We start from the raw sequence: 144,179 nt of genomic DNA, 5'->3' as shown, positions 1-144,179 counted from the left end.
CTGTTGGAAGCCTCTCTGAGAGTCCGTGTTTTGAATATTGAACTTCCTTTTTAAAATAACTTCCTTATCCTTTTTCTTACAAACCATAGTTTATGAGTGAACAGTTTAGGTCTCAACAGAAAACTGAGGAAAATATGATAATTGGAGCATTGACTTGAGGTGAGATACGACTGCAGATAAAAGGTAAAATGAATCATCATTTTTTTTTTTTTGTCAGAGCAAGTATAGAAAATAGTTTTAACTGTATAAACAGCAAAGGACTATCCTGCTATTGGGGTCAAAAATTAAAGTGAGAGAGCAGGAAGGTAAGAAAGCTTAGCCCTGAATGAAACATAAGAGTACTGAGTTTGCAATTGAGAAACTGCCCTTTTTTCAGTTCATAGGACTGGTCAGCTCAGTATCATGCAAGTTTGGGTGTGTATACTAAATGCTTACCCTGAGCCATATAGTTGTTGATATTTACTTCTCATAGATTTTAATTTTAGCACATATAGAAAATGCTAACATTGTCTTAGATTTGAGCCCGTTTGAGAGGATTCCCATTGATCCTGTGTACCCTAAATACCAATTTATTCATTATTGGAGAAGTAGATAGTGAATCTAGCAACTGGTTCAGGAAAGGAAAATCTATTCCAAATATATGCTAATGTTTGGACTCAGGGAAAGTAGGAAGAGAGCTGTTTGTGTGATTTGTTAACCACCCGTGCCAAAAAAAAAACGTTTCTGAGTTTCAGTCACTAAATTGGGTGGAGAATTTCTTGGGGACATGGTGCAGCACCCTCAAAGAACTTTTACCAAACATATTTTTCCCATCTATATTGGTGTTTTTCTCTAAACTGCCTAAAATTCAACATATCCATCAAGTTTTTTAAAATTCTGAGTGTGTATCTTAAATAATGTGACTTTATTCTTACTATTCAGGTAAAGAAAAAAAAAGCAAAATAAATTGTATTGCCATTACTTTATTACTGGTAAAGGCTAGTCTAGGAAGTTACCAACTGTTTGTTGCTATATGTGTAATTGTCGTTAATACTTGTGTTTTCATGATGTTATTCAATTTTTATTTGATGTCATATAGGTGAGATCTACAACGTTGCCTCTTGGTGGCACTGGTGTCTAAGTTACACAGGCTGTCACTAAAATAACATATCTATATACTGGTATACAACTATGCATGCATACATAATTCCTTAGTGTAGAAAAATTGTTGAAAGAAGAGCAATCTTTAGTAATGTTTTTATCATACGCATTGTGATTTAGCAGTTATGCTAAAATCTGTAATCATGTACTTAATAGTTTGTTTAGACCCATCTAATATGTCACTGAGATATATGGAGGTTTTGTATGTGTGTCATTTTCACAAGCGAGATGTACATAGATTAGGACTTGTTTGGTTTAACTTTACATAGTGGTTTATTTTACTTTACTAATTTAGCAATTAAAAGAAGTTGGTTAGTGCTGTATCTGCTCTATTGTTAGAAGTTTTAGTTTTTACAAAAAAGAGTACTTCTTTAGGACCAGTTAGTTGGTTCAAATAATTTTTAATTTTTAGGAAAATAATTCCATATCTAGATTATCTGGTACATGGGCACAAATTAGAGCTTTTGCTCTTATGTGAATATTTTTTTCCAGTATCTTCCCAAGTTGGAAAAAATATATTTATAGTCCTCCCTTCCCCACTCTGTATTTATATTACCCATAGCTAGTAAGAAGTTATTCTTTTTCTAGTTTAAAGTTGTCATGGGTATAGCTGAATGGCATACCATTTCAATTTCAATTTTCAGCCCAAAAAGTGCCCACTATTTTACTGAGTTGTTAAAAGATGTCTGTAAAGTTGCCCAGCCTTATATTTTTCACAGGATTGGCCCTTGTCAGTTGCAGTCCTGTGTAAACTTGTGTAAGTCACTTAACCTCTGTGTGCCTGAACAAGTGCTATTAAAGGAGTTAATGTGTGGGCAAAGCCTTTGTCTTCAAGGATGTCACAGAAGGCAGCCACTGTGTAAGCCCTAATGGGCCCTGGAGACCACTGTCACATGTGGGATATTGGGCTATAGAGCATGGTATCTAATCCCACATGTCACTTCCTATGTTTCAAAGACTGAAAGAAAAAAAAGACAGTACATTTATTTGGTTTCTCATGCAGATCACTAGTGAGTGTGAGATTTTGAATAACTTGCCTTCAAGGTGCAAACTCTGGAAAGTGATGTTGTCACCACTGATTTCTTAGTTGAGAATAGTTTCCTTAGATAGGAGTACTGAGATAAAGTGTATGGAAATATTGGGTTCTGGGAGGAAACTGGTCACAGATATAGTCTTGCCTAGTGGTAAAGTGCCTTTATTTTTAACATAGAGCACAAATGTTAGACGTACTCCAATCGGATTTTCAATTTTTCTGTGTTTTTCACCAGATTTTACTCAATGCTTTATAGATCATCACAAGCAGTGCTGTTCTGTTTACAAGAGTGATTTTAAGATGAGAGGAGGAAAAGGTGTATTTGCTGTCCTCTCCTGTGAACAACTGTAGTTGAAATAAAGTGGTAAAATTTAATTAGTTAGTACCAGACATGTGACAGTCCACCCTTTATTGAGTCCTTGTGACATGTCAGGCACTGTGCTCAGCCCGAGACAGAGCTGTGACCTCAAGGAACCCAGTCTGCAAAAAGTGCTGAGTAAGAGGCTTACCAACTTCTGATCTTACAAATTGAACAAGAAAATATAGGGTACATGATATCACTTTCATTTTCATCTACAACATATGTATTATACAGTTTTCCAAGGACCTTCCACCTACCACCACCCCCAAGGACCTTCTTTACTGGAACTTACTAGAATCCGCCAGTGAATAGCCTGTTTTCTTACAAGTATGAATCATTTAACCTGTTGATAGCTTAAAGAACACCTTCTGTAAGGAGTCATGTATTCTACTCTATAGAGTTTTTTCCCATAGGTTAGCCAGGTAGATATTACTAAGAGTTCTTTTAGATTGCTAAATTGTGCACAGTTTTGGACACCTTCTGCTCCACTACACGGAGCAAGGAAGAAAGTATTAAAGCTCACTTCACCCTTCCGTATGTTTCTCAAAAGCCTGTGTAAACATGTCTTAAAAAATGTCGTTGAAAGCAGTGTAAATAGTTGAAAATAAATTTCTATTACAGTTTAAGAAAACCTTATGAATCATCACTAGCCACTGTTAATATCTATTTGTATTCTTATACCTTTTTCAATATATTTGAACAAATATATAGTTTCTGGCACTATTTTTGTACTAGGATAAAGGAGTTACTATGTATATTATGTTTAGCTTTTAAGTCATTTTAAATAATTGTGAATGTTGATTTCTTGTCATTCCTCTCCTCCACCATGAGAACCATTTCAGATGACTCTTCTATTAAAAAATCACTTTAAAGGAACACATTCCCACCTATGATCCCCATAAAATCAAGAGATGGTCAGGGTGGTCTGTTGTGCAAACTCTTCACCTGTCAGTTGTTTACTCATTTTGCTATGCTTTGTAAAAATAAAAAGAAGAATGAACAAGTCGGTGTGAGTATTATGTGGTTATTAGGAGAATTTTATTTAGGCAGAGAGAATGGCCCAATGGTTTGAGAGACTAGGCAAGCTAGCCTGTGGCCATATTGGCTGGAAAAATGTGGTTTTATTAGATGCTTTCCTTTCGCCAAGACTCCTCTCAGTAACAGTCTTCTTTGTATTAACATCCTTTGCTACCAATCTAAGGGCAACATTTTCCATACCTTCTTCACTTGGATTTCCTAACAGCTCTGTGGAGGGTGATTATTTCTGGCCTCCTGTTGCATGAGGAGTTAAGGCTTAGGAGTTCTATTCTTGCCAAATGGCATGAGCTGGATTTGAGCCTAGACCTGTCTAGTTTCAAGGCAGGTATATATATTCCTCTTGGTTCTCTTTTTGAATCTTAATAGTAAAAGGTCTCAAATCCATTCTTAGTGGATCAAATGGGCTATCTAGAAGCATTAGAGATAAAATATCCCTCACCCAGCAGATTTTGTTTTGTTTGGGTTTTTACTGTTAACATTCTTGTAGTTCATCTGATACTAGCTAATGTCCTGCCTCCACAGAACCCCAGATACCACCGTGCCTTCATTGCTGCTAATGGAGAGGTGTAGAGGTATAATTAAACTCAGAATTTATGATTCGTCATTTAGTTTTACCACTAGACAAGCCCACTCCACGTGGGACCGAATATCTCAGTTATGCCTAATTCACAAAACTAAAGACAAAAATAAAATGAAAGCTCGTGTAAAATACTAGTTTAGAACTTCTGACCATTAGGGGGTGCCAGAGTTCCTGTTTTATTTAAGAAAGTAATCCGGGGGATCCCTGGGTGGCGCAGCGGTTTGGCGCCTGCCTTTGGCCCAGGGCGCGATCCTGGGGACTCGGGATCGAATCCCACACGTCGGGCTCCCGGTGCATGGAGCCTGCTTCTCCCTCTGCCTGTGTCTCTGCCTCCCTCTCTCTCTCTCTCTGTGACTATCAGAAAGAAAGAAAGAAAGAAAGAAAAAAGAAAGAAAGTAATCCCTTACTGGGTATAATGAATAAAATTGTTTTATAGAAATTTTTTACTAGCTAAAAAAAAACAAAATGGAAATAATAGAGAATTAGTTCTTGCATACTGCTCTTTGATCAGTGATCGTTTCATCAAGATGTTCTCCAAACAATAACTGGTCGTCTGAAGTCTCTGATACTCAGAGGATCATCCCTTCACATTCATGTAATTAGCTGTCCTGCCTTCTCAGAAACAGGGATTCCTATGTTTGATAAATATAAATGTCAGAATATGATTCTCCATTTTTAAGGCACGTGACATTAAATTAACAGAAACTTCTTGAAATTGCAGAGAATATTCTCTGATTTTAAGCTATATTCAGCCTTGGCAAACAAACAAGAACCATGTTTCCAGTTCACAAATCATTCTTTCAAAATAAACATTCACAAAAGTTATGAATGGAATCACAATGATTATTCGAAACCAAAAGAAATCTAATTAAATGGCATGCGTGGTTTTTCTCTCTGGCTTGCCTCATTTTAAGAGTGTGTGTGAGTGTGTAAAATACACAGGAACTAAGCTGACTTTCTCCATCATCTGACAGCAATTCCAGTGGCCCTTTTTAGGATTCCTCCCAAATTGCCATGTAAGAGACAAGTTTGCATGGCCAAATGGCAGGGGGAAACCATCAACATAGACTGTCACAATAGCTTTCAACCTTTATATCCCCAGTATTAATTATTTTTAAAATCTCATTTCACTTCTTAGTACTGCTTCCCCTTACCCAACAGGAGGGCTTTTAGGCCTTCTCTGACACTGATCTAACCTATCCGTGAAGTCTCTGATCATCCGAAGAAACAAGCTTCTCTTTAAGAAACAAGCTTCACCCTTTACCGAACACCTCTCTGAAATTAGGGAATTCTGTGGTTTCACGTCTCCCTTAGCCCAAGCCTTAAAACATGGTCAGCGATTGCCTCAGCTACAACCGCTCTCTGCACTGTCTCATGTGCACACAAGCCAATAGAAGTAGTTTCTAAGGGTGTTTTACTCTGTTAAAATAAGTTATAAATTTCCTGGGAGATGAAGAGAGGACTATGTCCTGTCACTATTCCCTTTTTCTTGAAACCCCTGTTTCTCCTCTTTGTATTCTAGCTCCGTCTCCTAGGCTTCCAAACATAATTGATTGTCCTGTGGCCCTAAGAACACCTGCTTGAATCACACAGCCCTCCTAAGCTACAAGCATCTCTGCATCTTTCTTATATTTTGAAGGTACTCAACAAATATTGAGTGAAAACATAGATTTCCATACTTTGCCACCTGACATAAAATTAAAATTTTTATAAAGAAAGGGGAATCTGGGTGGCTCAGTGGTTGAGCATCTGCCTTTGGCTCAGATCATGGTCCCGGGGTCCTGGGATCAAGTCCCACGTCAGGCTCCCTACGGGGAGCCTACTTCTCCGTTTGCCTAGGTCTCTGACTCTTTTTTTGTGTCTCTCATGAATAAATAAATAAAATATATTTTTAAAAAAAGGAAAGCTAATTCCAGTGAAAGGAAACAAAAATCAATACAAAGTTTTTAGAAATTCTGAGTTGGACAAGAGGTGAAATTTAAGATGAAAAAAAGCTAAATAAAACAATTTTTTAGGAAAAAAATTTGTTTTCTACCAGAAAAATGTTAGCTATCAGATTTTCACTAATAAACTAATAGCCATTACTGGCACTACTCCTAGTGGGAGTTTTACCATATTGCTGCAAACCAAGGAAAATTCATAAACCTAGAGGACAGTGATCTTATGGATAAGATGAGTTACACTTAAAAATAAATAAGCAACAGTTTGCATTCCCACCAATAGTGTAAGAGGGTTCCCCTTTCTCTGCATCCTCACCAACTGGTGTGGCCACTCTGGAAAACAGAATTCCTCAAAACAGTTTCCTCAAAAAAACCTCAAAAAGTTTCCTCAAAAAAGTTAAAAATAAAACTATGCTACAACCTAGCAATTGTACTTCTAGGTATTTATCCAAAGGATACAAAAATAAAAAATAAAATTAAAAAGGATACAAAAATAGTGGTTGGAAGAGGCACATCACCCCAATGTTTACAGTAGCAATGTCCACAATAGCCAAAATATGGGAAGGACCCAGATGTCCATTGACAGATGAATGAATAAAGAAGAGGTGATATAGATATAGATATATAGATATATATACATACACATATATGTGTGTGTGTGTGTGTATATATATATATATATATAAAATGAAATATTACTCTGCCATCAAAAAAGAATGAAATCTTGGATGCCTGGGTGGCTCAGTCAGTTAAGCATCTGCCTTTGGCTCAGGTCATGATCCCAGGGTCCTGGGATTAAGTCCCACATCAGCCTCCCTGCTCAGTGGGGAGTCTTCTCCTTCTCCCTCTGTCCTTCCCCATTGCTTGTACTCTCTCTCATTCTCTCAAATGAATAAATAAAATCCTAAAAAAAAGAAATTTTACCATTTGTAGTGTGTAGATGGAGCAAGATTATGTATTATACTAAGTGAAATAAGTCAGAGAAGGACAACATTTCACTCATGTAGAACTTAAGAAACAAAACTGATGAACATAAGGGAAGGAAAGAAAAAATAAAAAGATAAAAACGGAAAGGGAGGCGAACATAAGAGACTCTTAGCTATAGGGAACAAACAGGGTTGCTGGAGGGGAGGTGGGTGGGGAGATGGGGTAACTGGGTGATGGGCATTAAGGTGGGGATGTGATATAATGAGCTCTGGGTGTTATGTGCAACTGATGAGTCACTAAATTCTACCCATGAAACTAATAATACACCATATGTTAACTAAATTGAATTTAAATTAAAAATGTGGGCAGCCCCGGTGGCTCAGCAGTTTAGCGCTGCCTTACAGCCTAGGGCGGGATCCTGGGGACCCGGGATCAAGTCCCACATCAGGCTCCCTGCCTGGAGCCTGCTTCTCCCTCTGCCTGTGTCTCTGCCTCTCTCTCTCTCTCTCTCTCTCTCTGTCTCTCATGAATAAATAAATAAATAAAGTTAGTTTTGAAAAATAAGCAAACAAAAATCAACAGAAGTTTCTCATTCGTTCACAAATAGTTGATTCTCTACTACTATCTGGCTAGGATAAACTAAACAAGCATGGCCTCATGGAGTTTCTAGTCCAGTGGAGGGACAGTTACATATGTCTGTGTACTGAGATGGGGAGTGGAGGGTACTAATTCCAACCTGAGGGTTCATAATTGGCTTCCTTAAGGGTGTGATATCTGGTTTAGCCAAATGAAAAAGAACATTCCAGGCAAAAGAAACAATATGTGTGAAAATCTAAAAGCAGACTAGAGAAGCTGAAAATCTTCCCACTTCATTTAAATACTTTTTAGTTTTATAATTATGAATGATAAGGATTAAAACTATAAAGTACTGATATAATACTTAAATATTACTATAACATATATAATGTATAAATATTTATAAAATAAAGCAAATGTGCTTTAATGTGTGTTTAAACTTTTAAGAAAGAGAACTTTCCAGAGGCCAAAATAAAGTTAATTAAAAATCAAATCAGTGGGGATCCCTGGGTGGCGCAGCGGTTTGGCGCCTGCCTTTGGCCCAGGGCGCGATCCTGGAGACCCGGGATCGAGTCCCACATCAGGCTCCCGGTGCATGGAGCCTGCTTCTCCCTCTGCCTGTGTCTCTGCCTCTCTCTCTCTCTGTGACTATCATAAATAAATAAAAATCTAAAAAAAAAAAAAAAAAAAAATCAAATCAGTAAGCATGAACTGATACTATGTCAGACCTGGGAATATGTGCAGATCTATATCATGAAGTGGGTTTAATGCCCATCCAACCCAACCATGGGTTATGGCTCTCCAAGTAAGGCTGAAACCTTTAAAGAGTTATGCCATCAATGAAATTCAGATAGGGGTTGGGGGTGGGGACAGAAGAAATCCACTTGGAGACACAAAAGAAGCATGCCTGGCTTAATCTGGGCTAAAACTAACATTGTGTCCATCTTCAACACAGATTTGAGGTTTGAATATGATCTGGGACTACCCAAGTTAGACTGCAAGCACAAAAGAAGTCTCAGGCCAGTAATATCCCTGGACATCTGGCAAAATAAAGGTAAAATGTCTTTGGAAGAATTTAACCTCAAATAGACTCATAAAATTGCTACAGAAATTATGCTACTAAAGACAATTCATAATTTGTAATTGCAAAACACATGAGGAAGCAATTCACAATGCATGAAGTCAGAAGCCACAAGACTAGGATTAGATCCCCAAGAAATTCATACAATTGAACTCTTTGATAGGGACTGTTGGGAGAAATCATTAATTCCTCATTCTTGTATTTCCAAATGAAGGAACACCTCTAAACGCCTCTAAAATGACACTCTTGTTCCACCTCTTGTTCCACCTCTAACTCCAACTCAGTCAGATTGGAGGATGATAGCCATATCAGTTGACAGCCTTTAAATAGGTAAAGTAAATATAATAAAAGCAGTGAATGCTGGGGATTTGTTTCTTTTCCTTACCTTTCTAATCCTGATCCAGTGTAAGTCAGAAATCCTAGGTAAGTGTGTCCGGATATGTGGCCTGTCTCAAGATCTAACCTTCTAAAGGGGGAGGGGGGCAGAGAATGCTAGCAAACCCATATAACCATAGCATGTTTCCAACCTATACATTTTCTTCAGACACCTTATTTACCTAACCATCTCCACAAAGCTCCACACCAGCCAGCAGCCCATGGTTTTTTCAGAGTGCTATGCCTATCTCCTACAAAGTATTTCCAGAATGTTGTTCTGTAATATCAATGGGCCTTTTCAATCAGTGGCCTCTCCTTCTGATCAGTGGGGTAGATCTGCTTTCCTGAGTCTGTCATAGACTGTGCTGTTCAAGGGATGTAATGTACAAATCAGAACATTCTTATTTTTTTTTCTTTAAGATTTCATTTATTTATTCATGAGAATACACAGAGAGGAGAGAGAGAGAGAGGCAGAGACACAGGCAGAGGGAGAAGCAGGCTCCATGCAGGGAGCCCGATATGGGACTTGATCCTGGGTCTCCAGGATCACACCCTGGGCTGTAGGCAGCGCTAAACCGCTGAGCCACCTGGGCTGCCCCAGAACATTCTTCTTACTCACCTAGTGGCTGTATAGAAGGCAGGAGCGAAGTCAACATTGAATGAGAGCCCATCATAGGTAGGAAAGCAGTAAATATGGCCTAAGGAGTTCAAGAAAAGTAGTTGTAAGATGTGTTGTCTTATTTTGTATTATAAAATTCTGAAACATAAATTTAACAAGACTGGAAATTATCATTCATATTTTTCTTCTACTTATTCTAAGACTTGCATTTATGCCGATCATCACCTGATGATCATCAGCTCACTGACAGCCTGTATTCATAGGCAGTAAAATGGATGTGGCACTGCCAGAAGTAATAATATAGCCTAAATAAATAAATAAATAAATGTATCAGGGAACTGCAAAAGAATATGCTATCTTCATACAAACAGGTACTAAGGAGCCACAACATTGTGAGTATAACAGAATTGCTCTTTTTTCTATTGGTGGAGACCATGAAGTTTGGGAGGAGGAGCATACTTGACAATGAGAAACACAAGCAGATGATTCCTGGACCTGAACAGGAAGAGCTGGTACTTGGACACCACTAGCGTGAACTGATTTTCACATGTACTAACTGGACAATGAGATATGTAAACATCTCTTCTGTACTCCATTTTCTTTTTTTCTTTTTTCTTTTTAAAGATTTTATTTATTTATTCATGAGAGACAGAGAGAGAGAGGCAGAGGGCAGAGACACAGGTAGAGGGAGAAGCAGGCTCCATGCAGGGAACCCGACATGAGACTCGATCCAGGGTCTTCAGGATCAGGCCCTGGGCTGAAGACACCGCTAAATCGCTGAGCCACCAGGGCTGCCCTGTACTCCATTTTCTAAAATCTTTCAAAAGTCATTGTAATAGTTTCCTATTGCTGGTGTAAGAAATTACCACAAATGTATAGATTTAAAACACAAAGTTATTAACCTTCAGTGCAGATCAAAAGTCTAAAATGGGTCAGCACAGCTACATTCCTTCTAAAGGCCACTTCCTCGCCTTTATGAGCTTTTGGCTGCATGCACTGCTTACTCCATGGCCTCTTCCTCCATCTTCAAAAACATTTTAAATTCTGTCTATATTCCTTTTAGGTAAACAAAAATTCATATGGTAAAATAGATTTCATGAGTGTTTTGGAAGATATAAACAAAATGTGTTAAGTGCCCAGCACAGAAAGTATACTAAATACAGAGACCAGAATAGCACGATTATTGTTACTATTATCACGATGATGACGATGATGAAAGGTTTCTATCCCAAAAGTTAAAATAAAAGCTTTTATTTCTTATTTGTAAAGAGGTGATTTTCAAACTGTGGTTCCTGGACTGGCAGCATCAGCATAACCTGTTGAAAATGCAGATGCTCAGGCCCCATTCCTGATCTGCTGAGGGTCAGGCTGAGCAAGATGAGTTTCTTATAAGCCCTCCAGGTTATTCTGAGACTCTAAAGTTTGAGAACTACAATCTAAAATATTACTCTTTTCTTCTAACTGCTTACAACCTCAAGATTAAAGGCCTAGCCACACAAAGCCATTTAAGTAATGATTCAGTGATTAAAGTAACACTATTATTAGTGAGACTCCTAGAAGTTTGAAGAGCAAACTCATTGAAAACTTCATTCTCTAATTATTTGGATTTTTTATCTCAACAAAAGTATAATATATTCCATCTACATAGGAAAGAAAGAAGTAAAAGATTGAATTTCAACAGGGAAGGAAGTAGAATAATAATGATGATTTCCATTCATCTATTGTTGGACATGGGCTGCTTTCATAGTTGGGCTATTACAAATAATGTGCATATATGCCTTCAAATGTTTTATTCTTTGGGTAAATATCCAGTAGTGCAAATTCCTGGATTGTAGAATAGTTCTATTTTTAACTTTTTGAGGAACCCCCGTACTATTCTTCCATAGTGGCTGCACCGGTTTGCATTCACACCAATAGTGAATCAGAGTTTCTTTTACTCCACATCCTCACCAACACTTGTTTCTTGAGTTTTTTATTTTAGCCATTCTGACAGGTATGAGGTGATATCTCATATGGCTTTGATTTGCATTTCCTTAATGATGAGTGATATTGCGTATCTGTTGGCCAATTGGATGTCTTCTTTGAAGAAATGTCTTCCTGTCTTCTCATTTTTTTTAAAGATTTTATTTATTTATTCATTGGGGGGTGTGGGGGGGCAGAAACACAGGCAGAGGGAGAAGCAGGCTCCATGCAGGGAGCCCGACGTGGGACTCAATCGTGGGTCTTCAGGATCACGCCCTGGGCTGAAGGGCGCTAAACTGCTGAGCCACCCAGGCTGCCCCTGCTCATTTTTTAATTGGATTATTTGTTTTGTTGGTGTGGAGTTGTATACCCTCTTTACACACTTTGGTTATGAACCCTTTACTAGATACATCATTTGCAAATATCTTCTCCTATTCAATAAGTTGTCTTTTAGTTTTGTAGGTTTTTTCCTTTGCTGGCAAAAGCTTTTTATTTTGATGTGGCAATATGTTGTGCCCAAGATTGCAAATCCAAGAAACCACCAAGGAGCTGACACCAGTGAAAGCGCAGGAGGGTTTATAAGCAAGCTCGAGCTTGGGTCCAAGTATACTCGACACAGCAGAGCAGGGATTTGGACCCCGAAGTGGGTTACAGCTGGGTTTTTTTATGGGCTGATCTAGGGGATTTTCAGAAGGGGTGAAGGAATTTCTCAAGTTCTGTTTACATTCTGATATGGGGCTTTCAAGGGCATTGAGCTCTGTTCTCATTCTAATATGGGACTTTCTGCCACTGACTTGGGCTCCATTGTCTTTCTGATATGGGATTCTCTGCCGAGGGCAATTCTGAGCTCTGTTGTCTTTCTGATATGGGATTCCCTGCCGAGGACATTCTGCAGTTTTTCCTATAAAGTTCAGCTCTTATTCACAGGGGCCTAAGATGGCTGTACTTGTGTTAATGCTAAACTTGAGGTGGAATGGCCTTAATTTTTCTCGGCCTCTCTCTCTCTATACACACACACACACACACACACACACACACACACACACAATGGAATATTATTCAGCCATAAAAAATGAAATATTGCCTATTGCAATAACATGGATGGATTAGAGTACAACGCTAAATGAAATAAGCCAGTCAGAGAAAGACAAATAACATATGATTTCACTCATATGTACAATTTAAGAAACAAAATAAATTGACAAAGGGGAAAAAAGAGGAAGCACAACAAAAAACACTCTTAACTATAGAGAACAAACAGGTTACTAGAAAGGAGGTGGGTGGGGGGATGGGTGAAATAAGTGATAGGGATTGAGACATACTTATCTTGATGAACATTGAGTAATATATGAAGTGTTGAATCACTATATTGTATACCTGAAACTAATATAACTCTGTTTGTTAACTACACTAGAATTAAAATTTTTAAAAATAAGTTGTAGGATACATAAACAAATAAATGAAATGATGATTTCCAGAATTTCCCCTCCTTCTCTGCTATCTACAGTTGTTTAAGCAGGACCTTGAAAGATCAGATCCATTATCAGTCTTCTTGCTCCTCCTCATAGATCATATGCTTAGAGAACACTGAATTGCAGCAGGCCAGAATGATGAGATTAAGTCCTCTCACAGTTGGAACAAAGACAAATTGGATGTGGCATGCCCTAGGCCAAGAAGGTCAAAGGGAGAGCTGACATTTTATATGTTATAAATACTGCTTACTAGCAATTCACCAAATTGTTTCTAGATCCAGGAGTAAGGGCAAAGGTTCTCATTCTGATTTATCATCTATGTCCTGATGGGTTGAATCAAAATCCTGGAGCAATTTGGGAGGGCAAAGATTCCTGCGGGTTGCCACACCAGAGGTCCGACAATCATTGCTCATTATCAGAACCAAGAGATCAGTCCAGCTTTGAAAGAAGCCCTGGGGAAGACTGGCAAACAATCATCCCTGAGGAAAAGCAATCTGTTCCTAGTCTATCACAGACAATGAACATTTCAAAGAAGATTCAGAAGAGGAGGTGAGGCTGGTGGTACTTTTATCAAAATCTAGGGTAAGGTTGGTCCACCACTCAACCTTAGTGTGGAGGCCGAGGAAATTAAGGCCATTCCACTTTAAGTTCAGTGTTAGCACAAGTACAGCCATCCCAGGCCCCTGTGAATAAGAGCTGAAATTTACATTACTTCAGTTACAGGAAAAAAACAGCTTACAGCTTAACGACCTAAAAAGCCCCATATTAGAATGAGAACAGAGCCCAAGCCAGTGGCAGAAAGTCCCATATCAGAATGAGAACAGAGCTCAATGCCCCTGAAAGCCCCATATTAGAATGTAAACAGAACTTGAGAAGTTCCTCCCCCCCTTCTGGAGGTCCCCTAGACCAGCCCATAAAACTAAGCTGAAACCCACCTCGGGGTCCAAGTCCCTGCTCCGCTGTGTTGGGTATACTTGGACCCAAGCTCGAGCTTGTAAATAAACCCTCGTGTGTTTGCATCGGTGTCGGCTCCTTGGTGGTTTCTCAGATACATAATCTTGGGCACAACACTTAGATCTTTGCTGCTCTAGTTTGAAGCTTCTTCAAAACCTGGGGTACACTCCAGATGAGAATGGGGCTATTCCAACTCTTCAGGGAAAGAGCTGTACCCAGGCCAGGGGAGAGACCCTGATGACTGTCCTGCCACAGGTTCAGTGAAACATCTTTCTGCCTGAGCCCTGCACCTTAGTCAGTCTACAAGAGCCATAAGGCCTGTGTCCTGAGCACAACTTGCAGACGATTTCATGCCTAAAGAGGATTTTTCTATAGAATTACCAGAGGATAATTCTCGGCATTGCAAGGCCTTCTTACATTGTGGAGGGAGGGAGGTGAACATTTATTGAGCAGCAACTATGTGCCAGACCTGTACCATACATTAACTCATTTTATCCTTACAACAATCTCCTTAAGTAGATAATCTTTTAAAAAAGATTTTATTTATTTATTTGACAGAAACAGAGAGAGAGAGAGAGAGAGATTGACAATGTGTGCACACTTGTGTGCACATGCACGTGCATGGACAAGTTGGGGGAGGGGCAGAGGGAGAGGGAAAAGCAGGCTCCTCAGGAGCAGGGAGCCCAATGAGGGGCTTGATCCCAGGACTCTGGGATCATGACCTAAGCCAAAGACAGACGCTTAACCGACTGAGCCCCCCAGGTACCCTTAAGTAGATAATTTTATACTCATTTTTCAGACAAGAAAACAAAGCAGAGAAAGTTAGGTTACTTATTCAGTCAACCCAGTTTGCAGTTGGCAGAGCCAGAATATGAATTCTGGTCTGGTTGCAAAGTCCCTGCTCTCCTCATCATAGTGCTGTCACGGCAGAAGGGGCTCACTGGGCTCACCACCTGTCTCTGAGCAAAGGTCACTTCAGGCCTCCCTGTGTGAGCTATTGCCCACAGTTTAATGGAAATCATAGGGTAGACATCACCTGTGCCATCTTTCCATAAACACGCATCCTAATTATGCTGTCCTGAGGGAGAATCATGCCCTTCACCTACCACCAAACAAGGGGTTGGAGATCAAAGGACAGCTGAGGGAGCTTTTCTCATGGATGATCCTTACTTATTCTATCTATTCCTCTTTCTCCTTCCGGACCTTTTTCCTCCATGTTACCCCTACACATGTCAATTAAACAGAAAGCCATCATCAATTTTTTTGTTATCTCTTCCATGAGGGGAAAAAAAAAAAAAAAGGCTGAGGTAAACGTTTTATTGCGAAGGAGGCCAAACAGCATTTGCTGCAATCTGCTTATTCCATCATAATCCTCTAAGTGTTCTTTTATGTGCCCTAAGCAAGTTTGATATACAACAGTCATAACCATCACTGATATTTCAGCCAGTTAATCATTCATTAGGCTATCTAAGTCAGAAGAATAATATTCTGTGAAGTTCGTATTCCCATTTTCAAGCTGGTCAAACTGAGCCCTTTCAAAAACGGACTCCTTTCTTCTTGGGACTATATAGTGTTTTTTTTTTTTTAATATATAATTTATTACTCCCCAGCAGGGATTTTAACTATTATAGAATAGTAGGGTATTAACTGATACTTCCCTTTGTATTTACCAGCTACAATTATACCCTTCTTTTTACAAGCTATTTGCCAGGACAATTCCATGTCAGAATCCATTCCTCCACAACAGAGCAGTGTTCCTGGGCAGCACCAACTTGGGCTGTTACTTGGCAGGTAGAGCAAACAATTTGGAATGGAATAGGAGGAGAGCACTGGTAGATAGCCCAGGGTGTTCTGACGTGGCCTCAACATGGGAAGGAACACCTCCTCTCATCTGTGTGAGCTGATTTTACTCTGGGCATTTGGTCATCAAACCTAATTTAGGAATTCTGTCTAAATAATGAATATATGCATACACTGCAAGAGTAGGGCATCAGCCTCCAGGGTATAGTTCACACTCAGAAAAAAACACTATATGATGCTCTGTCTTCAACAGGTGGAATACATGGGTCTCAGAAATAAAAAGTAAAAGTTGCCCCATTGCCACCACTTCCCATCCCAACTCTGGCCTCTGTGAGTTAGGAAATCCTATTTCCCAAGAGGCCAGTAGGCAAGAAAAGAAGTCACCATCCTGGCAGGAATAATTAACAGCAGAGTATCAGAAGATAGGGTTGCTCTTACACTGTGGAAGCAGAAAAAAAATTGGTTTGGTACCCAGATGATTCACTGGAGTGTCTTTTAGTATTTCGTTGCCAAATTTTAGAAGAAAATGGGTAAGTACAGCCACCACGGTGTGAGCCAGAATCCCAGGCTTCTCAGGGAAAGCCCCTAATGTGAGGCAAACCTAGAATGGGGAATAGAAGAGAGAGGTTATAAACTCAGTTTATGGGACCTCAAGGATAGCTGCCTTCCTGGGGCTAACAGATTATCCCACTAAACTTCTACTTTTCCCCAGAAAAAAAGAATCCTAGAGGAACTGTTCCCAGATGAAGTAAACTTATTATTAAGCAAGTTGATCCAGGAAATACAAGAGGCAGATTTTAGTAGATGCTGTGCTTTACTGAAAAGATTCACCTCTCACTCTAACCACCTCTACCCCGAGCCCTACACATGCTACACCAAGGCACAAAGGCACTCACCGTCCAGGCTGTCAGGACTCTTGGCTGCTGACAGTGTCAGCTCACAGATGGGCCAAGAAATTGTCCCAGGCCTAAGGGAGCCAGCAGGCTCAAGGTTATGCCTTCTTTCCAGGCGCAGCCTGTGTCCTATCACAGGGCAATGAAGGTTCAGAACAAAGACCCAACCCGCTCATCTGAGTGAGGTACAACTCTGAAGGTCTGTTCCAGTTCCAGACTTCCTCAGAGGACTGGCTAAGGACTTTGTTGGTATGACAGAGAGGACCAGCTTCTTCCCTCTGCCCAGTCCTGCTGCCTTCACTCATTCCCCAATCAGCTGCACTGAATTATCTGTCTTCAAGTCTGTCTTTTAGGATGCCTATGTGCCTCAGTCGGTCAAGTGTCTGCCTTTAGCTCAGGTCATGATCCCTGGGACCTAGGGTCGAGTTCCGTATTGGGCTCCTTGCTTCTTCCTCTCCCGCTGCCTGCCACAGCTCCCCCTGCTTCTGCTCTATCAAATAAGTAAGTAAAATCTTTAAATTAAAAAAAAAAAAAGACTCTCAGGGAACCCAACTTAAAATAAATGTGAATAATGGCAATTCCTAAATGAAGAGATTATTGAAGGTTCTATCTGCATTTTCTGATTTTCAACAATAAATTACTTCTATAGTAAGAGCTATATATGCATACATACACATTGCATATATATAAAATTTCTCAGAGTTCCTAGGTTCAGAGGAAAAACATCCAGTGAGAAGTGACTTATAATATAAAAAATGAAGAGGAGACATTTGAAGGAAATAATATTTTATCACATTGTTATTTGAATTTGCATTTGTCTAGTAATTGGTGAGTTTGAATAAATATTTCATGTTTAATGACCAAGAAAAACAATGAAGAGAAGACAAAACTAATACTAACATTATATATATTAGTGAAAAAAAATCGTAACAGATGAAAAACATCCTGGAAATAAATACTTGATTGAAACTGACTCAAAAAAATATAAAATATATATATAATAGTAGCAGTAAAAATCATAGTAATATATATAATATACATATTATATGATATGCATTATATATACTATAGCATCACACCATATTATTATATATATTATTATAATTAAAGGAATTAAATTGCTCTTTTAAAATTTTTCTCATAAAGAAAAACAAGTATCTGTCAGGCTTAGACAGATTTACAGCAAATCCTATCACATTTTTAGAGGAAAAATAAATACTGATGAAGACATGGCCTAAGGCACTCATATATATTCACTGTTTTAGGGAGGGTACATTAATACACCACTTTGAAAAAGTTATTTGGTATTATATTTCCCCATATTTTAAAAATCTGTTTTAATGTTTTTTTTCTTAATCCAAATTTTATATACACACTTTGTCCTCTAGCAGCTTCTCAGAAAGGATGTTTATGAGATAATTTTTTTGAGACATGTAAAACTGGAAAACAACTATAGTCTATCCTTCTACTCAGTTGATAGTTTGGTTGGGGTAAAATTCTAGATTAGAAAAATAAGCAATAATTTCCTTTATATTTTGAAGGCAATGTTCCTTGATCATCTAACTTCCAGTACACTGGTGGGAAATTTAAACCCATTATGATTATGAAGTGTATGTCACTTGTCCCTGCCACCTCATCGTACTCCCCAGAATCACAGAAATTTACAAAATTATTTTTCTCCACGTATATGAAATTACACATTGTGCCTGAGTGTAGCCCTATTTTCACCTACTGTATAAGTGCTTAGTGGCCCATTCAATGTGGAAAATACCATCTTTCAGTTTGGGGAATTTTCTTGTGACTTACACGCTGGGGACCTCTTGAAGACTGTATAGAATACATGTCAAAGTCATCCTACCTGAGGGACAAAGAAGCTTAGGTATTTATCTACTAGTTCCTGCGCATTATTAGTTGAGGTTTGCTCCTGATGGCTTTAATTCCCTGGCACAGCCAGATGCCGTACTGGTAGGGGTTGAGCATGTTTCTTGATCAGAGGAAAGCCTACAAGCAAAGCTTCTCAGGTGCTTAAGGCAGAGAGTCATTAGTGCTTTTGGGAATAGTGAGCACTGGGGGGTAAGCCTGCTAGCCACAGCACTATTCTATTTTTTAAACTAGGAATGGCTAAAATGGGATTTGGTTATTCTTCACACTATATATGTGAAATGTATTCTTTCATATCAATGCTAATGTTAATTAAGAACATTAAGTAGGGCAGCCCAGGTGGCTCAGCGGTTTAGCACCGCCTTCAGCCCAGGGTGTGATCCTGGGGACCTAGGATGGAGTCCCACGTCGGGCTCCCTGCATGGAGCCTGCTTCTCCTTCTGCCTGTGTCTCTGCCTCTCTCTCTCTCTCTGTGTCTCTCATGAATAAATAAATAAAATATTTTAAAAATAAATAAAAAACAATATTAAGTAAACTTGTACATGTTTCTTAAATTCCCATTTTATTCTTTGGAAGACGTTTGTTAGAAATGGAAACTTTATAATATGTTTCATTTTCACTGACCTTCTGCTCACTTGCAACAATGGGGCCATAGAGTCCCTGGTGTCATTGGGCCTTAATTCATTCTCTGAACAAGCTGGCCTCAACTGCAGGAGGGCTGTTGTAATTCAGTGTAAATATGGTCATTTATAAAGCAGCAGGAACTGATTTGCAAGAACTCTTTAGACAGTATATTTTAGGAAAACAACATGTTGTGAAATTCAATTTATGTGTCTATTTTTCACATTATATGGGCCTTTTTTATGTAGCAAGATTTTAGAATTTGGGGTTTCAGAACTCATATGCCATGGGCTAAGACAACTTTTTGGATTACAATTAACTGAATTCCCAATTATGCTATTCTAAGCAAGAACGGGTCTATAAAATCTCCTTTTCTGTGGACAGCATGTTACAGTTTCGTTTATTGAGCCAGATGCATTTTATGGTGCGCTTATGGAGCACAGTCATTTAACTAACCAAGGCAACAATAGCTGACGACTGGATGTTACTGAACCATGCACTGCAGTTGGACTCAAGGGGGGTGCTTACTAATTTGTACTGGCTTACACAAATAGGCCAAAGGTGCCCTAATTGATTCTAGAGAATTATTTCTGACTACTCAAAAATCATTGGATCCAGTAGCTCTGTATGAAGTCAACTAAATAGATAACACATATTTATTCACTAAATTACCCCTTTAATACATCAGCTTAAAAAAAAACACAACTTAGAAAATAGGTTTCAAAAAAATCTCAGTGCCTACAATGACATGCCTGTATTCTTTGACACAAAGTTTGACTTAATCCAGTAGGTTAAAACAATTTAAAACACTTTTTACAAAGGAACTGACAATTTACTAGCTTGAAGGTCCTTCATTTTTCTCTGAACAAAACAAGGCTCACCATTCTACCTCTAAAGGTGTCTATTTACATTAAAAACAAATTCATCAGAAATTATGGAATGAGCTGTTTAGGAACAGCTCATAAGAACTGACTCTATAGAGGTGGGGACATAGGCAGAATAAAGGAGTTGGTAACAGGCATGTTTTAGGGGACAGTTCTAACAGGAGAGTAAAATGCATTGTGACCCCTGTAATTTTACACATCAGTCTGCACTCAGAGGGCCTACTTGGTGAGGCAGACCAATCTAGTATTCCCTTTGTTACTATAAATATTTCCAGTCATTAGTTTATTTTTTATTTTTATTTTTTTAAAGATTTTTTATTATATTTATTAATAGAGACACAGAAAGAGAGAGGCAGAGACACAGGCAGAGGGAGAAGCAGGCTCCATGCAGGGAGCTCGACGCAGGACTCGATCCCAGTCTCCAGAATCACGCCCCGGGCTGCAGGTGGCACTAAACCGCTGCGCCACCGGGGCTGCCCACCAGTCATTAGTTTAACATCTCTTAGAATGAATTAGTCTTTAGCTTTTGAAGATTACCTTTTTCTTTTTCAAGTTTTATTTATTTAAATAATCTCTACACCCAATGTGGAGCTCCAACTCATGATGCTGAGATCAAGAGTCTCATGCTCTTCTGATGGATAACTGAAATTTTAGGGGTACTTGGGTGGCTCAGTGGGTTAAGCATCTGCCTTCCACTCAGGCCATGATCCCAAGGCCCTGTGGACAGCATGCCTACTCAGAGGGGAGCTTGTTTCTCCCTCTCCTTCTGCTGTTCCCCCTAGCTTGTGCTCTCTTTCTCTCTGCAAATAAATAAAATCATTAAAAAAACAAATAAATAAGTTGGAAATTTGAACAGTACAACAATACATAAAATACATTTCAAAGGGAGCTGTTAGACCACAGAGCCTAAATTTCAACATAGTTCTAAAAGATGATGGCAACTGAGAGAATTTTTGAGGATTATTTCATTGGAACAGTAGTTAATGCTGTGGGTGAACAATGAATGAAAAGAATTGTTTGCAATGTACCTCAAGATAGTCATAGAATTCACTATCTACTGCACTAATCCTGTTTTTATTTAAAATTTTGATATCTTGCCCATATTTGTTTACATTAATATATTTTTAAATGTTTCACTAAAATATTATTTATCTTGAATGCTGAGCTTTTGGCATCCCCTTTAATTTTTCTCTTAAGGTGAGTGCCTCACTAGCTCCACCCTAGTCCCAATTCTGAGTGAGGAGTACCAGGTAATGATGTCTGACCCTCACCTGTGCCTGCTAAAGCAGCCTATCACAGGAGGATAGAGGTGGGTGACTAGGAAGATCTGCATCCTCCTCTCAGAGAGGGTCAAAAGTATGGGAATTCTAGGAACTGGATGAAAACTAATGGTAGGAATATTGTCCTGGGGTCATTTTAAAAAGTATCCTGTCCAAGAGAATGGTCTGAGAGGATTGAAGACAACCTAGTAGCTGGCAGGGCAGAAGGGCACTGAGAGTCACTAACTGAAAATGAGGCACTGCTATATCTGGAGAGATAGACTGAGGGCCAGGGCAATGAAAAGGGCTCCACTTCTCTCTACCTTCTACCCTACCCTCCAACCCCAGAGGCCAGAAGCAAAAGAAGGTTTATGGCATCCTCTTCCCTGAAGAATGCTGGCCTGCTTGCAGCCAGGCCCTGGAATGAAGGTAGAGTGTAGAGGAGAAGTCTTGACGCTGAACGAAAAATAGTCTTTTTTCAAAAAAAGATTTTGTTTATTTATTCATGAGAGACACACGGAGAAAGGCAGAGATATAGGCAGAGGCAGAAGTAGACTCCCTGCGGGGAGCCTGATGCAGTGACTCATTCCCAAGACCCCGGGATCACCACCTGAGCTAAAGGCAGACACTCAACCACTGAGCCACTCGGTACCCCCGAAAAATATTCTTAAGATGTCAGACAAAACATTTCTAAATATTGAATTAAAACTATGATTTTGATATGAAAGTGGCCTTGGTACCCAAGGGTCTGTTGCAAAACTACAAAGGCACTATTTCCATAGACTCTATTGGGGCTAAACTCCCCTAGTTTTTCAAGCAAGCACAGGAAAAAAACTTGACCCAGTGAAAGATAAAGACAAAAATAAATTTGCATTTTAGTTAAACTCCATAAATTGTGCTCATTCAATTCATGGTTACAGAAGGATGAGGAGAGGAACGAATGGATGAATAAACAAACAGATTGTAAAGGCCAATCTTTAAGTTATTAAAGAGAGTGATTCTATTTAAATTAATCTGTTTCTTTAACAGGGAAAGGATTTAAGAAGCAAATGCCAATTGAAAGAGGAACAAACATTCGCTGGGGGCAAATTTCAATGTCTGACTGACTGATGTTGTTTGGGGACTTTATCTGTATTTCAAAGGTCCATCTTCCATATAGATAAGCTTGCTGAAAAGAGAAGCTGGTGTCTGGATGCCCTTGGGAAATAGCATACACATCTGGCACAGCTGCCATCTGCTGTCTTATCTGCTAATCTAGTCTGACAGCCACCTAGGGCATTCCCACATCTATATAGTTCTCTTTTCTCCAGTCTCACTTTCACAGTCTTATTTTTAGTTCTTATTTCTCAGTAAGGATTCCAGATGAGTTCCTCAAATCTCTCTTATATTTGGTGCCAAATGAAGCCTTCTAAAATACAAATCTTGATCAAATGAAGATATGTGCATGGGTATCTATGCACACACAAACTTATAGGAATATACCCCCACACACATCTATATGTACATATACAAACATATGGGTAAGTAGAAATACATAAAAATATATATGCATACATATATACGTATGTTTAAACGTACTTAAAAATATATGAGTTATATGTAAACATTACATTAATTATGTCCAGTTGGTTATAAGTCCTTGATTAATTTTTTCTTTATGCCTTTTTGTACTAAGTTATCTGCATTGATTCCTCATTAATCTATAATTTTAAAAAAATTTTCAAAAAAAAATTTATTGAGGCAGGTAGGTAGGTGGCTCAGTCAGTTAAGCCACCAACTCTTGATTTCTGCTCAGGTCATGATCTTAGGGTTGTGAGATTAAGCCCGACGTTGGGCTTTGCTCTGGGCATAGACCCTGTTTAAGATTCTCTCTTTCCCTTTCCCTATGCCAGCCCCATAAATAAATAAATAAATAAATAAATAAATAAATAAATAAATAAATTTAAAAAATTTCTTGATGTAGAGGAATATTTAATGAAATGGAAAAATTTTGATAAAGTTAACCTTTAAAGATTTGTAAAATAATATATATGATATAAATTCATCTATTTGTGTAATGCGTATTTTATATAAATGAATGGTGTATGTATACATATATATATTTTTAATATATATTATTATATATATATATATATAAATGCTAGCACTGACTACCCTGGGAGATAAGATCTTGAGTAATTTTTTCTTTTCTCTGTGCTTAGCTATATTCCTAAAATTTTCTACAGTGACATATACAGTCATGGTAGTCTTCCCACTAAGTGTGCTTCTCTATGGCAAGGATGTAAACTATGGTATAGCTAAGCCAACTGATACTTTCCTAACACTGGTAACATTTTCTTGATTTCTATAGGATTACTGCCTCCATGCCTAAAAAAGTATCGCTTTGGCAACATTATTCTTACACTCTGAGATAAAAGTTTGCTTCATTTCATCAAGAAGCCGAAGTCCGCCAACCAGATAGCTTTGGAGCCTATGATCGGTAATTACCTTTCTTTTGGAAAGCCTGCAAATGGAGGCTCCTCAATTAGGTTGCAAAATAGGCAGGGAGTCAAAATATTACACTTGGTAAACCCATGGCCCTAGTATCAAAATAGAGGGCAGTGGGGTACTACTGTTCATTATTAAACAACCTGTTAGCTAGTCAAAGACCCACATGCAGAACCCAGACTGGGAAACAAATGGAACTTCTAAACAGGCAACAAAGGCTTTAATTAGGATGCATAAGTTTACTTTGTTCATATTTTGTACCCACTTTGCATTGTCTCTGCCCTCAAATCTGAAAATCTCTTAGAAGAAACAACAGGTTAACAGATACCACAGTTAATACAGTAAAGTGTAAAAGAGTTATGATAGCAATACTGGAGCACAGGCAAAGACTTAACCCAGGCCAGCAGGAAGGAGGAAGGCAAGGCAGCTTGTTGGACAGGTGACACCCAACTGACTCTTAAAGTCTAAGTGGGTATCAGTCAGGAAAGCATGGGGTAAGGGGTGGGATTGACGCAGAGTTAAGAAGATGGACAAAAATACAGAGATGGGAGAGTTAGAGCCCCTTGGGCAGAAGAAGAGTAAAGCAAGATGAACAGGAGAGGTAAGAAATACAGAATTTTATGCTGATGGTAATAGGGAATCACTGAATGATAAAGACGCAAAGACAGGACATGCTCACATGTGCATTCTATGAAGATAATTCTCTGGATAAAATGGATTCTGAGATACTGGAGGAGGGGAACAGTATTTAAATTATTGTAGCAATCTAGGTGAGTAATAGTGACTGCTAGAAAATACAAAGAGAGGATATATTTAAGTGGTGTTAGGGAGTAAAGGTTGATTTTTCTGATAAAATGGAAAGCCAAGAATAAAGGAGAGAAAAGACTTTAGAATTATCCCTAGAATGGCAGGATCAATTACTGATATACAAAATAGAAGAGGAGAGAACAAGACTGAGTGGGAAGTTAAGCTCCCTTCTGGTTTTGTGGAATTTGAGGTGCTGATAAAGAATACAGGTAAAGAAACCTAGTAAGGGATAATACCTGGTAGGAGAGAGAACTGGGTTGTAGATCTGAAGTTTGGAATCACATAGGTGGGAAATGAAGATATGGGAATGAAAAAGATGGCCCAGGTAGACTATGTGGAATGAAAAGAGTTCTTAAGATACAACTTTAAATACAAGGTGTAAAGTGAGGAACAACTGCCCATGGAATAGCCTCGAAGGCAGTATTCAGAGAATTAAGATGAATGTTAAGGAAGAATCAACTCAGGAAATAAAAAGGAGAAATTTCAAAGGCAGAAGAGTTAATGGTCTAGAATGCTGCAGTGACATAAAATAAAGGCCAAGATATGTGCATAGAGTTTGGTAACAAAAGATTCACCTATGATCTCAGTGAGTGGTTTTCGTGGAGTGGTGAAAATGAAAGCTGGTATTGCAGTAGATTGAGGCACTAAGGGAAGAGAAGAATGTAGATACAAGTATAGATTATTTTCTCAAGAAGCCTGGCTACAAAAGAAAGGAGAAAGACTGAGTAGTTTCTAGAAACATCAAAAGAATCCAGAGAGCTCTTTTCATTTCTTAAAAGGAGGAAAACTTGGCCACTTTGAAGTGGAGGAGAAAAGATCCAACCTCAGCTAAATAAATAAAAGAGAGAGGGGGGGAAACATGAAGATGAAGGGGGAAAAAGTCTTTGCATGTGCCTCACTATTAAAATTTTAAGCCTTGCTTCCTCATGACTGAAACTGTATGCATTCATTCTTCTATACTTAAGTATAGAGTCTAAGTCACAGTAGAAATTCTAATATTTGTTGAGTAAGTGGGTAAAAGAATTTATAGGAGTAAAAAAAGTAATAGGTAATATTGAAAGTGAGAAGGCAAGAATTGAGGGAATTCTTATTTGACCATTTATTTCCCCTGTGGAATAATGTGTAGGTCATTTGTTGAAGGCAAGGAAAGAAGAGAATAGAAAAAGATGAAATCCATCACCAAAAAACAAATAATCCAATTAAAATAGGCAGAGGACCTGAATAGACATTTTGCTAAAGAAGACATACAGATGGCCAACAGACACATGAAAAGATGTTTAACATCACTCAGCATCAGGGAAATCAAAACCACAATGAGCTATCACCTCACATCTGTCAAAATGGCTAGTATCAAAAAGAAAAGGAATAACAAGTGTTGGTGAGTATATGGAGAAAGACTCCTTGTGCATTGTTGGGGAGAAGGTAAATTGGTGCACCCCTGTGGAAAACAGTATGGAGGTTCTTCAAAAATTAAAAATAGAAATGCCATATGAAGGGCACCTGGCTGGCTCAGTTGGTAGAACATGTAACTGTTGATCTCAGGGTTGTGAGTTTGACCTTCACATTGGGTGTAGAGATTTACTTTAAAAAAAGTCTTTAAAAGAAAAATAAGGAAACATCATATGATATGGTAATTCCACTACTGGGTATTTACCCAAAGAAGACAAAAACACTAATTTGAAAAGATACATGCACCCTTATATTTATTGCAGCATTATTTACAGTAGCCAAGATAGGGAAGCAGCCCAAGTGTCCATCGATTGATGAATGGACAAAGAAGATATAATATAGATAGAAAGATAGATAGATAGATAGATACAATGGAACTTTATTCAACCATAAAAAATAATGAGATCTTACAATTAGAGACAACATGGATAAACCTAGGTCATATAATGCTAAGTAAAATAAAAGAGAAAGACAAATATCATATGATTTCATTTATATGTGGAATCTAAAAAATAAAATAAACAAAGCAGAAACAGACCCATAAATACATAAAACAAACTGGTGGTTGTCAGAGGGAGGGGGTTGGGAGGATGGGCAAAATGGGTGAAGAGGAGATATAAAGGTTTCCAGTTAGAGAATGAACCAGTCATAGGAATAAAAGGCACAGCATAGGGAATATAGTCAATGATATAGTAATAGTGTTTAATGGTGACAGATGGTAGCTACACTTATAGTGAGCATAGCATAATGTATAGAGTTGCTGAATCACTGTGTTGTACACCTGAAACTAATGTAACATTGCATGTCAACTGTACTGCAATAAAATAATTTTTAAAAAGAATAAAACTCCACCTTTGATAGAAAAAAAAGAATGATTAAAGATATTGTCATAAAATGAGGGGGGAGTTGATTGGGATACAGAAAAGTCTTGCCAGGCAGTGTGGACAATTCAGCTGAGACTAGAAACCATGCATTTGTGATAGCACAGGGGTTGGTGCAGGGAGAATGTGTAAGAGAGTCTTTTTATTGGCAACAGGTTATTGATTAGAGAATGTAAAGAAACCAGGAGGGGGCTTCAATATGGGAGAAAATAAAGGGAACTGACTGATGTTCTCTCCAAGCCAAGTTTTTTCCCAAGATATGTGAGAAAATGAAGAAGCTTGAGGCAATGGAGAGTTGTGGTCAGAGGGTCATATATTAAATTTTACAGAAGGAACAACTCTAGCGAGTGAGCACAAATCACAGATTATAGCTGTGGATATAAGTGGATAAAGTGTAACAGAAGTAAAGGTTACTAGAGATGAGGTTAAGGAACTGTGAGGCCAGAGTGACAAATAACTTATCTACGTGGATGTTGAGGCCACCCAGGATAATGGCAGGACACAGAGGATGACCGTGAGCCAGATGTCAAGATCTTCAGTGATAGATGGTATATAGCAATGTTAGATGGGGACAGATGGTAGATAATGATAGATGGGGTAAATGGCAGATAACTATGATGAAGTAAGCTGGAAAGTGATAGCCAAAAGGAAATGATCTCAAAAGAAGAAACTTTCTTTAAAATGGGGTGGGGGGGGGGCGGGTAACAGAAACAAAATGGTTTGGATGGGGCAGTGGAGAACTGAAATAATGCAAACCCATCTTCCACTGTTTGTGGTATGAGGAGCATAGGAGATGAGTGACCTTCCATCTAAATTGCTTGAGGAGACTGATCATTTTGGGAATAAGATTACAAAGAAGGCAGAAGATGGAGTTTAAAATCCTTCATGCAAGATCATTCAACTGTCATGTGTGGATCCCAAAAAATGGCTGTCCTGTTATTAACAACAATTAGCAAGCCATACCTGCCATTATATGGCAGATGTCCTGCTATGCACTGCTATAACTCTACAGTCTTTTTGGAAGAAAACCAACCAGTCATGTCAGGTACAAAAATCTAAGACATAATTTAACAGGTCTTAATATTTCTAAAATATTATGAAGATTATGGTTAAAACAGAATGAAGTGGTCTCTGTAGGCAAACATTAGAATTCTTTCTCATTATCCAGTCACTGCTAGGGATTAGAGAGTAATCTTAAGACTTCTTGTTGCTCCTTTAATGGGCCCCTCAAATCCTCCTCTTCCACAGGCCTGATAGAGACCACTGTTTTTCCCTGACATGTAAAAGTTAAACAAATTAGGATTGAAATTCTGAGATGATTAGAAAAGTCCTGAAAATGCTGTTTTCCTTTTTTTTTTTTTTTTTGCTGTTTTCCATAAATGATATATTTTTAAATACTCTAGAAAAACGTTCCCTCCTACTATACAATGACATGAAAGGATTTCTGTGATCTCTAAAAAGCTATTTCTTTGAGATGAGCTTGAAACATTGTACTGCCCTTCCTCATGATGTCTCTGGTCTTCATGATGATACTAATATTTCCTTGGCTATTATGAATCAGCTGTTTTTGTCTTTCATGACTTTTATGAGACCTTAAGAAGGTCATTACATTTGGGAGAAGTAGGCTTACCTGACCACTTGTGGTTCAGGATAGGCTTCTCAGAGCAGTTAATGACCAAGCTGGGACCTGACACAACAGAAAGAATCCACATTCAAGTGACCAGAGATTGAAAGAAGTTAAGTGTGTTCAGACCTTTGGATATAATAAGGAATGGCAAGAGACAGGCAGTAAAAGTGAAGGCCTCATAAGCCATGTTATGAATTTAGGTTGTACAATCCCCTGCAGCAAAGGGATAAGGATCACCAGGAGCTTCTGCTGATTTCCACTTCTTCCATACTACTCAGTGGTTAACATGCACTACAAGACCAGAGAAAGAGCATCTGCACCCACATGCACACACGTACCTGATCCACCCACTCTCCCAACTGCAGGACCCTAAGTCTTCTAGCTTTATCAGAAAAAGAAAAGAAATAACTGTGTCGGCCCTCAGCTGGGTGGTTCAATTGTATCATCAGTAGGAGAGGTCTGCGGGGAACTTTGTCTATAGGGAATTTGGTCCATAGGTTCTGTATAATTTTTTCTAGGTGGGGTCCAGGTGAGTGATAAGAATTGAGAAGCTACAGAGTTGGGAAGCTGAAAAAGGAAAAGTATAATGTTAAAAATTTGATCTAGTCATTTGAAAACTCCAATGATGGGATCCCTGGGTGGCGCAGCGGTTTGGCGCCTGCCTTTGGCCCAGGGCGCGATCCTGGAGACCCGGGATCGAATCCCATGTCGCGCTCCCGGTGCATGGAGCCTGCTTCTCCCTCTGCCTGTGTCTCTGCCCCCCTCTCTCTCTCTCTCTATGACTATCATAAATAAAAAAAAAAAAAAAAAAAAAAAAAAAAAAAAGAAAACTCCAATGATGCCACTCCAAAGACAACAGGGACTGCCACTGATAAATGGAAGCTGAAAAATTTAACATGTCCATTCTGTTAGTAGGGTGGCATGAGTCCAATGCTATTTACTTACCTGATCCCATCCTGTTCCTCCTAGGAAATTCAAGGTGGCCAGGAGACAAGACTAAGTTCAGAAGACACTATTTTTTTTATTAATAATAAATTTATTTTTTATTGGTGTTCTATTTGCCAACATACAGAATAACACCCAGTGCTCATCCCGTCAAGTGCCCCCCTCAGCGCCTGTCATCCATTCACCCCCACCCCCCCACCCTCCTCCCCTTCCACCACCCCTAGTTCGTTTCCCAGAGTTAGGAGTCTTTATGTTCTGTCTCCCTTTCTGATATTTCCTACCCATTTCTTCTCCCTTCCCTTCTATTCCCTTTCACTATTATTTATATTCCCCAAATGAATGAGACCATATAATGTTTGTCCTTCTCCGACTGACTTATTTCACTCAGCATAATACCCTCCAATTCCATCACGTTGAAGCAAATGGTGGGTATTTGTAGTTTCTAATGGCTGAGTAATATTCCATTGTATACATAAACCACATCTTCTTTATCCATTCATCTTTCGATGGACACCGAGGCTCCTTCCACAGTTTGGCTATTGTGGAGGTTGCTGCTATAAACCTCGGGGTGCAGGTGTCCCGGTGTTTCATTGCATCTGTATCTTTGGGGTAAATCCCCAACAGTGCAATTGCTGGGTCGTAGGGCAGAAGACACTATTAGGTGAACAAGCGCAAGAAGCCATTCTTTTATGTTTTTTAACTTAAATTCAATTAACCAACATATAGTACATCATTAGTTTCAGATGTAGTGTTCAATAATTTATCAGTTGCGTATAAAAAAACCCAGTACTCATCACATCTTGTGCCCTCCTTAATATCCATCACCCAATTACCCATTCACCCCCCACATCCCCTCTAGCAACTCTTAGTTGTTTCCCAGAGTTGAGTCTCACATGGTTTGTCTCCTCTGATTTCTTCCCACTCAATTTTCCCTCCCTTCCCCTATGATCCTCTGTGCTGTTTCTTATATTCCACATATGAGTGAAACCATACTGTAATTGTCTTTCTCCAATTGACTTAAGCCATTCTTGTTTCTTCCTCCCTGTGGGACCCAGGAAATTTGACAAAAATCCCCTACCCCTGGACAAGCAGAGCAGGACTAATTTTGTGTTGCACCCGCCACCTCCAGTATCGCCCCTACATGACCTTATTGCTTAAGGCGCTGCCCCACCCTAGTCAAGCCCCTGGGCACACCCTAATTGGAAATTGGCTCAGTGATAGGCCAGTTCAAATGGATACTTTAGGGTAAAATGTAATTCAATCAGCCACCTGCATGTGGACTGACAAGACCGTGCAACTTTCTGCGTATCCCATTGGCCACTGGCCCCTATAAAGCTGCTATGCCTCTTAGTCTCGGGTCCAAGTCCCTGCTCGGCTGTGTCGGGTATACTTGGACCCAAGCTGGAGCTTGTAAATAAACCCTCGTGTGTTTGCATCGGTGTCGGCTCCTTGGTGGTTTCTAGGATTCGCACTCTTGGGCACAACACTCCCCACCTTCCTAACTGGCGCAGGCACTTTTATTTCAGTCATGAGATTACAGGGTAGATAGATATATTCCTAGAGGGACCAAAGCATCATGCTATATCCTTAACAGGCAAATCCAAGTCATACCCAGTCCCAAGTTAATCATGAGTAAGTCATGAAATACCCAAACAACTATTAGATGACTTTCTAATAAACATCAGAAAGACAGGGATTTTATTTATAAAAAATTAAAGTGGCTTGAGACCTAGCATCTATCTAAAAGTTTATTATGACTGTTGGAGTTTCTTTCTCAGAAAATGAGGGGAGAAAGATTTACTGAGGACTTGATGTCTACTTGAAGTCTTGCTCAGATGTGTGCTTTATATAATTTGTTAATAAACCCTATGTATTAGATTTTATTATTTTCTTCATTTTATAGCTGAGGAAACTGAGACTCAGAGAGATAGAGCAATCTTACCAAGTTCCTGTACAGTAATGGGTGCTGTAGGCAGTATTGAAACTTAAGTCTTTTGGTTTCTAAACTACATCTTCATTTTACTGTACCACATTTCTATTCCAGTGACCAGATATAACTATTTTTCTAATCTAGAAAGAAATATTGGATCCATTATTCATGGCCTTCTAAATTCACAAATAAACCATAAGTAGTGGATTGATTACCTAAGAGACCAGTCCTTGACTTTAGGGTAACCATGAACTTTTCTACTCTTCTCAAGTTGAAAGTATACTATGATGATGGTTCCAAATGATGAAGTTTTCATTACCTTTGACAAAAGGGAGAAAAACAATGACAAGTAATTTTTTTTCATAAGGTTAGCTACAAATTTAAAGGACTTCTATTATTCTAAAATTGCATTCTCTCTCCCAATATCCCTCTCCCTGTCCCATTCTCTATGTTCTGATGTGTTTTTCCCCATTAATGAAATAATGGAGCTAACAGAAGGTCATTTGCTTTTTAATGCACTTACTTGATAAAATAATAAGTGGGCAACTCCACTGAAAAAGTGCCCAATGGATGCAATCAAATAAAAAACTAAGGGTGCCTGTGTGGCTTGGTTGGTTAAGTGTCTGACTATCTCACTTTGGTCTTTATCTCAGGGTTGTGAGTTCAAGCCCTGTGTTGGGTTCCATGCTGGGCATAGAGCCTACTTAAAACAGAAATTAAAAACTTAATTCTATTCCCCAATTTTCTATTCACGTTAGATATATCCTTCCTCCAACCCTGAATAAAATTTTCGGCATGCTCTTTTGCTTCTCTAATGACCTTTAGTTGATAAGAGTTTCCCTGGTCACATTTATTCACAATAACTGTCTCTTTTTAGAAATTATATGTTCCAACTAGTTAATAATCAAAACTCTACACTTCAGAGTAATTTAATGTGTTTCCTCCACCAGCTCAATCCTGCTCCAGGCTCAAAGCCTGCAGTGGGGGAAAGGAGAGACATGTGATCTTCTTGTCTTTTTTATCCTCTTAGCTACTTCCATAGCCTTGTCCCATACACATATTGACTTTTAGTTTCTGGTTGTACCAGGATTGGAGATGAGAGGGAATAAGAGCAAAACAAAGGAATAGTTTTATTTTTTTTTTAATTTTTTTTTTAGGAATAGTTTTAATTAATGACATAGCTGACCTCTGATTTTGGTTTTCTCTGTACATGGCAGATGTTTAAAACTGATTCTCCTATGGAAGTTTTCGGGTTATCTAACTACACTTCTACGTCTTAAAATTTTTCTCAGAGGCCTATCACCATTCAAGACCAAAGTAAAAACCTACTGGGTATCTACTATGTGCCATGCACTGTACCAGGTACCAGGATATTTACCAAAATCCTGGCAACCTAAAACACAATGCAAAAGAACATATTAGCAACACGAATAAACCTTCAGTCTCAATATTGTATTAACTTTAACTTTTTATTTATATTTGGTCATAAAATCTAACTTTACAAGGTAATTGCTATTGTAAAAAAGGGATAGGTCATTAATAGTCTCATATACCAGATGTTATTTGATATATGTTCTAAATTGTGTTACCTCCAATGTAGTGTGCACTTTGAACTTGTAAGCAGAAAATCTTATTTTCAGAGTATACATTCTAGTTCTTGAAATAAATGTACTCACAAATTGTAGTTGGAGACAGAATAAGTATTGTTTATCATGTTTTATAGTAGATTCCTGAACAACATGGGGATCAGGGGCATCAACCCCCCCATGCAGTCAAAAATCCTTATATAACTTTTGGCTTCTCAAAAACTTAAATAGTCCACTGTTGACCAGAAGTCTTACTGGTAACATAGACAGTCAATTAACACATATTTTGGGCACCTGGGTGGCTCAGTGGTTGAACGTCTGCCTTTGGCTCAGGTCTTGTTCCTGGGGTCCTGGGATCAAGTCCCTCATTGGGCTCCCCAGGGAAGCCTGCTCTTCCCTCTGCCTATGTCTCGCCTCTCTGTGTCTCTCATGAATAAATAAATAAAATCTTTTTAAAAAACAAAAAACTCCCACATATTTTGTATGTTATATGTATTACATATTGTATTCTTACAGTAAAGTAAGCTAGAGAAAATATTTAAAAAATAAGGAAGAGCAAATACATTTACAATATTGTATTTTATATATTGAAAAAAAAATCCATGTATATGTGGAACCATGCACTTCAAACCCATGTTGTTCAAGGGTCAACTGCAATTCAGTTGAAGTTCAGGAGAGGAACTAAGAAATTTATAGAAAGATAAACTACAATGGCTGGGCATTAGTGTAGTTAGGTGACCTTTTAAACTTTAAACTTCCACATCACAGTATGAAGTTGGTTCTAAGATAAGAAAATAGAATAAATTGTCTCCTAAGGACAGACCTGAATCTCTGATTGCTTAGAGGCTGACTCAACTGGAGATCATGGCTTTTGATGGTACTTGGAAGATAGACCGGAATGAGAACTATGACAAGTTCATGGAAAAAATGGGTAAGGGCTTATTTCTTTACTGGCTTGTTATTTTGTTCCTTACAGACATTTTTCTAATTCCTTCTAAACCTCAGGGTTTAGGGAATGGTTCCTGTTCTGATGGTGAGGATCCAGAATGTGTGATGGCTCAGAGTAGGGAAAATAATATTCTCACTTCTTATATTAGTAAAACTACCTAGTCTTTATTTGTAGTGGGAGAAAAGATTCTTTGAGTTCTCTGAAACAGAAAAGATCTAGGTATGTTTCATTCTTCAACTGCTGTTTGTGCCTATATCATTGAAAACTGGTATTTTTTTGGTTTAGAGAGCAAAACATGGAAGTGCATAATGAAAAATTCAAAACTCTAAAATATGGAAGTGCATTATGAAAACTTCAAAACTTTGAGGATGGAAAACTAGAGGGTGGAAAAACAAAGATCATATAGTAGAGTAATGGAAAAAAGTTCTATAATAATTGGCAGTTCTAAATAAATTGGACTTAATTCTCATTTCCTCCGACATACAAAATTTGGAGAATAATCTTATGTTTCCATGTGGTTTCTCTGTGGGTTTTAATTTAACTAACTTGGGACGCCTGGGTGGCTCAGGGTTGGGCATTTGCCTTCAGCCCAGGGCATGATCCTGGAGACCCAGGATCAAGTCCCACATCAGGCTCCCTGCATGGAGCCTGCTTTTCTCTCTGCCTGTGTCTCTGCCTTTCTCTCTCTCTCTCTCTGTGTGTGTCTCTCATGAATAAATATTTAAAAATTAATAATAATTTAACTAACCTTAATAGCTATTCTAATACCCTGGCAGCTCATACACTGCATAGGATGTGCAAACAAATTGGAGTCATTCCCCAAAAACAAAATTTGCATCAATTATATCCTATAGTCCCAGAATTCCATGTTGAAATTTATGGGATTTGCACATTCTTACAATAATAAATTTCACTGAAATCTTTGCCAATTTTCTCATTTTTGTGAGAGAAATGAAACACAAAGCAGAGAATTATTAAGTTCAAAATTTTAAGGCCATTATGGAAAAAAAAAAATAAAGCCATTATGGAAAGTCAAAAAAAGTTTAAAAAATACTGTTTATGCAGAATTAAAGTTCCTTATAAATATATTAATATATTAAATCCTATGTTCTACATTTCTGGAACTTAGTTTACTTAACACTGAAGCAAAAAGTTTGATAATTGTATTAAAATTACTCAATTCAAGATTCAATTCTGTTTTTCATTTAATTTTTCATAAGTTTTGGAAAGATAGTTTGAATCACTAGTCTTGATCTGACTAAGCTTGAAATTTTTTTGCAACAGGCAATCTGAATGCTCTTGTGCAAAGGCAATGCTATCAGGTTTTCCTTCCCACCCTCAAAATATACATAAACAAATAAAATAGAACTTTTTGAAATAAATACTTTCTATGGCATTTGGACTTTATTTTCTCCAACATCTTTTGCTTTGCAGGTATTAATGTGGTGAAAAGGAAGCTTGCAAGTCATGACAATTTGAAACTGACAATTACACAAGAAGGAAATAAATTCACCGTCAAGGAATCAAGCACTTTTCGTACCATTGAAATTGTTTTTGAGCTTGGTGTCACTTTTAATTACAGTCTAGCAGATGGAACTGAACTCACTGTAAGAAACTTTTTTACAAGCAATGTATTCTTGATTTATCTACATGATACTAAAATAGTATGCTTCTGTCCCTGGACAGATTTAATGTTAAGCCTCTTTCATTTACTGAAGCAGTCAATAGAATCTATCCACATTACGTGCTGCACAAATTGGTAGGATATTTAAATCTAATATTTTTATTTTCATATCTGTATGAATAAGAATAATAATTAGAAAAACATCCTTCAGAAAATTAAGTATAGACCTATTACTTATAAAGAAAACTAAAGCTCAGTATTTTCAACTTAACTTACATGATAGCAACAAAAGCTTTTAGATTTATCTAAAACATAAGTCATTAATAAATACACTGAAATAATAAAATAAATGAATAAATTAGTTAATGAATGAGTGGCCAAATGGAAAAATCTGATGCTACATTGTAGGCTATTGGGAATATACGATCTATCTATCTATCTATCTATCTATTTATTTATTTATTGGAAGGTGATATTTGCATTTGTGTCCTGGAAGTCAGAAGCCCCTTTGCACTTCCCTTTTTTTTTTTTTTTTAAAGATTCTATTTATTTATTCATGAGAGACACAGAGAGAGTGAGGCTGAAACACAGGCAGAGGGAGAAGCAGACTCCATCTATGCAGGGAGCCTGATGTGGGACTCAATCCTGGGACCCTGGGATCACGTGCTGGGTGTGAAAGCAGGCGCTAAAACGCTGAGCCACCCTGGCGTCCCAGGAATATACCTTTTAATGTTTAAGACAAGAAATTTTAGGTAGTGATGTTTTTCAACTGGCTTTTTAAAATCTTTTTTGTCCTTAGGATTTTCTAGTTAAATTATATGTTTGTAATGACAAATTGTCAAATATTTGATCAATTGTGGCCATTTATTTATTTATTTTTGAAGATTTTATTTGTAAGCAATCTCTACACCCAACATGGGGCTCAAACCTATAACCCTAAGATCAAAAGTTGCACACTCCACTGACTGGGCCAGCCAGGCACCCGGCCTTTTTAAATTATTACAACAATAATAAAATTAAAACATATACAAAGTTGTTAAGCTCTTTATGAAACTAAGCTGAGCCATGACTAAATTTAGGACACTCTTTTTAACATGAAAGATTTAGAAAAGGGAGGCATTGCTCATCTACCTTAATATTTAGCATTTGAAAACGAGTGAGACTAGTGTAATGGTTACCAGCATGTACTCTAGAGCCCCAAAAGCCTAGGTTCAATCCTGGCTCTGTGACTTTAAGTGAACTACTATGTCTCAGTTTTCTCAACCATAAAACGGAGATAGTGATATCCACTTTATAAGGTCATTGTGAAGACTGAGAAGTAGACCTATAAAACTCAGAACAGTGTTGACATATGGAAGACTCTATTTTTTTCATATGTAAGACTCTAAAAAAAGCTATTTGGTATTATTTTTTTTATTTTACATTTATAGGGTACTTGGAACTTAGAGGGAAATAAACTTGTTGGAAAATTCAAACGGGTAGACAATGGAAATGAACTGAATGCTCTCCGAGAAATTATAGGTGGTGAACTTGTGCAGGTGAGTTATAAAAAGATTATAGCTATTTTTTAAAGACAAAAGTAATTACATAATAATTATTTTATATTTTGATTGCTGAGTTATATCTTTAACAAACAAAGTATTACCTTTCTCATAAATCTTATTTTTAAAAGATAGGTAATTTTCTATTGCCTATTTCTTGAAGAGAACTTATATAGATGTAAAATATATCAATGACAATTTTAACTAAAAATATGTGACTAAAAACCAAAAACCATGTTTTTAAGAGGTATATCCTGTATCTGTATAAAATGTTGCTATCAAGACTAAGAAAAAAATACTATATTATTTCAAAGCTATAATAATACTAATATTTTCCTTAACTGAACCTTAAATCTTATGACAAATCCTTTTATGTTTGTTAACACCTTTCAGACTTACACATATGAAGGAGTAGAAGCCAAGAGGATCTTCAAAAAGGAATGAGCTTTGTTCTTGGAGCACAGCCCAGAACACAAGTTGAATGGAAAATCTATATTATACCAAAACTGTTTTTCCCTTCCTGATTAGTCCTTTTGTAAACATAACCAGTGACTCATACTTCCAGTCTTGCCAAGGCAAAAGAAGTAAAAACTAATTACGATTTAATTTGTTTTACATTCTCTAAAATGTACATTTATTGCTCTATTGGTGTTCTAAAGAAATGTGTAACATTTTTAATAACAGATGAATAAACTCTGTTTCCACATTGCCTTATAAGTAGCTTCTCCTTTAAAAAAATAACTATATGACATATATATTGATAAACTATATGGTTGTTTTTCTTTTCACATTTGATAAACTAAAAAGATAAACAGCATGGGAGGCAGTCTTTAAAATCTTACACTGGTCATGACTTTCAGCAGAAACTGCAGGCCAAAAGAAAGTGGCAGGATATACTTAAAGTGCTGAAAGGGAAAAACTTAACAACCAAGAACACTCTTCCCCACGAGGTTATCATTCAGAATTAAAGGTGAGATCAAGAGTTTCCCAGATAAGCAAAAACTAAAGGAGTTCATCACCACTAAAACCAGCCTTACAAGAACTGTTAAAGGATCTTCTTTAATTGGAAAGGAAAATGTCATAACTAGAAATAAGAAAACATATAAAAGAAAAAAATCTCACTAGTAAAACAAATATATGTTCAAGATAGTGGATCAGCCACTTAGAAGCTAGTATGAAAGTTAAAAACCAAAAATAGTAAAAATAACTATAACTACCTAAGTAGTTAAAAATATACAAAATAAAAAAATAATAAAATCTGACATCAAAAACATAAAACATGGAGAGAGGTTAAACATGCAGTGTATTTATTTATTTATTTATTTATAAGATTTTATTTATTTATTTATTCATGAGAGAGACACAGAGAGAGGCAGAGACATAGGCAGAGAGAGAAGCAGGCTCCCTGTGGGTAGCCCAATGCAGGACTCGATCCCAGGATCCTGGGATTACAACCTGAGCCAAAAGGCAGACGCTCAACCACTGAACCACTCAGGTATCCCAAATATGTAGTGCTTTTAGATTCACTGGATCTTGAGCAACTATCAGCTTAAAATAAACTGCTGTATAAATAGATCAACATAGATAAAACTCATGGTAACCACAAGCCTAAAACTTGTAACAGATAACAAAAAAAAAAAGAGAGAGAGAGAGAGAGAGAGAGAGAGAAAAGAATCCAAACTTAACACTAAAGAAAACTGTCATACTATAGGGAAGAAGGCAAAGAGTGGAAGAAGTAAACAAAGAAGAACTACAAAAACAACCAGAAAACAAATAACAAAATGGCAATAAGTACATACCTACCAATAATTACTTTAAATATAAATGGATGAGATCCCTGGGTGGCTCAGTGGTTTAGCGCCTGCCTTCAGCCCACGGCATGATCCTGGAGTCCTGGGATTGAGTCCCACATTGGCTCCCTGCATGGAGCCTGTTTCTCCCTCTGCCTGTGTCTCTGCCTCTCTCTCTCTCTCTGTGTCTCTCATGAATAAATAAATAAAATCTTTAAAATAAATAAATAAATATGGACTAAATGCTCCAATAAAAAGATAAAGGTTGGCTGGATGGATAAAAATAGAAGACTACCAATGTGATGTCTACAAGAGACTCACTTCAGATCTAAGACACACAGAGACTGAAAGTAAAGATAGAAGAGATGGAAAAAGATATTCCATGTAAATGGAAATGAAAAAAAGCTAGAGTAGCAATACTCATATTAGATAAAATCAGCTTTAAAACATAGTCACAAAAGACAAAGAAGGACATTATGACAAAGGAGTCAATCCAAAAATCAATTAATTTGTAGATATTAATGCACCCAACATAGGAGCACCTAAATATATAAAGCAACAGAGAAATTGACAGTAATACAATAATAGTAGGGAACTTTAACACCCTATTTACATCAATACATAGATCACCCAGGCCAAAAAATAAAAAAAATAAAAATAAGGAAACAGTGACTTAAAACAATACACTAGATGAGAAGGACATTATAGTTTTACACAGAATACTTCATTTAAAAGCTACAGAATATACATTCTTTTCAGGTGTACATGGAATATTCTCCAGGATTGACCACATGTTAGGCCACAAAAAAATACATCTCAATAAAATCAAGAAGATTAAAATTGTGGCAAGCATCTTTCCTGGCCACAGCATGTAATTTCTTCAATTACCAGAAGAAAACTGGAAAAGACACAAACATGTGGAGACCAAACAGCATGCTACCAAACAATCAGTGGGTCAATGAAGAAAATAAATGGAATAAAAAACACCTTGAAAACGGAAACACAATGTTTCAAAATCTGTGGGACACAGCAAAAAGCAGTTCTAAGAAGGAAGTTCATAGCAATACAGGCCTACCTCAAGAAACAAACAAAATAATCCCAAATAAATTATCTAACTTTACACCTAGATGAACTAGAAAAACGAAGAAAGATAACAAACAAAGCACAAAGTTAGTAGAAAGAAGGAAATAATAAAAGACCAGAGCAGAAATAAATGAAATAGAAACAAAACAAATAGAAAAGATCAATGAAACTAAAAGCTAGTTCTTTGAAAAGATAAACAAAATCAGTAACTCTCTAGCCAGTCTCATCAAGAAAAAACACAGAGGACCCAAATAAAATCAGAAAAGAGAAATTACAACTGACACCACAGAAATATAAATGGTCACAAGAGACTACTATGAACAACACCAATAAAATGGAAAACCTAGAAGAAATTAACAAATTCCTTGAAACACACAACCTTGCAACACCAAATCATAAAGACACAGAAAACCTGAGGAGACTGGTTACAAGTAATGAAATTGATTTAGTAATTTTAAAACTCCTAACAAACAAAAGTCCAGGACCAGATGTCATTACAGGTGAGTTCTACCAAACATTTTAAAAAGAGTTAGTACCTATCCTTCTCAAATTATTCCAAAACAATTGAAGAGGAAGGAGTGCTTCCAAACTCATTTTCCAAGGGCAGCATTACCCAATACCAGAACCAGACACAAGAAAAGAAGAAAATTATAGGCATATATCACTGAAAACTGTAAAACGCTGATGAAAGAAATTGAAGCTGAAACATGCAAATGGAAAAATATACAGTGCTCATATATTGAAAGAATTAATATTGTTTAAATGTCCATACTACTCAAAAAAATTTACAGATTCAAAGCAATACCCATCAAAATAGCAAGTTCATTTTTCCTAGAACAAAAACAAAAACAAAAAAATTCTAAAGTTTATTTGAAATGACAAAGATCCCAAATAACCAAAGCAGTCTTGAGAAAGGAGAACAAAGCTGGAGGTATCATGCTCCCTGATTTCATACTATGCTACAAAGCTATAGTAATCAAAATAGTAGGGTACTGACATAAGAACAGACACATAGATTAATGGAATAGAATAGAGAGCCCAGAAATAAACCCATGTGTATATGGTCAATTAATCTATGAGAAAGTGGGCAAGAACACACAATGGGGAAAAGACATCCTCTTCAATAAATGCTGTTGAGAAAACTGGACAGGTACATGCAAAAGAATGAAACTGGACCACTATCTCACATATTAAAGACTTCAATGCAAGATTTGAAACCATAAACGTAGAAAGAAAGAAAACATAGGCTGGAAACCCTTTGACATTGGTCTGAGAAATATTTTTTTGGACTAGTCTCCTCAGGCAAAAGCAACAAAAGCTAAAATAAATAAATACGGTTACATCAAAGCAAAAAGCTTTTGCACAAAGAAGGAAACTGTCAACAATATGAAAATGCAACCTATTGAATGGGAGAAGATATCTGTAAATCATACATCTGATATGGGGTTAACATTCAAAATACATATAATTTACACAACTTAATATAAAAAAAAAAACCTGATTTAAAATTGAGCAGAGAAACTGAATAGACATTTTTCTGAGGAAGACTTACAGATGGCAAATAGGCACATAAAAAGATGTTCAACATCAGGGAAATGCAAATCAGAGAACTGTAGATCAAAACCACAACTTTACCTCACATCTGTCAGATTTGTAATTATTAAAAACACAAAAAATAAATGTTAGCAAAGCTATAGGGAAAAAAGGGACCCCACATACACTGTTGGTAGGAATGTAAACTGGAGCAGCTACTGTAGCAAAGAGCATGGAGGTTCCAAAATTTAAAATTTAAAATAGAACTCCAAAATTTAAAAATAGAACTACCATATGATTCAACAATTCCTCTTCTTGGTTTATCCAAAGAAAACAAAAACACCAATGTGAGGGGATATATGCACCTCCACTTTCACTGCAGCATTATTTACAATAAGCAATATATGGAAACTATCAATAGATGAATGGATAAATAAGATGTGGTGTACACACACGCATACACACACACGCAGTGGAATATTACTCAACTATAAAAAGAATAAAATTTTATAATTTGTGACATGAATGGATGTAGAGGGTATTATGCTAAATGAAATAAGTCATACGAAGAAAGACAAATACCGCATGATTTCACTTATTATGTAGAATCTAAGAAATAAAACAAACATAAAACAGAAATAGTCATAAATAATAAAAAATAAACTGTTGTTTACCAGAGTTGGGAGAGGTGTTGAGGGGTGGGCAAAATAAGTAAAAGGAATTAGGAGGTACAAACTTCCAGTTATAAAATAAATGTCATAGGAATGTAATATACACAAAGAGAACATAGCCAATAATACTGTATTAACTTTGTATAGTGACAGTAACTAGACTTATTATGAGGATCATTTTTTTCTTTTTTTTTTTTTAAGATTTTATTTATTTATTCAGGAGAGACACAGAGAGAGAGAGTCAGAGACACAAGCAGAGGAAGAAGCAGGCTCCTCACAGGGAGCCCGATGTGGTACTCGATCCAGGACTCCAGGATCATGCCCTGGGCAGAAGGCAGGCGTTGAGCGGCTGAGCCACCCAGGCGTCCCGGGGGGCCATTTCATAGTGTATAAAAAATATGAAATCACTACGATACATACTTAAAATTAATAGGATATTGTATGCCAATTATACCTCAATAAAAATAAATCTTGCACTGGTTGTAAATATCTTCCTTAGAAACATTATTATAAAAACAATACACCTTCAACCAGAACTCAGAAATAAGAAAAGCAATCACAAAATAAATATTTCCATACCCTACAATCCAGAGAAAATCACTATTTTGTTTTTTTTTAATTTATTTTTATTTTTATTTATTTATGATAGTCACAGAGAGAGGGAGAGAGAGAGGCAGAGACATAGGCAGAGGGAGAAGCAGGCTCCATGCACTGGGAGCCCGACGTGGGATTCGATCCCGGGTCTCCAGGATCGCGCCCTGGGCCAAAGGCAGGCGCCAAACCACTGCACCACCCAGGGATCCCAAAATCACTATTTTGATTTTGACACTTATCCTCCTGGTCCCCTTCTCTGGATGTAGATGTGTATACTTCCCCATAAATACCACTCGGAATAAAATTATAGGAAATAAATAAACAATGTACTAAGTTAAAGAATTCTATTATATTTTTCTACACTAGTGATTCCCAGACCTAGCTGAGACTCAGGACCACTGGAGAAACTTAAATTTTTTTTGTTTTCTTGCTCTCTACTGTTAACCTACTAGACACAATCTCTGAAAATAGAACCAGAGATTTCAGAGAGCTCCCAAGTGGCTCTGCTGCAGCAGGTCTGCTAACCAGTCTTTGAGAACAGCCGGGCTATCAGATACCAAAATATCACTTTGCACTGTTACCCCCCTCTCCTTTTTTTCCCCATAAACACTGATTCTGATGTTTGGCTAGGGCCCCCAAAAGTTTCATTTCCTCATATTCTCACACAGTGTGCTATGTTACATACTTCAGGCAACTACATTCTAAAAAGATGGGTATTAAGGGGTGGAGAGGGGAGTCAACGTTTTTAGCATTTAACTCTATGAACTTTTGTTTTAACTAATTCTTTTTCATATGAAGGTAGCAGCTAACATTTACATAGTTCTTACCAAGTATCAGGCACTGTTCTAAATGTTACATACATATGGCAGATACATTACAGTGTGGGAAGGAAAACAGTTGAGTACATGATGAAAAGAAAATGATTAGAGAATATGTAATCGTTTGCAAAAGTAAGAACTTAAATCCATGTTTATTTTTTTAAGATTTTTAAAAAAGATTTATTTTTTTATTTACGAGAGAGAGAGAGAGAGAGAGAGAGAGAGGGAGAGAGGCAGAGACACAGGCAGAGGGAGAAGCAGGCTCCATGCAGGGAGCCCGATGTGGGACTCAATCCTCGGTCTCCAAGATCAGGCCCTGGGCTGAAGGCAGCGATAAACTGCTAAGCCACCTGGGCTGCCCCCCACTGTTCATTTTATAACTGCATTAAAGACTATACATAGAAAATGGTAATTACTTAGATTTTCACTTTTTTAAAAAAATAAAAGTTCAAAGTACTTTTATCTATAATCTTCTCTACATATGTGAAATAGAAAAAAAGGCAGGCATTAATCTCATTTGAAAGTGGAGAAGCTAAGGCATAAAGAAGTTTATTAGCTTGTCTAATGTTGTACAGAGTCCATAATGAATGGAGGAATTAAATGTACCTTTTGACTTTCAATCCAGTACATTATGATCTACACTATTACCCAGCTTGTTATAAACAAAACACCTCAAGAAAAAAATGTCCCTTCATTCCTTAGTGGCACCCAAGAATAGCACTCAAAATGAGTCAAGTCAGACAGTAAAATAATGGCAATTAAGTGGTTAGGTACTTACTGATTTCCAGCTTTACTGCAGGTTCACATTTTCCACAATTTATATCCTTTCCAGTATTACATTTCCACTATTTATTAGTATTAGAGATCCGCCTGTCATTTGCTAATGGAGTGCCACTGCCATCAACCCTCTTTGAAAACCTGACCTTAATGTTATGTCAACCTGACTGACCAAGGGAGGGTGCCAGACTCAAGAACAGCCAATCTATCATAATTTGGCCAGTTTATAACCTCTGTGCAGAGAGAACACTTCAACTAACTGAACCTAGAAGAATCTCTCTTGGGACGCCTGGCTGGTTCAGTCAGTAGTGCATGCAACTCTTGATCTTGGGGTTGTGAATTCAAGTCCCATTTCTGGTCACAGAACTTACACCAAGGAAGGAAGGAAGGAAGGAAGGAAGGAAGGAAGGAAGGAAGGAAGGGAGGGAGGGAGGGAGGGAGGGAGGAAAGACGGATGGGACGGACTTCTCTTTAGGAAGTTTGAATTTGAGAAATATAAAATTTGTAATTGGTAGGAATGAAAAAGGTTTAAAGATGACAAAGAGGGCAGACAGTAAATAAAAGTCATGAGGATCCAAAAGAATAAGCAAGCAGAAAGCAAAAAGAAGGACAGTCAGAAGTAGCTGGAATAGTAAAAGCTGAAATACTTAGACATGAAATACGTATCTGGGATTTGCTTCAATTTGCTTTTTCTTCAATCTAGGGGTGGGAAGTCAGGTTAGGAGGGTGTAATATGTGAAACAAGATTGGTTACAAGTTAACAATTGTTACAGCTGTTGAAAAGTACCTAACACATGATAGTTTCATTGGGTGCACAGTAGGAACATGGGAATTCATTATACTTTTCTCCCTATGTTTGTACATATTTGAAATTCTCCATAACACAAAGTTAAATATATAATACTTAAATACATGTATAATTCCAGAAGCTAACCCCTTCCCATCACTTCCACTTGCTAAAATCTTGGTCTGAATCACGATTGCCTTCCCCATGGATTAATGTAACTCCCCTAAAAAGCCTCCCAACCTCTACTTTCCTTTCCTCACCCCCTTAGTCTGTTTTTCATGCAGCCAGAAGGATCCTTTAAAAATCTAAATCATGGGCACCTGAGTGGCTCAGTGGTTGAGTGTCCGCTTGTGGCTCAGATTGTGATCCCAGGGTCCTGGGATCAAGTCCTGCAGCTGGCTCCCTATAACTATGTCTCTGCCTATCTCTCTGTGTCTCTCATGAATACATACATAAATAAAATCTTTAAAAAACAATAAAAAAGAAAAATCTAAATCGGATTATCTTACTCTGACAAAAAACCGCAGTGTCTCCCATTTCATTCAGAGAAAAAGCTTATCTCCTTACAGTGCCCACAATCAGGTCCTCTATTTAGCTGACATGCATTCCTGTTTTCATGGATGTCCAGGGGAATCCCAAGTGGAGGAAACATCCTGGAGCAAAAGTCCTAAAGCAACAGTCAAGCTTGGTCAAGTTGAAGAACGTAAGAAGTCTAGTAAGAGATTATTTTAGATTATCTAGAGCTGACTAAAAATAGGAGCAATATTCAGGAAATGCAGGCTGACTCAGCATTCCTAGAACTCAGGAATGATGTGGTAAAAAGAAAATGGATTTTGGAATCCTACAGAGGCACTTCAGCTCTCATCTTCCTACTTACTAAAAGTCAAGTTCTGAGCCTCATTTTTTCTTATTTGAAAAATGAGGAAAATAGTAATGATTTTCTAAGATTGTTTTTAATTGAGGCATGATATATAAAACATCTAACATGATGCAAAGCATATAGTATAATGTATATATGTAATATGAACCTGTGCCCTTCTCTTGTAGAGAAAACAAAACAAAGTAGTCTTGATTGAATAGACAAGAAAATTCTTTTCTCAAAATATCCCTCACCAAGCCTATGCGGTAGAGTGAGTGTTGGCCTGGCAGGTGAGAACTCTTAGTTCTGGTTCTAGTCTGACACAGCTAGGGACTTGGGGTGAACCACTTCATCTCTTCAGAATTGAGTTCAATTATTTATTTATTTTTTTAAAGTAAGCTCTATGCCCAATGTGCAGCTTGAACTCATGACGCCTAAATCAAAAGCCACATGCTCTACCAACTGAGTCAGCCAGCCATGTGCCCTGGTTTAGTCATCTTTAAAATAAGGCAATCAGACTAGATTATTTCTAGTTCTCTCACAGTACTAAGATTCTATGATATCTGGGGGACCCTGGGTGGCTCAGTTGGTTAAGCATCTGGCTCTTGATCTCATCTCAGGTCTTGATCTCAGGGTTGTGAATTTAAGCATTGGGCTCCATGTTGTGTGGAGCCTACCTAAAAAAAAAAAAAAAAAAAGAGAGAAAGAAAGAAAGAAAAGAAAACTCTATGATGTCTGCGTAACATTAAGTGATTCTTCCATTAAGTAGCCCTTTGGTGTGTGTCGCAGGACAGCATGGCACTGCAATAACAGAGGGTGGAGTGGGCAAAGAAAGATATCTTTTAAGTTCATAAAAGCATAGCTGGCTTCATGCATGTGTGTCCTATGTGGGCTCAGAAGGGCCTTTGTGTTTGGTCTAACGTGCTGCTGTTACTGTCTTAAAACTCTCAATACATTTTGAACAAGAAGACTACATTTTCATTTTACACTGGGCCCTGCAGATTATGTGGCTGGCCCTGTTCCTATGAACTATGAATAAGTGTACAACATATTTCCTGTGAGCAAATAGAGACTGGCAGCAAGAGATCCCTTGGAACCTAAAGAGAGGTGACTGGGGGAGAAAGTAAGTGGGAGGAGTAGGAGAGGAAGAGCACTGTGGATGGATATTTCAATTTATGAAATGTTTCTTTACCGTGGGCTACTTGCTTTCCCTGAACTATAGTATAAGACTGCCATCTACTGGTCAATGACATAGACTCTTTCAAAGACTTCAATGCAGGGTCTTTGAATTTCAGTGTCCCAAGGGTGATCGAGAATGGTTTGAGAGAGAACATATTTTGCAGTTAAAACCAATAATTATTAAGTGCTTCCACAGTTCCAACTTCCAAACTAAAGTAATAACAAAGACAGATCTTTTCTATCCCTCTGAGCAATCTCTTACAGCTGCTTTTTTTTAGTCAACAAAACAACACAAATTTTATTTTTAATATTTTATTTGACAGAGAGAAAGAGAGAGAGAAGCAGGCTCCCCACTGAGCAGAGAGCACAATGTGAGGCTCAATCCCAAGACCCTGATCAGACATTAACCAACTGAGCCACCCAGCCTCCCCCCCACCAAACAAATTTTAAAAAGTAACTGTTCCAGAAATCAAATGTTCAGTGATGAACACTATTAGTAGAGATATTTAGGTCACTAAGAATATCGAATGAATTCAAATTCTCAAGTTTATCTTACATCTGAATCAGAATATTAGAATAACATCCTCTTTTTAGGGACAGAGTTATATTTTTATATTCAGTGTAAGCTAATGTGAAGGTGGTATCTATCTATGACCTTGAGGCCCAATGGGCTGCCTTCAGGCTGTTGGGTGAGGCAGACATTACTGAGAATCATTTGGAAAAAAAGAGAAAGCAAGGCTGTGGCAGAGGATGAAGAAAGTTAGGGGACATGGAGAAAATTAATAGTCACCCATAAAGAATAGTGTTCCAGGGGGCTTCTCATCATAGAATATGTTTTTTCCTAAAACGCCTGATTATATGGCCTTTCTGGAATTCCAGGACGCCTAATTTCCACTTGAGATTCTTTTCATTCTTATTTTCATCTGTAACCATACATGAAAAAGCTAGTTCCCAGGGCCTACAAAATCTTCAAAATACGAATTTGTTTCAAAATACTAAGAGGAAACTGTAAAATCTAAACAAACAATGTTTTATCCATGGAACACAGCATTAATTCAGATGCAGTTCAATACAAGTCTTTACTACCACTACAAGTTAACATCTAATGGTGTTTAAAATATTATGCTAGGTATTGTTCAAAGTGCTTTATAAAAATCAGCTCACATTAATCCTTACCACAACTCTGTACAATAAGAACTAGTATTACTGTCCTCTTTTTACAGATGAGGAAACTGAGTCAGAGAGTGGTTATATAACTTGGCCAAGGTCAACAGCCAGTAAGTGGCTGTACTAGGATTTGAACCCATGCAGTCTGGTTCTAGAGTCTATGTGTCCTAGAGTCCAGATTCAATTTAATTTAATGTGCTTATGCAGGTAAATTTTCTTCCAAAATATCATTCAGCAAATATTTATTGAGCATTTATTATGTGCAGGTGCTGACCTACCTGTTAGAGATACAACAGCAATCAGAACAAAACAAAAAGATCCCTGTTTTCATGGAGGGGATATAGATGATATATGAGAAGCAAAAAGAAGATACATTAGATGGTATAAATGCTATGGAGAAAATAAAGCCAGGAAGAGGGAAGGGGAATGCCAGGGGTGACACTATGGGTACAATTTTAAATAAGGTGTTCAAGGACATAGCCTGAGTAGGTGATATTTGAGCAACAACCTGAAAGAAGTGAGGGAATGTGTCATTCTAAGTATGCCTTATATGATATTTGGTAGAGTAAGAGCCCTGGGTTTGGATCCTTGGACTCACGAAAGTACTAAAATAGCCCTGGAGTTACATTTAGGGACTCTGGGATTGCGATATAAAGAGCCTAAGTAGCACATTCTATGAGAGCTCCAAGTTGCTAGTTTAGGAAGGGCAAAATAATGCTATTGAATGAACATTATTAAACAAGCAACAGCTTCTTCATTTATTTTGAGCTGGAATTTGTGTAGGATTGCTTCGTGACTTGGCAATGTTGAAAACTTCATGGAATCATTCTTCCCAGTTTCTTTTTTTTTTATTATTTATTTATTTATGATAGTCACACACACACACACAGAGAGGCAGAGACACAGGCAGAGGGAGAAGCAGGCTCCATGCACTGGGAGCCCAACGTGGGATTCGATCCCGGGTCTCCCGGATCGTGCCCTGGGCCAAAGGCAGGTGCCAAACTGCTGTGCCACCCAGGGATCCCCTCTTCCCAGTTTCTAAAGTTAATATACTATTTTACTCTGTCTGGGTTACCAACTGGTGTAGTATATTCTAGAGTTTTTGGGTGGAGTATCCCATATATGTCTATTAGGTCTAATTGATGTATAGTGTTGTTCAAGACCTTGTTTTCTTCTTATTTTTTTAAATGGTTTCATTCATTTATTTTAGAGAGAGAATAAGTGGGGAGAGGGGCTGAGGGAGAGCGAGAGAGTATCTCAGACTCTGCACGTGGGGCTCGATCTCATGATCCCGAGATCATGACCTGAGCAGAAACCAAAAGTCAGATGCTTAATCAATTGAGCCATCCAGGAGCCCCAAGACCTTAATTTTCATACTGATCTTCTGTCTAGATGTTTTACTCATTATTGAAAGTAGGGTATGGAAGTTTCTTTTTTTTTTAAGATTTTATTTATTTATTCATGAGAGACAGAGAGAGAGAGGTTGAGGCAGAGACACAGGCAGAGGGAGAAGCAGGCTCCATGCAGGGAGTCTGATGTGGGACTCAATCCCAGGACTTCAGGATCATGCCCTTGGTTGAAGGCAGGCTCTCAATTGCTGAGCCACCCAGGTATCCCATATGGAAGTTTCTAAGTATTATTGTAGAATAGGCTATTTCTCCCTTTAATTCTGTACTAATCTTCTTCATATTGATTCATTTTGATTCAGCATTTGCTTCATTGCTGCAAACCTTTGACTATAACCCAGAGTTCTGACAAATTTGCTTCAAATAGTTTCTGCTTATTTTTCAATGTTCCTGGAGGCTAGGCATAGCCTATTTCACCAAGGTGAACATGGGTCTCCCAAGGTGACTTTTTGACACAGCTCTCACTAGAGCAGAAAAAAATAATTGTTTTCTAACAGGACATATTTATAGATATGAACATAAAAGCTGACCTTCTCCAGTAGGGGTTTGAAGCCTCATTCCCTGCATCTAGCTCTTTCATTTCATGTCAGCCCTTGAGGAATCCTAGAACTCCATGAACTATAGTCTGAAAAGCACTATTATAAGTCATTATAACCCTCTGATAGTTATGTGCCTGGTGCTTATGACCTGATGTTAGAAACAGTTAAATAATAATTTTGGCCTAGTCTATCTCTTGCTTATTTTTAAACTTACTCATTACTCCCAACTTCTAATGCATTTGCATTGAGAAAATCTGGAAAATACTAAAAGGCACAAAGAATAAAATTATCTATGATCCCATTTCCAGAGATAATTGATATTAATATGTTAACATTTTTCACATTTATTAAATAAGTTAAATTCTGGTTAATATTTTATATATAGAAGTTATCACCTTGGCAATCATTTACTTAACATTGTTATTCTATTCACACCTATATTAATATCATCATGTCTTCTCTTAGATGCTTATTATATAATTTTATGAGAGAAGACTGCATGTGGTGACTAATATTTCAATCTCCACCCTCAATGACTGTCTTTTCCAACACCCTTCAAAAAAACAAAAACAGGTTGATCACTCAGTTGATTAGAGTAATGAGATTTCAAAATTATAGATTTCAACATCTTTGTCATCTATGCCTACCAATTTAAGCCTTGTTCTATTGAGGTTGTTTTTAAACTTTAAAAAGCAGAATTCCTTTTTTATTTCGAAATGAAATCTTTTATAAAATCCTAAAATTTAAATAAACAATACTTGGGATCCCTGGGTGGCGCAGCGGTTTGGCGCCTGCCTTTGGCCCAGGGCGCGATCCTGGAGACCCGGGATCGAATCCCACATTGGGCTCCCAGCGCATGGAGCCTGCTTCTCCCTCTGCCTGTGTCTCTGCCTCTCTCTCTCTCTCTCTCTGTGTGACTATCATAAATAAATAAAAATTAAAAAAAAAAAAAAAAAAGATTAAAAAAAAAAAACAATACTGAGCTTTTACGGTTTAAGTATGTACATGTGTGTAGCTGGAAGAAGGTAGTTTGTTCAACAGCCAATCCTGCTTAGTCTTCCTAACTCCAAAACCATGATGCAGAACCTCAGGGCTCTGGGACAGAGTATTTGAACATCGCATTGCTGTGTTAAATGTCCTCGGTCAGTACTTCTAACGAATTGAGTGACTGGCACCACCTCCTATGGTTGTTCAGACAGTGCTTCAATGCATTCAAAGAGTATTTATTGAAATCAAAGACAAGAAATCTCAAAAGGGAGGAATGGGTTAGTGCATATCTGTTACTAGTACTTGAAAAAAACCCTCAGGGGTGTCTGGATGGCTCAGTAGTTTAAGCGTCTGTCTTTGGCTCACGTCATGATTCCAGGGTCCTGGGATCGAGCCCTGCATTGGGCACCCTGCTCTGTGGGAATACTACTTCTCCCTCTACCTCTGCTGTTCCCCCTGCTTGTACTCTCTCTCTGTATCAAATAAATAAATAAATAAAATCTTTTAAAACAAACAAAACAAGACAAAAAGACCTCACAAAGTATCCCCTCTGGAGAGTAGTAAATCAGTAGTGAGATAGGTTAGTAGTATCATTATACTATTATGTTACAAGAGAAGTCATTCAACAAGTATTTTTCGACCAGGATTGTATTAGTGGTTGCAGAACACAACAAAATATAAATGAATAAATATTTATTTCTATGCTCAAGGTACTGTTTGAGGGATTGTGGAAGCTGCACAGATGGTAAAAGTATAGTTTCCCTTCTAAAGGATACTTAATACTCTAATATGGAAGAAAACTTACATAACATTGGGCTATATAAAACAAGCAAATGTGCCAGACAATGTCCAAGAAAATTTTGGTGTTTTTTTGAGTTGAAGGTAGAAAAATTTTGAAAAATGACCAGCCCAGGAAATAGGCTCATCAATAGGTAGCTGTTATACAATGCAGGGGGTAATAACTAACACAAAAGAAGGTTAAAAAAAAAAGTATGGAAGCAAATACTTCACTGCCTTGATCCTGAAAAGGTAACTTTCTCCCAAAGAAGAAATCTTGGTGTATGAAATAGGTGGAAACAAATTAAATGTGAAGTTTTCACAATTGGTATGTTAGAAATACTGAGAACAGAAATCAATGTGAATTCTAGAGGGAAACTTTATGAAGTTGGCATTTGAGTTGAAAAGGATGGGTAGAATTAGGATAGGTGGGGAAGTATTACAGGTTAATGAGAACAATATGCACCAAGGGCCAAGAGGCAGTTTCCATGAGAAAGATGGAAGACAGCAATCTGGCTGGAGCAAAGGGTGTCTGGCTAGACATGAGGTTGGCTGAGTAGGGTGGAGACACATTAATGGTGGGATATATGGATGGCAGCTGCTGTAGGCCAAGATGGAGATAAAAGGGAAGCTGCAACAAATAACAATTAGTTATGATGACTATACAATTCTCAAAGGAAACTATAATAGAGGTATATAGCAGTGATGATGGAAGAGAAAAAAAAACAAATGTATAAAATTCTAGAAGACAGAGAAATAGCCTGCTGTACCAATCAACACGATGATTGGAATACTCATTCAATCTGGAAAAGAGACAAAAATGGAATAAAGATAAAAAGAGGATAACTTAAGAAAAACCCATGCTTTCAGATAAAAATTAGTGAAGTTTTTTACTGTTGGAGAGGTTACTCTATGAAATTAGTTTAATTCCTAGAATGATCATGAGGATCATTTATTATGTGGACATACTTAACTAGATAGCTGCCTGAAGAAACCTGCATTATTACCTTAGATTAAAGCATAATTTATCACCTCCCTCTCGAGAACTTAGTGCACTTGAACTTCAGAAGTTTGGAAAGTCTTCCTGAAAATATCTATCTTTGATCTAATTGTTATGGCATTCTCATTCAATATCTTCTCTACCCTAGCTCCAGGCAGACTAACTGCACTGACAGTATTGTGAATGTGCTGGATGACCGTTGCAGTGTAATAACTCATTTTGTGGTTTCTGATGCATCTTTTCCACTGGACATATCAGGCAGAAAGGTTAAGGGTGTGGGGAACGCTGAGCTCCTACATCCTAACAGTGTACCTGGATTTCAGTAAAGTACTTTCTTTGAAATTGCTTTTAGGAGGGCACAGGATGTGATGAGCACTGGGTGTTATATGTTGGCAAATTGAATTTAAATTTTAAAAAATCTTTTTTAAAAAAGGAATTAAGTTGCCTTTTATTTAAAGACATAGAAAATTCCACCACATACTCCATATTCATTTCTGTCATGTGGAATAATCAAGAATCACTGGAATTTTTACAGAGAGGAAGCCAGAAGAGGTGACAGGCTCTTTCAATGGAATGTAGTCTGAATGATCCCTCCCTGTTTGCATTAATTGCTCTCCCAAATGTGACAGACCTTCCTGACTCAAGAGATCAGACTCTCTAGTACCAAGATGTAACTTTTTGCCAAGGACAAGTTTAAAACCACTTCAGAACTTTTTCAGTTTATGTCAGGCTACTTCTAATAATTCCAATAATTTTTATCAATCCTATTTCAATAATTAGAAGCAATTGACTCAACCTTGCCATTGAGAAGAATGCTTCCTTCATTAGTATGGGCAATAGCTTACTTGCCTCCAAAAATTTTTGTAAAACCTCAATGTCACTTATGATAAGGGCTTTTCCAATCTACTACCAGCCTATAATTTGGGCTACAACATACAGCCTAGCTAATTTTCAGGTAATGGTCTTGTCATTCCCATTTGCATTCTACAAAGCAAATGGACAATGCTATTTTCTTTAAGGTAGTATATCGTCTTTGCTCTATTATTGGGTAATAGATTTGGAGGCAAATTAAAGCAAGGGTGGGGCATCTATAGAACAGCATTCGAAGTGCTGGATTTGGAATCAATTTTAAGCTTATAATTTTTTTTTTTAATTTTTATTTATTTATGATAGTCACAGAGAGAGAGAGAGAGAGAGGCAGAGGCACAGGCGGAGGGAGAAGCAGGCTCCATGCACCGGGAGCCTGATGTGGGATTCGATCCCGGGTCTCCAGGATCGCGCCCTGGGCCAAAGGCAGGTGCCAAACCGCTGCGCCACCCAGGGATCCCAAGCTTATAATTTTTTAAATAACCTTAGGCTATGTACTCTTTTTGTATTTCACTTCCAAATTCTGCAAAATGGTATTATTACAGCTTCAAAGAGGTTTTGTAAAGATTTAGTGGTACACGGTCATATCTTCATTCATATCACACTAAAAGAACCACTTGTTTTCTGAATAATTCAAGACTCAAAATGTGACAAGGAAGAAAATATTTGAATTTAGAGCCAGGGAAAATCCAGGCAGTAGGGTTAAAGAGTTCAGAGCCATGTCACCTCAAAGTATGTTACTCTGGGATATTGATTATTTTAAGTTAAAGGAGCTTGAGAAATAGTAGGCAAAAGAGGGGCACTCTGACCTTCCTTAATTTCTCCTGACAGGAGATAAAACTGCCATGTGAAAACTGCTTTCCCTCTACCAGGAGGAAGAAAAACATTCTTATCACCAGAGATGGGGAATCAGGCTGAGAAATCTGTACAAACAAACCTTGGTACACTAATGCTTATCTTCGTCTTTCTTCACAATTTACTACCCTGGCCCAAACCCCTTTGTCTCATTTGGTTCTTCGCCTAAAAGGAGTAAGCTTTCTGTTCTGGTCACTTCTTCATGTCTTCATTCTCTTGTGAAGGTTCTCGTGTACATTTAAAAACCAAAATTAATAAACCTTGTGTGCTTTTGTCCAGTTAATCTATCTTATGTCAGTTTAATGTTTAGGCCCTGCTGGAGACCCAAAGAGGGTTGACAGAGAAGAATTTTTCCTCACCTACAGTTTTGCTGTAGGATGGGATGTCACTGGTTAGACACTGCTCACTCTGGGGTCACTGCAGCTGAGAGATCCTGGTGATGTGGAAAACAAAAGAAAAAGAAATATAGAAAAAAATTAAACTTCCTTATAATTTACAGCCCATTAACAAGTACTTGAGACAGGCAGAATAACCTTCTCCAGGAACTCAACTCTCTCATTATTAATACTTTGCTAAAGGCAAAAGGCAACTTTAGCTTGACATTAGCCTGGCTCCAATATCCTCTAAGTCTTCTTTAACATATAAAATCCCTTTGGAAACTTCCTTTACCTTTGCCTCCCCACCCCCACCCCCAGGATATATGTTAGCAATCATCCTCCAGACATATGGCCCATTGATAGACATCTGAAGGGTTTCACGAATAAGGTTTTACTAGACAGTAGTAAATAACCTTATCCTAATAGCTGTTAGGCCCCCAAGGTCCTGGAAAGCTCACTTTCAAATTTCTTGGAGACTACACTATCCCTAAACCCTTCCCAACTTGAAAGTATAAATTAGTCACTTCTTACAACCCGGGTGCAGTTCTTTCTGCCTGCAGGTCCTGTCCCTATGCTTTAATAAAACTACCTTTTTTTGCACTAAAGACATCTCAAGAATTCTTTCTTGACCACTCATTCCTGCACTCTAACATTTCATATCACGGGGACCTCTGACATAAGCCAGTACAAGGTAAGAATTTTCACCAGTCAGTCTCCTGGGTCTCTGCCTATACGATCCAATCAAAGCAAAAGTGGTAAGAATCTTTCCTCATGTTTTTCCCTTTCCAAATTTAGATTAGCAGGTAGAAACTCTGGTGTGAACTAGTTCTTTAGGCACAGTGATTTTCTGTTACAAGTATTCTTGTTTTCTATTTCAAATGGCTGTAACAAAAAATAAATAAATAAATAAATAAATAAATAAATAAATAAATAAATAAATCTTAAAAAACAAACTCCCTAGACCCCAGCACCCTCAGAGGGTTTACCTCGTTTTCCCCTTCTGTAGGGGTAATACCCCACTGATTAATAGGGTCAACTAATCCCCAAGTGCACCCCAGAACTCACCATCAAACTCAGTAGAGGATCAGGAACTAGGAACTGGTTCTTAACTGACACTGCTGTGACTTTACCATCTGTTTAGAGGATTAATTGCTGTCACCTCTTATTCTGTTCAAGTTTCTGGTCAACCCATTTCATTGTGTATATATCAGGCCACCCCAATATCCTTAGGTCCTTTTAATACCCATCATACCTTTCTAGTTTCTGACTCCTCACCAATGTCACTGTACGATTTAATGAGAAAAGTGTTTTTTATTTTCCTGCCCTCAGATCAAACTGCAAACTTCCTGTTTTCCCTAATGGAAACCCATCTCAACTAAAAATCTTCTGAAGAGGATGCAACGTTAAAGGATGTCCCAGCTAGTGCCTGGGCCTCACCTGCAAATGAGATTGGATTGTTACAGCAACACAAGTTGTGCATATTACCTGGGAAAAGGAATAAACTTCTCCCATCAGTACCCCAGTGCCTCCCTCATGAGTGCACAGTAAGGTATTGAACCTACTCTCTTTTACAGCAGGGTATTTACTTTCTAGCTCTGTAACACCATAATCTTACCAGTAAAGAAAGGAAAATCTAATTCAGACTGGAATCAATCTATTGATTTGTATAAGATCTGAGAGCCATTAATGCCTTTTTAATTCCTCATCACCCCATAGTTCCTAATTCAACTACCATTCTTTTTCTTTTTCTTTTTTTTTAAGATTTTATTTATTTCCTTTAGAGAGAGAAAGAGCTGGAGCAGGGGGAGGAGCAGAGGGGGAGAGAGAGGGAGATAATCTCCAGCAGACTCTGTGCTGAGCACAGAGCCTTATGTGGGGTTCCTTCCTATGACCCTGATATTTTGACCTGAGCTGAAACCAAAAGGCTTAACCTACTGAGCTACCCAGGCACCCTTCAGCTACCATTCTTATCTCAATTCCTGCTAATGCAGCCTGATTTATAGTAATTAAGCTCTGCTCAAATTTCTTTTCAATTCCAATGTACCTGACTCACAATTCCTCTTTTCATTCACATTTAGAGGGAGGTAAGTAACTAGACTGGTATACCTCAGGGGTATTACAAGTCTCCCTCAATATTTTCTCAAGTCCTTAAAGCCAACTTAGATTCCAAGGCTCCACTCTTATTCAGTATGTTGATGTTCTTCTACCTTGTAACCAAACTGAGCAGTATGCTCATATAGGAGCTGAAAGAGGCCATAAGACCTCTTAATCTAAACTTCAAGGGGTACAAACAACTGTTACCTACTCAGGACAGGAGATATCTCAAGGCATTCAAAATGCCATCAGTCAGTTTTGTATATCCCTCTCTCACAAATGATTGAAAAAAAAAAAGCTAAATAAATTTCCAGGGGCAGCTGGCTATGGCCGTAAATGAATTCCTAACTTTGCTGCCCTTGATTCTCCCAAGATGCTACTTCAGAGCCCATTACCAGGCCCACCTTAACCTCCTTTAAAGGCTGAAATTCGCACTGTCGACACCAGCAAGTCTCAGCTTACTAATTTTGACAAAACTTTTCACCTATATTATCATGAAAATTACTGGGATTGCTGTAGGAATTCCAGGAAAACCTTTGTCTCTCAGTTAAGTCCTTTCTGTCAGCTGGGTCCCCTGACAGCAGGCATGCCATGATGCCTGCATGCACTAGCATCAGCTGCCTCCTTGCCAGAGCCGGTACGCTTAGATCAGGCTCCCCATTCACCTGTATGTTCCTCATGCTTCGTCTGCTCTCTTACAAGTTCATATGACAACACCTCTCTTCCTGGTGGCAAATCACCCATGAATAGGTCCTTATTATCCAACCCCTTTCATCTTCCATTGCTGTAACACTTCAAATCTGACTACTCTATTATCCCTTCCTTGTAATGGATGGAGTCACTTCACCCCACAGGATTGCTTTGCAAATACAGAAACTCTCTCAAAGCAATGAGAGGATCTCTTAGATATTGCCTTTACACAACCCAGACTTAAGTTCTTCTTTTTTTTTTTTAATTTTATTTATTTTTGAGAGACACTGAGAGAGAGGGGGGCAGAGACATAGGCAGAGGGAGGAGAAACAGGCTCCATGCAAGGAGCCCGATGCAGGACTCAATCCGGGAATCCGGCATCACACCGAGCCAAAGGCAGACGCTCAACCGCTGAGCTATGCAGGTGCCCCCAGACTTAAGTTCTATTTTGTGATAGTTCCTACAGAGGAGATTTCTGGGAGAAACTTAATAACTGGTCATACCATAGTTTCTCTACATAAAACACCTGGGCACACTCTCTGCCCCACTATAGTCAGCCCAAGATGCTAACCGTATAGCTCTCACCAGAGCCTGAACACTGGCAAAAGGGAAAACTGGCACAGTTTACACCAATTCTAGACATGCTTTTGGAGTCCTTCAGGCTTTTGGCACAATCTGGAAATCCTGAGGATTCTTAACCTCTGCTGGTTCATTTTGCCAATGGGCATATCTGCTGCTATATACAAGCTATTCACTGCAGCTAAAATTGTTAGTTTACTATGTAGCCATACTAAGGTGACAGCTACTGTATCTCTAGGGAATAATAAGGCTGACACGGCTGCTATATATGCAGTTGAAAATAGAGCCCCTTTCCTTTTCCACTTAATTTATAAACCTGCCTTTATCCCTGATATTATTAACTATTCAGGCAAATATCCCACAATCTTGAAAAAGACAAATGAATACAAAAGGGTGCCAAGTGATTAGAGATTATATATTGGGTCAAAGAGACTTCCTGAGGCCCCCTTTCTTTTCACCCTTCAGCTTGTACTTATCTCCCATCTGATGGGATATCCCATCATATTGGTACGATGGGAGATAGTTAAGGAACTAAAAGATAATTTTTTCTTCCTTGGCATCTACAAAATTTCTGACCAAGTTATTTCCCAATGGACAACTTATAAATCTCACCAAATTTCTGGAGGAAACAAACATACCTCAGGAAATCCTCTAAGGCCCACATTGCCCTTTGTGGGACTCCAAAATGGATTCCATAGATTTATTTCCAGTGTCAAGCTATTCCCACTATTTGGTTATTGTCTGTATATTTAGTAGGGGGGACTGAATGTTATCCAACCAGAAGTACCAACACTACAACAGTGGTGAAGAATTAATAACTGGGAGTATTCCTTGTTTTGGCATTCCTTTATGGGTTGGGTCAGAGAAGGAACATATTTTACAGCAGAAATTAACCACTTGCTCATAAAAACTTAGGGGTGCTCATTAAAATTTCATTTTCTGTACCATCCCTAATTCTTAGGACAAACAAAACATATAAATCCAGATATCAAAAGGACTATAGGAAAAACCTGTCAAGAAACTGGATTTAATGGCCAGGAGCATTACCTCTGGTCCTTATAAATATTTGGAATACTCCAAATAGAAAACATAGATTAACATCTTTTGAAATAATGTTTGGTCACTCTATTCCTATTGGCATCTCTAAATTTTCTATTCCTGGATTAGGAAATAATGTTTGAAATAATGAAATAATTATTGAAATAATTGAAATAATGTTTGGTCACTCTATTCCTATTGGCATCTCTAAATTTTCTATTCCTGGATTAAGTAAACATTATTGGAGTGTAAGTGAAAAATCTGATGCTACTGATGTGATGTGGGCTGGGAGTGAATGGTCAAAAAAGAATTCTTGTGACAGTGCAAAGAAGTTGTTTTTACTATAGCAGGTGACAGGAACCATGGGCAAATAAGAGCTGCAATGTGATTGTGAGTAGCGACTGATTATATACTTTAAGTTGGGAGGGGCAGAGACAAAGGAATTTTCCAAAAGTATTTTCATATGTTAAAGAAGACTTACAGGATCCTGGAGGTCGGACAAATGTCAAGTTAAGATTGCTTTTTGCCTCTAGCAAAGCATTAACATTATGGCAGTTGTGAGTCTCTTGAGGAATGTCATACTCTGCCCGCCCCAAGTATTTGTCAACAGACTGCAAGTTGCAAGGAGATTTAATTTTATCTACATTTCTTCACGTCACTATGACTAGCTATATACAAGACCTAACTAGTATAAATGGAGCATATCATCAACAAGTAAAAATGTTGAATGCGAAGCTTTGCCATTAGAGGAAAGCACATATTATCACCTCACTGAGAAGACTTTTATGAAGTACTGCTAACCACTCACACTGCTATCAAAATAAAGGGAAAATCCTCCTGAAGTTACACAAGCCTTGCCAACATACACCAGGATCAGCACTCCCGGGACAAATAGAAGACCATTCCTAAGATGACCTTAAAGTAAATATTTCCCAGGCAAATTCCCAAGTCCCAGAAGCAGACAACATCATGAGATAGATAGCTTTTCCCAAGATCACAGATCAAGAACCTTCACTTCCACCTATTTTCTCCCCCACGGGGTCTCCCTACTCCCAGGGGGAACTAAGAAAGAGGAAAAAAAAATCTTCCTTTTAACAAAGCCTCCCCTTTCTTTAGCCACTTATTAAAAGGGTGATTGGAGGGGTGCCTGGCTGGCTCAGTTGGTGGAGTATATGGGACTCCTGATCTCCAGGTTGTGAGTTTGTACAGAGATTACTTAAAAATAAAATCTTCAAGGAGATTGCTTGTCTCAATCTATCCTACTCTCCCTCTGATCCTCTGCTATGGACTGTCTTTCAAACTGTGTCTCACTTAACTCTTGTTTTCTCAGCAGGTTATGCAGAACTGACACCCCATTAAATCACTTTTCCAAACCTTGGCCACATTAACTAATCGATCTGATTGTTGGTTATGTCAACATCTAGATCTTGCAAAAGAACCTGAAATTAATTTTTATTCCTGCGAATATGACCAACTGGTGGACCAATTTGGGAAAATGGATATATGACAGGGTATGGCATCCATGACCAAAAATACACATCATTCTTCAGTTTTTGGTGAGTCAATTGTACATGGAAAAACCTCTATGGAAGCTCAAGGACTGTCCTTTGCTCAAAGACATTAGAAGGGAGTTTTTTCCTTTTTATTGAAAATCTCGATTTCCTTTTTATTGAAAATCTCGATGGTACTGGACTTTTCCCACATGACATATCAAGTCAATACTACAATCAAACTTTTTGGTCTGATTCCACAGGTGGCATCCTCAAGCCTCTCATGAAGGTCAGAAATCATTTCATTACTGACTCTTATGGTACACTTACCAAACCACCAGATTTTACAGCAGGTTCCCAGTGTAACCTGGGAGCAGCTGAGTTGGCAAAGGCCAAAGATCACATATGGGGAAACCAAAAATTTGCGCTAACCTAATCATATAACAAAACCATGCCTTATTGCTGCTGAGGCCTAATTGCAGGCCTCCTATATCCGATATTTCACAACCTGTTCTTCTAGAGACTGACAGGAATACACAGAAGATGGAGATGTGCAGATGCCAATAAGGCAGGTGACAAGATACATCAGACCCCAACTTAGTAGGTCAAAAGTTTCATTCTGATTTCATCCATGAATGGTACTGGTCTTTTTTTTTTTTTTTTGAAGATTTTATTTATTTACTCATGAGAGACACACACACACACACAGAGAGAGAGAGAGAGAGAGAGAGAGAGAGAGAGAGAGAGAGAGGCAGAGACACAGGTAGAGGGAGAAAGCAAGTTCCATGCAGGGAGCTGGATGTGGGACTGGATCCTGGGACCCCAGGACCCCAGGATCACACCCTGGGCTGAAGGCGGCGCTAAACCGCTGGGCCACCCAGGCATCCCGGTACTGGTCTTTTTATCTTATGTGATGATAAGGCATACAAAGAGTTCTACCTAGATGGTCAGGATGATGAGGACTCAGATTCCTGATACTCTCTGTCCTGGTACTCCACCTTAAATGCCAGCCCAATTACAAACTTAGGGTCCTTTGGTCTTAAAGTAGTGCCACATGAATACACTAAACAAGATGTTACAGAAAACTGGCTTGTGCATCACAATTCTAAGTTCTTTTTCAATATTGGGCTCCCTTTTCCCAGGCTTTCAAACTTTTGAGTTGGAAAAGGCAGTTCTAAATCTTTCCACAGAAATATAACAGGATTTCAGTATCATTACACACACATTGGAAGCCCTTCTATCATCAGTTAATAGTTTAGGCTTTCTGTTATACTCCAAAGTTACCTCTCCCTAGACACACTGACAGCCCCAAAGGAGGAGTTCAGGCAATCACTGGTGAAGAATGCTACTTCTATGTAAATTGCTTGAAACAAATAGTGTTTAACCTGCACCTTTTGAAAGACCAGATAAACACTCTCCATCAGATAAATGAGGTTCAGCCATTCTGTTGGGCTGACCTATTTCTAGGGATAGGAGGCTGATTTAACAGGATATGAGGAAATGTGCTTTGATTTATTTCCTATGTATTCTTATCCTAACCTATTCTTTTCCTTTGCAGATAGATCCCTTGCCACTTGGCTGCTAACTTAATTTTTTTTTTTTTTCTCCACAGCCACCAATTCAGCTTTCATGTAAAACTTCTAAGGAACTTTCAGACAGAGGAAATGAAGGAGTTCAGAGTGTGTCACCCCAAAATACACTGCTTTGGCATATTAAGTTAAAGGAGCCTGAGAAACAGCAGGTGCAAGAGGGCCACTCTGACCTTCCTCAATTCTTCCCAACAGGAGATAAAACTCCTATGTGAAAGGTGCCTTCCCTCTACGAGGAGGAAGAAAAACATTCTTATCACCAGAGATGGGGCATCAGGCTGAGAAATCTGTACAAACAAACCTTGGTACCCTAATGTTTATCTCCCTGTCATTCTTCACAATTTACCACCCCTGACCCAAACCCCTTTGCCTGGTTTGACTCTTTATCTAAAAGGAGTAAAGCTTTCTGTTCTGGTCACTTCTTTTATCTTCATTCTCTTGTGAAGGTTCTCATGTGCACATAAAAACCAAAAAGTAATAGACCTTGAGTGCTTTTCCCCTGAAGTCTCATCTTATGTCAGTTTAATGCCTAGGCCCTGCTGGAGACCCAAAGAAGGTAGGTAGAGGGGTATTTTTCCTCACTTACAATGGCCATTTTCTTTCTGCTAGCACTCTCATCTCATAGGGGGTCACATTCCCAAAACCTTGGGGTTACCCTTAAATTCACTCCCATGAGGTACATGCCACAGTCTCAGGATTTGCTCTCGGGCCTCCTTAGAAGCCCCGGCTCTTAGTTACGACGTCCACCTCATTATAACTGTTTCAGGAATAAAAAGGTGTAACGTGCCATATACACAATACAAACCCTATCAGAGGGGGCCCTAAACCCTTGGCAATAAGGACCCGAAAGAAATACGGGGATAAGGAAAGGTGACCGTGGGCAGTTCCTGGGTGGGATCCAGCACCTGACGTCCGCGGGACTTGAGGGTGACTTCCGGCGTAGCCAGAGACCTTTTCTTCCAGTGAAACCTGTCTAACCAGCTTTCCCTCAGGGCGCAGCAGAGCCGACGGGGGCGGCCCCGCGCACGCCGCGGCCGGGAGGAGGCCGAGCTGCCTGCCCAGCTGCCTGCCGACCGTCACGGAGACAGCCAAGCGCCGGAAGGCGCCTGCGCGCCGGAAGGAGAGGGGACCAGGCCCGTTTCCGGGGAGGGGAGCGCGCATGCGTAGGCGGCACGCTGTGGCCGTTTGAGGGCAAGGCGAACCCGGAAGTGCGGGACCTGAGGGATTTCTGGCTGCGGCGGGGCGACGACTGGTGGGTGATGGAGGCGGGCGCAGCAGCAGAAGATGGTCGGGACGGCCCCCGTGAGCGGCTACGCTTGGGCGAAGCTGGGAGGCAGCAGCAGAACCACGAAGTGCGGCCTCAATCCACAGCCGACCGGTTTCCGAAACATTCCTACTGGCTGGATCTGTGGCTCTTCATCCTCTTCGACGTGGTGTTGTTCATCTTCGTGTATCTTTTACCGTAGTGAGTACTCTGAATGCGGAGTTGAACGGGTAGGGAGCCAACCACTACAGTGTGGGCGTAGGCCAGGTAACTGAATTCCAGAGAGTAGGGTATGCCCAAAATAATAATCCAGCTGGCCAAGTGGCAGAGTCGACTGGGGGTGCTGGGGGTCGGGATGAGACTGGAAGTAAAGTGTTCTTCCTGGGCACCTTAGGGTCTTCAAAGAGGTGTGGAAGGAACTTGGCTTCATAATTTCTTCTTATGTTTTGGAATGAAACCGCCTGGGGTTGGGGGCACCTGGGTAGCTCAGGTCATGATCCCCGGGGCCTGGGATCCGCGTCAGACTCCCTGGGGAGCGGGGAGCCGGCTGCTCCCTCTTCCTCTGCCCCTCCCTTCCACTTGTGCTCTCTCTTAAAAAAATAAAATCTTACAAAAGAAAAAAAAAAAAAAAGAAAAAGAAACCAGCTGGGTTTGAGTTCCTCTAGTACCGCAAAATTAGAGATACTATTTAGCTTTTCTGAGCTTCATTTTTCCCATTTACCACTTGGGACCAGTAGTAACCAGGTCATAGGGGTGTAGTGAGGATTAAATGACATAGTACTTGATTCAAAAGCGATGTGCATGTTTGCCTGGCAGCAGTAAGCGCTCACCGAAAGGTGTTGTTGGCTGTACTACACAGTTTGACGTCCCGTAGGCCAGGTAGAGATCTCAAACAGGTCCAAATATGAACGCTTAATAACGTCTTACTAAGACGTTATTTTTCAGGGTCCCCATTTCGGTAAATGTTAACTCATTCTGAAAAGACAGTTTTGGAAAGGGTAAGGGAAGGAAGGATAAGAAAGGGCAGGGGAGCAGAACTAGAAGAGGGAGACAGGACTGAAATGATGAGGGAAAATTCAGGAGAAGCTGAAGAGAGAACCTGTGGAAAAGCAGCGCAGCTCATTTGGTTGGACATTAGGGAGCTCGCTTGGACTTCAGGGTTGTTTGCTTAACCATAAGTTAACTTTTCTCCATCATTATGCTTAAGAATTTGTAATCCTTGATAGGCAATTATATCTTCCTTCCCCACCTCCAAAATTTTGGCAAAGATTTGGGCATAAACTCATTGTATCTAAGGCCCCATTGTTGCTGGTCTCTTGGATAGTGTGACAGATTAGAAGGCAGAAGGTTGAGTGGGTGAATGGAAGAGATGGGGATTTCTATAAAATCCTCTGCCCAACCATTAGTCTCTCCACTCTCCTCTGCTTCGCCTTTTTTTGCTAAAGACTGATATCTCAAATATGAGATATTCTTTCTTTCCTTTTTCTTTTTTTAAATGACACAAGTTTTAAGTTTTGGGTAGAAAATGGAAGCCTTAGGAGGTATACTCCAGGCTTTCTCTCTCTCTCTCTTTCTCTCTCATCAACATATGAATCATTTAGGAATAGGTAAATGACTGAGACAACCTGGATTTTCAGATATTGGGGTAAAGTATTAAAATGGGAAGGAGACATTGTTGACAAATATTTGGTTTTTACAGAATGGTTTGCCTGATGTCTAGATTAAGAAGTTGGTTCCTGGAGTGGATTCTGAGAATGACTACAAACCTCTTGAACAAAGAAGACAGGATTGTGCAACAGAATCTCAAACTGAGGGACTTTTCTTTCATTTTACATACTCTTATTATTCCTTTTGGGGACTATATTAAGTGGGTAATGATCTCACCCATTCATAGCTAAATTCTTAAAACTAGACTGATTCATGTTTAAAAACTTTTCAAAATCTGATGGCTTTACAGGGGCTGAATATTAAAACATTTCTATGTAAAGGTTTAGTGTATTCATTAAGAAATATAGTAATGTCTTGCCTTTAACGTTTTAAGGATTAGCCAGATTAGTATAATACAAAAATGTAAAATATTAAAGTGAAATATTTAAAAATAAATTACTCAAAAGGGAAGGATTTTGAGAAAAAGGAGTTAAGAGCTATACAGAAAATATAGGCCCACAATGTCCTAGCTGTAAGTACCAGTTTTTTAGATTAAGTGGGCCTCTGTTGATGGCTGCCAGATTGTTAATCTCAGAGAAAGTATATAAATATAATATCCAACATGGGAAATCTAGTGTGCATGTCCTCTTACCTTTGTTTTCTTTTCAGTTCTTGAACTCCCCTAAAATAAGAATATGTCTGAAACCTATTTATTGTGATTGCATTAAGAATGCTTGTGGCCAAAATGTGTTTTTTTATATAATGGTTATACCTTAAATACTTCAGCAGAGTCATTTCAACAAATATTTGAGCACTTACTCTGGGCCAGGTACAGAAATGAGCAAAAAAGACAAAAAATCCTTGCCTTTATGGAGCTTACATTCTTTCTCTAAATGTTAATAAGAATTTACATTCTAGGAGTGATCAACTAGTGTTTAATCAGAAAGTTCACACTCCCAAAGCAGCTACTAAAAGCCGTCAGAAGCTATTCCTCTTACATAACAGATGCTCCTTTAAGTAACAGATGTTAGAAATGGGCTCTTTTTGAAATTGGTGACATTTGATACATGTGAATTGCCTAAATATTTTGAAGATATTCCCCTCCCTTAGAAACAGGGCATAGATCTGGTAAACTTTATATCCTTTCCCTCTTAGAATAGCATTTACAGTGAAATGTGGGACTGATTTTGGTAGATTTTAATTGCCTGTTGCCCACTACAAGGTAACAGTAATGCCTATGGGGTATTGTTGCATCTGTCTGGAGTGAACCTTTTATGCAAAAATTGAAGCACCTAAAGAAACACAAAACTGAAATTTCATTGAGTATACCAAACAGTGCAAACTTTTTCTGATTGCTAATAATTTTGTCCAATAAATGTTTATTGCCTAGCTAAATTTGGTCTCATTTGGATTTTGCACTTGTTTAAACTACTTGGTAGGTAGCAGGGTTGTGAAAGGATCAGCAGTTCTCATGTAGCTTAATGTTGGTTACACACAAAGATTTATAGTCTGTACTACCTTTCGGAGCCTAAAATCAGCCCACTACCACCACTAAATATTAAATATTCTGAAAATGATCTTAGTGTTATGACATAACTATAAATGATGCCAGTATAAGGGTTGAATCTTTTCTACAGCTGATGAATAAGAAATCATACCTATCACTTACCTGTGCCATCTCAAGTAGTGACTGCTTATAGAAACCACACTTGAAGGCTAAATGGGTAAAAGGTCACTGGGTCAAAGGGTGAGGGACACCAAGAAAAGTTGGCAAACTTGCTATGACAAAAATAAAGAATAACAGAAATGTGATTTTAATCTGATAAATTCTGTTGTAAATTTCAAAAACTTAATTTCATATAAATGAAATGATTTTTTTTAAAGATTTTATTTATTCATGAGAGACACAAAGAGACAGAGACACAGGCAGAGGGAGAAGCAGGTTCCCTGTGGGGAGCCTGATGTTGGCTCGTGCCCTGAGCCAAAGGCAGATGCTCAACCGCTGAGTCACTCAGACATCCCGAAATGATTATTTTAATAACCATTTGAAATGAACTGGCTGACTAGTAATTGTGATGAAGTTTTCAGGAGTCTGTTAATCTGAAAGTTTAGAATAGAAACCTCTCCACATATCTAGTCCCTAAATGGCATGGGAATACATTCAGAGACTATAGGATATTTTATTTAAGGTCATTAAGGTTACTTATTGTAGGGCAGCCCGGGTTGCTCAGTGGTTAGCGCCGTCTTTGGGCCAGGTTGTGATCCTGGAGACCTGGGATCAAGTCCCACATCAGGCTCCCTGCATGGACTCTGCTTCTCCCTCTGCCTCTTTGTGTCTCTCATGAATAAATAAATAAAATCTTTTCTTTTTTAAAAAAAGGTTATTTATTGTAAATTATGTTCTAGGATAAGAGTTATCAAACTATGGCCAATGGGCCAAATATATAGCCCACTACCTCTTTTGATCAGGCCCATGGGCTAAGGATGATTTTTACATTTTAAAGTAGTTGAAAAAAAAAAAAAAGACTATTTGATGCCATGTGATGAAAATTGTATGAAATCCAAATTTCTTTTTTTTTAAGATTATTTATTTATTTATTCATTTATTCATTCATTCATTCATTCATTCATTCATTCATGAGAGACAGAGAGAGAGAGAGGGAGGCAGAGACACAGGCAGAGGGAGAAGGAGGCTCCATGCAGGGAGCCCGACATGGGACTCAATCCCGGGTCTCCAGGATCAGGCCCTGGGCTGAAGGCAGTGCCACCTGGGCTGCCTGAAATCCAAATTTCAACGTCAGTAAAGTTTTTTTGGAAAGCAAATATGCCATTCTTTTGCATACCGTTTATGGCTTCATTCATTATAGTGGCAGAATTGAGTAGTTGTTTGTTACAAAGACCCTATGGTCCACCAAGACCAGATTATTTACTATCTGGCTCTATAAAAGTTTGCCAACTCCCAAAGGAGCCCTGCTTTGGACCTCATGACAATTACGTACTTAGGAGCCTTTAGTGATAATATTTTATGATTAGTGATACTCCCAAGCACCCTTGAACTTTAAGTCGACTTAATTTCTCATAAAATGTGTAACTGATGTGGGGAGAAGTCACAGTTCATGAATGCACAGAGAAGTCCAACCATGTTAACTTAAAAATCAGTTTATCTTAAAAAAGAAATTCTGAACTGGAAGAAACTGATTTCACAGAAAAATAGAAGTCTTAAGACAAGTATTTTAAACATTACAATAATTATTGGTTGCATTATTTCAGAAGTTACCATAATTTTATAATCAGAAGAAAACAGCTATAAAAATTAGGTATCCTAGGAATAAAAATTTTACATGTGAATGATTAGTTAGTAATTATGCATTCAAATCTATATTTGGAGTGTTGAATCTACAAAAACAGTTTCTAGTCTGTTATTACTATTACATGATTTGGGTGGTTACGACTGGATAGTACTTAAATTAGATCTATTTGATGTTACAACTCACCCATGAGTTGAAAATACAAATCTATTGAGACTGCTGTTAAATATAAGAAATTAGTTTATATGTTTCAAATAATACATTTTCAACTGGACATCTTGACCAAATAGAAATTTTTAAAAAGTTACACAGAAAGTTGTTAAAAATACTTGAACCCATTTTCTGGTATTTTACAATGTTATAAAAGCAGTCATTAAATACACTGATACTTCAAATACAATTTTAAAAACTTTACAGTATTTACAAACCTTCCATACTAAAAGTTATGTTAAAAATGAGCTTTCTTAAAAGATAGTTTTAGTTCATATTCAAGTATTTCTAAATTAAGAGAATATAAAGTGATAATTACCTACTGTTACAGTTAGAAAAGGCTAGTAAAAGCTTCTCTAGGTGGAAGACAATAATTGACCAAGATTTCATAACTGGGTGAGATTAGGTTTTTACAAGCAATTATTTTACTTATTTAAGTAAATTATTTTACTTAGGAATACTAATTTAAAATGATTTACATTTTAGAATATTTTAACAATGTATCAAGTTGGTAAAAATATTAAATTTACTAATTAGTTTATAGAGTTGAGTTATATGTATGAAGTTTATTAACGTAAACAAATTTTTAATTCTGTAATTTTCCATTTTTTTAAGTGCAATACAAAACTTAGCCATATCTAGTTTACCAACTTAATACAAAATAAAATGACAACTAATGAAAAAAGGCAACTAATATAACTTAATTTCATTTATAAGGTCATCATGATAATGGAAATTTCATTTAAAAAAAAAAAAAAAGCCCTCTCCATGAAAGGGTGAAAGGACTTTTTGTTTAGAATAGAAAAATGGGAAGTATGCTCAAATTAATATATTTCATTAAAATTAAACCCTCTATATGAAAGTAGAAATTGAATCTGGAAACATACTTTCAGTCTCAAGAATCTGAGTATCACTAAAATGGGTTGACAATCTATAAAGAGGTAAGATGATAGCAGGGAAAATTTAGGCAGTCACAGTGAGATCCCCTGAAGGCCCTAAGTTAATTTCTAACACTGGTTATTAGCAGCCCAAAGTGAACCAAACCAAAATAAAACTTTTCACATTTCATATAAAATTAGAAAAAATGTAACATAAATATACTAGTGTTAAGAATTTCACTTATTTTTAGCTTACGTGTCTGAAGTAAGCTTATCCATACATATGACAGTCAAAGGCCTAATTTATGTTAACCAAGCATTCTGAAGATAAAAGTTCTAGGGGCAAAATTGAGTTTCTTCTATTCTGACCCTAATTTAAAAACTGCTTTATCATTAAGGCTTTTGTTTTCTTCCCCAAATGCTATCAATTTCATGGGTTGATAATTCTAAGACACTTAAAGGGATCATATGTAGTAGACTATCACAGAAGTCAAAAACAAATGGGTGAAGCCCTCTTTTGGTTGGTTACCCATTAGAAAGTGCTTCTTCATAAAGCAAAATACTGCTTTGACTACACAAACTTGTATTAACTGGTATTTTTCAATTAGCATAGTTTATCAATCTACATATGTGAGTATTGGTTAGTTTAATACTTATGGGTCTGCTAGCCACACATAAAGGAACAAATTACAGTTTTATTCAACTACAGCAGTGACTTCTTGCATACCCTCTGGATTTTCTATTTTGCAGGCAAACCAAGGCTATTCAAAGGGAATTTCTAAAATCTCCAGTAAGTTGATCATCACAAAACAATATATATAGAAAGTTAAAGTAATTAAAAATGCCACAGTTTTAGTTTCATGTATCACCAGGTTGGGTCAGTCAATTCCTATTATATTTTCATGGCCTCTGAAAAGTATCAGATTACCATTTTCATCGCTCATCTATTACAATGTATACTAGGTTTATATCTCTGCTCAGAAGGACAGTTTGAACCAAGACTGTTGTGTAACACAGGTGCTATCCTTTCATTCTTAGATAGTACATCATCATTACAAAAGCCACTGCTCTCTGGAACACAGAGCTTGGGTCTCTGATGGTATTTCAGTCTGTATGTATCTGTCATGCAGCTATCAACTGAGAAGTAGGTAGTTAATGAAATGGTCTCATTTGGACAGGTAGAACTAGAGTCTATTTCTGGTTGGCAAAATGCATCAACAACCGTAGCCAAGTCTGCCTGAAAATCTTTAGTTGAAAAGCTGGACAGGTAGTTTGGTGTGTTGCCAACAGGCTCTTTTACTTGAAATGCTTCCCTAAGTCTTTCATCATTCATATATGTACCCTCTTCTGAACCTGGTTCTGAATCCAGACTTAAACTGTGCTTTGGAAGACTAGAAGAATTAGCTTTAAACATCTCTGTAAGCTTGACATTAGGTGTGGAGTCATTTTTCTCTGACTGTGGCACACTGGTTATAGCATATTTCTTTGGTGGCAAAGGAGGCGGTGGATTATGGCTAACAAGTTTTGGCATCTGACAACCATCAGGTCTGCAGGTTGACTGAACTGTATGTTCCCTGGATAGAGAGTTCTCAGAGCAACATTGTTCCATCGTAGTTTGCTGCTGGATGAGGGGAGCAGTTTCTGGCTTTAACCCAACAGGTCTCATGTGTGAAGACCACAATGATGGTGAGACTATTTCACTACTGTTCATTCTTTTTCCAGAAGCAGAATTGTCGTTGTGAAAAAGTAAACCTGTTCTCTCAGAATTTTCTGTATTAAGCCACTCAGAAAATTTGCATTCACTTGAGGTTTCAAGTTTCTGTTCACCTGACTGGTGGATATGCTCTCTTGCTGCATTGTCCTTGAGTAACTGTGGACCTGATGAAGGGAATAACTTTCCATTGATTTCACGTATATGTGATCTGTAACATAAAAACAAGAACAAAGCTAAAACACCTTATACAAATAGGCAAAAATGGAGGAAAAACAAACATTTGTCCTGTAGTTTAATTTCTCAATATACGCTCATTTTTATAACATAACAGAAGTGGGAAGATATTTGTAACCATTAGCATTCTACACTCTGAATCCAAAATTTATGCCAAAATATACAAATGCCTGAAACACCTGTCATTACCAAAATTAGATTTCCAATAATTAAAGGCATAATTAAAAAATTTCATTTCAACTTACAAACACTGAAATTACATTTATTTGTGATAAAATGTAGCACAGACCTAAAAAAAAAGTTATAAGCAAATACTTAAATACCCTAAAAATACTTCTACCAACATTACAAAGTTTATACCAATAGAGACAACTCTAATTTTGACATATAATGCTATAAAAGGATGGTATATTAAAAAGTTTAATCAAAATTACCTTTATTTAGATATTAACTTTTGAGATGAAGATATCACATTGAAAATAATTTTTTTGTCATGAAAATAGTTTTTCTCACATGAATTACACAGAATTCAATCAGAGTGAAATGATGAAAAGAGTTAGAGGCTTTGATAGATAAGTAGATATCCAAATTTCACTCCATGGCTTTGGGCAAATTACTTAATAAAAGCCCCCAATTTTCTCTTATAAAATATCATCTACCTCTTAAGAATGCTATGAGGATTACAACAATCATGTAATCATGTATTGTACCCAGTACTCTGTAGGCCCCCACCCTTAGGCCTATATCCTTTTAGTGGTCCTCAATAATACAGGCATCATAATATTGTAGACCCATTGTTTTTAGAGTAGGAATATGGACTTATAACCTTTATCACACACAGAGAGTTCCTATAGTAAATGCATTTAATGCAAAAGATTTTAGTATTTCCAAATATCTTTGATTACCTTTTTATCAAAGGATTTTTCATTTGTAGATGTGACTCTGGGTGGAACTCATGAGATTTATAGCCTACTTCCAAATTCTTGAGTTCTTTTCTAAAGCCTGAGGCTAGGAGAAAAACAAAATTATTTAAATGATCTTTTATAACTTACTGCACTTAATACTCCTCCATAATTTATGTAAAGTTTCCTATAAATAGGCAATTCTCTTACAACAAAAATCAATTCTTCAAGACTCCGCTCAAAGAATACCTCTTTTCTGAATACTTTATATAAAATGGCTGTTTCTATTATCACTTGAAAATATTAGCAATGCCCAAATAGCACTATTGCTGTTAAACTTTATGGAGCTGTGTGTTTCCCCTGTTATATAAGACACAGTTTTTGCTAACAAAGGGGCAAGGAAATCCTGCATTTGAAGACACGTGCATTGGGCTGAAGTCTGGATTACTTCTTATTGTTTACTAACTTTAAGCAAACCTCTCAATCCCTTATGTTTCCTCATTTATATGAGATAATGACACCATTTCACCTTCCTCACAGGAATATTAGGAACATCAACTGAATTAAAATGTATGGGAGGGTATTATGATTAACATGTAAAATGTTAATACCAGCACTCACTAGCTACCATTTATTGACTGCGGACTCAAGTTGTAAAAGGTTGATAATCATTACTTCATTTAATCTTTGCAACTGAACACCAATTTTACTTGAAAGACAACAGACAAACTGTTACTCAGACTTGTGTTATCTGGCAGAAATTTTCTTGGAAATTAAAGAAGTGTATCTCATTTCAAGGAACACAACTAGCATTATTTATTGCCATTGATAAAATTCAAGCTTTATTTTTTATTTTATTTTATTTTTTTTAAATTCAAGCTTTAGATGAAAATAAGAATTTTGGAAAACTTGCATCCACCACCATGAGTTTTTAGCTTCCCAAGAATTATTATAAAGACTTTCTGCAGCCCTGGTGGCTCAGCGGTTTAGCGCCACCTACAGCCCAGGGCCTGATCCTGGAGACCCGGAATCGAATCCCATGTCAGGCTCCCTGCATGGAGCCTGCTTCTCCCTCTGCCTGTGTCTCTGCCTCTCTCTCTCTCCTCTCTGTGTATTCTCATGAATAAACAAATACAATCTTAAAAAAAAAAAAAAAGACTTTCTGCTAATATTTGTTACGATGTTTTTTTAAACATCTTTTAAAAAGATTTTTAGAATTTACTTATTCACGAGAGACAGAGAGAGAGGCAGAGACATAGGCAGAGGGAGAAGCAGGCTCCATGCAGGGAGCCTGATGTGGGACTCGATCCTGGACCCCAGGATCACGCCATGAGCTGAAGGCAAGACACTCAACTGCTGAGCCACCCAGGCATCCCTAACAAATGTTTTTTTAAAATAATAAATAAATAAATAAATAAATATCAAGTATAGATCAAATAAAAATAAAATATACATCAAATGTATATTTTACATTTATATATATATATATATATATATATATATATATAAAGAAATGTATCAACATTTGGAAGATTGCATAATTTAGCAAACCAATATTCTCTAAATGAGGATATATGGATGTTACAAAATCTTGCATGAGTAAAGTAAATCATTCTTTAAATAAATAAATTTTCCATTATAAGACTAAAACAGTGATTATTAACATATATAGCCTATAAAAACAAAAGTTCCTTGAGGTCCTCAGTATTTTTTAATAGTATAAAAGACATCCTGAGGTCAAACCACTGCTCCAGTTGGTTGAAAATAGTCTTTAAAAAGATCCCAGTCCCAAATGTTCTATGAAACAATCCACCTAACCCAAGGAAGTTAGGTGATCCAACTAATGCTATATAACTTGTGACAGCATTTAAATCAATCCAGGGCTAACTCCAAACTCTTTCTACCTGCAAGCTCTCTTTTGCATATGCCACTAAAATCCAAGGTCATCATACAGAATCTCCTCCTGATGAAACTAGGCCGTTTTTTTGAACATCAAATGACATGATATACTTTATTGTGCTGATACCCACAGAGGATATCAAAATATATGGCTTTAGCTTGAATATTCAATTAATTGCCTATACTTCTATACAGTTCTAGTAAGTTTTCAGTATCCTCTCTTATTTTTAGATGGCATTTTCATCATGTTCATTTACATTTTCTTTCATTGTCATGCTTCTACCTGTACTCCAAATCTATGACTTGAAGATCGCAAAGAAAACAAAATCAGTTATTAAAGCAGCAACTTTATTTTTTAAACAATAACAAAGAACCTTATCTTACATGACTTTTTATCCCTAAGTCAGTCTTCTGGGTATATTTTTAAAAACTACTCTCACTCAAAATTCAAACTAGAATCTATAGTTGACCAAAACATCTAAATATTATCCTGTGGGAAAAAAAAAATCTACATTTGATTATCATCAGCCTCTGCAAGTTAAACCTTGAATTTCCAAGAAAGGTTATATAATATATATATGAGAATTTAATACCCTATATGCAATATTGCTCACACAGTAAATAATACCTTCCAATAAAAAGATAGTAGAATGAAGAGAACTACAAGTTTGGCATTCATTTGCTTAAGATTTCATACTCCTACATCCACTAGACTGTAGTAAGCTCTTTATTGTTGTACAGTATGTCCCCCTTTCATTGTTTCCCCTAGCACAATATCTAGCCATAAAAGACATCAATGAAAGTCTGGAGAATGAATAAACAATTACATGAAAAACGCAACTGTTTTTCTTTTAAATCACCCCCACCCTGTCCACAATGTTCTGGACTCTCAAAACCAGGACTAGATAAGTATAAACTGAAACAAATTCTTCCTACCTTTCTCCCTGACCTAACTCAAGACTATCAAGTGCCTCACTTGAGGCTTACAAATTTGTAAGCTGAAGTTACATTATAAAATTTGTAGTTGAAGTTACATTATAATTCTCCACTCACTTTTATTTTATTATTATTTTTAAAGATTTTATTTATTTATTCATGAGAGACACAGAGAGAGAGAGGGGCAGAGACACAGGCAGAAGGAGAAGCAGGCTCCATGCAGGAAGCTGATGTGGGACTCGATCCCAGGACCCCAGGATCACGCCCTGGGCCGGTGGCGGTGCTAAACCGCTGAGCCACCCGGGCTGCCCTCACTTTGATTTTAATTTCAGAAATGTTTACCTATCCATAATTTCAAGTTTATTTTTCACAAACACCAGAAAAAATTCTTGATTTTTAAAAAACTCTTTACTGTTATTAATGTATCCATATAACAGACAGCAGGAGGCAGCAGAGATCTAATAAACATGTTTGAAATTTTAATATCACTATGGCAGGCATTCAACCAAGTGGTCTGACTTCAGAATTCCAACTAAGTTAAAAATAGATGTGTTATTTTTCTCTTCTGCTGACATAGACATCCATGTGTCTTTACTGGGAATTCTGGCTCCAGGTTCTTTGCAAATCTAAATCAGTCCAATTTTTACACTTGGCACACAAGACACCTCAACATCAAGGCAAGAAGCTTTAAAAGAAGCTTTAAAGAAGCTTTAATTAATAATGCTAATTTTGATATTTTATTTAAAAACAGGCCCAGTAGTCAAAATATATAAATATAAATCAAAATATATATTTCATCTGAAAAGATGACCTATGTTTAAAACAGGCTCAGGTAGCAATAAAAACAAACTGCTGGTCTAGACAATGTAATCTTCACTCTTGTTGTATAATGAGATTTCAAACTATAACAATAATACTACAATTACAAAGCCTAAATATTCAACAGCAATAATCTAATCAATGATCTGATTTACAATAAAAAATTGTTTTTAATAAAACTTGAATACTTTGGAAAAATCACAAAACTTTAAATGTCTTCTTTACCTTCTTTGTTTCATTTTCATTCCACCTCCAGAGAGATCTTACTCCCATCAATTACTGTTCTGTCCCATTCTTATTTTAGCACCTTTCTCTTCCCTGTACAACATTAGTTCCTTACCTCTACAACATAACTGCAAAACTAAGCTCTTGGTTTCATCTTTCTTCTCTAGGTACTACTTCTTTGAACAGACTTTTTTTTTTTTTACTTCTCTTTTATTAGCTTTCTATACTGTAGTTTCTTAAGACTTTTTAAGATTTTATTTGAAAATAATTTCAAAAAGTTCAGAAAAACTGAAAGATTAAAATAAGCACAAAGAATACCTATATATCCTTTACTCAGATTCACCTATTGTAAATTTTAATCTATAATTAAAATTAAATAATTTTAATTTTATTCCATTTTTTTCTGAACCATTTTAAGTTGCAAACATGGCTCTTCTAAACACTTCAGTCCTACCTTAGCTTGCTTCTATTTTTTTTTTTTTTAATGACTGGGAGACCATAGATTTTTTTTTTTTTTTTTAAGATTTTAGTTATTTATCTGACAGAGCATAAGAAGAAGACAAAGCAGCAGGCAGAGGGAGAGGGAGAAACAGAGAGCCCAACGTGGGGCTTGATCTCAGGACTCTGGGATCATGACCTGAGTGTAAGTAGACGCTTAACCCACTGAGCCACCCAGGCGCCCCAACTTCCTTCTATTTCTATTGTTCCTCTAACACTGCTTTTATTCTATCACTAATGACTTAGTAACTAAATCAAACCTGTACTTTCTAATCCTTATTCTGTGGCCACCTGTCTTGAAACTCCCCATTTTCCTGGTTTCCCTGTGATAATCTTATCTCCTGTATTTTCTCATACCTTTTAGCTACTCATCATACTTTCCCAAAACTGCTCCTTCTCTCTATCATTAGCCCATCTCTCTTACTTAACAAACCCTAAGGTTTTTCCCTTGTTTATTTTTTGCCCTGAAAATTTTCCTGGATGATGCAATCCATGTCTATGGCATTCAATTCCCGTATATGTGTCAAATACATCATCTCTCTTGAGTTGTAGCCAAATATCCCTAACTGCCTAATAAATCTATTTACCTAGATGATAAAACAAATCTAAGAATAAATTTGGCATCTCCTCTCATCCCCCCAAAGTTGTTTCTTCTTTCTATATTCTTTAATTTGGTAAATGATGTATCTACTTATGTAAGTCCCAAATACAGTTATCCCCAGCTTCCTCCTTTTCCTCCCTTTTGTACATCTGTCATAAAAACTGACTCTGCTGTCTACACATTCTTATAAATACTCCAATCCTCTTTTGTGATATTGGTACTGCCTTCATTTATGCCCTCACCTTTTCTCTCCAGGCTGGTCAAGTAGTTATCTAACTAATTTTTCTCTCACTGCTCCAAATTCACCCTCTGCATTGCCACCAGAGTCTTTCTAAAATGCAAACTGGTATATATTACTCTCCTTGTCCTCTGGTGCCTTTCCACTTACTGTAGGATTTAAAATAGCTTAAATTTTCATCATGATTTGGCTTCTATCCATCCTCTATCATCTCATAATTTCCACATATGCACTCAGCCTTGCATAGACCAAACTACCCATATTCTTCCAATATATGATACTTTCTCCCAACCATGCACTTTTGAATATGTCTTCTGTCTTAAATGTAATTTAAAGCATTTGAAATTCTCCTGATTAGTGACCCATATTAAAAGGAAAGCTATAATAATCTAAATAACACTGTGAAATTTCAACAGCATTCCCAAATAATAGCTTGAAGCTGCAGAACCCATAATGACATAGGCAGAGAAATCTATGTATTATTCTTGTCAATGAAAAAATACCAATACAATTATTACAAGAGCACTACTATAGATTTTTAGTTCTCTGACATCAAATAAGCTTGTTTGGATTGTATTAAAAACTCACTTAAATATCAAATAAAATATGAAAATAAAAATATTTCTAAAGCTCCTTTAACTTTCTAATTTCTAAGTCTTTAGCTATTTATAGAAAGTGATTCTTCAGGTCAATATTATAAGTGTGCCCCCAGTTTATAAATAAATAGGAGAAAGCCAAGAAAATTATATGAAGTCACAAAGAATTAAATTGTGCCTTACTTAAAAATCCATGCAGGGCATGTTTTTAGCTTAGGGAAAAAATTCCTATACTACTTTAACATGTTCTCAAAGAGCAGAGGAAGGAAATACATAGAGACACCATAAGGCAGGAGCATTAACAAAGATTTTCAAGGCAAAGACCAGCTTAAAGAACTATGATAGAACGAACTATGGTTGTTATATGTTAGCAAATCGAACTTAAAACAAATGTAAAAAAAAACTATGATAGGCTTTGAAGTTTATTAAATAAGAAATAATTTTAACATAATGCAATTTTTGTAGTTAAGTAAGTGGGTTACATAAAACCACAATAAGAAACCACTTCATACCCATTAGTGATTAGTGATGGCAATGATCAAAACCCAGAAAATAGGGTTTCAGGACCCCAGAAAATAACAAGTATTGATGAAAATATGGAAAAGTTGGAACCCTTGTGCACTGCTGATGGGAATGTAAAATAAAACAGTGCAGCAACTGTTGAAAACAGTGTAGTGGTCCCTCAAAAAGTTAAACACGCAATTACCACAGAATCTAGCAATTGCGCTTCTGGGCATATACTCAAAGAAATGAAAGCAGGAATTCTCAGATATTTGTACACCACTGTTCATAGGAGCATTACTCACTGTAACCGAAAGATAGGAGCAAAGCAAATGTCCATCAGTAGATGAATGGATAAACAAAATGTGTTATATCATACAACATACATTATTCAGTCTTATAAAGGAATGAAATTCTGACACATGCCACAAACTGGACAATTTTGAAGACATTATGTTAAATGAAGTAAGCCAGTCACAAAAAAACAAGTATTGTATGATTCCACTTATCTGAGGTACCCAGAGTAGTCAAAGGCATAGAGACAGAAAGTAGAATGCTGGTTGCTGGAAGCTGGGAGGGAGGGGGAAATGAAGAGCTGTTTAATAGGAACAGAATTTCAGTCTCAGAAGTTGAAGAGTTCTGGAAATGGTAGTGATGGTTGTACAACAACCAGTTCTTAATACCAGTAAATGTTCTTAATACCGTTGAACTGTCGCTTAAAAATGGTTAGAGTCGCAAATTTTGTTATGTGTATTTTACCTCAATAAAAAAATTTTTTTCACGATAAAAAATATTTCTAAGTAGATTACATACATACTCTTTTGTATTAAATGGGAAAGCCACTTGCAAAGCTCTTATAGCAATGCATTCTATCAAAAACTCTATGACGTTTTGTTTTTTTTTTTTTTACCATCAGGAAACAAGCATCGTGTTTTAAAAAGTAATGAACTTGTGGTTATTGTTCAATCTCACCAACTTCTGCTGCTGATTTCTGGCCAGCCCTTTACTGTTTCCTGTAATACTTGGTTACCAGACTTTTATCAGATTTTTAAAAGAGGCGAGACATTTTATATAGGAAAGGAAGGTTATTTCCTTAATATAAGTGTTTCCTTCTGATATTATACCACTTGATAAAAACAAAATAATTTAACACTTAATCATATTCAATGCCTATAACCTTAAAATAATCTCCACAAAAGCCTTAAGAATGATAAAAATTAAAAGCAAACTTTAAAATTTGTTCTTCATGGCTACTTTTTATTGTGAAAAATTATATCTCTTTTGATCCTCTGAATTCTAACATTTGAAAATAGTGTTTTTAATTGCGACCTCAATAACCTCCTTGCTCATACTTTTCCTCGATCCTTCTCCCCTAAATCCTTCAGGTATATCCTCTTAGTAGCAACCCTAAATTCTATATACAGTCAAACATCTAATTTTGTTTCTTGGATGCTATATGTGGGTAACAGATCACCTATAATAATGCCACTCCATTAATACATTTACTATTTCCAAACTGAACTTTTCTAACAGGCTGCTTATTCATTTTTCTATTATGTCCCTGACTCCTGTGGCAGACATTAGGACTGTCCACAGACATTTCAGTTCACCTTCCAGGTTTGGGTAAAGACTGCACTTTTCCACCCTCTTTGAAATTACATTTGGCTATTAAGACTTGCCTTGGCCAATGAGATGTGAGTGGAAGCACATGTATCACTTTTGGGTTGAAGTTATTAAGTGATTGTTATGTCCTCCTTCAATCTCATCTCCCCACAATACTGTAAGGATCAAAGAAGCATCCATGGAGATGGAGTCTCACTAGCCTGAGTGACTTCTAGGAAGAGACTCCATGCTGATCTCCACTGGTCATGTACCATGAGCAAAACACAAATGTGTTGACACACTGAAATTCTGAAGTTGTTACCATTGCATAGCCTAGAACCTAGGCTCTCCTAACTGACACACACCCCTCTTTGTCCGTTCCCTGAAGGAGCTATTCCCAACCTTTCAAAGACTTTAAGCATGAACCTCCCAACTTCCATCCTCATTACTCATAATCTTATCAGTAATAGGACTGTTCCTAGCTTAATTCTTATTACCACAATTTATTCTTTACAGCTACTATAATCTATAATATAGAATATATTTAAAATAGAATTTTACCTTCTAAGTAGTTTTTGCTCTGTGGGGAGGAACAGTTGACATACTCTACATTTATGTTGCTTGTCCTAACATGGTCACTAGAAAACAGAAGAAAACACACACCAAATACATTAGCTATCATGAATTACTATTGTAGTTAGAATCTAAGAAAAAGAAAGGAAATAACATTTGTTAAACAATTATATGCCATGTATTTTTCTAGGGATTACTGTGTATTATTTAATTTGCATCTCCATAACAACACTTAAAATGTTATTAACCTCATTTTATAATAGGATATTAAGGTTGTCAAAGTCAAATCAATTTGCCAATACTTAAAATCAAAGTCTATCTTGTTACAAAGTCCTGATCTTCCTACTACTACCCTAAGCTACCCCTTCCCAAGAAGTGTTATGAAATTACCCTGTCAAAAAAGTTTTGGGAAGACTTTATTGATTGCAATGATTATTTTAATAAAATACAAGCAGCTGATTTTTGCAAATCTGGTTTTTTAATAATAAATGTGATAAAACACCAGCTAATAACAAATTAAGGTGTTTCATTTAGTTGGATTAAAAGCCAATTAAGCTGTGGACAAAAGGTTTCACAGAAAAGGGCAAATATACTGCTAACAATAACATACAAATATATTCAGAATTATTATTTTTAAGGATTTTATTTATTCACCACACACACACACACACACACACACACACACACACACACACACACACAGATTGGGGCAGATACACAGGCAGAGGGAGAAGCAGGCTCCATGCAGGGAGCCTGACGTGGGATTCGATCCTGGGTCTCCAGGATCACACCCTGGGCCGAAGGTGGCGCTAAACCGCTGAGCCACCCAGGCTGCCCCAAATATATTCAGAATTAAAAATTAATCGAACACAAACTTCAGTTATTTGGCTGCATTCTTTTATATTTGCTAAGGGAAAAATCTCTCTTCCATGCTGGCTTTGAAAGCAGACAATCTCCCCATCTCTGAGTTTACAGATATTAGAGATAGGATAATGAATATTAAATAGACTCAAGAATTAAATAATTAGCTTAAAGACTAAGACACAACCAATTTAAATCTATGCTTTAAAACCTCTAGTATGTATTGACAGTTATCAGTGGCAACAATGACAATGTATTTCTGCACTCCTAAAAATATTTCTGGAATCAGGAAATAACTATTTAAAATAGAAACCTGCAATATCAAATAACCTACAATATCCCAGGTCTCTTCCCTCTGAAGTCAAAACCTGAAATAGCAAATAACCTGCAATATCCCAGGTCTCTTCCCTCTGAAGTCAAGCTCTTTCCATGACCCTTAGTTGACCCCAGATTTTGAAAATTACTTTACATAACAGTAGAAAATTATGGGGGGAAATCATTCAATTTGTGTATTACCTGCAGGATACTGTTTCTTTAACACCACTGATATCCATTCCTGTACCATTTCCATCGACAACAGGTGAATCCAAATTAGCAGATCCATTGCTGACATGATCACTACTTTCATATCCAGACTCAGTCCTTTGCATCTGCCAATTGTCACCATGAACTGTAGTCTCTTTTAGGCCTTTATTTTTCTCTGCTCCTTTTCCATTAGATTCAAGAGAACTCCTGCTTCCTATTTCCTGCTTCATTTCATCTTCATAGATAGTCATTAAACATTTTTGCTTTGGGTTCTCTTTTGACCAATTGTTAAAACTCTGATCTTTGCTACATTTAGCTTTGTTACTGATATTTGATTTATGTCTTGGACTATGCTGCCTTTTTTCACTTTCACTAAAAATACTATCAACATTTAGTGTTTCTCTCATAGGTTTCCAACCTCGGGTCCGGCTTTTACTGCTGCCACTATAGGTGCTTCCTTTATCCCTAGAATCTTGGCTGCTGTCTGTATCATATCCAGTGCCACTGTCACTCTTAACTTTGCCAGTTACTTTCTCTCCTGGGGCAAGAATTTGGGATTTACTTGAACTCAGTACTTGTGGAGAAGCTCGGCTCTGATGGGCAACTCGGTCATGTTTACATGGTCCTTTTCCTTGACTATGATATAGATTTGGATTTCCATATTGTCTAAAGCCATTTGGGGCAGGAGGTGATCCAGACTTGAAATGCAGAAGGTCTTCATCAACCAAATCTTTAAATAATTAAAGATACAAATGAATATTCTTCAGAGACATTTTTTAGTTACAAGCCAAGTACTTTGAGAAATGTTAAGCAGTAATATGTAAATAAAAATTATAAGATTTATATTATATCACACAGTAATATGACATTAAAAAGTATTTTTTTCATTCTCTATGCTTAATGAGAGGCATTTATAAGTGGTTCTGTAATAATTTTAAAAAGTGACCTCTAACGTAGATCATAATTAAAGGCTTTTTAAAAGCCAATATTCTATCTCACTCAAATTAACGAAAATTAAATCATCATAATAAAAGTACTTTTCAAAAAAATAAGTAAATAAAAGTATTTGTCATCGTTTATACTAGTAAAGATTTAAAATTTGTTAAACCAAATGATGGTAAGAGTATAAAAAAACATTTAATCACTATTACTGGGAGTGCAGACTGGTTCAGTCTTTTAGGAGAGCAACAGAGCCACATCCATCAAAATTAAGAATAAACACACCTTACCCCAGTAATTCTCCTGAAAGAATTTTATGCTGTAGCTATAAACAAAAAAGTACACAAAGGTATATATAAAATGATACATACCACTGCAGCAAAAATCTTAAATCAAGTTTTAAAGTCTAAAAAGTATCATTTAAATTATGGTATGGCCGTAAAGAGAAAACCATAAAGACTAAGACATGCTCATAATGAACCACACACTATTAACAGTGAAATTTAAAAAAAAAACAAAAATAACAAAAAACCAAAAAACAGTGAAATAGAGGGAAGGTGAGAGGGGCTGTAAGAAAAAAAGCTCTTCTCCCTTAATTTTATAACCTTCCTCTTATTTGAATGTACCATATGGGTGACCTGAATTTATCATTAAAAGGAAAGTTAAAACGTCAAAACAAGCACAAGTATTCCGGGCTAGAATTAAATAAGAATTGGAAAAATTTTATATTTATAGATTTAATAGGTGTATTAAAGAAATCCTATTAAGATATATAACATGTCAACAAATATATATAAGGAAATTATATTAAATTGTATTAAAGTTATAAAATTTATTTTAAAAATAAGATTTTAGCAATTCCTTTTCAAATGAACACTTTAAGTTCTTAACCTACCTCTATGTCGGCCCAAATCTTTTCTTTGTCCCCTCTCCAAATCTTTCCTTTGTGATGAAAGGAAGTTCCTCTGTTCAATGGCTTTTAAAGCACATTCTCTGGAAATGTCTTTTATTTTTTCCCTTTGATCATTGTGAGTTAACTTAACTGTAAAAGAAATAATTCTTAAATGATATAAATCATTTTTTAAACTGCTCAACAAAAGTACAAACTGAACTATATAAAAATCTTAAGATGTTATATATTAAAAACAAAATATAAAGTATACAATGAACTCATTTTTATGTTTAACCAAAAAACTCAATGTGATTTATCCTGACACTGTAGATGCATGTTGACTTTTAAAACTTCTTGTATTGCTCCTAAAGCTAGAGTAAAAGGAAAAAAAGAGATCTTGTGTTGAAATAATAAAAGTAAAGGTAACTGGGTGGTCGCTATGTATCAGACATTATTAAAGTCTTAACTCATTTACTTCTTTGAGGTGGTACAATTACTGTCTCCATTGTGGATCAGGAAATAAGGCATGGAGAAGTTAAAAACTTGCCCAAGTTCACATAGCTTGTAAATGTAGAACCAGGATTATGAACCCAAGTTGCCTGGTTCTAATGTTGTGTTTGTAATCACATACATAGTTTCTGAGCTTAAAAGTAGTCATCTTTTGACAAATAGCTTAATCTAAGAGTATGAACAATATTTTTTTTTTAATTTTTATTTATTTATGTATGATAGTCACAGAGAGAGAGAGAGAGAGAGAGAGAGAGAGGCAGAGACACACAGGCAGAGGGAGAAGCAGGCTCCATGCACCGGGAGCCCGATGTGGGATTCGATCCCGGGTCTCCAGGATCGCGCCCTGGGCCAAAGGCAGGCGCTAAACCGCTGCGCCACCCAGGGATCCCCGAGTATGAACAATATTGACGGTAACAGTAATACTCCATTAAGAACTTTTTTTTAAAATTTTTTTTCCATTAAGAACTTTTAAAAGCATTTACTATAATTCTTTGTTGACAACAATTGTTAATTCTAGATCCTACCCACCTTGATTAAATGGGTCACTTTTATGGTTAGACATTATTTCATTAATGGATTTTAAAGGTCTCATAAAATCAAAGTTCAATGTATTTCTAAACCATAACTATACACATCATGCTGCAATGTCTCATTTTGGACCCAAGTCACAGAACTTGGTTTGTGAAAATCAAAGTTGTGGGATGATGATAACGAGGAAGACTTGAATAAAAATGAGGTTAAGTATCAAGTATGATTATAATAACTTTGAACTACTGTTGCATTCACTAATGGCAAATTTAAATTTAGCTCATATGCTTGTGTTTTTCCTCTACAAGTTAGTAATTAACTCCTAGAAGGAAAGGCCACATTATGACTTTCTTTGGTAACTGTCCAGATTGCCTTCAGGATGCTCTAGCTCTGAGTGTATGGAGAAACCCAAACAGTAGTCAAGTTCTGGCTGTTCAGATCAAACTACAAGTCTGAGAGAAATGCAGAAGTTAAAAGATAAAATCTTGTTATCTAGCTGTTATTTTTTCTTCATGGTCAAGGTGAAGCAACTCTTTTTTTATATGGTACTTAGCAGAAATTACAGATGCAGTAAAAAAGGAAGGGGGAAGTGTAATTACTCAAGGACAATGTAAAAATGATGATTTAAATACATACCTGGTCCTCCACCACCACTTGTTTGAATATGGCTCCGACTAAATGCTAAAATATTATCTGTTTGAAATTTCTGATTTTCTCTCTGTTTCGCCTGATCACAAAATCCATTTTCTTTTGAATGATCTGACTTATAAATTGAGGGCTTTTCACATCCTTAAAGGACAAACAAAAATGTATTATTCCTATCCTCCTCCCCACCAGAAGAAAAGTAGTTTGAATCTTTTTTTTTTTTTTTTTTTGGCAATTTCTACACCCAATGTGGGGCTCCAGCGCACAACCCTGAGATCGAGGGTCGCATGTCCGACTGAGTGAGTTGGCCAAGTGCCCCTGAATCATTTTTAATACTGGGGATAATTAGTTATTAACTCAAAGGATTGACATTTTTAAAGGATTTCTACATGCTTTGTAATGCATCCAAAAATGGCCTAGCTCCTTTAGACTTTTTTCAGCATTATAACTCACTTTAATTCCCAATATTTACTACTAGAAAGTTTGCAGTCAAGTATCCCCTTCTGTGCTTGTGTGATCACAGAAGTGGGTAGCTCCTGAGTGTGCTTTAGAGGCCACTGGTAAGGAAAGGCTTCCTTATAAAGATTAACTCAAAGTAAAAGAATTTTCCTGAACTCTTGCTTCACTGAAACTGAATTTTAAAATTATCCTCAAAATTCATTTTATCTTCAGGAAATTAATACTTAGTATGACTATGATACTAAAAGAACACTAAAAAGAACTTTTAAAAATTACCAATGTTTTCTGCAACGGATTTATAATGTGACCAGTTGATGACCTGCCTAAGCGCATCTTCAGTAGAAACTGCTGTGCCATCTGGGTTTGCGTAAAACAAAAGCAGTGGCTGGAAATGGCATCGGATACATTTGGAGACCACATCCTTCCATCTAGTTCCAACCTTTAAAAAAAAAGCCACGATGAATAAGAACAAAACAAAATATTGTAATCAATGTGCTACACATTTGAATAGCAGAGACTAAATTAATTTGTATATTAAAAATTTTTTTAAGAATTCAGGTACTAGCACTTCAGCTGTTCATATTATATGATTACTTTTATTTTAAACTAGTCTAATAAACATCTTTTAAACAGTCATTATAAAACTGATGGGCAAAATTATACACTTACTATATCAACATTTAGACTATCAAATTTTAAAAAGCTTTTCTACATACATGATAGATTGACTTTTGACAAAGATTTAAAGGCAATTTAATGGAGAAATTTAAGAGTCTACTAAACAATGGTTCTGAAACAACTGGATGGCCATTTTAACCTTGGAGAAGGTAAAGATTTCTTAGGACATCAAACAATGGCTCAGTTGGTTAGGCATCTGACTCTTGATTTCAGCTTACGTCATAATCTCAGAGTCATGGAGTTCAGCCCTGAGTAGGGCTCTGCACTGAGTGTGGAGCCTGCTTGAAATTCTCGCTTCCTTTCCCTCTGTCCCTCCTCAACCTTTGCACATGTGCATATGCTCTCTCAAAAAAATAAAATTAAAAAAAAGGCAGGACATGAAACAAACCACGTAAGAAAAAAGTCCTAAAATGGGCTCATATCAAAATAAATTAGTAACTTCTGCTTATCTTTAAAGGTTACCATTGGGCAGCCCGGGTGGCTCAGCGGTCTAGGGCCACCTTCAGTCCAGGGTGTGATCCTGGAGACCCAGAATCAAGTCCCACGTCAGGCTCTCCGCATGGAGCCTGCTTCTTCCTCTGCCTGTGTCTCTGCCTCTCTCTCTCTCTCTCTGTGTCTCTCATGAATAAATAAAATCTTAAAAAAATAATAATAAAGGTTATCATTAAGAAAATGAAAAAAAAAGCCACACACATCTAATAAAGGATTGGTGTGCAAAATAAAGAACTCTTACAATTCATTAATATGAGGATCCAACTTAAAATGGACAAAATATCTGAAGTCACTTCACCAAAAATATATATATATATAACAATGGCTAATTAGCACACACAGAGGTACTCAAAACATTATTAATCATAAGGGAAATGCAAATTAAAACATCATTGAGATAACATTGTACATTCATTAAAAGGGCTAAAATTAAAGACCAAAAACATAAAATACTGCTGAGAATACAGAGCAACTAGTCTCATACACTGCTAATAGGAATGTGAATTGGCATAATCACTTTGAAGATCAATCTCCCAGTTCTTTATAAAGTTTAACATATACTTATCATACAACCCATAAGTTCCACTTCTGAGTATTTTATATATATATATATATATTTTTTTTTTTCACTTGAGAGAGAAAAGGGTGGGAAGGGCAGAGGAAGAAAGAAGAGAGCAGGTTCCACATCCTGCTCAGAACCCAACGTGGGACTCCATCTCATGGCCCTGAGATCATGACCTGAGCCAAAATCAAGAATCTGATACTTAACTGACTGAGCCACCCAGGCACCTCCACTTCTGAGTACTAGCTAAGAACAATGGGGAAAAAATTATGTTCACACAAAGTAGTCATACTTCAAAGGTAAATGGATAAACTGTTACACAGCCATGTAATAGAACACAACAATTAAGCGCTGACATAACATGAATGAAAAAAAATTTTTTTCTGAACATGAATGAATCTTAAAAGGTATTATGCTTGGTAGAGGAAGCCAAATACAAGGAATAGAGACTGTGACACACTATTCTTACAAAACAGTAGAATGAGAAAGACTAATCTACAGTGAGATCAGTGATCTCCTAGGGCCCAAGATAGGGTGGGGGTTTGGCAGAGAAGGGATCTTTAAAAGTCCTAAGGAGCTTTTTCAAACCACACATATTTAGCTGTTTACCCTTCTTATCTTGGATTCTGAGATACTTGAGGAACTAAAGTAATTCAAAAACAAAACAAATGCAAAACTCATAGTGACTATACACCCAGTTCTTCCTTCAAATTTTGACCATTTAAACTATGTGGATAGTAAGGAGTGCCAAAATGTTGCTACATATTAACTCAAGATGGAACTTGTTAATAAACTGCTCTATCAAAGTACTAAATAACTTGAGCAAATTGTTTATTTTAGAATATAAATACCCTTTTCTCTGGCTTTGAATATAATTTACATGAAATACAACTACCCAGTTACAGTATACCAATGAATTTTGACAAATATATACATGTAATCATGTATCTCCTTTAATAAACTTTCTTTGTACCCCCTTTGCAGTGACTGGCAACCGATGATTTAAATTTGTCACTTTGTTTTTTCTGTTTAATGAATTTTACATAAGCAGAATCAGTTGTTGTTGTTGTTGTTGTTTTTTAAGATTTTATTTATTTATTCATGAGAGACACAGAGTGGCAGAGACATAGGCAGAGGGAGAAGGAGGCTCCATGCAGGGAGCTTGATATGGGACTCGATCCTGGGACTCCAGGATCACGCTCTGGGCCAAAGGCAGGCACCAAACTCCTGAGCCACCCAGCCACCCCCAGTATCAGTTTTTATGTCTCACTTCTTTCATTTAACATACTGCTTTTCAGATTTTTCCACATTGTTACATGTATCAATAGTTCATTACTTTTTTTTTTTAAAGATTTTATTTATATATTCATGATAGACACAAAGAGAGAAAGAGAGAGAGAATAAGAGGCAGAGACACAGGCAGAGGGAGAAGCAGGCTCTATGCAGGGAGCCTGACATGGGACTTGATCCTGGGTCTCCAGGATCACACCCTGGGCTGAAGGCGGCGCTAAACCACTAAGCCACTGGGGCTGCCCTCTACATGTGGTTGAGTCTGTTTCTTGGTTTGCTTTTTTCCTTTTGCTTGTTTCTTAAATTCCACATGTGAGTGAAATCATGTGGTATTTGTCTTTCTCTGACTTATTTCATTTAGCATAATACTCTCTAGCTCCATCCATGTCACTACAAATGGCAAGATTTCATTTTTTGTGGCTGGGTAATATTCGTGTGTGTGTGTGTGTATACACCACTTTTTTCTTTATCCATTCATCAGTTGATGGACATTTGGGCTGTTTCCGTAGTTTTGCTATTGTAGACAATGCTGATACAAACACTGTGGTGCATATAGCCTTTTGAATTAATATTTTTTGGAATCCTTTGGGTAAATACCTTATAGTGCAATTGCTGGATCATTGGGTGGTTCTATTTTTAACTTTTTGAGGAACCTTCACACTGCTTTCCAAAGTGGCTGCACCAGTTTGCATTTCCACCAACTGTGCAAACCATTCTCTGCATCCTAACATCTGCTGTTTCCTGTGTTATTGATTTTAGCCATTCTAACAGGTGTGGGTGATATCTCATTGTAATTTTGATTTGTATTTCCCTGATGTTCAGTGATGTTGAGTATCTATTCATGTGTCTACTGACCATCTGTATGTCTCCTTTGGAGAAATGTCTGCTCATGTTTTTGGCCCATTTTTTAATTGTATTATTCATTTTTTTGGGTGGTAAATTCTGTAAGTTCTTTATATATTTTGGATACTAACCCATTATCAGATATGTCATCTCCAAATATTTTCTCCCATCCTGTAAGCTGCCTTTTAGTTTTGTTGACTGTTTCCTTTGCTGTGCAGAAGCTTTTTATTTTGATGAAGCCCTAATAGTTTATTTTTGTTTTTGTTTCCCTTGCCTCAGGAGCCATGTAGAAGGAAGTTGCTATGGCTGTCAAACAGGTTACTGCCTGTGTTTTCCTCTAGGATTTTTATGTTTTCAAGTCTCATATTTAGGTCTTTAATCCATTTTGAATTTATTTTTGTATATCGCGTAAGAAAGTGGTCCAGTTTTCCCGACACCATTTTTTTTTAAAGATTTTATTTATTCATGAGAGACAGAGAGAGAGAGAAAGAGGCAGAGACACAGGCAGAGGGAGAAGCAGGCTCCATGCAGGGAGCCCGACATGGGACTCGATCCTGAGTCTCCAGGATCATGCCCTGGGCTAAAGGCGGCGTTAAACTGGGCTGCCCCCCAACACCTTTAAGTGACTGTCTTTTTCTCATTGCATATTCTTTCCTACTCTGTTGAAGATTAACTGACCATATAGTTGTGAGTTCCGAGTTTTCTATCTTATTGCATTGATCTATGTCTATTTTTATGCCATTATCATATTGTTTTGATCACTACCGCTTTGTGATATAACTTAAAGTCCAGAATTGTGATGTATCCAGCTTTGCTTTTCTTTTTCAAAGTTGCTTTGGCCATTTGGGGTCTTTTGTGGTTTCACACAAATTTTAGAATTATTTGTTCTAGCTCTGGAAAAATGCTGTTGGTATTTTTTTAGGGATTATTATTAAATATGAAAATTGCTTTAGCCAGTATGAACATTGTAACAATATTTGTTCTTCCAATCCATGAGCATGGAATGTTTTTCCATTTCTGTCATCTTCGATTTCTTTCATCAGTGTTTTATAGTTTTCAGAGTACAGGTCTTTCACATCTTTGCTTAGGTTTATTCCTAGGTATCTCATGGTTTTGGATGCAATTGTACATAGGACTGATTCCTTGATTTTTCTTTCTGCTTATTTGGTAACTTTTTACTGAATACGATCTTGAAAGGACATATTGAAATTTAAATTTTGGGGTGACTTTTATTGTGTTCCTTCAAAAAGTACTGGACTTCATTCCAGCATTTAAGTTATGTGGGATCATCTTGGTCCTTTGAAGGCTTCATTTTAAGCTTTTTATGTCAGGTCCAGAGCAGTATTCAGTCTAGGTATAACTTAGCCCCACTATTAAGATGATACTTTTCTGAGGATTCTATTTGTTAGCTGTATGCATTACAGTATCTTTCCACTTTTGCTGGTGAGGATGCAAACTATTCCTAGCCCTGTATGAATTTGAAAATTGTTTGACCTCTTTTCCAGTAATTCTTTCCCCCACCTTGTACAGGTCTGCCCCACATATATCAGATCACTCTTCAGCCAAAGATTCACCACTCTATCAGTCTCCAGAAATTTCCCCCTGTGCAATCTTTCTGGTAAGCTGTCCAGTGAATTTTAGCTATCTTGGCCTCCTTTCTGAATTCCGAGTTTGGTTTCCTCAACTCAGGGTTTATCTGAATCCTGCCCCCCTGCATTGTACAAACTACCTGTAGGGAGTAAGCAGTAGGCCCATCTTATTTGTTTCCTTTTTTCTGTTCAACTGCCTGCAATCTATCTAATGTCTAAAGTTGTTTCATCTATTTGGTTTTCTAATTTTTATAATATTCATCCTTCACAGAAAGAATTAGAAATCCACTAAATACTGAATATTTGACCTTCTACTAACTTAGTAATTCATAATGCTGATAAATAGCCCTTTTATATTAAAATGAAAGCAAATGGAATTGTACATCATTTGCTTATAACAATGAAATAACCTGTACGTTTAAATCCATTTACTGCTTAATGATAGGATTCTCAAAGCCAATAAGCCTAGGAATAGTCTTGACAAGATCAACAGTTTTTAAATGTACAAAATCTGAATCTCTTATAGAACTTTTTTTTAAAAAATCGGGTATTGGCCTCTACACCACTGAATTGAGAATTTAAGAGTCCAGGCAGGTCTAAGTTTTTTCAAAAGTTTCAAAGGTAATTCTGATACAAACTCCTTATTATAAACCATTACTCACAAGTTTTCTAAATATTATAATTTTTTAAAAAGATTTTATTTATTTGACGGTAAGAGTGAGAAAGAATGCATAAGGAAGAGGGAGAAACAGACTCACTGCTGAGCAGGGAGCCCAACTCAGGCCTCAGTCCCAGGACCCTGGGACGATGACCGGAGTCAAAGGCAGACACTTAACTGAGCCACCCGGGGACCCTAAAATATTATAATGCTTGAATAAATTTTTTACCAAAAGGTATAATAGGGATATCTAATTCTAAATACCACAAAGGTTGAAAAGGCAGTCATAATTTAAAAAAGAAGCAGATTTTCATCACTAATTATACAAAACAATTGTGAATCATTCACAAAGAAATACAAAGAGCGACTATGTATCAGACACAAAATGTTTTAGACATACAGATCATCGATAGTTACATATTTGCATTCTAAGATTTATTAGTCACCTTTTTATTATTCTGGAAATGGACTGGTTTAAAAGTTGGCTTTAAAATAAACCAGATTTCAAAAATCAATAAAAAGAAGTATGAACAATGCTATTATCATTAACGTCATTTATTATTTTATATAAGAAGTGTTTGCATATGATCATTATTTCACATATTATGTAATATACATTTTATATATTATTTCATTTACTCCTAAAAAGTAAAAGTCAGAATAATTATCCCAGTTAGTGGGATCCCTGGGTGGCTCAGCGATTTAGCGCCTGCCTTTGGCCCAGGGCATGATCCTGGAGTCCCAGGATCGAGTTCCACATCAGGCTCCCTGCATGGAGCTTGCTTCTCCCTCTGCCTGTATCTCTGCTTCTCTCTCTCTCTCTCTCTCTCTCTCTCTCTCTCTCTCTGTCTCTCATGAATAAATAAATAAAATCTTTAAATAAAAAAAAACAAAACAAAACAAAAATTATCCCAGTTAGTCAAAGTGTCACTTACCTCTTTCACATTTGCATCATCAAAAAATACCCATTTGGAACTCTTGGTATGAAAGGCAAAGGCACAATAATGTCGGCTGGTGTAGCAGATCATACCAACTAGGTGAAGTTCACTATTTTTGGCATTTTCATCAGTAACTCTATAAAAAAGCTGTTTAAAAAAATAACAATGTACATTTACTTCTGTATTTTTTTTAAAATGAGGAACAGTAACTTGATGAGTCACACATTTGACTACCTATGAAAAATATTTCTCATGACAAGCTTCCCTAATCCAATATTATATTAGTAATATACATACATAAACTGGAAATGTGGGATAAATTAAACAGTTCCTAATAAATTTTGATTAAATCACATATTTGAACATACATTAAACATATTATCTTAAAGTTTAATTGTAATATAAAGCAATTCAAAATATATTGATGTTAATAAGCATATTAAGAAATTGGTGCTATAGATGCTTTTTGAATCTTAAATCTTTCTAGGTTAATAGTCATACGTGTCATTACCATATATACACACACAAATCACTTGTCATTCTAGAATGATAATTAGAACATGAGATAGTTTATAATTGAAAGCCATTACTAGTCTATGCAAGAAATACATGGCAGTTAGCCTGATCTTATGAACTTTATCAGCATTACATCCCAATGTTATTTCCTTTAGGAAGAAAATTTAGTTCTGAAAAACAGTGTATTAGAATATATGAGTATGTTTTAAAAGAATTTAAAAACAAAAAGGAAGAGAATGAAAACAGTTGAGATACCCCAGGAAGATAAAGATGTGTTGCCAGATTCCGAACAACATCTTCTGTCAAGTCAGAATGCTCAGAATCCCATACTAAACCGATTGTAACAATCTCTGGGCAATTCATTAAAACACGGCGAATTTTTATTTTTTGGCCACAGTTACTCTAAAGAAAAACACAAAGGGCAAATTTTGAAATTACTGAAACAGATATATCACAGGTAGTAATAACTTGCACAGTTCATATTAAACAGTAACGATCTTTACATTTATCAGAAAATTATTCAGCATATTAAAATTGACTTTTATCAAATCATTTGTCTAATTATTGATTAAACAGGAAGTTTATTTTAAATCAAAGTACTTTTCTTTGGCATTTTTAAAATCTGTTAATACAAGAATTCAATCTAAAAATATGAGAAATAAAACACTGAAGTCATTAATATTACATTAGAAAAGAATGGTACCACTTGTAATGTTTTTTTGTTTGTTTTGGTTTGTTTTGTTTTTTTAATTTATTTATGATAGTCAGAGAGAGAGAGGCAGAGACACAGGCAGAGGGAGAAGCAGGCTCCATGCACCGGGAGCCCGACGTGGGATTCGATCCCGGGTCTCCAGGATCGCGCCCTGGGCCAAAGGCAGGCGCCAAACCGCTGCGCCACCCAGGGATCCCACTTGTAATGTTTAAATGAAGAAAAGAAACTTTCTCTTTAATCAAATGATAGATTTCAGAACCTAAAAAAATTAATCAGGGGCACTTGGGTGACTCAGTCAGTTAAAGTGCCTGACTTTAGATTTTGGCTCAAGTCATGATCTCAGAGTAATGAGATGGAGCCTCACCTATGGCCTCACATTCAGCAGGGAGCCTGCTTGAGATTTTCTCTCTTGGTCTCCCTCTGCCCCTCCCCCAACCCCCGCTTGCATGCTCTCTCAAAAAAAATTAATCAGCAAACACCAACTTAACTCCTTCACAAAGTTTTTAAATAAAGAGTGCTCAAATAGCTCACATGGTATAGAGTTGCTAAAAATAACACTGAAAAAATAAATTCTTAAAATTAATTTTATGTATAATTAATATTGGCAAGGTAATTTCTGAATGTCTGTTTTCAAATTTACAAACAAAGAAGCATACTAATATTCTCCAAACTCTACTTACAGGACATTTCCTATAGTCATCCGTTGTATTTGCTGCTTGCAGCAATTCTGCAAACATTTCAGGTTTAAAACGTTCATGCCTTTCCATCATTCTTTCTACTTCATTGCTACAAAAGAAAGAAGCAGTCTCAAATGTGTCCTATGAACTTTAAAAAGATCTAACAAATTATGCATGAAAAATACTAAGTTATCAACATGGGAATGATTGCTTTTTCTGTCTTAAAACAGGTTTTGTCTGAAAAATTAACCATAAACTTCCATACAGTGAAAAATTATGAAATTTGGCAGGTGTATGATGAAAAAAATTAGGTCAAGAACAAAATAACACTAAATTTTACCATTGTTTGGAACTACATGAATGAGGCCATTAAGATGATCCATCCACAGTTTTAAGTCAACTGTTTCTTTTACATCATTATTTAACAAGTAGGGACTTGAATTTAAACTTTGGCTTAAGAAGAACAACAAAGTGTTGGAAAGGCTTCCTCTCTGATCTAAAGTTCTCAGAAACAAAGTTATCATTTTTAGCTAACAGAAGGGCTCTTTGCTAATTAATGTAGAAATCAAAACCAAAACTATTTAGGTCAGGTTTGTGCCTTATGAGTGCTAACCATTTCATTAGAACCTAGGCAGGATATTTGTGCCACTTTTTGTTTACTCTACCTTAGAATCAAGTTTTTATATATCAAGGTATTAAGTATCTTTAAACAACTATTTGAATATTTCCAAAAAGAAATGTTATATAAGCTCAAATATCTTTACTACTTTCCATTTTAGATGCTCTGGCTCTCCTTAGCAGTAATATTAACTGTCCTAGAGCTGGATATATTTTACAGTTCCACAGTTTAATATACAATATTCAATAACAACTAAATAACACCCATTCTTCTAAAGCACTTCACAAGTATGTTGGAAAGCACTAAATCTGACAAGCTCATTCAAACTGTACATTCAAAACAGTGTTTTAGTTCACATTAAAAGTGACAACTTATGTAAAGCCTAGAATTTAGTAATTGGTATTCAATACTTATTACCAATTTGAAAAAGTGATTATAGTAGACCTTTAAATAACATGGGGAAAAGGGATGCCAAACCTTATACGGTCCCAAATCCCCATATAACTTTTGACCCCACCCTCAAAGTTAACTTCTAATAGTCTAATATTAACCAGAAGTCTTATCAATAATAGTCAATTAACACTTCGTATGTTTTATGTATTATATACTGTATTCTTACAAAAAAGCTAGAGAAAAGAAAATGTTATTAAGATAATCATAAAGGGGGCACCTGGGTGGCTCGGTTGGTTGAGCATCCAACTCTTGATCTCAGTACTGGTCTTTATTTATGGGTTTTGAGACTGAGCCTTGCATCAGGCTCCACAAACAGCAGGGAGTCTGCCTGAGATTCTCTCTCTCCCTCTCCCTCTGCCCCTGCCTCTACTCATACATGGGTGTGTGCGCTTTCTCTCTTTAAAATCTATAAATAAATCTTAAAAAAAAAAAAAGAAAATCTAAGGAAGACAATATGTTTACAGTACTGTACATACATTTATTGAAAGAAAAATCTGCACCTAAGTGGACGTGTGCAGTTCAAACCTGTGTTATCGAAGGGTCAATCACAATTAGAATTGAAAGTCTGGTTTCTTACAATTGGTGGTGTGGAATAGGGAGAGACTGATGGGCTCCAATTCTTGTCACATAAAATACTGCCTCAGAGCGCTGTCATTTTATATGAGAATTTCAGAGTAGACTAAAGTTTTACAGTTTTTAATGTGTGGCCTATCCTTGTTTAAACACCATCCTAATTTTCATATAAAATGAAAAAAAAATGAACCTATAATTCCCTAAACCAATGTTCCCCATCTCTGTATATATTAAAGACACTAAACACATTCAAATAATCAAATTGCTATTATTCAATAATCTTTAAGAAATACTGTGTCAGATCCAAGAAAGCCAGGAAGTTTAATAATATAATGAAACAGATAAGCAACTGACACCCGTTTTGCACAATGATAAAAATATTGGTCACATTTAGTAACTAACTATTGTACTAATGTATTGATTGACAATTATTGATCCATGTTTTATTTTATGTATCAAAACATCTGTAAACATTTATAATTTTATTTGATGTTATCATATATGAAATATTTATATTTTCAAATACCTGTTAGAAACTGTTTAAATAATCCAAATTATGCAATGTCTAGGGAACATTCTAGATCCCTAACTAGCTAATGTTTCTTGGGCAGGGAGGGAGGAGACAGGCAAGCATGGCAAATTTTTATTTTAGGTGAATATTGAGGCCTTAAATGCACTTTTTTCTTTCTTTTCTGCTTACCCTAGCTTCCATCACCATGAAGGGACATGAAGCTGAGTGGAAACAACATCATACACAGCTCCATTTACCACTGAGCTTGTCATTTCAAGATCTTTTTCACAAGTCCAAAAACTTGCTGCAAATATAAAGAGATGCAAACTTTGACTACTATATGGTACATTTCATCAAGTATACATTTTTGGCCAAATCAGAAACAGCAAGCTGAGATAGACATCATTAGTACCTCTGACAGTAGCATATTTCCATGTCTAAGAGAGTAGATATTCATATATTATGGTTTTATAAAATAAATGCTTAATATGCTTAAATGTGTTATTAACATCTTTGGTAAACATGCTTTAATAGATTCTTACCATAGGGCTGTTGTAGAAATGTATCGCACAAATTCTGTAAAAGGTAGAGGATCTGATGATGCTCCACAGCTACGACACACACACTACAGGTAAAAACATATGTTTAATTTATCAGTCATAAAACATAAATACATATGTTACATATATTTATGTTATATATACTTTATATATGTATAAATGTACACAAATATAGTAATAAATATAATAATATCTAATAAAGTGGTTAAGATATCTCACCTGTTCATACAGTGTCATAGCAAACTTCTGGTGAGTGATACAAGATTTAGAGGTACACATGTCTGCATCTCTGCTTGGCACTATATGAAAATGAATCCTCTCCAATATATTTTCCTGATTTAAAAAATTAAGACAAATGAGTTGTGAATCTTACAGACGACACTTTACAATATAACTCTTTTTAACTTTACAAAAATATTTTTACAATTTTCCAAAGTGTTAAATTTAATAGTGCTATATATACTGTCAGTTTTTCAGCTTTCCTCCTTAATCAACCCTTCAAATGCTGTTCAATTATTCATCTTTTGTAGCATTAACTTTTTAAAAAAATGTAATAAAAGAAATATAATGTCACATATGATTTTAATAAATATTTTTAAAATCCTTTAAAAACTAATTCATGGTAGCTAACACCTGGAATTTAATATTAGAAAACATAAGTTTCCTATGTTACCAGCATTCTCACATTGAAGAAAAGCAGCTAATCTTTCAAAAATCCTACTTGGAACATTTTTATAGTCTATAAAACTCACATTAAAATAGCAGCAATAAAGGTTTACATATCTACACTAATATCCTAATACAAGGATTCTGCTCTGCAAACAAATTTCATATGAAATTTCAAATTTGTAATACAGATCAATAAGGAGTAGTTATTTCTTTAGCAAATAATCCTTCTTTTTTTAAAAAAAAGCTTGTCTAATGGATTCTTTAATTAGCTAACTTTCCCCTCCTTTGCCCCAGGAAATTTAAAACCATTCCATTATTTAAACTGAAATTTCTAGATATTCTATAAATTACAATATCATGTATTAGTACACTTCATTTAAGTGAAAATAAACTACAAAGTTTGGTATTGTACAAAATATATTTTAAGTAACGAATCAATTAGGAACTTGAGAAATATGAAACCATATGACAATGTGTGCTGTTTTTGACACATTTTAATCAACATGGAAAGTATGCTAAGCATTACACTAGTCAGAAAGCTTTCCATCTGTCCAAGGAGACAATAAAGATGCTTATTAGAAAAATGATAACAACAGGGGCACCTGAGTGGCTCAGTTGGTAAAGTGGCCAACTCTTGGTTTCGACTCAGGGAGCAATCTCAGGGTCCTGGGACCAAGCCCTGCATCGGGGTCTTTTTGGGGATTATGCTTGGGATTCTTTCTCTCTCCCTCTACCTCAATCCCTCCCCCAACTCGTGCTGTCTCTCTCTCTCAAATAAATAAATCTTTAAAAATTGATAATAACATATAAATGAAAAATGAGTTCTTTCTTTTTTTAAATAATAAACGGGGGAAGGGCAGAGGGGAAAGGGAGACAAGCAGACACCCCACTGAGTGGGGAGCCTGATGAGGGGCAACACCAAATGAATTCTATACATAAGAAATTCTACAGAAATCCGGGATCCCTGGGTGGCGCAGCGGTTTGGCGCCTGCGTTGGCCCAGGGCGCGATCCTGGAGACCCGGGATCGAATCCCACGTCAGGCTCCCGGTGCATGGAGCCTGCTTCTCCCTCTGCCTGTGTCTCTGCCTCTCTCTCTCACTGTGTGCCTATCATAAATAAATAAATAAATAAATAAATAAATAAATAAATAAATAAGAAATTCTACAGAAATCCAGTGAATTTAAAATGTGTTTGAGGAGGGATCCCTGGGTGGCGCAGCGGTTTGGCGCCTGCCTTTGGCCCAGGGCGCGATCCTGGAGACCCGGGATCGAATCCCACATCGGGCTCCCGGTGCATGGAGCCTGCTTCTCCCTCTGCCTGTGTCTCTGCCTCTCTCTCTCTCTGTGACTATCAAAAATAAAAAAAAAAAAAAAAAAAAAAAAATTAAAAAAAAAAAAAAATGTGTTTGAGGAATATAACCATGTCATTAGGAGGGAAAATTCCAGGAGAAAACGAAGAGGTAAACTGGAGTTAACTGTAAATGGCCTTAAATGTCAGAAGAGAGTCCAGATTTGAATCACAGGAATATCTGAAGGGCAAAGATTAATCTGAAGAAAATTTTATTAACCTGTTGATCATTAAAAAAACACTCTAAGGGGATAGGCTGAAAGGATACGAGTACTCCCTGCTGAGAGTAGGGGTCTGAACTAGTACGAAATGGTTTCATGGAAATAATGTGTCAAGGAAAACCTCATCAGAGGTTTTCTGATGAAAGAATTTATGGAATTTGCTAAACAGATACAAGACTAAGGAAAAGAAATGACTACCTCTTTAAATATAGGTAACATTGATAACACTGACACATTTAATAATCAACACGTATACTGTAGAAGGTATGTGAGGTTTAGTTACTATTCAAAGGAATGCTGGTGGTAACACAGAGTCTTGGAACATCAACCCCAGTCAGTGATTCTCCACCCAGAATGAGATGTGTATCAGAACTGCTGCCCCTGATAGCTGCCCACAAAATCCTCTTCTCTTCCAAAGAGAATTATTGCATGTCATGAGAAATGCTACTGCTCAGAATACATTGCACATAAACCCTATGGAGGCAGAACACAGACTTAAGTGACATAATTTATATTTAATAAATGTATGTTCCAATAAATAAATTTTAAAATATTCCAGGAGTCTAATACCCAATAAAAATGACAGTAGCACAAATAACCAAAATCAAAAGTCATGAGACACAGATGGTCTTAAACTGAACTTTGAAGGGCAGGTAAGACATGGATCCATTGAGCAGTTATGATTCTTTCCCACTGTTAGAAATTTATGCTTCATTTGTCTCAAAATTCATATCATCTAAGGAAAAGGAACTAGTATCCTGATTTAAGGATTATCTGAAATACTTACAAAGCATTCTGCAGCATCATCCATAAGACCCAGCTGAAATCGCTGCTCATCTTTGAAGCTTTCCGCTAGAGCGTGCCTTATGTTGTCTGAGGGAAGTGCTTTTTCTCGACTGTGTTGAAACTGTGCAAATATTGTCTGGGGATCAACAAGTACATCAGTAAGTTTAAAGCCAACAACTAAAGGAACAGTTCCGTAATTTCATTATAACACAGTGAAACTCGTAACACTATACCCAGAAACTAATAGTCTTTTGCTCTAAAATTCCATATAAATATTATTTATAACAGTAATGTATAGAAATGCATGCTCCAGCCTCGAAATCAAATATTAGTGTGCACAGAATTAAGTGAGTTTTCAGTTCCTATCCTCAGAGATTCTGATTGAGTATGCTGAAGGGCAATTTTTAAACTGTTCCCAGCTATTCTGACCCAAGTTGTTTTTTTAAAAAGATTTTATGTATGTATGTAAGAGAGAGCATGCACAAGAGAGAGCACAAGTGGAGGAGAGAGGCAGAGGCAGAGAAAGAAGCAGATGCCTTGCTGAGCAGAGAGCCTGATGCGGGGCTCAATCCCAGAACCCTGGGATCATGACCTGAAACTAAGGCAGATGCCAAACCCACTAAGCCATCCAGGTGCCCCTGATCCAAGTTGTTTAATGAAGAATTCTGAGATAAGTTGCTGTAAATCTAAAAGTATGTATAGGAATTAAAGTTATGTTAACCAAAAATAAATATATAATAGCATAAAAATTAGTAGGAACTCACTAGTCTTTAAAAAAAAAGTAGCTTAAACGAACTTTTAGAATTTTTTGTTTCTCCCTAAATAAACCTCAGAAAATTACAAACTCTGATTATATAAACAAAAATTGTATAACTTCAATGGAATGACAATTTCCTGCTAATCAAGTTTGCTTTCAAAAACTGACACTACAATTTGCATGAAGTGAGAAAAAAGATTACTTTTGATTTTTAAAATAGTTTTCTTTCAAATCATCAGTTTTCCTCACTTAGAACATTATTTCTAACCTAAGAAACAGTGAAAACATTCAGGAACATGTGATTATAGATGTTAATCTAGTTTTCCACTTTCCTTAGACTTTTTTTTTTTTTTTTATGATAGTCACACAGAGAGAGAGAGAGAGAGGCAGAGACACAGGCAGAGGGAGAAGCAGGCTCCATGCACCGGGAGCCCGAGTGGGATTCGATCCCGGGTCTCCAGGATCGCACCCTGGGCCAAAGGCAGGTGCCAAACTGCTGCGCCACCCAGGGATCCCCTCCTTAGACTTTAAGCAAGAAAAACTTTCTAATAATTTCCAGTTTTATGACAATCATCTTAGATAGGGGAAAAAGAAGATTTTCGGTGACAACCAACCATATAAGGACTGGCCATATTAAATTCTTAATTAGCTCAAGGGGTATGTCATCTCAAAAACATTTTTTTTCCAGATCAATATATGGCAGGCTAAGAAAATATTTCAAAAACTGTTCCACTATTGCAAGAAAATCTAATTTGTAAATTTAAAATTTAAGAATAAAGATGACAAATGATATTAGAACTATAATTTTTCAGCTATGATTACAAATATGAAAAAATCAGTATTTTCAGATGTCATTTCTTATTTAGGTAATTAACTTTTCAAAGTAATGTTTAAGATATTAGTCCTACACCTGAGTATCATTCATTTGTCATCTGTTTTGGGGTTGTTTTTTTTTTAAAAGATTTTTATTTATTTATTCATGAGAGACAGAGAGAGAGAGAGAGAGAGAGAGAGGCAGAGACAGAGGCAGAGGGAGAAGCAGGCTCCACGCAGGGAACCCGATGCCGTCAATCCCGGGACTCCAGGATCACGCCCTGAGCCAAAGGCAGGCACTAAACTGCTGAGCCACCCAGGGATCCCCGTCATCTGTTTTTTGACTTAGTATATGTGAAGTATCTTCACAGAAAACAAAAACCCTGCCCTTATGGGGCATACATTCTAGTTGTAATAAGGAGAAGGCAAGTAAGTAATTATATAGAATGTCAGAATATGATAAACACAATGGAGAAAAATAAGAAATAAAATACAAGAGAGACAAAGTATTACAATAGAAATAAAGATGCTGAGAGTAGGAGGGAGGTTAACTATTACTTAGGGTAGTCAGGAAAGGCCTCATTGATGTCCACATTTGAGGATTAGCATAAAGGAAATAAGGTATTAGCCACAAAAACATCTAGAAGATAAACATTCTAGACAAAAGGAATAACAATGAAAACAGTCAGAAATGGAAGCCAGCTCTGAGAAACTGCAAGAGTCAGCCAGTCTATCTAAAGAGCAATATGTGAGACAGAGAGTGTGTTTTGGGTAAGTGATAGGGAGGTAGGCAAGTGATTGTGTAAGGCCATGAAAAGATTTAGGCTAGAAATTTTAACTATACGAGTTTTTACAAATGGACAAAATATCCAAAGTTAACTGTGGCATAAATAAAATGTGATACTGTAATTTGATCTAAGTTTATTCTTTATTCCCTAACAGCAGTGAACAGCAGGGAATTCTTTATTCCCTAACCCTATTTGCCATGTTCTAAAAAAGAGAATATAAAATTGTCTTCTTTGGTGAGTTTATTCAGGAACATAAATCAAAATAAAGCAGGAAAATGGTTTTTATTTTCTTGTATGTACGTATGCATTTAAGAATATTCAAGAATGTAAAAGAATGAAATGTTTATCTCTGTAACATGTTAATAAAATCTTAAATTCTTGGGCAAACAATGACATAAATGAGATGCTAATATATACATGATTCCCTGCTTCTACCTTTGTCTCTCTTCTATTTATTCTCATCCAAGTAGCCAAAGAGATCTAGTCCAAAGATTCTATCTAGTTCAAACAGATTATATCACTCTTCCACTCAAAACAATCTGGAGACTTCCTAAAACACTCAAGAGAAAAAGCCAAGGTTCTCACATAGGTCTTGAAGGATCTATACAATAAGGACTCCCATTCCAGATAACATACAAACCATAACAAACCACCGCAAAACTCAGTTACTAAAAATAACATTTATTTTGATCACAAATCACCAAGTTCGGTGAGGATAGCTCTACTCTGCTCCACTGGGAGTTATCTGGGACATTATGAATGCTGGGACCTAGAATCATCTGACGGTTGCTCACGTCCATCAAGCAGTTGATGCTGGTTGTTGGTGCTGCCTATCTGCTTAGACTTCTGCTTTAGCTGTGGCCAGCCTGGCTTCCTCACCACATGGTGGCTCACTCCCAAGAATGACACCCTAATTTACAGCCAGGTGGAAATTTTATCACCTTTTCCAATCTAACTTAACCTCAGATGTCTGCAGCATCATTTCTGTCAGTTTATTTGGTGAGCGAATCGTTAAGGCCAACCTATATTCAAAGAACTAGACTCTACCTTTTGATAGGAAGAGTGCAGAAGAGGGGTGCCTAGGTGGCTCAGTTGGTTTGGTGTCCAACTCTTGATTTCCACTCAGGTCATGATCTCAGGCTTGTGAGGATCAAGCCCTGTGTCAGGCTCTGCCCTGGGCATGACAGTCTGCCTAGGATTCTCTCTTTTTCTCTGCCTCTCCCCGCTCATGCTCTTTCTTTAAAAAAAAAAAAAAAAAAAAAAAAAAAAAAAAAGTACAGAAAAATCTGCGGTAATGTTTTATTTTTAAAGTATCTATCTATCTATCTATCTATCTATCTATCTATCTATCTATTTAGAGCTGCAGGAGTGCGGGGATGGGTAGAGGGAGAAAGAGAGAGAACCTCAAGCAGGATCCTCACTGAGTGCAGAGCCCAAGGTGAGCCTTCTCAATGTCACAACACTGAGATCATAACCTGAGCCAAAATCAAGAGTCTGATGCTTAACTAACTGAGCCACCCACACGCCCCTGCAGATATGTTTTACAATCACCACAACTTACCTTACTTCTAAGTTCATCTCTTATCACTCTCTGCCTTGCTCACATAGCTTCTGCCACTGAGATTTCCTTGAATATATCACCACGTTCACCTCAGGGCCTTTGCAGTTACCATTTCCCTGCTTGCTCAGAATGCATCGCTCCATCACCTTTTCCAGATAATGGTTTAAACTTTCCCAGTGAGGCTTTTCTGGCTATTCAACATTCTATTCCCTTTCCCTGTTTTATTTCCCCCCTCCCCTTTAAATTATTAGCATCTAACACACTTTATATTTTACTATAAAAAATATACTTACTTATTTTCTCCTCCCCTACAAGAATATAAGCTCCATGAGAACAGAGGTTTTATCACCTTGTTCACTGCTGTAAACTCAGTAACTACAGCAGTGCACAAAATTCAGTAATAGTTCAAAAAACATTTCATAAAATGAATAAAGAATTCCTCCAGGGCACCCCGGGTGGCTCAGTGTTTTAGTGCCACCTTCAGTCCACGGCGTGATCCTGGAGACCCAGAATTGAGTCCCACATCAGGCTCCCTGCATGGAGCCTGCTTCTCCCTCTGCCTGTGTCTCTGCCTCTCTCTCTCTCTCTCTGTGTGCCTATCATAAATAAATAAATAAATAAATAAATAAATAAATAAATAAATAAATAAATAAATAAATAAATAAGAAATTCTACAGAAATCCAGCGAATTTAAAATGTGTTTGAGGAATATAACTATGTCATTAGGAGGGAAAATTCCAGGAGAAAACGAAGAGGTAAACTGGAGTTAACTGTAAATGGCCTTAAATGTCAGAAGAGAGTCCAGATTTGAATCACAGGAATATCTGAAGGGCAAAGATTAATCTGAAGAAAATTTTATTAACCTGTTGATCATTAAAAAAACACTCTAAGGGGATAGCTGAAAGGATACGAGTACTCCCTGCTGAGAGTAGGGGTCTGAACTAGTACGAAATGGTTTCATGGAAATAATGTGTCAAGGAAAACCTCATCAGAGGTTTTCTGATGAAAGAATTTATGGAATTTGCTAAACAGATACAAGACTAAGGAAAAGAAATGACTACCTCTTTAAATATAGGAAACTTTGATAAACACTGACACATTTAATAATCAACACGTATACTGTAGAAGGTATGTGAGGTTTAGTTACTATTCAAAGGAATGCTGTACTTATCAATATGGTGGTAACACAGAGTCTTGGAACATCAACCCCAGTCAGTGATTTTCCACCCAGAATGAGATGTGTATCAGAACTGCTGCCTGATAGCTGCCCACCAAAATCCTCTTCTCTTCCAAAGAGAATTATTGCATGTCATGAGAAAGCTACTGCTCAGAATACATTGCACATAAACCCTATGGAGGCAGAACACAGACTTAAGTGACATAATTTATATTTAATAAATGTATGTTCCAATAAATAAATTTTAAAATATTCCAGGAGTCTAATACCCAATAAAAATGACAGTAGCACAAATAACCAAAATCAAAAGTCATGAGACACAGATGGTCTTAAACTGAACTTTGAAGGGCAGGTAAGACATGGATCCATTGAGCAGTTATGATTCTTTCCCACTGTTAGAAATTTATGCTTCATTTGTCTCAAAATTCATATCATCTAAGGAAAAGAACTAGTATCCTGATTTAAGGATTATCTGAAATACTTACAAAGCATTCTGCAGCATCATCCATAAGACCAGCTGAAATCGCTGCTCATCTTTGAAGCTTTCCGCTAGAGCGTGCCTTATGTTGTCTGAGGGAAGTGCTTTTTCTCGACTGTGTTGAAACTGTGCAAATATTGTCTGGGGATCAACAAGTACATCAGTAAGTTTAAAGCCAACAACTAAAGGAACAGTTCCGTAATTTCATTATAACACAGTGAAACTCGTAACACTATACCCAGAAACTAATAGTCTTTTGCTCTAAAATTCCATATAAATATTATTTATAACAGTAATGTATAGAAATGCATGCCCCTGCTCGAAATCAAATATTAGTGTGCACATAATTAAGTGAGTTTTCAGTTCCTATCCTCAGAGATTCTGATTGAGTATGCTGAAGGGCAATTTTTAAACTGTTCCCAGCTATTCTGACCCAAGTTGTTTTTTTAAAAAGATTTTATGTATGTATGTAAGAGAGAGCATGCACAGAGAGAGCACAAGTGGAGGAGAGAGGCAGAGGCAGAGAAAGAAGCAGATGCCTTGCTGAGCAGAGAGCCTGATGCGGGGCTCAATCCCAGAACCCTGGGATCATGACTGAAACTAAGGCAGATGCCAAACCCACTAAGCCATCCAGGTGCCCCTGATCCAAGTTGTTTAATGAAGAATTCTGAGATAAGTTGCTGTAAATCTAAAAGTATGTATAGGAATTAAAGTTATGTTAACCAAAAATAAATATATAATAGCATAAAAATTAGTAGGAACTCACTAGTCTTTAAAAAAACGTAGCTTAAACGAACTTTTAGAATTTTTTGTTTCTCCCTAAATAAACCTCAGAAAATTACAAACTCTGATTATATAAACAAAAATTGTATAACTTCAATGGAATGACAATTTCCTGCTAATCAAGTTTGCTTTCAAAAACTGACACTACAATTTGCATGAAGTGAGAAAAAAGATTACTTTTGATTTTTAAAATAGTTTTCTTTCAAATCATCAGTTTTCCTCACTTAGAACATTATTTCTAACCTAAGAAACAGTGAAAACATTCAGGAACATGTGATTATAGATGTTAATCTAGTTTTCCACTTTCCTTAGACTTTTTTTTTTTTTTTTTTTTTTTTTTATGATAGTCCACACAGAGAGAGAGAGAGAGAGTGAGAGAGAGAGGCAGAGACACAGGCAGAGGGAGAAGCAGGCTCCATGCACCGGGAGCCCGAGTGGATTCGATCCCGGGTCTCCAGGATCGCACCCTGGGCCAAAGGCAGGTGCCAAACTGCTGCGCCACCCAGGGTTCCCCTCCTTAGACTTTAAGCAAGAAAAACTTCTAATATTTTCCAGTTTTATGACAATCATCTTAGATAGGGGAAAAAGAAGATTTTCGGTGACAACCAACCATATAAGGACTGGCCATATTAAATTCTTAATTAGCTCAAGGGGTATGTCATCTCAAAAACATTTTTTTCCAGATCAATATATGGCAGGCTAAGAAAATATTTCAAAAACTGTTCCACTATTGCAAGAAAATCTAATTTGTAAATTTAAAATTTAAGAATAAAGATGACAAATGATATTAGAACTATAATTTTTCAGCTATGATTACAAATATGAAAAAATCAGTATTTTCAGATGTCATTTCTTATTTAGGTAATTAACTTTTCAAAGTAATGTTAAAGATATTAGTCCTACACCTGAGTATCATTCATTTGTCATCTGTTTTGGGGTTGTTTTTTTTTTAAAAGATTTTTATTTATTTATTCATGAGAGACAGAGAGAGAGAGGAGAGAGAGAGAGGCAGAGACAGAGGCAGAGGGAGAAGCAGGCTCCACGCAGGGAACCCGATGCGTCAATCCCGGGACTCCAGGATCACGCCCTGAGCCAAAGGCAGGCAAATAAACTGCTGAGCCACCCAGGGATCCCCGTCATCTGTTTTTTGACTTAGTATATGTGAAGTATCTTCACAGAAAACAAAAACCCTGCCCTTATGGGGCATACATTCTAGTTGTAATAAGGAGAAGGCAAGTAAGTAATTTTTTTTTTTTTTTTTTTTTTTTTTGCAAGTAAGTAATTATATAGAATGTCAGAATATGATAAACACAATGGAGAAAAATAAGAAATAAAATACAAGAGAGACAAAGTATTACAATAGAAATAAAGATGCTGAGAGTAGGAGGGAGGTTAACTATTACTTAGGGTAGTCAGGAAAGGCCTCATTGATGTCCACATTTGAGGATTAGCATAAAGGAATAAGGTGTTAGCCACAAAAACATCTAGAAGATAAACATTCTAGACAAAAGGAAATAACAATGAAAACAGTCAGAAATGGAAGCCAGCTCTGAGAAACTGCAAGATTCAGCCAGTCTATCTAAAGAGCAATATGTGAGACAGAGAGTGTGTTTTGGGTAAGTGATAGGGAGGTAGGCAAGTGATTGTGTAAGGCCATGAAAAGATTTAGGCTAGAAATTTTAACTATACGAGTTTTTACAAATGGACAAAATATCCAAAGTTAACTGTGGCATAAATAAAATTGTGATACTGTAATTTGATCTAAGTTTTTTCTTTATTCCCTAACAGCAGTGAACAGCAGGGAATTCTTTATTCCCTAACCCTATTTGCCATGTTCTAAAAAAGAGAATATAAAATTGTCTTCTTTGGTGAGTTTATTCAGGAACATAAATCAAAATAAAGCAGGAAAATGGTTTTTATTTTCTTGTATGTACGTATGCATTTAAGAATATTCAAGAATGTAAAAGAATGAAATGTTTATCTCTGTAACATGTTAATAAAATCTTAAATTCTTGGGCAAACAATGACATAAATGAGATGCTAATATATACATGATTCCCTGCTTCTACCTTTGTCTCTCTTCTATTTATTCTCATCCAAGTAGCCAAAGAGATCTAGTCCAAAGATTCTATCTAGTTCAAACAGATTATATCACTCTTCCACTCAAAACAATCTGGAGACTTCCTAAAACACTCAAGAGAAAAAGCCAAGGTTCTCACATAGGTCTTGAAGGATCTATACAATAAGGACTCCCATTCCAGATAACATACAAACCATAACAAACCACCACAAAACTCAGTTACTAAAAATAACATTTATTTTGATCACAAATCACCAAGTTCGGTGAGGATAGCTCTACTCTGCTCCACTGGAGTTATCTGGGACATTATGAATGCTGGGACCTAGAATCATCGACGGTTGCTCACGTCCATCAAGCAGTTGATGCTGGTTGTTGGTGCTGCCTATCTGCTTAGACTTCTGCTTTAGCTGTGGCCAGCCTGGCTTCCTCACCACATGGTGGCTCACTCCCAAGAATGACACCCTAATTTACAGCCAGGTGGAAATTTTATCACCTTTTCCAATCTAACTTAACCTCAGATGTCTGCAGCATCATTTCTGTCAGTTTATTTGGTGAGCGAATCGTTAAGGCCAACTATATTCAAAGAACTAGACTCTACCTTTTGATAGGAAGAGTGCAGAAGAGGGGTGCCTAGGTGGCTCAGTTGGTTTGGTGTCCAACTCTTGATTTCCACTCAGGTCATGATCTCAGGCTTGTGAGGATCAAGCCCTGTGTCAGGCTCTGCCCTGGACATGACAGTCTGCCTAGGATTCTCTCTTTTTCTCTGCCTCTCCCCGCTCATGCTCTTTCTTAAAAAAAAAAAAAAAACAAAAAAGTACAGAAAAATCTGCGGTAATGTTTTATTTTTAAAGTATCTATCTATCTATCTATCTATCTATCTATCTATCTATTCTATCTATTTAGAGCTGCAGGAGTGCGGGGATGGGTAGAGGAGAAAGAGAGAGAACCTCAAGCAGGATCCTCACTGAGTGCAGAGCCCAAGGTGAGCCTTCTCAATGTCACAACACTGAGATCATAACCTGAGCCAAAATCAAGAGTCTGATGCTTAACTAACTGAGCCACCCACACGCCCCTGCAGATATGTTTTACAATCACCACAACTTACCTTATTCTAAGTTCATCTCTTATCACTCTCTGCCTTGCTCACAAAGCTTCTGCCACTGAGATTTCCTTGAATATATCACCACGTTCACCTCAGGGCCTTTGCAGTTACCATTTCCCTGCTTGCTCAGAATGCATCGCTCCATCACCTTTTCCAGATAATGGTTTTAAAACTTTCCCTGTGAGGCTTTTCTGGCTATTCAACATTCTATTCCCTTTCCTGTTTTATTTCCCCCCTCCCTTTAAATTATTAGCATCTAACACACTTTATATTTTACTATAAAAAATATACTTACTTATTTTCTCCTCCCCTACAAGAATATAAGCTCCATGAGAACAGAGGTAAACTGGAATTAACTGTAAATGGCCTTAAATGTCAGAAGAGAGTCCAGATTTGAATCACAGGAATATCTGAAGGGCAAAGATTAATCTGAAGAAAATTTTATTAACCTGTTGATCATTAAAAAAACACTCTAAGGGGATAGGCTGAAAGGATACGAGTACTCCCTGCTGAGAGTAGGGGTCTGAACTAGTACGAAATGGTTTCATGGAAATAATGTGTCAAGGAAAACCTCATCAGAGGTTTTCTGATGAAAGAATTTATGGAATTTGCTAAACAGATACAAGACTAAGGAAAAGAAATGACTACCTCTTTAAATATAGGTAACATTGATAACACTGACACATTTAATAATCAACACGTATACTGTAGAAGGTATGTGAGGTTTAGTTACTATTCAAAGGAATGCTGGTGGTAACACAGAGTCTTGGAACATCAACCCCAGTCAGTGATTCTCCACCCAGAATGAGATGTGTATCAGAACTGCTGCCCCTGATAGCTGCCCACAAAATCCTCTTCTCTTCCAAAGAGAATTATTGCATGTCATGAGAAATGCTACTGCTCAGAATACATTGCACATAAACCCTATGGAGGCAGAACACAGACTTAAGTGACATAATTTATATTTAATAAATGTATGTTCCAATAAATAAATTTTAAAATATTCCAGGAGTCTAATACCCAATAAAAATGACAGTAGCACAAATAACCAAAATCAAAAGTCATGAGACACAGATGGTCTTAAACTGAACTTTGAAGGGCAGGTAAGACATGGATCCATTGAGCAGTTATGATTCTTTCCCACTGTTAGAAATTTATGCTTCATTTGTCTCAAAATTCATATCATCTAAGGAAAAGGAACTAGTATCCTGATTTAAGGATTATCTGAAATACTTACAAAGCATTCTGCAGCATCATCCATAAGACCCAGCTGAAATCGCTGCTCATCTTTGAAGCTTTCCGCTAGAGCGTGCCTTATGTTGTCTGAGGGAAGTGCTTTTTCTCGACTGTGTTGAAACTGTGCAAATATTGTCTGGGGATCAACAAGTACATCAGTAAGTTTAAAGCCAACAACTAAAGGAACAGTTCCGTAATTTCATTATAACACAGTGAAACTCGTAACACTATACCCAGAAACTAATAGTCTTTTGCTCTAAAATTCCATATAAATATTATTTATAACAGTAATGTATAGAAATGCATGCTCCAGCCTCGAAATCAAATATTAGTGTGCACAGAATTAAGTGAGTTTTCAGTTCCTATCCTCAGAGATTCTGATTGAGTATGCTGAAGGGCAATTTTTAAACTGTTCCCAGCTATTCTGACCCAAGTTGTTTTTTTAAAAAGATTTTATGTATGTATGTAAGAGAGAGCATGCACAAGAGAGAGCACAAGTGGAGGAGAGAGGCAGAGGCAGAGAAAGAAGCAGATGCCTTGCTGAGCAGAGAGCCTGATGCGGGGCTCAATCCCAGAACCCTGGGATCATGACCTGAAACTAAGGCAGATGCCAAACCCACTAAGCCATCCAGGTGCCCCTGATCCAAGTTGTTTAATGAAGAATTCTGAGATAAGTTGCTGTAAATCTAAAAGTATGTATAGGAATTAAAGTTATGTTAACCAAAAATAAATATATAATAGCATAAAAATTAGTAGGAACTCACTAGTCTTTAAAAAAAAAGTAGCTTAAACGAACTTTTAGAATTTTTTGTTTCTCCCTAAATAAACCTCAGAAAATTACAAACTCTGATTATATAAACAAAAATTGTATAACTTCAATGGAATGACAATTTCCTGCTAATCAAGTTTGCTTTCAAAAACTGACACTACAATTTGCATGAAGTGAGAAAAAAGATTACTTTTGATTTTTAAAATAGTTTTCTTTCAAATCATCAGTTTTCCTCACTTAGAACATTATTTCTAACCTAAGAAACAGTGAAAACATTCAGGAACATGTGATTATAGATGTTAATCTAGTTTTCCACTTTCCTTAGACTTTTTTTTTTTTTTTTATGATAGTCACACAGAGAGAGAGAGAGAGAGGCAGAGACACAGGCAGAGGGAGAAGCAGGCTCCATGCACCGGGAGCCCGAGTGGGATTCGATCCCGGGTCTCCAGGATCGCACCCTGGGCCAAAGGCAGGTGCCAAACTGCTGCGCCACCCAGGGATCCCCTCCTTAGACTTTAAGCAAGAAAAACTTTCTAATAATTTCCAGTTTTATGACAATCATCTTAGATAGGGGAAAAAGAAGATTTTCGGTGACAACCAACCATATAAGGACTGGCCATATTAAATTCTTAATTAGCTCAAGGGGTATGTCATCTCAAAAACATTTTTTTTCCAGATCAATATATGGCAGGCTAAGAAAATATTTCAAAAACTGTTCCACTATTGCAAGAAAATCTAATTTGTAAATTTAAAATTTAAGAATAAAGATGACAAATGATATTAGAACTATAATTTTTCAGCTATGATTACAAATATGAAAAAATCAGTATTTTCAGATGTCATTTCTTATTTAGGTAATTAACTTTTCAAAGTAATGTTTAAGATATTAGTCCTACACCTGAGTATCATTCATTTGTCATCTGTTTTGGGGTTGTTTTTTTTTTAAAAGATTTTTATTTATTTATTCATGAGAGACAGAGAGAGAGAGAGAGAGAGAGAGAGGCAGAGACAGAGGCAGAGGGAGAAGCAGGCTCCACGCAGGGAACCCGATGCCGTCAATCCCGGGACTCCAGGATCACGCCCTGAGCCAAAGGCAGGCACTAAACTGCTGAGCCACCCAGGGATCCCCGTCATCTGTTTTTTGACTTAGTATATGTGAAGTATCTTCACAGAAAACAAAAACCCTGCCCTTATGGGGCATACATTCTAGTTGTAATAAGGAGAAGGCAAGTAAGTAATTATATAGAATGTCAGAATATGATAAACACAATGGAGAAAAATAAGAAATAAAATACAAGAGAGACAAAGTATTACAATAGAAATAAAGATGCTGAGAGTAGGAGGGAGGTTAACTATTACTTAGGGTAGTCAGGAAAGGCCTCATTGATGTCCACATTTGAGGATTAGCATAAAGGAAATAAGGTATTAGCCACAAAAACATCTAGAAGATAAACATTCTAGACAAAAGGAATAACAATGAAAACAGTCAGAAATGGAAGCCAGCTCTGAGAAACTGCAAGAGTCAGCCAGTCTATCTAAAGAGCAATATGTGAGACAGAGAGTGTGTTTTGGGTAAGTGATAGGGAGGTAGGCAAGTGATTGTGTAAGGCCATGAAAAGATTTAGGCTAGAAATTTTAACTATACGAGTTTTTACAAATGGACAAAATATCCAAAGTTAACTGTGGCATAAATAAAATGTGATACTGTAATTTGATCTAAGTTTATTCTTTATTCCCTAACAGCAGTGAACAGCAGGGAATTCTTTATTCCCTAACCCTATTTGCCATGTTCTAAAAAAGAGAATATAAAATTGTCTTCTTTGGTGAGTTTATTCAGGAACATAAATCAAAATAAAGCAGGAAAATGGTTTTTATTTTCTTGTATGTACGTATGCATTTAAGAATATTCAAGAATGTAAAAGAATGAAATGTTTATCTCTGTAACATGTTAATAAAATCTTAAATTCTTGGGCAAACAATGACATAAATGAGATGCTAATATATACATGATTCCCTGCTTCTACCTTTGTCTCTCTTCTATTTATTCTCATCCAAGTAGCCAAAGAGATCTAGTCCAAAGATTCTATCTAGTTCAAACAGATTATATCACTCTTCCACTCAAAACAATCTGGAGACTTCCTAAAACACTCAAGAGAAAAAGCCAAGGTTCTCACATAGGTCTTGAAGGATCTATACAATAAGGACTCCCATTCCAGATAACATACAAACCATAACAAACCACCGCAAAACTCAGTTACTAAAAATAACATTTATTTTGATCACAAATCACCAAGTTCGGTGAGGATAGCTCTACTCTGCTCCACTGGGAGTTATCTGGGACATTATGAATGCTGGGACCTAGAATCATCTGACGGTTGCTCACGTCCATCAAGCAGTTGATGCTGGTTGTTGGTGCTGCCTATCTGCTTAGACTTCTGCTTTAGCTGTGGCCAGCCTGGCTTCCTCACCACATGGTGGCTCACTCCCAAGAATGACACCCTAATTTACAGCCAGGTGGAAATTTTATCACCTTTTCCAATCTAACTTAACCTCAGATGTCTGCAGCATCATTTCTGTCAGTTTATTTGGTGAGCGAATCGTTAAGGCCAACCTATATTCAAAGAACTAGACTCTACCTTTTGATAGGAAGAGTGCAGAAGAGGGGTGCCTAGGTGGCTCAGTTGGTTTGGTGTCCAACTCTTGATTTCCACTCAGGTCATGATCTCAGGCTTGTGAGGATCAAGCCCTGTGTCAGGCTCTGCCCTGGGCATGACAGTCTGCCTAGGATTCTCTCTTTTTCTCTGCCTCTCCCCGCTCATGCTCTTTCTTTAAAAAAAAAAAAAAAAAAAAAAAAAAAAAAAAAAGTACAGAAAAATCTGCGGTAATGTTTTATTTTTAAAGTATCTATCTATCTATCTATCTATCTATCTATCTATCTATCTATTTAGAGCTGCAGGAGTGCGGGGATGGGTAGAGGGAGAAAGAGAGAGAACCTCAAGCAGGATCCTCACTGAGTGCAGAGCCCAAGGTGAGCCTTCTCAATGTCACAACACTGAGATCATAACCTGAGCCAAAATCAAGAGTCTGATGCTTAACTAACTGAGCCACCCACACGCCCCTGCAGATATGTTTTACAATCACCACAACTTACCTTACTTCTAAGTTCATCTCTTATCACTCTCTGCCTTGCTCACATAGCTTCTGCCACTGAGATTTCCTTGAATATATCACCACGTTCACCTCAGGGCCTTTGCAGTTACCATTTCCCTGCTTGCTCAGAATGCATCGCTCCATCACCTTTTCCAGATAATGGTTTAAACTTTCCCAGTGAGGCTTTTCTGGCTATTCAACATTCTATTCCCTTTCCCTGTTTTATTTCCCCCCTCCCCTTTAAATTATTAGCATCTAACACACTTTATATTTTACTATAAAAAATATACTTACTTATTTTCTCCTCCCCTACAAGAATATAAGCTCCATGAGAACAGAGGTTTTATCACCTTGTTCACTGCTGTAAACTCAGTAACTACAGCAGTGCACAAAATTCAGTAATAGTTCAAAAAACATTTCATAAAATGAATAAAGAATTCCTCCAGGGCACCCCGGGTGGCTCAGTGTTTTAGTGCCACCTTCAGTCCACGGCGTGATCCTGGAGACCCAGAATTGAGTCCCACATCAGGCTCCCTGCATGGAGCCTGCTTCTCCCTCTGCCTGTGTCTCTGCCTCTCTCTCTCTCTCTCTCTCATTCTGTGTGTGTCTCTCATGAATAAATAAAATCTTAAAAGAAAAAAAAAAAGAATTGCTCCAAAATAATGAAAAATGTAACATTTCTAATGTTTCTATACTATTTAGAATATTTTTAACTGCCCTTACATAAAAGTGAGGGAAAAAAACCCATAAACCTGAATAAATCATACTTTAAGAATTCACATTCAAAGCTCTAAGTCACTTGACAATGAACTTTATTTTCAAATAAAGTGGCCAAATATGTCAAACCAAACAATCAAGTAAAGTGAAATTTTTGGCAAAACAATTAATAGTAATTTTCCAGTACTATTAAAAGGTTACCTTTAATGCACAAAATATGCAGGCATCTCCCTGACAAACATGCCCAGTTAGAACCCGCAAGCTTCTTCGAAATATATCCAATTGCCATAAAACCTAAGAAATTATAAGAAAGAAACAATGAAAAAGGAAATACAGTAAAGTGTTTCTCCCTACAATAAAAGATAGATTTGAGTATTTTTTAAATTGCAGAGGGCTAATAACTTCTTTTAATCTCTTGTGCACAATCAGACATATGTAACTACTGAAACTAACAGCAATTATTAAACTGCTATATACATCTAGTGAATATATAAAAGATGGATTTAGAAGATATTCCTATTGATTCACATGTAAAAACTGACAGACATGGAATAAGAAAAAACTAATTCCTCAGTTAAGGATTTTATATGAAGAGGAAACATGGGACACTGAATAGAGGACTTGGCAGTGACATGAAAGAGGAAGTGATTATAATACTTGGAACAGACTGAACTTTAGGAAGGAAATATAATTGGAGTTGAAAGCCAGGGTGTATCAAATAAGGGTCAGTAGGTAACAGCCAGAAAAAGTGAGCAGAGGCCTGTGGTCTCTGTATATTGAATGACAAAGCGCCCAGCTGTGTGGTAACAGAGGGACAGTATGGTAAAAAGCATCAGTTAAGGAATAATACGAATGTATTTGCTGCAATTATTATCCATTCATCATTCGGTGCTGAAAGACAAAAACAACACCGTAATGGTTTAAATAAATCAGCCCAGTATTTAAAATCATTCTAAAAAAATTTGAAAACTATACAGTGGGGATAATTTTGCCTGGCTCATGGCATTCTTATAAGGATTAAATAACATGTATTAATATATAAAGTGCTTAGAGGAGTGCCCAGTACATAACTGGCATGCATGCAATGAATGCCAGCTGCTATTTGTTGCTGTAATTACTACTATAAGGAACAGATCTCCAAGCTTCCCTATATCTTTCCATCATTTCCTAAATAATATAACTTAGAAAATCCATTCGTGTTGTCTCATTTCTCCCAAATAGAAACAAAGATTAAGAAAAACAAATAATTTTAATACATTTCCTATATTTTCAATTACTCAATAATTGAAAATGGCCTCAATAACTAAAGGCCATTTCAGAATTTCCCTTTGACAGTTTTTTTTTTCTTAAAGATCACAAATAATTCAGTGTTTTTGCAAAGCACTTGAAAATGTTTAATAATTTTCTTGTAAAGCGCACACCTCTGATCATAACATAAAATACACGACATTGGAATTCATTCATCTGTCAAGATGAAGACCAGGACAGCACAAACTTGGAAAGTAGGCTTAATAATACAACATCTGAAGGCAGGCTGCCTGGGTATTAATTCTGGATTTACTAATTACCACCTCTTGGGCTGACTTCAGCAAATATTTTCTGAAACTCAATTTTCTTATCAGTAAAATGAAGATAAAAGCAGTACCTACCTCTTAGAATTGTTTTAAGAATTGGAGTACAGAGAACATATAGTGTTCAGGAAATACCAACACAAGTAAGAACACAATAAATATTAGTTATTAAAGATTATGACTTTGCTTTTAACTTAGAGAATTTAAAACCACACCATATGTCATAACTACTCAATTGTAGTTATGTCATCAGATAAAATCCTAAAATATTCAGCCAAAAGAGAATACCCTCCACAATGTTTATAAGACTAATGAAGTAACTCTTTCAAATATAACTGGAATGTTTTCTGGATTAGCAAAATGTTTAAGTTACACTAGATCCAAACTACAGAAAAAATATTTTATGTGACTTCTCTATACATAATTCAGTATAATCATTTAACCCCTATTTAAAAAAAATCTGTATCAAAAGTTATTCTAATTGTAGTTAACCCTTATCCTACTTCATTTTAAAATGTTGATTATAAACAACCAATAGGTAAACAAAGAAATCTTGCTATTTGCAACAACATGGAAGGAACTGGAAGGCATAATGCTAAGTGAAATAAGTCAAAGAAAAATAAATACCATTATGATTTGACTTATGTATGGAACTTAGGAAACAAATGAACAAACAAGGAAAAAAAGAATCCAAAAAAAAAAAAAAAAAAAAGAAAAAAAGAATCCAACTAAACAAGAGACTCTTGAAGAGTTTGGGGATGGATTAAATAGTTAAAAGGGATTAAGAGTACACTTATCTTGATGAGCACTGAGAAATGTAGAGAACTGTTGAATCACTCATAGTACATCTGAAACTAAACACTGCATATTATTTACACTTGAATAATAAAAAGACTGGGGTAGGGTTGAGGAGAAGTGCTTAGAAATGTGAAGGGGGTAAAAAAAAAAAAAAACCCTAGGACAAATGAAAATGGAAACACAACTTTTTGAAATCTATGGGATACAACAAAAGTAGTTCTAAGAAAGAAGTTCATGGCAATACAGGCTCTACCTCAAGAAATAAGAAAAGTCCAAATAAATTAACTTTACATGCAAAGACTCTAGAAAAAGAGCAAAGCCTAAAGTTAGTAGAAGTAAGGAAATAATAAAGATCAGTGTAGAAATAAATGAGAGACTTAAAAGGGAAAATTAGAAGAGACCAATGAAATTAAAAGCTGGTTCTTTGAGAAGATAAAAATCAATAAACCTCTCACCAGACTCATCACGAAAAAAAGAGAAGACCCAAATAAACAAAATCAGAAATGCAGGAGAAGTTACACCTTCTGGAATAGAAAGAAAATACCACAGAAATACACCACAGAAATACAAAGGACCGTTAAGAGACTACTATAGATGATAATAGGCCAACGAACTGAAAAACCTAGAAGGAACAGATAAATTCCTAAAAAAACACAACCTTCTAAGACCAAACCACAAAGAAATAGGAAATCTGAACAGAATGATTACAAGTAATGAAATTGAATCAGTCACTTAAAAATTCCCTCAAACAAAAGTCCAGGATCAGATAGTTTCATGGTGAATTCTACTAATCACTAGAAGAGTTGGTTGGGGTGGCTGGCTGACTCAATTGTTGGGCATCTGCCTTCAGCTCAGGTTGTGATCCTGGGGTCCTGGGATTGAGCCCTGTGTCAGGCACCCTGCTCAGTGGGGAGCCTGCTTCTACCTCTTCCTCTGCCCCTCCCCCGTACTCATTCTTTCTCACTCTCTCAAATTTTTAAAATCTTACAAAAAAAAAAAAAAAAGAGTTGGTAATTATCCTTTTCAAATTATTCCAAAAAACTAAAGAGGAAGAAATACTTCCAAACTCATATATTACCAATATTACCAATATTGCCAATATTACCCTGGTATTAAAACTAGACAAAGATGAAGGAAGGAAGGAAGGAAGGAAGGAAGGAAGGAAGGAAGGAAGGAAAGGGGGGGGGTAGGGAGGGAGGGAGGGAAAAGAGGGAGAGGGAATATAATAGGCCAATATCACCAATGAACATAAATACAAAAGTCCTCAACAAAATATTAGCAAATGAAATTCAACAGTACATGAAGAGGATCATATGCCATTATCAAGTGAGATTTATTCTAGGGATGCAAAGATGGCTCAACATCTATAAATCAATCAATGTATTACACATTAAAAACCAGAATAATCATATAATCATCTTTATACAGAAACAGCATTTGATAAAAATTCAACATCATTTATGATAAAAAAACTCCCAACAAAATGAGTATAAAAGAAACATACCTCAATATAATAAAGGTCATATATGACAAACCCATAGTGAATATCATACTCAACAGTGAAAAGCTGAAAGCTTTTCCTCTAAGATCAGGAACAAGACAAAAACACCCACTCTCATCACAGCTATTCAAGAAGTCCTAGCCACAACAATTAGGCAAGAAAAAGAAATGAGGCATCCAAATTGAAAAGAAGTAAAACTGTCACTATTTGCAGATGACATGATACTATATATAGAAAACCCTAAAGACTTCACCAAAAAACTATTAAGTCACAGAATACAAAATTAACATAAAGAAATTAGTTGTGTTTCTACAAACTAATAATGAGCCATCAGAAAGAGAAATTAAGAAAACAATCCTATTTATAATTACATCAAAAAGAATAAAATACCTAGGAATAAATTAAACAAAGGAGGTTTTAAGACCTGTACAGGCATACTTCTGATATATTGCAAGTTCAATTCCAGGCCATCACACTAAAGCTAATACTGCAATTAGCCAGTCAAACTTTTTAGTTTCCCAGTGCATATACATAAGCTATGTTTATACTATATTGTTGTTCGTTAAACATGCAAGAGCTGTATGACTAAAACACAACATACATACCTTAATTTAAAAATATTTAATTGCTAAAAATGTTAACCATTATCTGAGCTTTCAGAGTTGTAATCATTTTGTTGGAAGAAGATCCTGCCTTGATGTTGATGGCTGCTAACTGATCAGGGTAGTGGTTGTAGAAAGCTGGATGGCTGTCACAATTTCTTAAAATAAGACAATAATGAAGTTTGATTCACTCTTCTTTTCATCAGCTATTTTTATATAGCATGCAATGTTTGGTAGAATTTTACTCATGGAACTTTCAAAATTGGACTCAATCCTCTTAAACTCTGCAACTGCTTTATTAACTAAGTTTATTGTAATATTCTAAATCCTTTGTTGTCATTTCATCAATGTACACAGCATCTTCACAAAGTTAGATTCCATCTCAAGAAACCACTTTCTTTGCTCATTCATAAGATATTCTTACCCATTACAGTTTTATCATGAGATTGCAGCAATTCAATCACATTCTCAGGCTCTATTTCTAATTCTAGTTCTCTTACTTTTTCCACCATATCTGTAGTTACTTCCTCCACTGAAGTCTTAAACCCCTCAAAGTCATCCATGAACCTTAGAAGTAACTTCTTCCAAACTCCTATGAATGTTGATATTTTGACCTTTTTCCATGAAGCCTAAATATTTCAGTAACATCTAGATTCACATTCTTCAAGAACATTTTCAATTTACTTTGCCCAGATCCATCAGAGAAATCACTACCTATGGAACCTATAGCCTTATGAAAACTATAGCTTTATGAAATTTCTTAAATAGTAAGACTTAAAAGTAAAATTACTCCTTGATCTATGAGCTGCAGAATGGACATTGTGTTAGCAGGCATAAAAACAACATTACTTGCATTGTCCATTTCTATCAGAGCTCTTGGGTGACCAGGTACATTGTCAATCAACAGTAATATTTTGAGAGGATTTTTTTTTTTTTCTGAACAGTAAATTTCATCAGCAGGATGATTCAGTAAACCATGTTGTAAACAGTGTGCTGCTATCCAGGCCTTGTTGTTCCATTTATAGAGCATGAGCAGAGTAGATTTAGCTTAATTTTTAAGGGCTCTAGAAATTTCAAAATGGCAAATAAGTATTGGCTTCAATTTAAAGTCACCACCTACATTATCTCATAACAAGAGAGCCAGCCTGTCCTTTGAAGCTTTGAAGCCAGGCATTGACTTCTCCTCTCTAGCTATGAAAGCCCTAGATGGTATCTTCTTTCAATCGAAGGCTGTTTTGTCTACACTGAAAATCTATTGCTTACTGTCAGTCACCTTCATGAATTATCCTAGCTAGATCTTCTGGATGGCTTGCTGCAGCTTCTACATCAGCACTTGCTGCTTTGCCTTGCACTTTCTGTTACAGAGATGGCTTCTTTCCTCAAATCTCATGAACCAATCTCTGCTAACTTTGAACTTCTCTTCTGCAGATTCCTTACCTCTCTCAGCATTCATAGAATTGAAGAGAGTTCAGGCTTTTCTCTGAATTAGGCTTTGACTTAAGGGAATGTTATGGCTGTTTTGATCTTCTATCCAGATGAGTAATACTTTTTCCATATCAGCAAAAGGCTGTTTCACTTTCTTATCATTTGTGTTTTCACTGGAGTAGCACTTTTAATTTCCTTCAAGATATTTTTCTTTGTATTCACAACTTGGCTAACTGTTTGGCACAAGAGGCCTCACTTTCAGCCTATCTTGACTTTTGATATGCCTTACTTACTAAGCTTAATCATTTCTAGCTTTTGCTTTAAAGTGAGAGGACATGAAGTGCCTGGGTAGCTGAGTTGGTTGGGTATCCAACTCTTGATTTTGCCTCAGTTCATGGTCTCAGGGTTGTAAGATCAAGCCACACAGAGGCCAAGTTAGGCTCTGTGCTCAGCACAGAGTCTGCTTCAGATTCTTATCCTCTCTCTCTCCCCCCATTCATGCTCATAAACACTCTCTCAGTAATAAAAAAATATTTTTAAAAACATAAATTAATAAGTAAGAGGACATGAACTCTTCCTTTCACTTGAACACTTATAGGGCACTGTAGGGTTACTAACTGGCCTATTTCAATGTTGTTATGTCTCAGAGAATAGAGAGGCCTAAGGAGAGGGAGAGAGATGGGGGAACAACTGGTCAATTGGAGCAGTTAGAACACATACAACATTTATGAATTAAGTCTGCCATCATATATAGGTGTAGTTTGTGGTGCCCCAAAACAATTACAATAGTAACATCAAGATCAGCAGTCACAGACCACCATCACAAATATAGTACCAATAACAAAGTTTGAAATATTGCAAGAATTACAAAAATGTGACAAAACCACACAAAGTGAGCAAATGCTATTAGAAAAACAGTGACATGTTTGACAAAGAGTTGCCACAAACCATTAAAATGTAAAAAAAAAATACAAAAAAAATACAGTATCTGCAAAGTGTAATAAAGTGAAGCACAATAAAACGAAGTCTGACTGTACTCTAAAAGCTGTAAAGCATTGTTTAAAGAAATAAAAAATGACACAAATAGATATTTCACGGATTGGAAGAGTATTAAAATATTCATACTACCCAAAGTAATCTACAGATTCAATGCAATGCCTATCAAAATAGCAATGACACTTTTCACAGAACAAATAATCCCAAAATTTGTATAGCACCACAAAAGATCTTGAACAGCCAAAATAATCTTGAGAAAGAAGAAGATGGCTGGAGGTATCATGCCTCCTGATTTCAAAATACACTACAAAGCTAAAGTAATCAAAATAGTATGGTATTGTCAGAAAAACAGATACATAAGTCAATGGAACAGAATAGAGAGCCCAGAAATAAACCCATGCTTATATGGTCAATTCATGTATGACAAAGGAAGCCAAGACTATATAATGGAGAAAATACAGTCTCTTCAATAAATGGTGTTGGGAAAACTGGACAGCTATGTGTGAAAGAATGAAACTGAACCACATTTACGTGACACACAAAAATAACTTCAAAATGGATTAGAGACTTGAATGTAAAACCTGAAACCATAAAATTCCTAGAAGAAAAGAAACAGAGTATGTTCTCTCACATCAGTCTTAGTAACAGTAATATTTTTTTGGACCAGTCTCTTCAGGTAAGGGCAAAAAAGCTTAAAAAAAAAAAAAGGGATTACATTAAAGTAAAAGCTTTTACACAGCAAAGGAAACCATCAACAAAACAAAAAGGCGACCTATTTGATGGGGGAAGATATTTGCAACTCATACACACCAATAAGGGGTTGTTATCCAAAATATATAAAGAAGTTATAGAATTTAATATCAACATCAACAACCAACAACCTAATTTAAAAAATGGGCAGAGGACTTGAATAGACATTTTTCCAAAGAAGACATACAGATAGATAGCCAACAGACACATGAAAATATGTTCAAGAGGGAAATGCAAATCAAAACCACAATAAGATATCACTTCACACCTACCAGATTGCCTATTATTAAAAAAAAGACAAGAAATAACAAGGGTTGGTAAGGATGTAGATTAAAGGGAACCTTCATGCACTGTTGTTGGGAATGTAAATTAGTGCAGCTACTATTCAAAACAGTGCACTTTAATGATGTCCACTTTTAGTAATTTCTTACTAGATATATTCTATAATTTATTTCTCAGCAGTTTTTAAAACTATTCAATCAAATTGCATAATAATATTTATAGTCCGCATTTTATAAAATGAAGTCAGGCCTTTTTTTTTGTCAGGCCTTTTCTAACAGAAAATCTATATTTGAATAGCTGTTTGTTAGTGAAGACTGGCTTTGCAAATTTGTTTTTATGGCAGACACTTTAACATCTGGGCCAGCAGATTTCCTGAGTTGAAGAGAGAGAAGTGGAAGTTCGGGGATGCCAAAGCAGCTAGAGTTGGCAGGGAGGTGTGCTGCTCCTAAGGAGAGAGCTACACAAAGAGTGAACATCACATCTCTCCAAAAGGTCCCTCTCGAGTATTCAGGCAAATACTGTGAGGAAATTACCTGAGGCTGGTCCCAAAATTAGAGGGAACAGTGCCAAGAGCTCATACCTGCGGGACTGTGCCTGCTCCTAAGAGCCAATGTAAAATGCTTCATAATTCACAGAGCACTGGCTAAAGAAAAGTCTTACTCTGGAGTAGACAAATTAATCTTGGAAGAAACACAACTCTGGGACTGTCTAACAAAGCTTAAAAGTAAAGTGATCAAACTGTTTCCAAATAAAGCAACCCTATCCCCAGAACAAAGTTAAAGAATATTTCTAGGAATATAAAAATATCCACTGTCCAGTAAGATAAAACTCAAAACCATCTGACATCCAATAAAAAATCACCAGGCATTAAAAGAAACAAGAAAATATATCCCAAATTAGGAAAAAAATCATTTAAAACTCAGAATTTGTAGAACGACAGACTTAGTAGACAATTAGAGCAATCATTAGAACTGTATTTTATGTTCAAAATTCCATAGAAGAGTCCAAACATGTTAAGTATAGACTTGAAAGAGATTTCTAAAAGACCCAGATCAAACTTCTAGAGGTTAAAATTACAATGTCTGAAATTAAAATACACTGGATGGGATTAACAGCAGATTAGACATTGCAAAAGAAAAGATTAATGAAGTTGAAAACACAGTAATAGGAACCATACAAAATGAAATGGAGGGAAAGAAAAAAAGACTGAAAATGAAAATTAAGAGAGCATCAGTGAGCTGGAGGACAACCTCAGGCAACCAACTTTATATAACTGCAGTCCCTCAAAGGAGGCAAGAAACAGAAAAATTTGAAGAAAGAATGGCCAAAGACTTTCCAAATTTGATTAAAATTATAAACCCCACAGTTCTAAGATGCTCAATAAACCCAAACACAGAAAAAGATGAAGAAAACTATGTTAAGGCACATCAATATCAAATTGCTTTACAGTAATGAAAAGGGGAATTCTTAAAAGGACCCAAAGAAAAAGGACACGTTACACACAGAAGTACAAAGAATGACAACAGTTTTTCATTAGAAATAATGCAAGCTAAGACAAAAGGACCAGATTCGTTAAAGTACTGAACAAGTAAAACTACCAACTTAGACTTCTTTAATGAATAAAAATATCTTTCAAAAACAAAAGTGAAACAGATTTTTTCCAGAAACACAAAAGCTGAAAGAATTCACCAACAGACCTGATGTACAAGAAATGTTAAAAGAGGTCCTTGAAGGAGAATAAGTGATACCAGATGGAATGCTGAGTCTACACAAAGGAGTGGTGAACAGCAGAAATGATCATAACTATGTAGAAGAACATAAATAACCTTCATGGTAAAGATCAATGGAATGTTCATTTAACTTTTAATTTATGGAATATATTTAATATTCCATATATTCATATATTTAATCATTGGAATATTTCTTCATTTTCCTTACCAAGTAAGTGTCCTTCTTTACTCAGAATTTTCTGTTACAACATTCTTTCCATCTCACTAACTACACACAGTATTTGGGGAGCCAAAGAGACAGAAATAGAGGGAAATATATAAATGTAAAAAAAGAACTGGAAAAGGGTTAATAGAAAAAGATTTAAAGTGATAAAGCCCTTTCTCACAGCCTGATTTAAACAAAAGCATTTAATTCTAAGTCTTTTGGTATACAGTATTTCCCTAAATCCAATGCTATTCAATAAATATTTGTTTGCAATTCTCATAGCACTTAATGCCAGTAGGATCTTTTGGCCAGGGTAGAACAGTGACCACCATTTAAGGGTCTCAATGTGTATTATTAGAATGCTGCCCTAATACCAATTAGATCTCTTTCCCTGAGTGCCTTTTAGAACTTTCAAATTTGACATTTGACAGAGGACAATTGAGAAAACAAATCTGAGTCAGCTGTCTGAGCACCTGATACATTCTAGGTATGTTCACTTATCATATGAGTTAATTAACCAATATTTCCCTTTCTACTCTGTTTTCAGAAGGGGGGGGAAACCAGTGGAAAATGTATAAGTGATTTATTTTAAATAAATTCTTTTAAGGTATAATCTGTGGTCAATAGAATAACACTCCACTATTCTAAATCTTCCTCCTCTTTAGTACTATAAAGTCAATGGTCAGAAAGATACAGGATCCCACAAAATCTGGAACTACTGAATAAAGACTACATCTTACATAAGAAAGGATATTTATCTAAAGAAGAAAAACAGGTTAGTACATACTTGTTAATTAAAAGAATTTCAACAAGGACTGAAGCAAAATGGATTAATCTTCAATTCCACTAAAACAGTGGTGTCCAAATTATGATTCCAGAGAATCAATTTATGGCCATAGTGGATGCAGGCTGAAGAGAGTTTGAGTCCTGAGAATTAAAACTGCATTCTTATTTCAACCCAAGCCCTCTATGGGGATTAAAAAAAAAAAAAAAAAAAGGAGGGTGGGGGGAGGAAAGGAAGATGAGCTCATTCAAAAAAATTACTTTAGAAACATAATTTTAATTTACTAAGTAAACATTTTAAGTCAAAAGATATTTTTATATCACAGTAATACATTATTCTGTTGCAAAAATCATTCCCATTTAAATTAAATAAATATCTAATCCTATTTATAATTAAAAAAACAAAATTCCAAGTCAATATATTTTTGATACCATTAAAAGTGATATTAAAAAGTCATTCCAGGCAATAATAACTTTATTCTTACAATATAAGAAACATTAAACAAAGGACTTCCTGAAAAGCATTTTTGTAAATTTAACAAGAAATTATGGTCTCACCTGTACAGCACTATTAAGAAAGCAGCTGTTTTGTCCTGGTTCATTTAACAAGCCTTTGGTAGGGGCTAGGGATAGCATACTTCCAGGTTGATAAACTTTTCCAAGATTGCCACTAGGTTTCCGTAAAAATTTTACCCATGCCATTTTCAAGAAAATTTGTTTACATCAAAGCTAAGAATTATATATTTATGTGATATTTCTGATGATAAAAGGGATGATGTCTTGAAGTGTCCACTTAAATTCACTGCAGTCAATTACAGTAACATAAGTTTCCAAGTCCATATCCTTCCTGATGGTATAAATTTCTGACGACTTTGTCAAGCAAAAATGGGGTAAACATCCAAGTTCTAAAAAAGGAAGCTATTATAAACAGGAATTTAAAGATTTTTATATGTATTAAATTTTATAAGAGAGTTGTATATTTACGGTAAAAAAATATTTTTTTTAAATTGCTAAAAATAATGTTGATGAAGAAATAATTATCCTTAAAACACAAGCCATTTGTTTGATGGTTTAAAAAACAGATGATAAAAAAGATGTTGAGTTCGCATCTGGCATGATTCCTTTGGTCATTGTTTTCCTTATGTTTTTTTAGTAAGAAAGAAGACTCTCTTTCATAGGTGAAGTTATCAAAGGTGACTCCATATTTCTTATCAATGTGACCTCAAAGCAAATCTACAAGAAAGAAAACAAATGTTTAGATAAAAGTAAAGGCTAATCAAGAATGGCTAAACAAAATTCCTACTTTATGAACACAAATATTGAATATGTAATCACAAAAGGATTATAACTAATAATGTTCTAAAATATAAAGATAAAAGCATTATTCTTCATTAAAATTTTTAAAAATACCAATGTACATCAATCGCTACCTACTTCAAAATTTCAGTGGCCATTGGTTTCATAAGGAAAATATTCTAGAGAAAACTGTAAATTAGATCTCAGGTAGTATTTTCAAAAGTACCAACTTTGTTGTCAACACTAAATTGCTTTGTTTATTAAAACAAATACATGTACAGAGACTCTATGTTGTTGCCTGTCTTACACAGAATCATGGTATTTTTCAAAAAAACTGTAGATTTTACATAAATTGGTATATATTAAAATTCAGAAGAAACCATATATTGGTAAACAAATACTAGTGAGCTAAAGTACATTTCTACATCAATCACAAATGCATGCTCCTGACGAAAAGGACTTTAAACTTCATTAAAAGCAAGTATTACTAACAAAGTCTTGTTTAACCAATTAAATTTCTTTCCTATGTTCATTCACTCAACAAACATTTACTGAGCCAGGTACTGTGCCAGATCCTGGACTAATTTAATGAGGAAAGGCAGACATTAATATAATGAATAACAAATTGTAACTTGTACTAGAAGAGTTATGTGCTGAGTGCTAACAGAAAAATAATGCAAGGAAAGAGGATGGGAAATGCATATAATGTGAGAGAGTTTGCACTTTTAAATAAGATAGTCATGGAAAGTCTAATTGATCAGGTTACCTCTGCATAAACATTTGAAGGAGGCAAAGATGCCACCTGGGAGAAGACATTTCTAAGAGAGGGAATAGCATGCTTGGCATGTTGGAAAAATAGTAATCAGTCCAATATGGTAGGAGAAATATAAACAAAGAAAAGAAGATAAAAAGGAAGGATGGGAAACAGATCTGTCAGGTACTGAAAATCCCGTGTAAGGACTTTGGCTTTAAATTCTTTTAAAGTCAGTGAGTTTCATTTTCACAGCACAAAAAGACAGAATGGCATAGATCAGTTCAATACCATTTGTCAAATACCCACTAAAACAGGAAAGCACTAGGAATAAAGAAGCATCTTATCTAAAGAATTAAAGTCAAGGCTTGTTTCCAGCCCCACATATTAATTAGCTCATCACTTATTACTTGTTTGGTCTTAGATAAATCCTTGTCCTCTCTGATGTATAGCTTCTTTATCTATAAAATGGGGACAACAGTATTAGTCTGGATTAAAATAAGTTAAATGTTTCAAAAATTCTAAAACACTATACGATGTTAAACGTGTTCTTTTTAACTGTAAGTTGCAACCTTCTCTAAAGTGATCTGAATGATCTCCAAATCTTACATACAAATTAAGTTTTTAACAAAGGCATAATTTTACAACATTAAGGGAGCTCTATATTGGTAGTAATTTTTTTTTAAAGATTTTATTTATCCATGAGAGATACAGAGAGCGAGGCAGAGACATAATGCAGAGGGAAAAGCAGGCTCCCTGGGGAGCCTGATGCGGGACTTGATCCCAGGAATCCAGGATCACGACCTAAGCCAAAGGCAGATGCTCAACCAGTGTGCCACCCAGGCATCCCGTAAATTCGTATTTTTAATGAAAGAATCCTTTTGGGATGCCTGGGTGGCTCAGTGGTTGAGCATCTGCCTTTGGCTTGGGTGGTGATCCCGGGCTCCTAGAATCAAGTCCCACATCAGACTCCCCACAGGAGCCTGCTTCTCTCCCTCTGCTATGTCTCTGCCTCTCTCTGTGTGTCTCTTATGAATAAATAATTTTTTTTAAAAAAAGAATCCTTTTGAGATGATATTCTTTCATCATTTACTAGGCACCAGGTTTATACCATGAACTGTCCTAAGGTAAATAAAACAATCCCTACCTTTACTGAGCTTAGTTTGGTGAAGAGCAAAACACGAACCAGTAATTTAAAAATACTGCAGCTTGCATTCTTGTGCAAGATGTCAAACTAGTATATGCTCCTGGTTCCCTATCTCCAGCCCAAGTCTGGAGATTACACAAAAGCAACAGGTAGCCTAATGAGAAGCAGGGAGAAAGGACACCAAAAATAACTGGTTTCTAAAGTGGGAGGGAAACAGTAGCTAAGAAATAGAGAGGGCCAAGTGTTACAGACTGGAAAAGTCTTTCTGGTTCAAGATCTTTTCCATTCCTCACATTTCTCTGGGCAGAGAATTCTCACCCCACACAATGCAACAAAATAGGAAAGTTCAGCTACCACCTATTGCCTTCTGGAGGGTAAGGGAGATTATAACAGTAGAAAAGCACTAGAGCACAGCCCACAGTCAGTTTGAGAAATGGTAACAAGTGTGGGTACCTGCAAGGCCCCTGTGTGTTCTGCACTCACCCTTACTTCACAAATTGAACAGAGAACAGTACAATCTGGAGAAGATCATGCCACTAGGCACAGCAACAGAAAGTTCTTTTTGGAACTAATTCTCAAGCTGTATCATTCTAATAGCCTTTCTATTTAACATCCCACCTCTACTCACTGAAATCATCCGAAGAAACACAAATAAGAGCCTTGTGTTTTCAGCCTTCTCATGTAAGTATTACTAGTTTGTAACTTGGTACTTCAGGTAAAAGAGAACCAGATACTTGAAGAGGACCAGCATTGTGAAAGGCAGGCACAAACTGAACACTATAACACGAAAAATAGAGTGAACAGACCAAAGGAAATAGATTTGAAATAATAAATATCCACGAATTGAATATGACAATTAAAAAAATTACCAAAGTTTTGTAAAAAGAATGAGTTAACTAGCAAAATGAATAGAAGTGAAAACCATATTAATGAGAAGTAAGTTCAGGTCCTACAAAGCATTAAAAACTGAATAAAGAAATAGAATATATAAACATTCTGAAAAAGCTAAGAGGCATGGATGAAATCCATACTATCTAAAAGGATTCCCAGAAAGATAAAGTAAATTGGGTTAATACCTTCAGAAATGACTAAGACTTTTCCAGAATTAAAGACCAAAAAAACTCAGAGAAACAAAGAAAATAGACAACTCAAAAAATCCAAACATGATATGGGGAAGAAAGCAGGATGAAAATTATGAAGTTTTAAACCGAAAAGAGAAAGAGAAAAAAGAGATTTTCAAGCCATTTATAGGCAAACAACAGGAAAAAAAAAATAAACTAAACTTTTTTAAAACTAATATAACAGATAAAATCTTCACAAGCCTGATTAAGGAAAGAAATGAAAACAGGTATATAAACACTAAAGAGATAGATAAATGAGAAATAACCAGAGATACATAAGCAACCAAAAGAACTGTAATAGAGTATCACATAAGTCTTATGGCAAGGACTTTTAAAATCTAAAGGAATAGGTAATTTCCCAGCAAAACACATATTAACAAAATTAATCCAAGAAAAAAATGGAAAACATTTTTACAAACTAGAATAACGTGTAAACAAAAGTTCTCCCATTGAAAAAGGCATCTAGATCAGATGGATTCAAAGTTCAATTTTATCTAAACATTAAAGAATTGTTAATTCTAATGTTATACTATTGCAGACCACAGAGAATATACAAAATTTCCCAAATCATTTCATGAAGCCAACACAACCTTAATATCAAAACTATATAAACCTCAGACTAATGTGACTTGGATATAAAACTTATAAATAAAGCACTAGCAAACATAATCTATCAGTGTCAAAAGAATAATGTACACTATTCAAAAGAATAATAATCAAGGAGGCTTTATTCCAGGAATGCAAATGTGATTCTATATTCATTCTTTCAATAAATATTTGGGAGGTTATGCAGAAAAGAGCTAACACAGCAAAGTTCCTAATAGCCAAAAGGTGGAAACAACCTAAATGTTCATCAACTAATGAATGGATAAACGATATGTGGTGTAAGTGTGTATGTGTGCATACATATTCATACAATGGAATATTATTCAGCTGTAAAGAGAAATGAAGTACTTTCACATGCTACAATATGGATGAACATTGAAAACATTTTGCTAAGTGAAAGAAGCCAATCAGGAAGGACCATGTGTTACAATTCCATGCATTCAAAATATCCAGAACAGAGAAATCTACAGAGACAGCCCGTAGATTAGTGGTTGCTTACACTGGACAAGTGGGGCTATAGAGATAAGAAAGGAAGAGTGAGAGCTAAAGGGTACAAAGATTCTTTCTGAGGTGATGAAAATGTTCTAAAATTGTGGTGACGGGTTGACCTTCCTGTAAATATACTGGAAATGAAACTGTACTCTTTCAATGAGTGAATTGTGTGACATGTGAATTATATTTCAATAGAGCTACTTAAGAAAAAAAAAACAACACAATATAGCAGCTCAAAGATTGCTATCCTTAGAAAAGCCTGCTCACAAGGTTTTAGGCTTTTGGAATTTAAATTTTTGGGAGGATTCCCACTACAAAAACAAGTGAGAGTTGGTCACTGTGCCTAAACTGTGCAAACAATGTGGTTTATCCTGAACACCTGCTTTCCTTCTGGAAGTCCAGAATTCTGATAACAAATGAGGAAGAGGATAACTATGTGAACCACTTCGCAATAAAAACTCTACCACTGAGTCTCTAAACAGCTTTCTGGTAGATGACATTTTACATATGTCACCACAATTTGTTGCTGGAGGAACTCATGTGTCTCATGTGACTCCACTGGAAGAAAATTATGAAAAACTTGTGCCTGATTTTCACCAGATTTCATCCCATGATCCTTTTCCATTTGCTGATTTTGCTTTATTTCCTTTCGCTGTAATTTAAAAAAAGCATAGCAGTAAGTACAACTACATGTCGAGGCCTCATAATTCTACAAAATAAGCAAACCTGGGAATGCCAGAGACCTTGGAGACCTCAACACAGGGGTATAATCAAAATAATTAAGAGGCACTTTGTTTCTTTCAATCAGCTGGCAAAAACTTAAAAGAAACAGTCTTGGTGGAGATAAATGGAAAGAGCTACTTTCCCTTATTGCTGACTAATTAAAAAATGTAATTATACTATAATACCCTGTAGCACTATTATATCAACCTAGCAACAACTAAAATTAAAAATAAACACTTTAATATAAAATCTGAGAATCTATGCCTTCTCCCCAAAAAGCACTACCTTATTGAGATATATATAGTTGGTCAGTGCAATAAATAAGAAACAAAATGAATGTCCGGGGGATCCCTGGGTGGCTCAGCAATTTGGCACCTGCCTTCGGCCCAGGGCACGGTCCTGGAGTCCCGGGATCGAGTCCCGCGTCAGGCTCCCTGCATGGAGCCTGCTTCTCCTCTGAGTCTCTGCCTCTCTCTCTGTGTGTCTCTCATGAATACATAAATAAAATCTTTAATAAAATAAAAATTGTTTACAAAACGAATGTCCATAAATAGGGACATAATTATATAATAGGTGTTTTGAATGACAAAGGCAAAATACAGAAACGTACTATCATCCTATTTTGGTAAAATAATATATGCAAAAATATATATGCTTTGTATGAACATCTGAGCAAGAAGGAACGTGTAGGGATCCTTGGGTGGCGCAGCGGTTTAGTGCCTGCCTTTGGCTCAGGGCGCGATCCTGGAGACCCGGGATGGAATCCCACGTTGGGCTCCCGGTGCATGGAGCCTGCTTCTCCCTCTGCCTATGTCTCTGCCTCTCTCTCTCTCTCTCTCAATCTGTGTGTGACTATCGTAAATAAATAAAAATTAAAAAAAAAAACTTAAAAAAAAAGAAGGAATGTGTATACATCTTATTAAAATGGGGATGGACAGCCAAGCTTGAAAATAAAAGTGAAAAAAAAAGCATGTACTAAAAAACCTGTAGTATGTATATTATAGTTATATTTATGCATTATGTGTATATACACACAAAAATAAAATTAAAATGATATACCAGAAACATATACACCAAAAGAAATTTGATGTAGCAATTTTAGGGTCAGATAAAATTGAACAAAAATGTAACTGATCTCTATATGTTGATTTTGTATCCTGCAACTTATTGAATTCAAGTATTAGTTCTAAGTTTTAGGTAGAGTCTCTGGGTTTTCCACATATATGTCATCTGCGAATAACCATAGTTTTACTTCTTCCTTTCCTATTTGGATGCCATTTATTTCTTTTTCTTAACTAGTTGCACTGTTCCAGTGCTATATCAAATAGATATGGTGAGAGTGGGCACCTTTTTTTTTTTTTTTCTGATCCTAGATGAAAGACTTTTGACTTTTCACAGCTGAGAATAATGTTAGCTGTGGGCTTGTCATATATTGCTTTTATTATACTGAGACATATTCCCTATGTATCAATTTTGCTGAGAATTTTCATATTGAAAAGATATTGAATTTTGTTAAATGCTTTTTCTGCATCTTATCTTTCCTGCTCTTAATGTGGTTTATGACTTTTACTGATTTGCAAATGTTCAACCATCCTTGCATGCCAGGTATAAATCCAACTTGATGATGGTATGTGATACTTTCAGTGTGCTACTGAATTTGGTTTGCTAATATTTTGTTGGGAGTTTTTCCATCTATATTCATCAGGAATATTGGCCTGTATTTTCTAATAGTATCCTTATTTATCTTTGGTATCAGGGTAAAGTTGGCCTCATAAAATGAGTTTGGAAGTATTCCCTTCTCTTCATTTGAAAAGTGAATATTAAACTATAAAACAAGTTGAATTGTGTACACCAAAGTCCTAACCTCCAGAGTCTGTGAACATTTGGAAATAGGGCTTTTGCAGATGTAATTGGGTTAAGATGAGGTCATCAGGGTGGGCCCTAATCCAATAAGACTAGCAGTTATTATTAAAAGAGAAACACACAGAGAATATACTGTTTAATGACAGTCAGGGATTGGAGCAATACAGCTACAAGTCAGGGAACAGCAAGGATTGACAGCAACACCAGAAACTAGAAAAGGGACAAAAGACTTCTTCTCAGAGCCCTTAAAAGAAACAAACTCTGCCAAACCTTGATTTTGGACTTCTAAGCCTCCAGAGCTACGGGAGAATAAAATTCTATTGTTTTATGCCATCCAGCTGGTTGTACTTTGTTATAGCAGCCCTAGAAAACTAATATAATAGCTGAAAAAGCCACAAGACTCTTTTGCTCTTTTACATTTATTGGGTTTTGATTATAAAATAGAATATTATATAGATTTCTAAAACAACATAGAAGTACTGCATAAATAAAATTAGAAATACCCATAATCCTACAGAAGTATAGAACTGCTGCTAATAAAGCTATGGAAACTATTCTGGCCTGGCCATCAAATTGTAATGTAAAATTTCATTTTACACTAATAAGAAATACAGCAACTCAAGGATATACTGAAGACTTTTTACAGATATACTACAACTGTTCATCTAGCTAGTAAAAGTACTTAAGGTTGAATTTTCAATAACTAGATAGAAAGGTTAAGATGCATAGCAAGTTGAAGCAATTAAAAATCTAATTTATTACAGAAATACCTTCACTTTTATAAGATGAAGGATTAAAGGAGATATAATTGAAGAATAGATGTCCTTTGATGTACAAAACCACTGTCAGTCTGCAATTGGAGGTACTGGAGAAAAGTATACCAGAAAATTTATAAAACAAAGACAGGAAATGAGGTTAAAGTAGTAAGAATACACTGTACCACCACCAACAAAACCAGCAAATTTTAAGTAATCTCCAATGTTCTTCATTTTTTTGCTTTATTTCTTTTTGTTCAAAAAAAGAAACATGTTTTGTCTTCTGGTTTTTACCTACTCATTAGTTTCCAGTGGTAACTAATGAGAGAAAGATATGAGTTCATGTATATCCAGAATATAGAGCATGAACATTAAAAACAATAGGTTTTAACAATCTGTTCTGAGATACATCTCCTGAAGAGAATTATGCCAAAGCATGCATAATCTAACATTTCTTTGCCTTAACAAAGCGCAAAAGTGAATTATAGCTTTATCTATACCTTCCTTCCCCATCTCAGTTGATGGTAACTTTGTCTTTCCAGTTGCTCAGAACAAGTATCTTGGCATGATGTCCGACTCTTCTTTCTTACATATTTCTATTAGAATGTGACCAATTCTCATCACCTCCACTTCTATGCTCATCTTACTCATCTTCAAATCTTACCTAGATTGCTAGAATAGCCTAATTACCTCCTAGCTTCTACCCTTACCCTTCAAAATCTATCTTTAGGAATAGACAAAGAAGTCCTTCTAAAATTAAATCATAATGTCATACCTCTCCCTATAACCTTTCAATGGGTTTTTATTACATTCATATTAAAGCCCAAAAAGTCTTTATAATGGTCTCCAAGGCCCTGTACTGCTTGCTAAAGTAAAAATAATTTTCTTCTATACTCTCACAGCACTTGAGACTAGACGGGTTTTTCCACAACAAGCCATTCTCCAATTCTCAGTCAATACCAACAGGGTACCCTGTCCTACTATATAACTCAGTTTTGACACTATCTAATTGAAGGTAGTGTCAGAACCCAAGTCAAGGGCTAATTCCCACAAAACCATCCCTCCCACTTTAGACACTGATCACATGTCCCAATTATCACTTGTACTTCTGGTCAATTGCCTATAATTTGGGGGTTCCCACAACTTTCTCCATGGATGATTAATTGGTTGATTTGTTAGCATGGCTCACAGAACTCAGCTTACTGACTAGACTTCAGGTTTATTTTTAAAAAATACTCAGAAACAGCCAGATGGAAGAGATGCATAGGCAAAGTATGTGGGAAGGGTCATGGAGTGTCCATGCCCCCTCCAGACATAGTGATTAGCTCAATCTCCACCAGACTCACCTCCCTGGAGGTGAAGGAAGGTGGGAAAGCTGAAAGCTCAATTTCTCTAATCACACAGTTGGTTCCCCTGGCAACCAGCCCCCATCCTCAGGCTATCCAGGAGCTCCTAACCACAGTCATTAGCACGCAAAAAACCATCACTTCCAGAAATGTTCCTAGGGTTTTAGGAGCTATACGTCAAGAAATGGGGCCAGAGGGATGCCTGGGTGGCTCAGTGGTTAAGCGTCAGCCTTAGGCTCAGGACATGATCCAGGAGTCTCAGGATCGAGTCCCACACTGGGCTCCCTGCATGGAGCCTGCTTCTCCCTCTGCCTATGTCTCTCTGCCTCTCTTTCTCTTTCTCATGAATAAATAAATAAAATCTTAAAAAAAAAAAAAAGAAGAAAGAAATGGGCAGAGAGCAAATATAAGTCTCTTACTATGTCACACCTGCCCATCCCCTCACCTCCATCTCTAACTACTTTGCCTTTACTTTTTCTATTGCTGTTGAATCAGACTCCTTATTTCTGAATATGCCATGCAAACACCTGCTTTAAAGCCCTTACTCTGGCTATTCATCTGCGGGGAATACACTTCTCCTTGATGCACACATGGCTTCTCCCTGGCTCCACCCTCATGATTGCTTTGTTCAAAATCACTTTCTAAATGAGGTCTAACTTGCAATCCATCACAACCTCCACTCCACACTACCAATCTCCATTACCCTGCTTGACCTTTTCTTTTCTCCTTGGCATTCATCATCATCTTATATGCTACATAATTGACTTATTAGGATTATTATTATTTTGTCTCCCAAACACCTTAGGATGTAAAGTGAATTCCAGGCACATAAACGAGTGCACAATACACAGTAAGTACTCATTAAATATTTAGTGAAGGGGATGCCTGGGTGGCTCAGCATCTGAGCATCTGCCTTCAGTCCAGGGCGTGATCCTGGAGTCCCAGGATCGAGTCTACATCAGGATCCCTGCATGGAGCCTGCTTTTCTCTCTGCCTATATCTTTGCCTCTCTTTGTGTGTGTCTCTCATGAATAAATAAATAAAATCTTTAAAAAATATATTTAGTGAAGGAAGCTCAGGAAATAAAGTGAAACCTTAACCAACAAACCAGTGTTCCTAACAAAAATGACCTAGGCAATCAGAGTTCAGGATAATTTCCCACCATCTGGCAGCTAGGTCAAGGTCAAGACTATTGATGAAGAGGTAAGATTATTTCAGGCCTATACAGCATACTATACAGGAGGAAAAAATCTTAGGGTTAAAAGAGTCTGCTTGCCTAAAAACAGGGAAGGTCACCATGAGAGGGGGAGTTTATTACACAGGCTAAGAAGTCTAGAAGAAGCCAAGGCATAAAGCATCTAGTGGACAAAAAATGCCCTGATAGGTTCTTAACAAAGACAGAATCTATGGTCTGATTCTAATCTCATGTGCCCCACAATTACTTATTCCATCTGATAAAACTTCCAGTAGCAGAGAACATTACTCAACTATTCAATCATTAAAATCCTATCAGTTACATAATCTATAATTACATAAAAGGTTCATAGTTATAAGTATCATAAACGTTGTATGTAACACCTAATAAATGCCCAAAACATAGTAGCATTCATAAATGTAAGCTAATTATGATAGCAACAACACTATCTTTGAGGTAAAATTATTTTTAATAATATAAACAAACATTTGAATAGAAAGTAAAAGCTGTATCATGATATTTTATACCTCATTTTGCTATCTTTCCCCATTTCCTTAAACTGATTTATCAATCCTGACTATAGTCTTAGTTAGGTCAGATATATTGTACAATAAAGTAACCAATTTCTAAATTTTAATATGTAAGTCATTCTTAGTAGAAAATAAGTGATTTCATTTACAGAGCTACTTTAAGAAAACATGAAAAATTCTAATTTATAAGAAAATGTTTGGGAATGCTTCATTTTACAAGTGGATTCATCACAGTATTATTTTAAGCATTCATTTATAAACTTTCGGACTAGAGAAGGAGAAACTGAGTTAAAACGTTAGAAGGCAATGTATCAAAAATAAATGGAAAGTAACTGATATAACAATGTAAACAGAGATTTAATTTTTAAAAATTCAACCTATGTACAACTTTTCAGAAAATAACTATAAACTTCCTTAACGACAGTTTTAATTCATAAATAACATAATCCATCGAGCTATAAAAAGTAGCTAGAGTACCCAAAATGTATCTGAATATTGCTCTCATCCAGTCTCTGGGTCCCCTAGAAAGCTCCTCTGCCTGCCTACCATCCTTTGTGCTGTCGATATGGTACTTTCCTTACACTTAGATGACGGTACATGTACCATAATCTCCACATTCCCTTATTCTTTCTTCCTGCTACAGCAACACAGTATAGATCTTCCTATGATACAGATCAAAGAACAGTGGCAACACAAAGTAATAATCTGTCTTTTGATGGATTAGAAAAATACAGGTGTAGCATGGGTGACTGGGAAGTTGAAAGGGAAATGGGAAGAGGAGAAGCAGCTTCTTGCAAAGGCAAGGGTACAAGAAAAAAAAAAAAAGACTATTTTATTTTTGGAAACTCAGTTCAGTTGGGGGAAAACTGGGAACAGCCAGAGATAAGGCTCAGATAAGGAAGAACTCAAATTTTTTACTAATGTCTTATTAATTTTTGAATCTCTAGTGTCTAGCATAACAATAGATCAATAAATGTTCATTGAATAAATTCGCTAAATCAGAAAATCACAAAAAGTAAAAAGGTTTCCAAATTTCAAAGGAACAGTATTTCTTCAAACTGATTTTTGCAGGTCAGTATTTACAAAATAGAAGTAAACAGAAGTTACATTTACAAAATGTATTCAAAAATATCAAACTGATTCAAGACTACAACTCGGATAACTGAAATGATAGCTAAGAGACTGAAATATGGTTTACGTTGCATAATATTTTATTTTCTGATGAATTACAAATATGAATATATGCAGCAACTTATCTGAAATGACTTATCAAAAACAAAAATTCTTCAACCAGATGCAATGGTGTGAAGCATTCTTCTGAATGTCAGAGACACTTTTGGTGGCTCTTCTAATGAGGCCTATGGGCTCCTCAGACTGATGTTTGTAAATGCATAAAATAAAATTCATAGGATTGAAAGAAAGAAAAAATCATAAGATCACAAAGAAAACCAATTATATTAAAATTCAGTTCTAATCACAGACCACAGCTCTAATCATGGACCCTGCTTTAAGAACTCCTGATAGAAGATATGGGTTAACTTAGAAAAGCAAAGACTAGACACTTCTTCCCTAAATAGTCTCTCTCTCTATATATATAATATTCCCATTATCTTAAAAGAAACTCATAATAACTTGCCAAGATTAGGATATCATATAAAATTATTTAAAATTTAAATAACCTTTGGAAACTTTATCTGTGGTAGAACAGGTTGCATTCATTTCTTGTTGCCACTATGTGCATCTTTTGTAACACAAAAATTTCTAAAATCCTTACATCTGTATAAAATTAGTAACAACATATTAATGCTTCATTTGTATCATCACTAATCTCTAGCTAGTTCTCCAAAGATGACATAAATTAGTACACTTCTCTTAATCCAAGAACTCATGAGAACCAGTAGGCTAGATTGACAATCTTTTGGATCCTAGCAGACCTAGCACACTCTGGATTCAAAATACTTTTTTTTTTTTCTTTTTAAAAAAAATTTTTTTTAATTTTTATTTATTTATGATAGTCACAGAGAGAGAGAGAGGCAGAGACACAGGCAGAGGGAGAAGCAGGCTCCATGCACCGGGAGCCTGACGTGGGATTCGATCCCGGGTCTCCAGGATCGCGCCCTGGGCCAAAGGCAGGCGCCAAACCGCTGCGCCACCCAGGGATCCCTTTTTTTTTTTTTTTTCTTAATATTTATTTACTTATTCATGAAAGACACAGAGAGAGAGAGGCAGAGACATAGACAGAGGGAGAAGCAGACTCCTCACAGGGAGTCTGATGTGGGACTTGATCCCGGGATCCGGAGATCATGCCCCAAGCCAAAGGCAGACGCTCAACCGCTGAGCCACCTGGGAATCCCTCAAAATACTTTCAGATGCACTACATAAACGACCTTGTGGTAGATTGTCTTTGAGGTTTATAATTAAGAAACACCTTATAGCTGAAGCTGTCAAATAACAAGATCTGCTAAGTATTGTTATAAGTAAGCGTCTTGGTAGGTTAGCTTAATCTACCACTTTATGGATTTCAAACACACTTTTGGAAAATTGTAGGGTAAAGCAAGCAACATCCTCCCTAGCATCATAAGTGAGTGAGTTCGTTTCAACAGAAAAAATAACTCTGATTTTGACTTTTTAATGTGTACATCATCCTAAAATAAATCAGAATTTTCATTTTTTAAGGAATAGAACTAGGTGGAATAGGGTACCCCCTCACATTAAAATAGCTATCTTTTTTTTAAAAAAACACGTTTTGTATCTTCTAGAGAAAATAATATTAATAAAGTGACTATTAGTGTCAATTTCTATCAACACTACACATTTATAAAAAGGTTTTAAATTGATAGAGAAAAAGGTCTGTTCTTGGTCACTTATTTTTACACTGTAGGAAAAAATACACATAGTAACCACCAATGGGTTTAATTTATGAACAAATTCAAATAAATCATTTTCATGGTTTATTACCACTAATCATGAACGTAGGCAAATTGTTTAAGAAGCTCATTTTAAGAGTCTCTAAAATGTAAAACAAAAACAAAAACTGTATTTTTTCCAGACTATAATTAACTCTTACCTACAGTGAGTGTGTCTATTTGGAATTCTTAGGACAACGGCGGATAAATCACAAATTACTTTTGCAAAATAAGTTTTGTTCTTTAATTTCTCTTCCACAGGATGGAGGAGCCTACGCCATCAGCAGGGAACTGAAAATAGAAAACTAAACTAACAAGCAAGTATCTCAGTTTAGCCAAAAGTACATTCGATCAGAATTTTGTGTTAGCGGTCGCTACTCCTTTTAAATACTGAGAACGATGCTTTTCTTTAAAGAACAGAATTAAAAGCGAATCTGAGTCTAATCACCCAGAACTTCCCAAGTTCAAACATCCTTCACAAGCAGCCTTGAAAATCCTTTTATATTTATATATATATTTATATATATTTATATATATATACACACACATATATATATTTATATACACACACACACACACATATATATATTTTTCCCCCAGATAAGGAAACATTTTGGCATACTCTACTAACAAATAAAGCCTTGCAGTACATTTTGCAAGCATTAATCAGACTTCTGCATTGATACAGAAAACCCTGTAGCAGGATAACAAAACCTCAGAACATGCTCGGATTGCAGGCTTCAGAAAGCCTCCCCAGCACACCTGTACAAGTACTTCCTGTTACCAACGATGTTTAAAAGTAGTTTGATAAACGTCCCATAAGTCGCCGTTTAGAAGCTAAACATTAACTTTGTAAATTACAACTACCACCCAGAAACCACCAGCCCAAAGATTCTCACGAATCCAGTCCTCTCTCTTCTCCCCCCAGGAGCGCCACATAACCATCCGGACCCCTTTCAAAAGCTGCAGCTCGGGCGAGGCAGTGGCTGCTCCGCAGGTGACCGGCAGGGGCCAAGCCAAAGTAATATGCATAACCCCAACGCGCTAAGCGACCCAGCAGCCGGACTCCGGGTTCTGCTCGAGCAGCCGTCAGACACGCCTGCAAGGAACCGCCACGACCCGGTAAACACGGCACCTCCTCCCGCCTCCCGCACGCCTCCAGCCCGGCCGCGGGCATCTCCTCCGGGGCCGGGACCCGGCGAGAAGGAGACGGGAATGCGGCGTGACCTCGGGTGACTGAACCCGGGTGGAAAAAAAAAAAAAAAAAAAAAAAAAAAGTCCTCGGAGCTGGGGGCAGAGGATGTCGCAGGGCTGCCAGGAGAGAAACAAGGTCTGGGGCTGGAACGACGGTCTCCCACACGGGCCCGGAGCGGGGGTCGCAGGTCGTGGGGTCTCGATCCAGATCCAGGGACTAGTTTTGGAGACTCACCTGGAGCTCTGCCCTCCTCACGAGAGTAGCGTGTGCGATCCAGGTAAAGAAATACGGGGCCTTCCACTTCCGCAGGGCTACCTCCCGCTGGCGCAGCTCCGCCTCAAGCCAGCACCCGGCGGACACTAACAGCTGCCACCGCCGCCGACGTTCACCGGGAACTGAAGCAGAGGCGTCTGGTCTCGCCGCCCAGAGCTCGACCCTGCGCAAGGAGCATGCGCACACGCCCCAACACCCAGGGGCCAGTCAGGGCAGTGACACCTGCGATCAACAGGTCCGGGGAGACCCGCCCCGCTCTCCGCCCGGCGCCCGCCCCGCCTCCTCGGGGAAGGCCCCGCCTCCACGCTCACCGACCGAGCTGACCTCGCCCCGCCCTCGATTTCCCGGCTTTCCGGACCTGGCGAGCTGTATTCCCGCGGGGGTTCGATGGGGCGCGCGATCCACTTGACTTACTCCAAGGCGCGAGATCCCGCGAGAGCGGGAGCTTGCCCGTTTCCC

At 36.7% G+C, this 144,179-nt stretch overlaps 4 protein-coding genes across 6 annotated transcripts in view; 3 read left to right on the top strand and 1 right to left on the bottom strand.

Annotated features, from left to right (window-relative positions):
• PDE5A (phosphodiesterase 5A) overlaps positions 1-3,537 on the top strand; it is a 103,337-nt gene extending 99,800 nt beyond the window's left edge. The window contains exon 19 of the mRNA XM_041758956.1: positions 1-3,537. This exon is cut by the window's left edge and continues 1,000 nt beyond it. The gene's annotated coding sequence lies outside the window, so the exon portion shown is untranslated.
• A 30,350-nt stretch (positions 3,538-33,887) lies between these two features.
• Positions 33,888-37,936, top strand: FABP2 (fatty acid binding protein 2). Its single transcript, XM_041758958.1, has 4 exons — positions 33,888-34,039; positions 35,492-35,664; positions 37,112-37,219; positions 37,616-37,936. Exons 1-4 carry the CDS (start codon positions 33,973-33,975, stop codon positions 37,664-37,666), a joined length of 399 nt encoding a protein of 132 aa, XP_041614892.1. The 5' UTR covers positions 33,888-33,972; the 3' UTR covers positions 37,667-37,936.
• Positions 37,937-61,155: 23,219 nt separating this feature from the next.
• C6H4orf3 (chromosome 6 C4orf3 homolog) lies at positions 61,156-64,234 on the top strand. Its single transcript, XM_041757878.1, has 3 exons — positions 61,156-61,200; positions 62,792-62,920; positions 63,761-64,234. The coding sequence occupies exons 1-3, from the start codon at positions 61,156-61,158 to the stop codon at positions 64,232-64,234; spliced, it is 648 nt and encodes a 215-aa protein (XP_041613812.1).
• Positions 64,235-68,822: 4,588 nt separating this feature from the next.
• USP53 (ubiquitin specific peptidase 53) lies at positions 68,823-143,839 on the bottom strand. 3 transcript variants are annotated; one of them, XM_041758955.1, is made up of 16 exons: positions 143,682-143,839; positions 128,080-128,754; positions 117,080-117,172; positions 112,244-112,378; positions 98,663-98,776; positions 98,426-98,508; positions 95,731-95,836; positions 94,594-94,740; positions 93,820-93,969; positions 87,049-87,211; positions 86,305-86,457; positions 84,634-84,780; positions 82,791-83,529; positions 81,402-81,478; positions 72,929-73,031; positions 68,823-71,997 (listed from the first exon to the last, which is right to left on the bottom strand). In XM_041758955.1, the coding sequence occupies exons 2-16, from the start codon at positions 128,221-128,223 to the stop codon at positions 71,016-71,018; spliced, it is 3,336 nt and encodes a 1,111-aa protein (XP_041614889.1). In that variant the 5' UTR covers positions 128,224-128,754; positions 143,682-143,839; the 3' UTR covers positions 68,823-71,015. The 3 variants fall into 3 exon arrangements, with proteins under 3 accessions (XP_041614889.1, XP_041614887.1, XP_041614888.1); XM_041758953.1 differs by lacking the exons at positions 112,244-112,378; positions 117,080-117,172; positions 128,080-128,754; positions 143,682-143,839 and adding an exon at positions 101,469-102,180; XM_041758954.1 differs by lacking the exons at positions 98,663-98,776; positions 112,244-112,378; positions 117,080-117,172; positions 128,080-128,754; positions 143,682-143,839 and adding an exon at positions 98,073-98,187 and having other exon boundaries at positions 98,426-98,494.
• Between the last annotated feature and the right edge of the window lie 340 nt (positions 143,840-144,179).

Source organism: Vulpes lagopus, chromosome 6 (assembly GCF_018345385.1).
Source record: "Vulpes lagopus strain Blue_001 chromosome 6, ASM1834538v1, whole genome shotgun sequence".
In the NCBI taxonomy this organism is placed as follows: Eukaryota; Metazoa; Chordata; class Mammalia; order Carnivora; family Canidae; genus Vulpes; species Vulpes lagopus.
This window is presented reverse-complemented; position numbering and strand designations above follow the sequence as displayed.

Coding starts and splice junctions, on each gene's coding strand:
- FABP2 (XM_041758958.1), top strand. CDS start 33,973: ATGGCTTTTGATGGTACTTGGAAGATAGACCGGAATGAGAACTATGAC. Junction 34,040..35,491: donor CAAGTTCATGGAAAAAATGG/GTAAGGGCTTAT, acceptor TTTGCTTTGCAG/GTATTAATGTGGTGAAAAGG. Junction 37,220..37,615: donor TAGGTGGTGAACTTGTGCAG/GTGAGTTATAAA, acceptor AACACCTTTCAG/ACTTACACATATGAAGGAGT.
- C6H4orf3 (XM_041757878.1), top strand. CDS start 61,156: ATGACCAACTGGTGGACCAATTTGGGAAAATGGATATATGACAGG. Junction 61,201..62,791: donor GAAAATGGATATATGACAGG/GTATGGCATCCA, acceptor TTTTCTCCACAG/CCACCAATTCAGCTTTCATG. Junction 62,921..63,760: donor AGGAGCCTGAGAAACAGCAG/GTGCAAGAGGGC, acceptor GCTTTCCCTCAG/GGCGCAGCAGAGCCGACGGG.
- USP53 (XM_041758955.1), bottom strand. CDS start 128,223: ATGGCATGGGTAAAATTTTTACGGAAACCTAGTGGCAATCTTGGAAAA. Junction 98,509..98,662: donor CTATGACACTGTATGAACAG/GTGAGATATCTT, acceptor TTTTACCTGTAG/TGTGTGTGTCGTAGCTGTGG. Junction 81,479..82,790: donor AAAGAAACAGTATCCTGCAG/GTAATACACAAA, acceptor TCTGTTTTCTAG/TGACCATGTTAGGACAAGCA.